This window comes from Phaseolus vulgaris, chromosome 2 (genome assembly GCF_000499845.2).
Source record: "Phaseolus vulgaris cultivar G19833 chromosome 2, P. vulgaris v2.0, whole genome shotgun sequence".
NCBI lineage: Eukaryota > Viridiplantae > Streptophyta > Magnoliopsida > Fabales > Fabaceae > Phaseolus > Phaseolus vulgaris.
This window is the reverse complement of record NC_023758.2, coordinates 5,938,122-6,082,300: the sequence shown is the minus strand read 5'-3', so window position 1 is coordinate 6,082,300 and position 144,179 is coordinate 5,938,122. Positions and strand designations below refer to the sequence as shown.

At 34.3% G+C, this 144,179-nt stretch overlaps 10 protein-coding genes across 31 annotated transcripts in view; 6 read left to right on the top strand and 4 right to left on the bottom strand.

Moving 5' to 3' along the window:
• LOC137809917 (lysine-rich arabinogalactan protein 19-like) overlaps nucleotides 1-411 on the top strand; it is a 794-nt gene extending 383 nt beyond the window's left edge. Inside the window, exons 1-2 of the mRNA XM_068610977.1 lie at nucleotides 1-268; nucleotides 376-411. The exon at nucleotides 1-268 is cut by the window's left edge and continues 383 nt beyond it. Coding sequence (XP_068467078.1) covers nucleotides 1-268; nucleotides 376-411 — 304 coding nt within the window. The remainder of the gene's footprint in view (nucleotides 269-375) is intronic.
• A 33,010-nt stretch (nucleotides 412-33,421) lies between these two features.
• On the top strand, nucleotides 33,422-35,015 carry LOC137810494 (uncharacterized). Its single transcript, XM_068611785.1, has 2 exons — nucleotides 33,422-34,428; nucleotides 34,746-35,015. The coding sequence occupies exons 1-2, from the start codon at nucleotides 33,453-33,455 to the stop codon at nucleotides 34,781-34,783; spliced, it is 1,014 nt and encodes a 337-aa protein (XP_068467886.1). The 5' UTR covers nucleotides 33,422-33,452; the 3' UTR covers nucleotides 34,784-35,015.
• Nucleotides 35,016-43,683: 8,668 nt separating this feature from the next.
• Nucleotides 43,684-49,621, top strand: LOC137810492 (uncharacterized). 5 transcript variants are annotated; one of them, XM_068611784.1, is made up of 7 exons: nucleotides 43,738-43,877; nucleotides 43,974-44,011; nucleotides 44,134-44,170; nucleotides 45,419-45,679; nucleotides 46,477-46,594; nucleotides 47,671-47,789; nucleotides 49,292-49,621. In XM_068611784.1, the coding sequence occupies exons 4-7, from the start codon at nucleotides 45,456-45,458 to the stop codon at nucleotides 49,341-49,343; spliced, it is 513 nt and encodes a 170-aa protein (XP_068467885.1). In that variant the 5' UTR covers nucleotides 43,738-43,877; nucleotides 43,974-44,011; nucleotides 44,134-44,170; nucleotides 45,419-45,455; the 3' UTR covers nucleotides 49,344-49,621. The 5 variants fall into 5 exon arrangements, with proteins under 5 accessions (XP_068467881.1, XP_068467885.1, XP_068467884.1 ...); XM_068611783.1 differs by lacking the exon at nucleotides 44,134-44,170; XM_068611781.1 differs by lacking the exon at nucleotides 44,134-44,170 and having other exon boundaries at nucleotides 45,403-45,679.
• A 3,541-nt stretch (nucleotides 49,622-53,162) lies between these two features.
• On the bottom strand, nucleotides 53,163-60,257 carry LOC137810491 (uncharacterized). Of its 14 annotated transcripts, none has more exons than XM_068611771.1 (11): nucleotides 59,895-60,257; nucleotides 58,977-59,055; nucleotides 58,741-58,861; nucleotides 57,927-58,043; nucleotides 57,096-57,443; nucleotides 56,640-56,947; nucleotides 55,904-56,003; nucleotides 55,766-55,825; nucleotides 55,158-55,244; nucleotides 53,934-54,065; nucleotides 53,163-53,674 (listed from the first exon to the last, which is right to left on the bottom strand). In XM_068611771.1, exons 2-11 carry the CDS (start codon nucleotides 58,988-58,990, stop codon nucleotides 53,345-53,347), a joined length of 1,617 nt encoding a protein of 538 aa, XP_068467872.1. In that variant the 5' UTR covers nucleotides 58,991-59,055; nucleotides 59,895-60,257; the 3' UTR covers nucleotides 53,163-53,344. The 14 variants fall into 14 exon arrangements, with proteins under 14 accessions (XP_068467872.1, XP_068467878.1, XP_068467880.1 ...); XM_068611777.1 differs by having other exon boundaries at nucleotides 58,741-58,848; nucleotides 59,895-60,243; XM_068611779.1 differs by having other exon boundaries at nucleotides 58,741-58,848; nucleotides 58,977-59,040; nucleotides 59,895-60,098.
• Nucleotides 60,258-76,840: 16,583 nt separating this feature from the next.
• LOC137810490 (probable aquaporin TIP2-2) lies at nucleotides 76,841-79,241 on the top strand. Its single transcript, XM_068611763.1, has 3 exons — nucleotides 76,841-77,313; nucleotides 78,388-78,635; nucleotides 78,713-79,241. Exons 1-3 carry the CDS (start codon nucleotides 77,187-77,189, stop codon nucleotides 79,085-79,087), a joined length of 750 nt encoding a protein of 249 aa, XP_068467864.1. The 5' UTR covers nucleotides 76,841-77,186; the 3' UTR covers nucleotides 79,088-79,241.
• A 3,855-nt stretch (nucleotides 79,242-83,096) lies between these two features.
• Nucleotides 83,097-85,396, top strand: LOC137810484 (formyltetrahydrofolate deformylase 1, mitochondrial-like). Its single transcript, XM_068611754.1, has 8 exons — nucleotides 83,097-83,368; nucleotides 83,491-83,603; nucleotides 83,687-83,837; nucleotides 83,937-84,010; nucleotides 84,122-84,281; nucleotides 84,497-84,595; nucleotides 84,682-84,771; nucleotides 85,141-85,396. Exons 1-8 carry the CDS (start codon nucleotides 83,192-83,194, stop codon nucleotides 85,285-85,287), a joined length of 1,011 nt encoding a protein of 336 aa, XP_068467855.1. The 5' UTR covers nucleotides 83,097-83,191; the 3' UTR covers nucleotides 85,288-85,396.
• A 1,583-nt stretch (nucleotides 85,397-86,979) lies between these two features.
• Nucleotides 86,980-89,736, bottom strand: LOC137810489 (VAN3-binding protein-like). 2 transcript variants are annotated; one of them, XM_068611762.1, is made up of 7 exons: nucleotides 89,398-89,736; nucleotides 88,977-89,280; nucleotides 88,288-88,675; nucleotides 87,976-88,152; nucleotides 87,672-87,718; nucleotides 87,510-87,567; nucleotides 86,980-87,340 (listed from the first exon to the last, which is right to left on the bottom strand). In XM_068611762.1, exons 2-7 carry the CDS (start codon nucleotides 89,247-89,249, stop codon nucleotides 87,102-87,104), a joined length of 1,182 nt encoding a protein of 393 aa, XP_068467863.1. In that variant the 5' UTR covers nucleotides 89,250-89,280; nucleotides 89,398-89,736; the 3' UTR covers nucleotides 86,980-87,101. The 2 variants fall into 2 exon arrangements, with proteins under 2 accessions (XP_068467863.1, XP_068467862.1); XM_068611761.1 differs by having other exon boundaries at nucleotides 86,980-87,343; nucleotides 89,398-89,594.
• A 14,261-nt stretch (nucleotides 89,737-103,997) lies between these two features.
• On the bottom strand, nucleotides 103,998-112,411 carry LOC137810487 (phosphatidylserine decarboxylase proenzyme 1, mitochondrial). 2 transcript variants are annotated; one of them, XM_068611760.1, is made up of 13 exons: nucleotides 112,162-112,269; nucleotides 111,750-111,838; nucleotides 111,398-111,581; nucleotides 111,011-111,064; nucleotides 110,838-110,903; nucleotides 110,336-110,396; nucleotides 110,075-110,184; nucleotides 109,733-109,983; nucleotides 108,888-108,994; nucleotides 108,346-108,413; nucleotides 105,048-105,125; nucleotides 104,590-104,712; nucleotides 103,998-104,321 (listed from the first exon to the last, which is right to left on the bottom strand). In XM_068611760.1, exons 4-13 carry the CDS (start codon nucleotides 111,053-111,055, stop codon nucleotides 104,163-104,165), a joined length of 1,068 nt encoding a protein of 355 aa, XP_068467861.1. In that variant the 5' UTR covers nucleotides 111,056-111,064; nucleotides 111,398-111,581; nucleotides 111,750-111,838; nucleotides 112,162-112,269; the 3' UTR covers nucleotides 103,998-104,162. The 2 variants fall into 2 exon arrangements, with proteins under 2 accessions (XP_068467861.1, XP_068467860.1); XM_068611759.1 differs by lacking the exon at nucleotides 111,398-111,581 and having other exon boundaries at nucleotides 112,162-112,411.
• A 2,277-nt stretch (nucleotides 112,412-114,688) lies between these two features.
• LOC137810485 (DNA mismatch repair protein MSH4) lies at nucleotides 114,689-130,506 on the top strand. 3 transcript variants are annotated; one of them, XM_068611755.1, is made up of 24 exons: nucleotides 114,689-114,932; nucleotides 116,048-116,251; nucleotides 116,366-116,401; nucleotides 116,500-116,612; nucleotides 118,395-118,440; nucleotides 118,873-118,919; nucleotides 119,457-119,564; nucleotides 119,634-119,709; nucleotides 120,193-120,265; nucleotides 120,351-120,496; nucleotides 120,591-120,676; nucleotides 125,562-125,701; nucleotides 125,811-125,950; nucleotides 126,044-126,094; nucleotides 126,806-126,869; nucleotides 127,353-127,496; nucleotides 127,575-127,642; nucleotides 127,755-127,813; nucleotides 128,307-128,463; nucleotides 128,551-128,603; nucleotides 128,687-128,785; nucleotides 129,637-129,751; nucleotides 129,955-130,077; nucleotides 130,194-130,506. In XM_068611755.1, the coding sequence occupies exons 1-24, from the start codon at nucleotides 114,867-114,869 to the stop codon at nucleotides 130,350-130,352; spliced, it is 2,373 nt and encodes a 790-aa protein (XP_068467856.1). In that variant the 5' UTR covers nucleotides 114,689-114,866; the 3' UTR covers nucleotides 130,353-130,506. The 3 variants fall into 3 exon arrangements, with proteins under 3 accessions (XP_068467856.1, XP_068467857.1, XP_068467858.1); XM_068611756.1 differs by lacking the exon at nucleotides 126,044-126,094; XM_068611757.1 differs by lacking the exons at nucleotides 114,689-114,932; nucleotides 116,366-116,401; nucleotides 127,755-127,813 and adding an exon at nucleotides 115,162-115,282 and having other exon boundaries at nucleotides 116,430-116,612; nucleotides 127,575-127,728.
• A 947-nt stretch (nucleotides 130,507-131,453) lies between these two features.
• Nucleotides 131,454-133,429, bottom strand: LOC137810486 (large ribosomal subunit protein eL15z-like). The gene is made up of 4 exons (XM_068611758.1): nucleotides 133,290-133,429; nucleotides 132,272-132,438; nucleotides 131,894-132,091; nucleotides 131,454-131,805 (listed from the first exon to the last, which is right to left on the bottom strand). Exons 1-4 carry the CDS (start codon nucleotides 133,291-133,293, stop codon nucleotides 131,560-131,562), a joined length of 615 nt encoding a protein of 204 aa, XP_068467859.1. The 5' UTR covers nucleotides 133,294-133,429; the 3' UTR covers nucleotides 131,454-131,559.
• Nucleotides 133,430-144,179: the final 10,750 nt, after the last annotated feature.

Here is a 144,179-nt window from a genome sequence, read left to right as displayed (position 1 = left end):
CCGTCAACAGCCATCTCCAGCTCCTCGACCACCATCTCCCCCCCCAGCAGGCCAATCTCCTGGTCAACCTGCTCCTCCATCTGGGGGCGCTTCTGCTCATTCGGGGGGTCTCCCACCGCCACTGCCAACCTCCGCTGCTGCTGAATGTGGTGGGGCCAGCTCGCGACCAAGCGTCTCTGGGGCTAGCCACGAGAACTTCAGTCGGGTCATCACCTTGGTTCGACAGCTCATCTGCAACCGAGAGATCGTCGAATGGAGCGAAGACAAGGTGGATATGCACCTGGCTAGGCAGATCTCTCTTTTTGTAATTTCACACTTCTGCATAATTTGTTGTACTTTGAACTTGTATAAACTTTGTCGCTTAATATATACTAGTTTCAGACGCATCTCTTTTTCTCCGCGTTTTCTTAAGCTTTGTCTTTCGCTTTGCACACGACTAAATGTTAACCAGCTTAGGCCTAGCGCGATCTGCCTCCTTTGATCTTGGCCTCTACTTTGATCGCGATTAACAACTTCCTTAGCTTTGTCTTTAACAGTTCTTGTGCGCTGCTTTGTACCACTAGGCAATCACTGACGACTCATCAGTCATCGTTCTTCGGTCTTCACTTAGCTTCTCTGTCGCTCTAGCGCTAAGTGCATAGAGGACTTTGACATCGATCGCTCGAGGTGATGCCTTGTTTTGGGGAAAGAAAAGTGTTTCTCGCTAACCCCTCTTACCTTCCCCAAGGTCATCACCCTTTGGCGGATTGGATCGTTCATTCCCTACCTCACTCCTGGGGTGAGAAGGGTTTCAAACTAAGAGCCTTACTGGGCCAATATTGGTGTATGCCAAGTGGGTAAGGACATTTGTCAAAATCTTTCCTTTCCCTCTCTTGGTCTTACTAGCACCCCTGGCTTTTCAAACTCTAGTCGCCTGCACTCACACCTGGGGTGAGGAAGACTTAGATCAGTGCCAGTACTCGCGCCTAAGGCGAGTAAGGCCTAACCGACCACCTGCACTTGCGCCTGGGGCAAGGAGGATTTTAACTTTAATACTTGCGCACACTTGATATGCTGGAAATCTTTTCATTGGGTGGCCTCGTCAAAAACCCTCCTTAGGGAAAAGAGTGCCCCCTTGTCTGTTCAACTGTTTCCACTATATACAGAACATGTATCTTTAGCGCGAGAACGCAACTACTTTACAACTTAACTGAAGTAAAATTTTAAGTGGGTGGCGTTCCACGTTCTGGGGATTGCTCCTCCCTCCAGAGTTTCTAGCCGATAAGCTCCGTTCTCCAACGTCTCAACCACTCTGTATGGGCCTGTCCACTTTGGAGACAACTTGTTCTCCATCTCATTCTGATGTGCCTTTCTCATCACCAGATCACCTTCCTGGAAGCGCCTGAGCCTCACCTTAAAGTTGTGCCTCCGTTCTACTCTTCTCTTTACGGCTTCAGCACTGACTCTGGCTTCTTCTCGCACTTCGTCCAGTAGGTCGAGATTCACCTTTCGCTCTTCATTGGACTCTTCAGCAATGAAATTCAAGAATCTGGGGGAGCTCTCCTGTATCTCCACGGGAATCATGGCGTCTGTCCCGTAGACAATGCTGAAGGGTGTCTCATGGGTGCTGGACTGTGGGGTGGTATGGTAAGACCATACGATTCTGGGGACCTCCTCTGCCCAGCTTCCTTTAGCCTTGTCTAGTCTTCGCTTCAGCCCCCTGAGCAATACTCGGTTGGCCGACTCCACCTGCCCATTGGTTTGTGGGTGTTCCACTGAGGCGAAAACCTGCTGTATCTTTAACTCCTCACACATCTTCCTCAGCTGATGACTCGTGAACTGGGTGCCGTTGTCGGAGACTAACCTCTTGGGTATTCCGAAGTGACAGACGATGTTCTTCCAGACAAAGTGCTCGACTTTCTGTGCGGTGATGTGTGCGACTGGTTCTGCCTCCACCCACTTGGTGAAGTACTCGATGGCCACGATGAGAAACTTCATTTGCCTTATCACCAGGGGGAAAGGTCCTAGGATGTCGATCCCCCATGTGTGAAATGGCCACGGGCTATGGATGGACCTCAACTCCTCAGGAGGTGCCTTGTGCCAGACTGCGTGAAGTTGACACTGTTTGCAACGTTGAGCAAACCTCACGCAGTCTTCCTTCAGCTTTGGCCAGTAGTACCCCGCGGAGTATCCTACTTGCCAAAGCGCGACCACCTACATGGCTTCCCCACACCCCCTCGTGCAGCTCAGACATGAGTCTGGTGCATTGCTCGCCGTGCATGCAGATCTGCACAGGGTGAGAAAATCCAAATCTAAAGAGGTTCCCATCAATTAGAGTAAACTTACTCGAGCTCCTCTTGATCCTTTTTGCCTCTGCCACGTCAAGTGGGAGTACACCATCTTTTAAGTACAACTGGTACGGTGTTATCCACGTGTCGAGTTCCTTCACCGCGCAGACCTCCATCGACTCATCGATCTTCGACGGTCGCGCTCTCACCCTCGGCGCCTTCAACGTTTCTTGAGTCAACGACCGATGATCGATCGTCAGGCGCTCCATTGATTTGTACACAGTAAGTACCTGGTTTCCTGACACGAACGCTCGTGGTACCTTCAAGGTCTCCTGAATGACGGTCCTCTGCTTCCCCCCCTTGCCTGAGCTGGCCAGCTTTGCAAGCAGGTCTGCTCTGGCATTTTGCTCTCTTGGCACGTGCACCAATTCAAACTCGGTGAAGGACGTCTTCAGGAGCTGTACATATTCCAGGTAGGCTGCCATCTGGGGATCTTTTGCCTGGAACTCCCCTGTAACCTGCCCGGTGACTAGCAAAGAGTCGCTTTTAGCCACCAGGTTTCTTGCTCCCATTTCTCTTGCTAGCAGCATTCCTGCGATCAGGGCTTCATACTCCGCCTGATTGTTGCTAGCCTTGAAGGCAAAGCGGAGGGACTGCTCGATCAGTACTCCGTTTGGGCCTTCCAAAATGACTCCTGCGCCGCTCCCCTGCTGATTAGAGGAGCCGTCCACCGATAACACCCATCGGAAATCTAAACCTTCTGCAGGTGTCACGACCGACGACAGCTCGACCACAAAGTCCGCGAACACCAGCCCCTTGATCGGTCCTCGGGGCTCGTACTGAATGTCAAACTCTGACAATTCCACCGCCCACTTGACCATCCTTCCCGCTACATCAGGTTTCTTCAGCACATTTTGGATGGGCAGATCCGTCATTACCACCACTGTGAAGCTGTGGAAGTAATGCCTGAGTCTTCTTGCTGAAAATACCACCGCCAGGGCAGCCTTCTCGAGGGCCCGGTACCTTGTTTCAGGGCCTTGCAGCACCTTACTCACGAAGTACACAGGCCTCTGGGCTTGATCTTGCTCTTGCACCAGGACTGAGCTGACTGCTCTCTCCGTCACAGCGAAGTATAGACGAAGAGGGATGCCTACCTGTGGTTTACACAAGACTGGTGGGCTTTCCAGATACTCCTTCAGCTTGATGAAGGCCTCCTCGCACTCCCGTGTCCAAAGGAATCTGCTGTTGCATTTAAGACACTGGAAGTACGGATGACCTTTCTCCCCTCCAGCAGACATAAACCGGGATAAGGCTGCCAAGCGACCGGTGAGTTGCTGCACCTCCTTCACCGTCGTCAGGCTCCTCATTGCCACGATCGCTGCGCACTTCTCTGGGTTAGCTTCGATTCCCCGCTCTGTTAAGAGGAAACCCAAGAACTTCCCAGCCTCCACGCCAAAAATACACTTCTCAGGGTTGAGCTTCAGCCTGTACTTGGCGATGGTGGTGAATAGTTCCTCCAGATCGGCTGCATGGTGCTTCTTCTCTTGGGACGTGACCACCATGTCATCTACATATGCATGTACGTTCCTTCCCAGCATGGGCGAGAGCACCCTATCCATGAGTCGCTGGTAGGTAGCCCCTGCGTTCTTTAGTCCGAATGGCATGACCTTGTAGCAATAGCAAGACCGTTCAGTCATGAACGCGGTCTTGCATTCATCCATCGGGTGCATTTTGATCTGGTTGTATCCTGAGAACGCATCCAGGAAGCTGAGTAGCTTCCCCTCTGACGCGCTATCCACTAGAGCATCTATACTGGGTAAGGGGTAAGAGTCTTTGGGGCATGCCTTGTTGAGGTCAGTGAAGTCCACACACATCCTCCACTTGCCATTTGACTTTTGCACCAGCACCACGTTCGCTAGCCACTCTGGGTACTGGATCTCCCCGATGTGCCCTGCAGCAAGGAGCTTCTACGCTTCGTCGTGGATCACCTTCCTCTTTTCCTCGTTGAATTTCCTTCGCCTCTATCGCACAGGTCGAACCTTAGGATCCATCGACAGACGATGGCAAAGGAAGTCGGGGTCGATTACTGGCATGTCGGACGCTGACCATGCAAAGGCACCCATGTGCTTCTCGATAACACCGACAATCAGCTTTCGCTCTTCTTCAACGAGGGATCCTCCCAACTTGAACTTTTTCCCCCTTATGTCCACTTCAACCCATCCTTCATGATGGCATTTTCATGAAGTTCTTATTGAATCAATGTAGAGTATGGGGCGGAAGCAATGAATGAGAGTGAACAAGATCCTCCTAAGAGTGGTGTTGATCTTGTAGGTGCATGATAAGTATGGGTATTGAGTGGTTCGGCCAGCTCAAGGGAAAAGATGAAGGAATTGAAGTTTAGAGCCTAGGATTCTAGGGAGAAGCAAAGTTGAGCACAAATGGGCAGCATAACTTTACTCACAATAAACTTGAAAATACAAGGTGTAGGCTCCCTTGTTGTCTTTGCTTGTTGATCTTCCAAGTGTTTGTAGTGTTTTTCAAGAATGCTTGTTTCGGCTTTGGCCTTGTCTTCTCCTTAGAATGATGGTCTTTAATTCTCCAATTTCCAGCACCTAGCAAAGGGCTAAACCTTAACCAAATCAAGTTCCCATTCACATAAGCACCAAAGAAGAATAAATTCCAGCACCCAAATTAGAGGTCAAAGAACAAAAGCAAGAAACAAATTTAATTGAATAAAACAGTACCACCAACAGGATTTAGATTATGACAACTAGAAAGAGAGTCAATTAAGTATAGCAAACAAATAAAGGTACTCAATTAAAGGTTGGCACACAAAAGAATTCCTAAAGAAAAGCACTAGATTAGATGACCAAATAAAAAAAACAGCACCACTGGAAAATGTTGTGGGCCAGAAAACGTGTTTGTTCCCCGATTTATGCTGAGCTGTATTTTTAGAATTTGGCTCTGAAATTTGTTATGCAAGATATTCAGGATCTTATCTAAAATCTGGCTTTGGAATCACTCAAAACGGATGCACCATTTGTTTTTAATAAATTTTGCAAAATTGGTGTTCGGTTATGCCAGCTGGAGCGCTTCAGATTTGCACTCTGATCTTAAAAGATTTATCATTTTTTTTCTGTTGCTTCTTTGGACCTAATTCTTTTTTTGTCCTTTCTATAACACTTTAAACTTTCATTTTCCAGAGAATCAAAATTTTCCTATGGGTGGAAATATTTTTCTGGGTTAAAACAGCCAAAACAGAGAAGGTGAAAACAGGGGAATATGAAAACTGGAAACAAAAACAGCAAGATACCAAAGTTTAGACACAATGGAAATTTGTGAAATAGAATTGTGTATGATCTAAACACAATATGAACTCAAACTAAAAATTAAAAAGGCACCAAAGGAGCAAAGAACAGCAGATTCAAGCAAATAAAGAGACCCAAAATCAAGAAACAATTAAGCCAAATAAAAGGACTACTATGAATTGTTGACAATATGGATGAACATGACTTGACAAAACATGTATAGATTCAGAAAATTAAAGACTCAAAGCATAATATGAACCAAAATAATGAAAGCAATAAAGACTCAAAGCCTAAAAGAAAATAGCAACACAAAGGTGTATGGAATCCTATCACAAATTGCACAAGAACTTGTTCAAGATCAAATGAACAAGAGTGCTTCGGTTGGATCTTCCACAAAGCACACCAAGAACAAATTAAAATGTAAAAAACAGCAAGACAAGTAAGGAAAGTAAATGACAATATGAAATAAAGAAGAACTAAAATTGAAAAGACAAGGAGCTACTCATCTTGAAGAACCAAAGCTCATGATACCAAATGATGGCATTTTCATGAAGTTCTTATTGAATCAATGTAGAGTATGGGGCGGAAGCAATGAATGAGAGTGAACAAGATCCTCCTAAGAGTGGTGTTGATCTTGTAGGTGCATGATAAGTATGGGTATTGAGTGGTTCGGCCAGCTCAAGGGAAAAGATGAAGGAATTGAAGTTTAGAGCCTAGGATTCTAGGGAGAAGCAAAGTTGAGCACAAATGGGCAGCATAACTTTACTCACAATAAACTTGAAAATACAAGGTGTAGGCTCCTCCTTTTATAGGCTAAGGAGGACCATAATGCAACCCTAATGCTAGCCAAATGAAATGTAAATGTGAAGCACATGGGTGCACATGGCACATGGGTGCACAAATGAGCACATGGGGAGGGGTGTGTCTAGTTTTTATGCTCACCCCCTCCATGGTCTTTCTAGAATGTTCACACAAATATGCTTTCTACACCACTCTAATTACTAAGCACCCCTAATGGGCCTTTATGTAACAATTACAAAGGTCTTCTCTTCCCAAAACCGTAGCTTTGACCCATGTGTATGTGAAGCTAGACGGTCTAGAAGGAATCCTCATCATGGCTTAGACGCTCCTTATGTAGCCGCTCCTCATCATGGCCTAGACGCTCCTCTTCATGGGCTAGACGCTCCTTTTTGAGTCTAGACGCTCCTCATCATAGGCTAGACCGTCTAGTCTTGGAGGCTTGGCTTTCATCGTGTGGTGAGCTTGGGCCCTCCTCCATCACTTCAGCTGGGTGGGGCATTCTCTCACTGGCGATGACCGCCCTCGCGATCCCTGATTCGCGAGGAGCGATCGCGCCCACCTCTTCTTCTTCAACCTGAGCTACTTGGGAGCCCCCCATCGTAGCGTTCTGCACCCTCCGAGCTCCATGCGTTCCCCTAACCACCAATCGCTCTTCGCGCACACCGGGTGGTGGTGTTGTGGTGACGTGACATACGCTTCTCTTCTGCTTGAGGCTGTTCTCATAACAACGTCTAGCTTCGGCCTGATCCGACTTGATGGTTATTACGGTCCCCTCCATCGACGGCAGCTTCAGCTTCATGTGCCTCGTTGATGGTATTGCGCCCAACCTATTGAGTGTTGGCCTCCCCAACAAAATGTTGTACGCAGAAGGGGCGTTCACCACCAAGTATTTTATCCTTTCGGTGCGGGCTGTCGTTCCATCAGTGAACGTTGTCCTCAGCTCAATGTACCCCCGCACTTCTACCTGATCCCCTGCAAAGCTGTAAAGACACCCGGTATACGGCCTCAGTTGATCAGGGGACAACTGCAATTTGTTAAACGTCGGCCAGAACATGACGTCTGTCGAGCTTCCTTGATCTACGAGCACTCTGTGCACTCGTCTTCCTGCCGTGATGAGGGAAATGACCACAGGGTCGTTATCGTGCGGGACAATGTCCCGTAGGTCAGCTTTCCTGAAGACAATATCTACTTCAGGGAAATGGCTCTCGTCTACCGAGTCTACCGCCATAACCGATTGAGCGTACCTCCTTCTCTGTGACGCGGTGCATCCTCCACCAGAGAAGCCTCCCGCGATTGTTTGCACTTCCCCGTGCACAGGGATTTCATGCTGCTGTTCTCCAGCCTGGGATCCCGACGCGCGATCACCCTGCGGCTCGCGTAGGTAATCTGCCAGGAATCCGGATATCACCAACTCTGCCAGTTGGTGTCCCAACGCCAAACATGAGTGGAGTGTGTGGCCAAAGGCCTGGTGAAACTCACACCACTCATTCTTCTTCTGATGGCATTTTCATGAAGTTCTTCTTGAATCAATGTAGAGTAATGGGGCGGAAGCAATGAATGAAGGTGAGCAAGATCCTCCTAAGAGTGGTATTGATCTTGTAGGTGCATGCTATGTGTGGTTATTGGGTGGTTCGGCCAGCCCAAGGGAAAAGATGAAGGAATTGAAGTTTAGAGCCTAGGATTCTAGGGAGAAGCAAAGTTGAGCACAAAATGGCAGCATAACTTTACTCACAATAAACTTGAAAAATACATGAGATAGCCTCCCTATTTATAGGCTATTTGGACGTAGAAACTAAGCTAATAGCTAATGAAATGGAAACCAAATGAAATGCAAATCATTAGCCATGTGCCATGACCGGTCACACCTAGAAAGCTTCTAGAAAGTTTCACTCAAATATGCTTTCTACACTACTCTAATTACTAAGTACCCCTAATGGGCCTTTATGCAACATGTACAAAGCCTTCTCTCTTCCATCCGTGGCTTCATTCACTTGGGCTTGAACATGCTTGGCCATTGACCTTGTGAGAGGACCTAGACGGTCTAGTTCCACATCTAGACGCTCCATGGGTAGACGCTCCTTCCTTGTAGCTAGACGCTCTTCTTGGTCTAGACGCTCTCCATGGTTTGGACTTTGGTTCCCATGGCTAGATGTGCTTGGCTCTCTTCCATCATCCCCTCCCCCTTGGAAAGGATTTGTCCTCAAATCCAGCTCGTCATCGTCATTGGTACCTACAAATGGAGAAAGATCAATTACATTAAAAGTGTCATGTACTCCATATTCAAGTGGTAGGTCCAATTTATATGCATTGTTGTTGACTCGCTTGAGGACTTGAAAGGGTCCATCACCTCGGGGACTTAGTTTGGACTTCCTTTGAGTTGGAAATCTATCTTTGCGAAGATGAAGCCAAACTAAGTCTCCTTCCTCAAAAATTATTTCTCTCTTCCCTTTATTGTTGTATTTTGTGTACTTCTCATTTTGTTGTTGTATTTGGAGTTTAATCTTCTCATGCATTTTCTTTACAAAATCAGCTTTGATTACGCCTTCCTTATGCACAAAATCTTGTGGATTAGGAAGGGGTATCAAATCCATAGGTGTGAGAGGATTAAAGCCATATACTACTTCAAAAGGAGAAGCATTAGTAGTCTTGTGAACTACTCTATTCTAAGCAAATTCAATATGGGGAAGGTACTCATCCCAAGATTTGTGGCTGCCCTTCATGATAGCCCTAAGCATAGTTCCAAGAGATCTATTGACTACTTCGGTTTGGCCATCCGTTTGAGGATGACAAGATGTTGAAAATTGTAGTCTTGTTCCAAGTTTACCCCAAAGAGTTTTCCAAAAGTGGCTTATAAACTTGGGATCTCTATCGGACACTCTACTTCTAGGGAGACCATGGAGTCTCACCACTTCTCTAAAGAAGATTTTAGAAATATTTTGAGCATCATCTACTTTGTGGCATGGAATAAAATGGGACATTTTGCTAAAACGGTCCACTACCACAAAGATAGAGTCATGGCCTCTTGCAGTCCTAGGAAGTCCTAAAATGAAATCCATGTTAATGTCTTCCCAAGGAGCATTTGCAATCGGCAAAGGGGTGTAGAGTCCATGCGGCATTGTTCTAGACTTTGCTTTTAAACATGAGACGCATCTAGAACAATGTCGTTGGACATCTTTCCTCATGTGTGGCCAACAAAATTTTGCTTTTAAAAGATCTAGAGTTTTATCAACTCCAAAATGGCCCATGAGTCCCCCCTCATGTGATTCTTTGACAAGGAGTTTCCTATGTGTTCCTTGGGGAATGCAAAGTTTTCCCTCTTTAAAAAGATATCCCTCGGACACATAGTAACCTCCTTGCGCTCTATGTAGACATTGGGCATAGATGGATGAGAGTTCTTGATCTTCTTGGTAAAGCTCTCTTATGTGGTCAAATCCAAGAATTTGGGCACCTAATTTTGAAAAGAGTGTATGCCGTCTTGAAAGAGCATCGGCCACTATATTGGTGCTTCCTTTCTTGTATTTGATTACATAAGGAAATTGTTCAAGAAATTCCATCCATTTAGCATGTCACTTGTTGAGCTTGTGTTGGCCCTTTAAATATTTTAAAGACTCGTGATCACTATGGATGACAAATTCTTTGGACACAAGGTAGTGTTCCCAAGTCTTTAGGGCTCGCACAAGAGCATAGAGCTCTTTGTCATAGGTGGGGTAGTTGAGGGTGGCACCATGGAGTTTTTCACTAAAATAAGCAATGGGGTGTCCACCTTGCAACAAAACCGCACCTATGCCTACCCCCGATGCATCACACTCTATCTAAAAAGTTTTGGAAAAATTTGGGAGAGATTGGATGGGTGCATTGGTGAGTTGAGCTTTTAGCCTTTGAAAGGCTTGCTCATGCTTTTCATTCCAACAAAATGCAACATCTTTTTTAACAAGTTCATTCAAAGGAGAGGCTGGGCTAGAAAAATTAGGCACAAACCTTCTATAGAAGCTAGCTAACCCATGAAAACTTCTTACATCACTTACATTTTGTGGAGTTGGCCACTCGCGGATGGCTTTGATTTTCTCGGGATCTACATGCACCCCCTTATTGTTTACTATGAAGCCTAAGAAGACTACACTATCTACACAAAAGGTACACTTATCCCTATTTGCAAAAAGACTATTTTTCCTAAGAACTAGAAGAACTTCCCTAAGGTGACTTAGATGGTCTTCTAGGGTTTTACTATATACTAAGATATCATCAAAGTAAACTACTACATATTTACCTATACAATCCCTCAAGGTGTGATTCATAAGCCTCATGAATGTACTTGGGGCATTAGTAAGCCCAAAGGGCATCACCAACCACTCGTATAATCCAAATTTGGTCTTAAAAGCGGTTTTCCACTCATCACCCTCCTTGATTCGAATTTGGTGATATCCACTTTTAAGGTCAATTTTGGAGAATAGAGTTGACCCATGCAATTCATCAAGCATATCATCAAGCCTTGGAATTGGATGCCTATACTTGATGGTGATGTTGTTGATTGCTCGACAATCACAACACATGCGCCATTTTCCATCTTTTTTTGGCACCAACAAGACAGGTACAGCACAAGGGCTTAGGCTCTTTTGAACCCAACCCTTCTCCAACAAGTCTTGAACTTGTGATTCTATCTCCTTGGCTTCCTCGGGATTGGTTCTATAAGCAGGCCTATTTGGTAGGCTTGCCCCCGGGATAAAGTCAATTTGATGTTCTATCCCCCTTAGAGGAGGAAGCCCAATGGGCCCCTCATGTGAGAATAGATCTTCAAATTCACTCAAAAGATTTTCGATTTGAGGAGGTAAATTCATAAGTTCACTACTTGTGGCAGTGCATGTAAGTGCTCCTTTACAAAAGATAAGGCTTGGTTGTTCAACAAGAAGCAAATTTTCAAAAACGTTTTCAAGAGGCTTTTCTTGTTGACCAACCTTGTGGGAAGGAACACTCTTCTCCCACGCCTTCCTATCCCTAAGGATTTTCTCTTTTTCTAGCGCTCTTTTTTTTTTTGTTTTCCTCATCCCTCTTTTGCTTCATTTGTATTTGGCCTTTTACCACTTGAGAATGTGGTAAAGGACTAAGTACAAACTAATTATACTTGTGGGTGAAGGAAATTTCGTTAGTGAGACCATCATGCAAGGTTTTCTTATCAAATTGCCATGGTCTCCCCAATAAAATATGACAAGCTTCCATAGGCACTACATCACATAAAACTTTGTCCTTGTAGTTCCCTATGGAAAACTTGATTTCCACTTGCTTGTCTACATGTAGTTCCCCATTTTCATTAAGCCATTGAAGTTTGTAAGGTTTTGGGTGAGGAACCACTTCTAGCTTAAGCTTTTCAACCATCCTAGCACTACAACAATTACAAATAGATCCACTATCCACAATGAGAGACCATATGTTTTCTAAAACATTGCATCTTGTATGAAATATGTTCTCTCTTTGTGTTTCAATGGATGTGCTAGGGTGATTGTTGAGGGTTCTCCTAATCATAAGCAATTCTCCCTCTAATGGAGCTACCCTCTCATCCTCTCCCCCTTCCTCTCTCTCACTAGGCTCATCCTCGCCACTAGTGTACTCATCTACACCTTTAAGAAACAAAGTCCTTTGGTTTGGACATTGTGCTTACACATGCCCCCTACCATAGCACTTGAAACACTTAACATCTCTAGCTCGGATGGGTGGGGTTGAGGTTTCTTTGGTGAAGGGTTTGGTAGGCTCTTTTGGTTTTTCCTTGGATGTACTACCCTCCCTTCTAAACTCTTTCTTGGGATAAAAGCTAGAATAGGGGCTCACCTTTTGACTTGATGTTTTGCGCAAGTTTTGTTGCTCAACTTTAATGCAAAGTTGAACCAAATTATTCAAGTCTTGATAAGGTAAGAGCTCTACTCTATCTCTTATCTCAAGTGATAGGCCACTAAGGAACCTAGCTATTGTGGTTTCCTCCTCTTCTCTAATGGATGCTCTCATCATGTAGAGCTCCATTTTTTGCCTATACTCTTCCACACTCATGTTCTTTTGTTGGAGTCTTTGAAGCTTGTCCATCAACTCTCTATGTAGTAGGAAAGTATATGTCGACGTCTTAGGGCTCCCCTAAGGTCATTCCAATATGTAATGGAAGGTTCCCTATGAAGACGTCTTTCTCTTTCGAGAGAGGTCCACCAATACATGGCGTTCCCTCGGAAACTAAGGGTGGCTAAGGGTACCTTACGTTCCTCACTTACCCTATGGCAAGCAAAGAGTTGCTCTACCTTCATCTCCCAATCTAGATATATTTCTACATTTTCCTTACCATGAAAATGAGGTAGGTCTACTCTAGTTTCCCTTGGCACCTCTTGTTCCCTTTGCCTAGTTCTTCTAGGGGGTGGTTGGTAATAATCATTGATTCTACGGCTTCCCTCCCCTAGAGACTCAATACTTTGAGATGCATGAGTAAGCGTTTTTTTTTATTTTTGTGTTTTTTGTGATTTCTCTTCTTGAGCTTTAGCCAACTCATTGATTTTGTTCTCATTCTCCAATTGTCTAAAAGAAATTAATTGTACCGCTTGGGATACTTCTTTTAAAAGAGTTTTCAAAGATTTTACTTCACTTTCAATAGACTTTGGAGAGTGAGAAGAAGAAGACATGGCTAAAACTTTGTGTATATAGGTGTTTTACTTTGAGAAAGTTTAGGAAAGTTAAAGAAGGTAGTTTTCCAGGTAAGGGAGGTGAGTCACAAAGGACTACTTAAGTACCAAGCCTTTTCCTTGCCAAAAACTATCCTCCAATATCTTCACACAAGACTTTCTCTTAGTGAAACACTTAGAACACAAATAAGTTGAGAAATAAATGCAAGAAAACAATGTAAGCTATCTATGCAACAAAACTAGTCGGTTTAACACAAATTTAAACAAAACTAACCATGCAAAGCGTAGCTATGAAAGCAAAAGAAAAGCAATTACAAACAAGTAACAATTACTAATCAAGAATGCTATACTATTCGGCCCTAGGTGAGGCTTCTTGGACACTTTGAGCCCTTGAAGACACACTCACCGTCTAAAACGTAATTAAAAAGGTAATTAACAATAAACCAAGTTGCAAAGGAAATAAGAGAACTCCCTTTGTTGAACCTCTTTTTGGTTAGTGCACTTCCTTGTTGTCTTTGCTTGTGATCTTCAAAGTGTTTGTAGTGTTTTTCAAGAATGCTTGTTTCGGCTTTGGCCTTGTCTTCTCCTTAGAATGATGGTCTTTAATTCTCCAATTTCCAGCACCTAGCAAAGGGCTAAACCTTAACCAAATCAAGTTCCCATTCACATAAGCACCAAAGAAGAATAAATTCCAGCACCCAAATTAGAGGTCAAAGAACAAAAGCAAGAAACAAATTTAATTGAATAAAACAGTACCACCAAAAGGATTTAGACTATGACAACTAGAAAGAGAGTCAAGTAATTAAAGCAAACAAATAAAGGTACTCAATTAAAGGTTGGCACACAAAAGAATTCCTAAAGAAAAACACTAGATTAGATGACCAAATAAAAAAAACAGCACCACTGGAAAATGTTGTGGGCCAGAAACGTGTTTGTTCCCCGATTTATGCTGAGCTGTATTTTTCAAAATTGACTCTGAAATTTGATATGCAAGATATTCAGGATCTTATCTAAAATCTGGCTTTGGAATCACTCAAAACGCATGCACCATTTTTTTTTTAATAAATTTTGCAATTTTGGTGTTCAGTTAGGCCAGCTGGAGCGCCTCAGATTTGCACTCTGATTTTAAAAGATTTATCATTTTTTTTCTGTTGCTTCTTTTGACCTAATTCTTTTTTTGTCCTTTCTATAACACTTTAAACTTGCATTTTCCAGAGAATCAAAATTTTCCTATGAGTGGAAATATTTTTCTGGATCAAAACAGCCTAAACAGAGAAGGTGAAAACAGGGGAATCTGAAAACTGGAAACAAAAACAGCAAGATACCAAAGTTTAGACACAATGGAAATTTGTGAAATAGAATTGTGTAGGATCTAAACACAATATGAACTCAAACTAAAATTAAAAAGGCACCAAAGGAGCAAAGAACAGCAGATTCAAGCAAATAAAGAGACCCAAAATCAAGAAACAATCAAGCCAAATAAAAAGGACTACTATGAATTGTTGACAATATGGATGAACATGACTTGACAAAACATGTATAGATTCAGAAAATTAAAGACTCAAAGCATAATATGAACCAAATAATGAAAGCAATAAAGACTCAAAAGCCTAAAAGAAAATAGCAACTCAAAGGTGTATGGAATCCTATCACAAATTGCACAAGAACTTGTTCAAGATCAATTGAACAAGAGTGCTTCGGTTGGATCTTCCACAAAGCACACCAAGAACAAATTAAAATGTAAAAAACAGCAAGACAAGTATGGAAATTAAATGACAATATGAAATAAAGAAGAACTAAAATTGAAAAGACCAAGAGCTACTCATCTTGAAGAACCAAAGCTCATGATACCAAATGATGGCATTTTCATGAAGTTCTTCTTGAATCAATGTAGAGTAATGGGGCGGAAGCAATGAATGAAGGTGAGCAAGATCCTCCTAAGAGTGGTGTTGATCTTGTAGGTGCATGCTATGTGTGGTTATTGGGTGGTTCGGCCAGCCCAAGGGAAAAGATGAAGGAATTGAAGTTTAGAGCCTAGGATTCTAGGGAGAAGCAAAGTTGAGCACAAAATGGCAGCATAACTTTACTCACAATAAACTTGAAAAATACATGAGATAGCCTCCCTATTTATAGGCTATTTGGACGTAGAAACTAAGCTAATAGCTAATGAAATGGAAACCAAATGAAATGCAAATCATTAGCCATGTGCCATGACCGGTCACACCTAGAAAGCTTCTAGAAAGTTTCACTCAAATATGCTTTCTACACTACTCTAATTACTAAGTACCCCTAATGGGCCTTTATGCAACATGTACAAAGCCTTCTCTCTTCCATCCGTGGCTTCATTCACTTGGGCTTGAACATGCTTGGCCATTGACCTTGTGAGAGGACCTAGACGGTCTAGTTCCACATCTAGACGCTCCATGGGTAGACGCTCCTTCCTTGTAGCTAGACGCTCTTCTTGGTCTAGACGCTCTCCATGGTTTGGACTTTGGTTCCCATGGCTAGATGTGCTTGGCTCTCTTCCATCATCTTCCTTCCAAGTACCTTATCTGTCTTTTCCGGTACTCGTAGTCCGCCAATCCCACCATGAAATTGTATCTTGGGGGTGCATTATTCTCCCTTGCACGCCCCCTGCCCTGGTCCTTGCTTGGTGCATAGGGACGAGGTTTTCCCTGCACCTTCTTCCCCTCCTTGGCCTCATCCACCCTTGCTTGCTGCTACGGCTTCCCTTGCCCTCCACGCGGTCTTGGTGGTGCAGCACTTCCTCTTTTCTCATAAACCTCTGTTTCTGCCACTATGTGCGCCACCGCGCGTCGTCGGATCTCTGCAAAGGTGCTGGGATGGCTCCTGATGAGGGACTCACTGAAAGGACCAGGCAGCACTCCCTTCTTAAACGTGTGCACCAGCATATCCTCATCCTTGCTGGGCAGTCTAACCACTTGTGCTCCAAAGCGGTTGAGGTAGTCCTTTAGCGACTCGCCTTGGTACTGTCGTACATCGAACAAATCGTATGACACCACTGCAGGTGCTTTGTTAACGATGTACTGCTCAGTGAAAAGCTTTGAAAACTGAGGGAAGGAAGTGATATGTCCTTCTGGTAGGCTCACGAACCACTCCATGGCGATTCCGCTTAGTGTGCTCATGAACAATTTGCAGTACACAGCGTCTGAGCCCCCAAACAACATCATCTGGGTGTGGAACGCCGTCAGATGCGCCTCCGGATCTTCTACCCCTGTGAACGACGCCTTCACTCCCACCAGGTTGGGAGGCACCATGGTTCCCATGACTTCAGGGGAGAATGGCATGGGGAACGCTCTTGGAGGCGACGGTGGCCTCGACACCCTCTCTTCAACCGCGCGTTCTTTCTGTGCCTGCAACGTCCTCCTTAGCTCTTCGTTGACGCGATTCAGCTCGTCGTTCCTACTTTGCGACGCAGCCAACTCCGTCTGCATCCTCTCTTGTTCAACTCTCGACGCTGCGGCGTTGTCCTGCAGCGTGCGCACCATCTCCAGGACCTGCGCCATTGTCACAGCTCCTTCATCAGCAGATGGCGCAGGTGATGGTTGTCTGTTTCTTGGCATCTTTCCCAGCAAAGAACTTGGCAAAACCTTGGTAAGCTTCAAAAATTGTGGTGTATATGGGACCACGATTCACTCGGGCCCCACGGTGGGCGCCAAATGATCCTGCCGACAACTCGAGCGTGGAGGAATCGCTTCGTAGCTCTCTCTGCCCCGTCTACGCGACTGTGCTATCTGCAAAATCACCCTCAGAACCTTCTCTAGGATCTCCAAACGCGACCTACAAAACACACAGACGGCGCCTCCAGCGGCCGTTTGCACTCCGACGATCAAGTTAGGTCACAGAACCACCAATGAGAAAAACTAGTCGTGTGTGTGAAAACTCTTGCCCTCTTTTTTTTCTATCTCCTCTGAATCTCACCCTGATTCTCTTTTATGCCTCTCTTTGCATCTGGGCCTAACAGAATTCTGTTATGCCTCTCTGGCATGTGCCAGAACCCTGTTATGCTTTTCTGCGACAACGTACCTCCAGAATCAGTAGAGTGTGAGTGTCTGTGCGTGTCTGCGCGTCTCTGCGCTTGGTTGCGCTTGTCTGTACCCTTAGCGGTACGGAGTGCACCTTTATCTGGACCGCGCCCTTCTCAAATGATGACACGTGGAGGCATGCAACTCACATCTAACCATACACGTGTCACTACTTGAAGGGCTCTAGCGCTTCTCTTTGTGCGCCTAAGTTATTCCCTTGCGGAGTAACTTAGCATATTTCTTCCATCTGGGTAAATCGCATACTCTCAGGAGAACGCCAGGTGTGGCTGGTCTAGGCACACTCACCAAGCGTTGCTCTCTGCGTAAACGACTTACCCTTCACGATGTCACGCACGTAATGGGTTAAGGGAATCACCAATCACTGACCGGTTTACTAGCTCCCTCAGGCCACTCTCGTGCACGATTCCCTGAGATGTGCTCATGCGAGGTCAATGCGTAACGCTCTCGCTGGGAACCTCAGTCCCAGTTTAACTGCGTGTAACACGAGACCCCGATGACCATGCACCCGATGACTGATCAGTGCTATATTGCTTCTCGCGTTTTGCCCCAGGCGTTCATCTGGGAACTGGCCTGCTGGTGGCCACTTGGTTACTGAACACCGATCACCGTTCTGGGTGATCTGTCCCCTGACTTCTCTGCCGCCTGATCTGTCGGTGGTCACTTGGTTACTGACAACCGATCACGTTCACCTTGATCTATCTGTCACCTGGTCCACGTGTCACCCTGCGAGTGGTCCACGTGGTCATCTTCTGCTGACGTCATCGACTACCGATGACCGACCGGATCATAAGCATACAAAGCATCACTACTAAGCAAAAGAAAAGGCAATTACAAACAATTAACAATTGCTAATTAAGAATTCTATACTAGTCGGCCCTAGGTGAGGCTTCTTGGACACTTTGAGCCCTTGAAGACACACTCACCGTCTAAATCGTAATTAAGAGGTAATTAACACAAATTAAGTTGCAAGGAAATTAAGAAAACTCCCTTTGTTGATCCTCTTTTTGCTAAATGCACTTCCTTGTTGTCTTTGCTTGTTGGCCCTCCAAGTGTTTGTAGTGTATTCAAGAAAGCTTGTTTCGGCCTTCGCTTTGTTTCCCCTTAGAATGAAGGTTTTAATTCTCCAATTCCAGCACCTATCAAAAGACTAGACCTTACCCAACTCAAGTTTCCATTCAATTAAGCACCAAAGGAGAAATAAATTCCAGCACCAAATTAGAGGTCAAAGAACAAAAGCAAGAAACAATTTAATTGAATAAAACAGTACCACCAAAAGCAGTTAGATTATGACAACTAGTGATGGAGATCAAGCTCAAGAGGACATGGAGGCCAATCAACAAGATCAAGAAGAGGTGGAGGCACAAATGGAGGACGCCCATGGAGGTCAAAGTCCACCTCAAAGGATTACAAGAAGCATGTTCAAAGCTTTGGGAGCTAGAGGACATTTATTTTCTCTTTTTGTAATTTCTTTAGTTGAAGGTGCTTAGAGGGAAACATTAAAAACCTCTTTTGTTTTAGCATCTTTTAGGCTTTAGTTAGGAGCTTTAGGAGGGGGGTGTATTAGTAGATAGGTGTAGGTGTAGTTTTTGGGAGGTGACATAGTAGAAAAAGGTCACACCTCCCATGTGACTTGTTTTTTGTGGGAATTTCAAATGAGTTTATTTGAAATTTCCCACCTATTTTTTTTCAGCACCTTAGGCTATAAATAGAGGTGCTTCCTTTGTAAAATTCAGATTGGAATTAATCTAAGAAAACTCTACTCAAATTTTGAGTGACCTTTGGAGAGCTTTTGGAGCCTTCTTCTCTAGTCTTATCTTGATGGATCAATGGAGTCCTCAAGTGGCGGCATCACTCTCATCTAGGAGCATTCCACACTTCTAGTGGCAAGATCATCCATCCTCCTTCCATCTTCATGAGCATTCTCTTCTCCTTCCTTTCTTCTTCTTCAATTGTTCATGTTGCTTTGTGTTCTTGAGTTTTTCAGTTTTGGTTTTTCTATTTTCCAGCACTTTGTTCTGTTTTGTTCTTAATTCTGTTCGGTTCATATGAATTGTTGTTTAATTCTGTTCGGTCATTCCAGTTTTCATTCCTTTGTTGATTCAATTTGACAATATTTGGTTCATCCAAATGAGTTTGGGATTTGGTACTAGTTTTTGGTGAGTTCTTGTCTTAGAACAATGATCCAACTCTAAGAAAAGTGCCTCTATATTTTCCAGCTCAAGGTGATTCCTAAAAATGTCAAGAATCTTGTTCTATGTGGCTATTGGAATCACATCAACTAGAAAGAGGTCCAAGAAATATTAAGCAAGCAAATAAAAGGTACCAAAATAAAGGTAGGCACACAAAAGAATCCTAAGAATAGCACTAGAATTAGATGACCAAATAAAAAAACAGCACCACTGGAAAATGTTGTGGGCCAGAAACGTGTTTTTCCCCAATTTATGCTGAGCTGTGTTTTTAAGATATGATACTGAAATTTGATATGCAAGATATTCAAGATCTTAGCTAAAATCTAGCTTTGGAATCACTCAAAACGCATGCATCAATTGTTTTTAATAAATTTTGCAATTTTGGTGTTCAGTTACGCCAGCTGTAGCGCCTCAGATTTGCACACTGATTTTAAAAGATTTATCATTTTTTTCTGTTGATTCTTTTGGACTAATTCTTTTTTTTCCTTTCTATAACACTTCAAACTTGCATATTCCAGAGAATCAAAATTTTCCTATGAGTGAAAATATTTTTCTGGAACAAAACAGCCAACACAGAAAATGTGAAACAGGGGATTCTGGAAACTGGAAACAAAAAACAGCCAGATACCAAAATTTAAACACAATGGAATTTGTGAAATAGAATTGTGTAGGATCTAAACACAATATGAACTCAAACTAAAATAAAAAAGGCACCAAAAGATCAAAGAACAGCAGATTCAAAGCAATGAAAGATACCCAAAATCAAGAAACAATCAAGCCAAATAAAAGGACTACTAAGAATTGTTGACATTGTGGATGAACATGACTTGACAAAACATATATGGATTCAGAAATTAAAGACTCAAAAGCATAATATGAACCAAATAAGAAAGAAATAAAGACTCAAAAGCCTAAAAGAAAACAGCAACTCAAAGGTGTATGGAATCCTATCACAAATTGCACAAGAAATTGTTCAAGATCAATTGAACAAAAGTGCTTCGGTTGGATCTTCCAAAAAGCAGACCAAAACAAATTAAAATGTAAAAAACAACAAGACAATTATGGAAATAAGATGAACAACATGAAATAAAGAAGAACTAGAAATGAAAAGACCAAAAGCAACTCATCTTGAAGAACCCAAGCTCATGATACCAAATGATGGCAAATTTCATGAAGGTCTTCTTGAATCATGTAAGAAAATGGTGCGGAAGCTATGGAGGTGTGTGTGCAAGATCCTCCTAAGAGTGGTGTTGATCTTGAAGGTGCATGATAAGTATGAACATAGGGAGGTTCGGCCAGCCCAAGGAAAGGTGAAGGATGTGAAGTTTAGAGCCTAGAGTTCTAGGGAGAAGCAAAGCTTGGCACAAAATGGCAGCATAACTTTACTCACAATAAACTTGGAAAATACAAGGGATAGCCTTCCTATTTATAGGCTATAAAACCGTAAAAGCTAAGCTAATTGTAAATGAAATGAGAGCCAAATGAAATGCAAGAATGACAAGGCACATGGCACATGGTCATGACCGGCCAAACACAAAAGAGGTTCTAGAATGTTCACTCAATTATGCTTTCTACACTACTCTAATTACTAAGCACCCCTAATGGGCCTCCATGTAACATGTACAAGGCTTTCTCTCTTCCATCCGTGGCTTCATTCAATTGGGCGTGAATGTGCTTAGCCATTGATCTTGTAATTGGGCCTAGACGGTCTAGGTCTCCCCCTAGACGCTCCATGTGTAGCCTCCCCTCTTCACGTCCTAGACGCTCCTTCCTTGAGTCTAGGCGCTCATCATGGTCTAGCTTTGGGTCTTGGCTTTCATGGTGGGATGTGCTTGGCCCTCCTCCATCACACCTTCCCTCTGGAAATCTGTGAACACCTGCAAAGAAGGACAAATGGGCGCCCTAGCGGCCATTTGCACTCCGACGCTCAAGTCAGCTAGCAAGAAACACCAAAACTCTGCACCTCCGCATCTAAACACTGTGGATGGTGCTCTGAAGGTGGTTAAAAAGAACTGTGTATTGTGTATATTTTCTCCCTCCGGCAAACAACCTTTCTCTAGTCCCTTTTGCGTAGCCTCAAGACTCGAGCAAGCAACTAGAATGTATTCTGGGAAAATTTGCCAAAGGTTCGAACCCTCTTTCCAACATCCAAGGTTCTATTTAAACGCCTCTAGCATTTAAAGCGTCTTAAAGCGCATTTAATTATGAAACGTTCAGCGCCTTTAAGACGTTTAAACCGCCTGAAGCATTTAAAGTACCTTAAAACGCTCGAAACGTAAACTTTAATTACCTTTAAATAGCTTTAATTACCTTATACCTGACAAATGGATGTTGCTATTCTGACTTGGCTATTATTACACGTGGAGGGCCTCACAGCACCGTGACCCAACTTGGGGGTGTTTTGTCGTGTGAGTCCACATTCCTTGGAGTGCATCTGGCACAAGGGGTGACTTTTTGGGTGCCAACTCATGCCCCCAAACCTCTAGTCACTCGCTTTGAGAGCGTATCTACCTTCCTCTCATACCCTGCACCTGGTCACCCTTGGGCGTGACCCTCTCATGAGTCGTATCTATCCCAAGGGCCTCTCTGGGGTGACATGGGCACTTTGCGAGTCAGATTTGATAGCATTTTCATGAAGGTCTTCTTGAATCATGTAAGAAAAGTGGTGCGGAAGCTATGAAGGTGTGTGAGCAAGATCCTCCTAAGAGTGGTGTTGATCTTGAAGGTGCATGATGTGTATGAAGCTAGGGAGGATCGGCCAACCCAAGGAGAGGTGAAGGAGATGAAGTTTAGAGCCTAGAATTCTAGGAGAAGCAAAGCTTGGCACAAAATGGCAGCATAACTTTACTCACAATAAACTTGAAAATACAAGGTGTAGGCTCCTCCTTTTATAGGCTAAGGAGGACCATAATGCAACCCTAATGCTAGCCAAATGAAATGTAAATGTGAAGCACATGGGTGCACAAATGAGCACATGTGGAGGGGTGTGTCTAGTTTTTATGCTCACCCCCTCCATGGGCTTTCTAGACCGGCCTTGGCAAATTTAGAGGTTTTTTTAGAAACTCTAAGTTTACCTAGGTTGGTGTTTTAGGTGCCAAAATTAATTCTAAGAAAATTATACGCTCTCAAAGTGAGTGACTAGATGATTGGGGGCATGAGTTGGCACCCAAAAAGTCACCCCTTGCGCAGTAGCACTCCCAAGCAGGAGGACTCACACGTAGAAACGTCCCCAGATGGGGTCATGGCGCTGTGAGCTCCTCCACGTGTACGACAGCCAGGTCAGAATAGAAACACCATTTAGTCAGGTACCAGGTAATTAAAGTCATTTAATACAGTTTCTGTTTCGAGCATTTAAGGTACTATAAAGGCTCCCAAGCGTTTCAACGTCTTAAATGCGCTACGTTTTCTAATTAGACGCGTTAATTAAGTGCGTTACGTTTTATGATTAAAAGCGCTTTAAGGCGCTTTAAATGCTTGGGTAGTTTAAATAGCGCCGAGAATGTTGGGAACGGGGTTCGAACTTTTGGCTAATTTTCCAGAAACACTCTGGTTGCTTGCTCGAGCCTTGAGGTTTTGCACAAGGGACTAGGGGAGGATTTTGGCCAGAACGAGAAAATATACACTAGACACAGTTTCCTTTTTACCACCTTCAGAGTGCCATACGCGGTGCTCCGATACGGAGGTGCATAGTTTTTGGTGTTTCTTGCTGGCTGACTTGAGCGTCGGAGTGCAAACGACCGCTAGGGCGCCCTTTTGTCCTTCTTTGCAGGAATCCACAGGTGATCAGTGGGAAGGAGTCCCTAGCAGACGGTCGAGGTCGCGCACGAAGACGTCCCAGGTCAACCGGACGGAACATTTGGCGCCCACCGTGGGGCCGATATAAAACATCAGTCCCATCACATGTTTGAGAAGATCTACCAAGTTATAGTAACGTTGGAAGAGGTTTGAAGAGACCGTGACAATGGCCACCACAAGACGGGGTACTGCACGCGCGGCCCCAGCAGAACTATCCATGCAACAGGTCCTGGAGATAATGCGGGGGCTGCAGGAGGATATGGCGGAGTCGAAACTAGAACAGGAACGCATGCAAGCAGATCTCGAAGCCTCGCATGAGAGGAACGAAGAGCTCCGCCGTGTAAATGAGGAGTTGCGCCGAGGTCTGCGAAATAATTGGGGGCAACGTGAACATGACGAGATGGAGAACCACTCCCCGCCAAGGGAGTTTTCCACTCCCTTCTCGCAGGAGATTCTGGATGCAGTGATCCCGAACACGTTCGCGGGGCCCAACGTGATCTTCACCAGGATGGAGGACCCTGAGACGCACCTCGCTGCATTTCAAACACAGATGGTCCTGGTAGGCGGCTCTGACGCTGCCAAGTGCAAGCTCTTTATGAGCACCTTGACTAGGATGGCTATGGACTGGTTCATCAGCCTCCCGGACGGTCATATCACCTCTTTCCAACAACTGTCACGATTGTTCAGGGAACAATACCTAGCAAACAAGGCCCCGCCGCCGGTCTCCTACGATTTGTTTGATGTGAAACAGTATCAAGGGGAGACCCTAAAGGAATACATCAATCGCTTCGGGGCCCAAGTAGTAAAGGTTGGTACGACAGAGGAACCTATGATTGTGTACGCGTTCGTGAAAGGCGTATGCCCCGGCCCTTTTGGGGAATCCATCAGTCGCAACCGCCCTAGGACTTTTGCTGAACTACGACGTCGGGCGGTAGAACATATCGCTTCTGAGGGAGAGGTGTGCGTGAAGCGCACCAGCGTCGTACCCTCGCGCCCGAGGGGACCGATGCGAGCTCAACCCGCCAAGGTCAATGAGACCACGACGGGAAGGAAGAAACCAGATGGGAGACGCCCCTACGAGGCCAGAAAGCCCCAGCCCCGGGGTCCAGCGGGAGGCGATCGCCCGGCCAGAGAAAGAACGAGGCCGGCGAGATACAATTTTGTGGTGGAATTGAAGGACCTGATCGCCGTGCCTAATATAGCTGAGAGATTGAGGCGACCGGCAAAGTCCGATAAGGTGTTGGGGCCTCGGAAAGACTCTTGGTGTGAGTTCCCCGAGGCTTTCGGTCACCACATTGATAACTGCCTATCGTTGGGTTACTAGCTGGATGAGCTGGTGAGAACCAGGTTTTTGAAGGATTATGTCGCAGAACCCACAACGACCGCCACCTTGCCGCCGCCAGCGGAAGAACAAGCACACGAGACGCCGGTTCTCGGCGAGGTCCATACCATAGCTGGAGGATTTTCCGGCGGAGGACCCACCGCCTCCCAGCGAAAGAAATACGCGAGGGGGGTCAACTCGATCGAAGAAAGAATCTCGGGTGAGCCGTGGGAGTCGGACCTCGTATTCACGAGAGGGGATCTCCGAGACGTGGTGCCGCACGACAATGACCTCGTGGTCATTTCAGTTGTCACAGCTGGGAGAAAGGTGCACAGAGTTCTTGTCGACCAGGGAAGTTCAGCAGACGTCATGTTCTGGTCGACATTCAATAAGTTGTCGTTATCCCCCGACCTTTTGAGGCCCTACACAGGGTGCCTGTATGGGTTTGCGGACAACCAGGTGGAAGTCCGAGGCTACCTGGAGTTGAGGACTACGTTCACGGACGGAGAGGCCTCGCGTACCGAAAGCATCCGGTACTTGGTCGTGAACGCCAGCTCCGCTTATAACATCTTGTTGGGCAGGCCGGCGTTGAACCGGTTGAACACAGTAGCCTCCACACGCCATATGAAGATGAAGCTGCCTGACCTCAGTGGCAACGTGATAGTCATCAAGTCAGATCAGGAGGAGGCAAGGAAATGCTAAAGGTTTTATAACCTACGAAACTATAAGAAAGTGAATGTTCTGTATAATAATAGTTTTAACTATTGAAAACAAGCGTATTATTTAATTAAATGTTTGCACATTGTTCTTTTCGCTATTACTTGATTGAAAACACTTATGATATCTTTTAAAACCAATTTCATGTGTTAAAATTGTGTTTTGATATGTTTAATATTTCTTTTACAATCTTAGTGTATTAATTGATTGAAATACTTATGAATATCTTTGAAAAACAATTTCATGTGTTAAAATTGTGTTTTCATATGTTTAATATATTTTTTACAATCTAAGAAGGTCTATGAATTGATTCAAACACTTATGATACCTTTGAAAAACCATTTCATGTGTTCAAATTGTATTTTGATATGTTTAATACTTCTTTTAATATCTAAGGTCTATTAATTGATTGAAACACTTATGATATCTTTGAAAAACAATTTCATGTGTTAAAGTTGTGTTTTGGCATGTTTAATACTTCTTTCATTTACAATCTAAGGTTTTATAACCTAGGCAACTATAACAAAAGTGAATGTTCTGTATAATAATATTTTAAAAGTATCTTAACTAATGAAAACAAACGTATTACTTAACTAAATGTTTGCAACTTGTTCGTTTCGCTATTAATTGATTGAAAACACTTATGATATCTTTGAAAACAGATTTCATGTGTTAAAATTGTGTTTTGATATGTTTAATATTTCTTTTACAATCTTAGTGTATTAATTGATTGAAACACTTATGAATATCTTTAAAAACAATTTCATGTGTTAAAATTGTGTTTTCATATGTTTAATATATTTTTTACAATTTAAGGTCTATTAATTGATTCAAACACTTATGATACCTTTCAAAAACCATTTCATTTGTTCAAATTGTATTTTCATATGTTTAGTACTTCTTTTAGAATCTAAGGTCTATTAATTGATTGAAACACTTATGATATATTTGAAATACAATTTCATGTGTTAAAATTGTGTTTTGATATGTTTAATACTTCTTTCATTTACAATCTAAGATTTTATAACCTAGGAAACTATAAGGAAGTGAATGTTTTGTATAATAATAGTTTAAAAGTATCTTAACTATTGAAAACAAGCGTATTACTTAACTAAATGTTTGCAACTTGTTCTTTTCGCTATTAATTGATTGAAAACACTTATGATATCTTTGAAAACCAATTTCATGTGTTAAAATTGTGTTTTGATATGTTTAATATTTCTTTTACAATCTTAGTGATGGATGAGGGCCAAGCACATCTAGCCAAGGCAGCCAAAGCCCAAACCATGAAGAGCGTCTAGACCAAGGAGAGCGTCTAGCTCCAAGGAATGAGCGTCTAGGACGTGAAGAAGGGAGGCTACCCATGGAGCGTCTAGATGTGGCACTAGACCGTCTAGGTCCTCTCACAAGGTCAATAGCTAATCATGTACAAGCACAAGTGGATGAAGCCACGGATGGAAGAGAGAAAGCCTTGTACATGTTGCATAAAGGCCCAATAGGGGTACTTAGTAGATAGGGTAGTGTAGAAAGCACATTTGAAGGAAACATTCTAGAACATTGCTAGGTGTGACCGGTCATAGCACATGGCCTAAGCTTTGCATTTCATTTGGTTTACATTTCATTATGTATTAGCTTAAGAATCACGGCCATCTAGCTTATAAATAGGGAGGCCATCTCTTTGTATTTGCAAGTTTATTGTGAGTAAAGTTATGCTGCCCATTTGTGCTCAACTTTGCTTCTCCCTAGAATCCTAGGCTCTAAACTTCAATTCCTTCATCTTTTCCCTTGGGCTGGCCGAACCACCCAATACCCACACTTATCATGCACCTACAAGATCAACACCACTCTTAGGAGGATCTTGCTCACTTTCATTCATTGCTTCCGCCCCATTACTCTACATTGATTCAAGAAGAACTTCATGAAATGCCATCACTTAGTCTATTAACTGATTGAAACACTTATAAATATCTTTGAAAAACAATTTCATGTGTTAAAATTGTGTTTTCATATGTTTAATATATTTTTTACAATCTAAGGTCTTTTAATTTATACAAACACTTATGATACCTTTATAAAACCATTTCATGTGTTCAAATTGTATTTTGATATGTTTAATACTTCTTTTACAATCTAAGGTCTATTAATTGATTGAAACACTTATGATATCTTTTGTTCCCGCCGGTTGACCAGGGACGTCTTCGTGCGTGTCTTCCGATTGCGAGCTAGGGCACCTTCGTTTTGCGCCTTCGTGAGTACCTGAAAAGATGTGAACAAAGGGGCGCCCTCGCGACTGTTTTCACTCCGACGATCAAGTCAGCTAGCGAGAAACATCAAAGAACACACCTCCGTATCGGAGCACCGATAATGGATGCTCTGAAGGTGGTTTGAATAACTGAGTAATTGGTTTTCTCCCTAATTGCCTGTGCGTACAGTGGGTTCGCGAGAAAGCAACTAGGGTGTCTCAAACTGAAACTGATCCCCTGTCTCAAACATCTAAGGCCTCTTTTAAACGTCTCAAGCATTCAAAGCGTCTTAAAGTGCATTTAAAGCGTCTTAAAGCGCATTTAAGGCGTTTAAAACGTTCAACGCATTTAAAACGTTTAAAGCATTTAAAGCGTTTAAAACGTAAACTGAATAAAAACGTATCTTAGAAAACTTTTAGGGCAACGTGTACACCCTAATGATTCGGTACTTACTGCCATGTGTTCTTCTAACTTGATCGCTATTCTATGTGGAGGGCCTTACCGCACCGTAACCCAACTTAGGGATAATCCATCGTGTAAGTCCTCCTTTCTCGAAGTGCATTTAGCGTAAGGGGTGACTTTCTGGGCGTCAACTCATGCGCCCCAACCTCTAGTCATTCGCCCTGGGGGTGTATCTACCTTCCTCTCATACCATGCACATGGTTCGCCCCTGGGCGTGGGTACTTCACGAGTCAGGTTACCCCCTACCGGTACTAGAACTATGGCCTTAAAGCCACCTGTCTCTTACTGCTCTAAGGTACTGAGGCCTCTCCTGGTGTCGCCCCCTCCACGTTCGTTCCTACCCGTGGGTATTGGGAGGTGACACCGTCAATGCCTTAACCTGGTGACGCCTCATCTTGGCAATGCTCTAACCTGGCGACACCTCATCTTGGCGATGCCATAACCTGGCGACGCCTACACCTAGCGACGCCTCATCCTGGCGGCGACTTAAGCGGTCAACCTGTTGACTTTCCTCCCTGGGCTCCCTGGATGGGTCCCACCATATGTTTGACTTTGACTTTGACTTTGATTTTGACTTTGGTCAACGCCCAGGGACGGGACGGTACATCTTTGAAAAACAATTTCATGTGTTAAAATTGTGTTTTGATATGTTTAATATTTCTTTCATTTACAATCTAAGGTTTTATAACCTAGGAAACTATAAGAAAGTGAATGTTCTGTATAATAATAGTTTTAACTATTGAAAACAAGCGTATTACTTAACTAAATGTTTGCAACTTGTTCTTTTCACTATTAATTGATTGAAAACACTTATGATATCTTTGAAAACCAATTTCATGTGTTAAAATTGTGTTTTGATATGTTTAATATTTCTTTTACAATCTTAGTCTATTAATTGATTGAAACACTTATAAATATCTTTGAAAAAATATTTCATGTGTTAAAATTGTGTTTTCATATGTTTCATATATTTTGTACAATCTAAGGTCTATTAATTGATTCAAACACTTATGATACCTTTCAAAAATCATTTCATGTGTTCAAATTGTATTTTGATATGTTTAATACTTCTTTTAAAATCTAAGGTCTATTAATTGATTTAAACACTCTTTAAAAAACAATTTCATGTGTTAAAATTGTGTTTTGATATGTTTAATACTTCTTTCATTCACAATCTAAGGTTTTATAACCTAGGAAAATATAAGAAAGTGAATGTTCTGTATAATAATAGTTTAAAAGTATCTTAACTATTGAAAACAAGCGTATTACTTAACGAAATGTTTGCAACTTGTTCTTTTCGCTATTAATTGATTGAAAACACTTATTGATGGAAGAGGGCCAAGCACAACTTCACAAGAAAGACAAAAGCCAAGACATGAGCATCCAAAGCCAAACCAAGAGCGTCTAGGGCTAAGGGAGGAGCGTCTAGCTCAAGGTGGAGAGCGTCTAGGCCAATGAAAGGAGCGTCTAGGACCAAATTGCTAAGCCCATGGCCAAGCGAATCCATGCATATTTGTTTATGCTACATGAAGGCCCATTAGGGGTAGCTTAGTATTAGTTGTGGTGTAAATAGCATAAACTTGATTCCATGAGACTTGACCTAGATTTGCTAAAGATTTGGTCACTTTCTAGAAGGATTCTCCACATGGCCATGTGCTCCATGTGATGTAAATTTGCATTTCATTTTGATTAGCATTAGGGTTGCATTATGGTCCTCTTTAGCCTATAAAAAGAGGAGCCTACACCTTGTATTTTTAAGTTTATTGTGAGTAAAGTTATGCTGTCATTTTGTGCCAAGCTTTGCTTCTCCCTAGAATTCTAGGCTCTAAACTTCACATCCTTCACCATTCCTTAGGCTGGCCGAACCTCCCAATATTCATACACACCATGCACCTTCAAGATCAACATCACTCTTAGGAAGATCTTGCACACACACATCCATTGCTTCCGCACCATCTCTTACATGATTCAAGAAGTCCTTCATGAAATTTGCCATCACTTATGATATCTTTGAAAACCAATTTCATGTGTTAAAATTGTGTTTTGATATGTTTAATATTTATTTTACAATATTAGTCTATTAATTGATTGAAACACTTATGAATATCTTTGAAAAACAATTTCATATGTTAAAATTCTGTTTTCATATATTTAATATATATTTTACAATTTAAGGTCTATTAATTGATTCAAACACATATGATACCTTTGAAAAACCATATCATGTGTTCAAATTGTATTTTGATATGTTTAATACTTCTTTTACAATCTAAGGTCTATTAATTGATTGAAACACTTATGATATCTTTGAAAAACAATTTCATGTGTTAAAATTGTGTTTTGATATGTTTAATACATCTTTAATTTACAATCTAAGGTTTTATAACCTAGCAAACTATAAGAAAGTGAATGTTCTGTATAATAATAGTTTTAACTATTTAAAACAAGCGTATTACTTAACTAAATTTTTGCAACTTGTTCTTTTTGCTATTAATTGATTGAAAACACTTATGATATCTTTGAAAACCAATTTCATGTGTTAAAATTGTGTTTTGATATGTTTAATATTTATTTTACAATATTAGTCAATTAATTGATTGAAACACTTATGAATATATTTGAAAAACAATTTCATATGTTAAAATTCTGTTTTCATATATTTAATATATATTTTACAATTTAAGGTCTATTAATTGATTCAAACACATATGATACCTTTGAAAAACCATATCATGTGTTCAAATTGTATTTTGATATGTTTAATACTTCTTTTACAATCTACGGTCTATTAATTGATTGAAACACTTATGATATCTTTGAAAAACAATTTCATGTGTTAAAATTGTGTTTTGATATGTTTAATACTTCTTTCATTTACAATCTAAGGTTATATAACCTATGAAAATATAAGAAAGTGAATGTCTTGTATAATAATAGTTTAAAAGTATCTTAACTATTGAAAACAAGGGTATTACTTAACTAAATGTTTTCAACTTGTTCTTTTTGCTATTAATTGATTGAAAACACTTATGATATCTTTGAAAACCAATTTCATGTGTTAAAATTGTGTTTTGATATGTTTAATATTTATTTTACAATATTAGTCAATTAATTGATTGAAACACTTATGAATATATTTGAAAAACAATTTCATATGTTAAAATTCTGTTTTCATATATTTAATATATATTTTACAATTTAAGGTCTATTAATTGATTCAAACACATATGATACCTTTGAAAAACCATATCATGTGTTCAAATTGTATTTTGATATGTTTAATACTTCTTTTACAATCTACGGTCTATTAATTGATTGAAACACTTATGATATCTTTGAAAAACAATTTCATGTGTTAAAATTGTGTTTTGATATGTTTAATACTTCTTTCATTTACAATCTAAGGTTTTATAACCTAGGAAACTATAAGAAAGTGAATGTTTTGTATAAAAATAGTTATATTAACTATTGAAAACATGCGTATTACTTAACTAAATGTTTGCAACTTGTTCTTTTCGCTATTAATTAATTGAAAACACTTATAATATCTTTGAAAACCAATTTCATGTGTTAAATTTGTGTTTTGATATGTTTAATATTTCTTTTACAATCTTAGTCTATTAATTGATTGAAACACTTATGAATATCTATAAAAACAATTTCATGTGTTAAAATTGTGTTTTCATATGTTTAATATATTTTTTACAATCTAAGGTCTATTAATTGATTTAAACACTTATGATACCTTTCAAAAACCATTTCATGTGTTCAAATTGTATTTTGATATGTTTAATACTTCTTTTACAATCTAAGGTCTATTAATTGATTGAAACACTCTTTGAAAAACAATTTCATGTGTTAAAATTGTGTTTTGATATGTTTAATACTTCTTTCATTTACAATCTAAGGTTTTATAACCTAGGAAACTATAAGAAAGTGAATGTTTTGTATAAAAATAGTTATATTAACTATTGAAAACATGTGTATTACTTAACTAAATGTTTGCAACTTGTTCTTTTCGCTATTAATTGATTGAAAACACTTATGATATCTTTGAAAACAAATTTCATGTGTTAAAATTGTGTTTGGATATGTTTAATATTTCTTTTACAATCTTAGTCTATTAATTGATTGAAACACTTATGAATATCTTTGAAAAACAATTTCATGTGTTAAAATTGTGTTTTCATATGTTTAATATATTTTTTACAATCTAAGGTCTATTAATTGATTCAAACACTTATGATACCTTTCAAAAACCATTTCATGTGTTCAAATTGTATTTTGATATGTTTAATACTTCTTTTACAATCTAAGGTCTATTAATTGATTGAAACACTCTTTGAAAAACAATTTCATGTGTTAAAATTGTGTTTTGATATGTTTAATACTTCTTTCATTTACAATCTAAGGTTTTATAACCTAGGAAACTATAAGAAAGTGAATGTTTTGTATAAAAATAGTTTAAAAGTATCTTAACTATTGAAAACATGCGTATTACTTAACTAAATGTTTGCAACTTGTTCTTTTCGCTATTAATTGATTGAAAACACTTATGATATCTTTGAAAACCAATTTCATGTGTTAAAATTGTGTTTTGATATGTTTAATATTTCTTTTACAATCTTAGTCTATTAATTGATTGAAACACTTATGAATATCTTTGAAAAACAATTTCATGTGTTAAAGTTGTGTTTTCACATGTTTAATATATTTTTTACAATCTAAGGTCTATTAATTGATTCAAACACTTATGATATCTTTCAAAAACCCATTTCATGTGTTCAAATTGTATTTTGATATGTTTAATACTTCTTTTACAATCTAAGGTCTATTAATTGATTGAAACACTCTTTGAAAAACAATTTCATGTGTTAAAATTGTGTTTTGATATATTTAATACTTCTTTCATTTACAATCTAAGGTTTTATAGCCTAGGAAACTATAAGAAAGTGAATGTTTTGTATAATAATAGTTTAAAAGTATCTTAACTATTGAAAACAAGGGTATTACTTAACTAAATGTTTTCAACTTGTTCTTTTCACTATTATTTGATTGAAAACACTTATGATATATTTGAAAACCAATTTCATGTGTTAAAATTGTGTTTTGATATGTGTTAGATATTATTAGATATAATTAGATATTATTTGATATTATGAGATATTATAGATATTGTTAGATATCTCATATTTATGTAATGGGCTTAGCCCATATGTTCCTTTTTCCTATATAAACATAACCCTATGTGTTCAATATACACAAGGGATTTACCCTATTCTTTCTTTTCCTTTAATATGGTATCTACAGCATAAGGTTAGAGTTTAGGGTTTTGGGTTCAATTTTTATTGGTGAATCCACTATTCACTGGAATTTTCCAGCCACCACCCCCACTGTTTCGCCGTACCCGCCTCCGGACCTTTGTCGGACCTTCGTCGGACCTTCACCGGACCTTCACCGGACCTTCACCGGACCTTCGTCGGACCTTCGTCGGACCTTCACCGGAACTTCGCCGGAACTTCACCGGAACTTCGTCGGACCTTCGCCGGAGCCGCCGCCGGAATCGCTGTCGGAGCCTTCATCTTTGTTGCTCCCACCAATTAACCGGTGACTAGATTTGTCCTTATCTTTTATGGCTTCTTCCGCTTCCGCTGCCACTATGGCTTCTTCTTCCGTCATTATGCCGGATTCATCTATTTATACTAATTACGTCAATGTTCATCTTTCCATTGACAAATTGGATGGAACCAATTATGACACTTGGGCATCAGATATTAAATTATGGCTTAAGAGTCAAGGTTATGTTGATCATCTTACTCATCCTACTCTTGCTGAAAATGAGGTTGTTCGTTGGTCGAAAATTGATGCTCAATTATGCATTATTATCAAATCGACCATTCACTCATCTTTAAAACAAATTTTTCGTACCTATGAAACATGTTCAGAAGTTTGGGAACAAGCAAAATTATTATACACCAATGATACTCAACGTCTTTATGGTGTGTGTCAAAATCTTCTCACAATTGTTGCTCCCAAACGTCTTGATGGTACAATGGCAGAATATCTAGGTAAACTTCATGCTCTTCTTCATGATTTTAATGAGTTATTACCTCCTGCCTCTACTCCTTCTCAAGAACTAGAACAAAGATCCAAGTTCTTCATGTTATTGGGTTTACATGGTCTTCCTGATGATTATTCTCACGTTCGTGATCAAATTTTGGGATCTCCTATTGTGCCCAATTTTACTTCCACTTGTTCTACCCTTTTGCGCGTGCCAGGTAAACACACCGCTGATATAACGTCTCATGTTGATGACTCTTCTGCTTTAGTATCTCAGCATAATGATCGTACTCGCCCTCACAAGCCAGGCAAAGGGCGTCACAAGTGTGACCATTGTGGCAAACTTGGCCACAAAATTGACAGATGTTATGCCTTACATGGTCGTCCTCCTAGATCTGTTGCGGTTGCTCAAATTGCCCCTGTGCAACCTTCTACCATGGACCATACTTCAATTGATACCCCAAGCCAGCCTGCTATTTTCAATGAATTTCTTAAATGGTATGAGGATCGTCAGAACCCTAGTTCCACGGCTTCTGTTGCACATTCAGGTACATCTTTTGTTGGCCTCACTCACTCCACTTCCCATGGCCCTTGGGTTCTAGATTCAGGTGCCACGGATCACATTACTGGTAATAAATCTTTTTTCTCTTCCCTATCTACTACGGGTTATTTACCTTCAGTTACCATGGCCAATGGATATAGGGTACCATCACATGGTGTTGGTACTATTAATCTTTTTTCATCTTTATCTATTGATAATGTTCTTTATGTCCCTGGGTCTCCATTTAACTTATTATCCATTAGTCGTCTCACTCGTTCCCTTGACTGTGTTATTTCTTTTACCAAAGATTCTGTTACTTTACAGGACCGGAGTTCGGGACGGATGATTGGCACCGGATGTGAGTCTCATGGACTTTATCAACTACAGATCTCTGCACATGTTGGCGCAATTATGGATTCTCCATCTCTCATTCATGCTCGATTGGGTCATCCTAGTCTTGCCAAGATGCAACAGCTTGTTCCAAGTTTGTCTAATGTGTCTACTTTATCATGTGAGTCGTGTCAGTTAGGGAAACACATTCGTAGTTCTTTTCCTCGTAGTGTCTCACAACGTGCTTCATCTCCTTTTGCCTTAGTTCACTTTGACATTTGGGGACCAAGTCGTATTAAGTCTAATTTAGGATTTCAGTATTTTGTTACTTTTATTGATGATTATTCAAGATGTACTTGGGTATTTTTAACGAAAAACCGTTCTGAGTTGTTTTCTATATTTCAAATATTTTACAATGAAATTAAAAATCAATTTGGAATTTCCATCCGAAATTTTGCGTAGTGATAATGGACGTGAGTATCTTTCTCATTCTTTTAAAAATTTTATGGCTTCTCATGGTATTCTTCATCAAACTTCATGTGCTTATACACCTCAACAAAATGGGGTAGCTGAGCGCAAGAATAGACATCTTGTTGAAACAACTCGTACTATTTTAATCCATGGTGATGTTCCTCAGCGTTTTTGGGGTGATGCTGTTCTTAGTGCATGTTATCTCATTAATCGCATGCCATCTTCAGTTTTAGATAACAAAATTCCTCATTCTATTTTATTCCCACATGACCCTCTCCACTCTTTACCTCCCAAAGTTTTTGGGTCCACATGTTTTGTTCATAATTTTAGTCCTGGTCTTGATAAATTATCTCCTAAGTCACACAAATGTGTCTTTTTAAGGTTCACTAGATCACAAAAAGGATATAAATGTTTCTCACCGTCTTTAAACCGTTATTTTATTTCAGCAGATGTCACCTTCAGTGAATCTTCCCTTTACTTTAAGTCTTGTCCTTCTCCTTCAATTTCTTCATCTAATCAAGTTAATATTCCTCTTGTTGTGCCTAGTGCACCTAACAATTCACCACCGCCGCCAACTCTTCAGGTGTTTAGTCGTCGTCAACCGTCTCATCGTCCATCAGCAGACTCTATTCTGGTGCCAACACCTCATCCCCCTCCGGCTCCTATAGTTGAACCTCCGACTATTGAACCTGATCTTCCTATTGTTATCCGTAAAGGTATACGTTCTACTCGTAATCCCTCTCCACATTATACTGTTTTGAGTTACCATAGACTATCTCAACCCTTTTATACCTGCCTTTCGTCTATTTCTTCTGTATCCATTCCAAAATCTGTAGGTGATGCCTTAGCCCATCCTGGTTGGCGTCAGGCCATGCTTGATGAAATGAATGCGCTTCAGAATAATGGAACTTGGGAACTTGTTCCTTTACCATCTAGGAAATCTGTTGTTGGTTGCAGGTGGATTTTTGCTATCAAAGTTGATCCTGATGGTACTATTGATCGTCTCAAAGCTCGTCTTGTGGCTAAGGGTTATACCCAAATTTTTGGTTTAGACTATGGTGATACTTTTTCTCCAGTAGCAAAGATGGCCTCTGTTCGCTTATTCATAGCTATGGTTGCTCTTCAACAATGGCCTCTTTATCAACTGGATGTTAAAAATGCTTTTCTTAATGGGGATTTGTAGGAAGAAATTTATATGGAGCAACCTCCCGGTTTTGTTGCTCAGGGGGAGTCTTCTGGATTGGTATGTCGTCTTCGCAAATCCTTATATGGCCTCAAGCAGTCTCCTAGGGCTTGGTTTGGAAAATTTAGCAATGTTGTTCAACAATTTGGTATGACTCGCAGTGAAGGCGATCATTTAGTTTTTTATCGTCACTCGAGTGCTGGGTGTATCTATCTTGTAGTATATGTTGATGACATTGTTCTTACAGGCAGTGATCACCATGGCATCTCACAAGTAAAACAACACCTTTGTCAACACTTTCAGACCAAAGATCTTGGCAAACTCAGATATTTCTTGGGGATTGAGGTAGCACAATCCAATACTGGTATTGTTATCTCTCAAAGAAAATACGCATTAGATATTTTGGAGGAAATTGGGTTGATGAATTCGAAATCTGTTGATACTCCCATGGATCCCAACGTCAAACTTCTACCCAATCAGGGGGAGCCTCTTTCAGATCCTGAGAAGTACAGGAGATTAGTTGGAAGATTGAACTATCTCACTGTTACTCGTCCTGATATTTCCTTTGCAGTCAGTGTGGTGAGTCAATTTCTTAATTCTCCATGTGAAGATCATTGGAATGCAGTCATTCGTATAGTGAGTACATTAAAGGCTCTCCTGGAAAAGGTTTGTTATATGGTCATAATAACCATACTAAAGTCGTTTGTTATTCAGATGCTGATTGGGCAGGATCTCCATCTGATAGAAGGTCAACTTCTGGTTATTGTGTCTCCATTGGTGATAACTTGATCTCTTGGAAGAGCAAGAAACAAAGTATTGTGGCAAGATCTAGTGCATAAGCAGAATATAGAGCTATGGCCTCGGCTACTTGTGAGCTTATTTGGCTTAAACAGTTACTTAAAGAATTGCAATTTGGAGAGGTTACTCAAATGACACTGATATGTGATAATCAGGCTGCTCTTCATATTAGCTCAAATCCAGTTTTTCATGAAAGGACAAAACATATTGAGATTGATTGTCATTTCATTCGAGAAAAGATTATATCAGGAGATATCAAGACTGAGTTTGTTAATTCAAATAATCAATTAGCAGATATTTTTACTAAACCCTTACGAGGACCTAGGATTGATTACATTTGTAACAACCTAGGTACATATGATCTATATGCACCAGCTTGAGGGGAGTGTTAGATATTATTAGATATAATTAGATATTATTTGATATTATGAGATATTATAGATATTGTTAGATATCTCATATTTATGTAATGGGCTTAGCCCATATGTTTCTTTTTCCTATATAAACATAACCCTATGTGTTCAATATACACAAGGGATTTACCCTATTCTTTCTTTTCTTTTAATAATATGTTTTAATATTTCTTTTACAATCTTAGTCTATTAATTGATTGAAACACTTATGAATATCTTTGAAAAACAATTTCATATGTTAAAATTTTTCTTTCATATGTTTTTATATATTTTAAAATTTTATTTTTTAAAAATTTATTTTATTAAAACAAAGTATGAAAGAAGTAGAAGTTGTTGGTCAACTAACAAAAACATACAATAAATTGGTTATAATAATAAGCCTCACTAATAAAATATTCTCTACTCTCCTAAAAAGAAGATAAAATAAAACTTGGATTTTCTTAATTTTTAGTATATCTTTAAAATATATTAAATTTAATATTTTTTAAAAATAAGTGTAATCTATATCTCGGATTCTTCATTGTAACTGTTTTTTATGTACACAAATTTGTTCATATTTTATCATTCTATCAATATTTCATTTTTATTTTAAAAAAATTGAGAGAGGTGCATTACATTTATTATTTATTATTTGAAAAGAATGAGTAAAATTCAACTTTGAATTGAAAAGTGATTTGGTGTATAGTTACTTTAATTATTTTAAAATATAATTGGAATTTAAGTAAAATTCCATAAATATCTCATCAATGCAATTTATTTTTTTTTATAAAATTAATAAATTTAAAATCTAGTTTTATTAATATTAATGATTAAATTAGATCATTTTTTCTTAAAAATTTAGATAATTTGGATCCTATATATACTTAGGAATTGTCGATAAAATGTATGTAAATTGATACTTAAAATCAAATAAAATATTATTGTTTGTATATTTATATTAAAAATATAAATTTATAATTTATTTTAATAAATAAGAATATTTTATATATAAAAAAGTAATATTCTTTATAATTGATTTTAAAAATGATATTATAGTTTAGTTTTGTTTTAAAAACAGTTTTCCAGTGATTAAGTATTTGCAAAACAAAATTATATAAATAAATATCTATACCTATATATTATATATATATATAAAAAGGAATTTCCCTATTTAACTGCTCTAAAAAAATTTCCTATTTTATCCTTAGATTAATATTTAGTTTTATTTTATTATTTTGGGTATTGCGTCATCTCCTTTTTTTTTTTAATATCTAGAATAAATGGATGAGTGATTTTGAATTAAAAGAGGTGGTTTGTTTTGAAAATCAATTGCTTAAGAGAGGGAGTGTCTCTTCAAATTACCAGAGAGAAAACAAAATTAGGAGACGTGAGTAAGTAGTGGTCAAACTAAGCGGTTACTTCCAACTCTTGATTTTTTGGATTGTTTCTCTCTTTTTGATCTTAATTGAGACAAATTGTGAATTAATGATTTACTTCAATTTTCAATAGTCTTCACCTCTGCATTTCTCTACTCGATTCCTTTCTTTCTCTCTTTAATGTTAGAGTTAATTATATTCATTCCCCTCTTTTGTCATTTAGTTGTGAATCTTTATTCTCCTGTTTTGTGATTTAGTTGTTTTGTGATTTAGTTGTGAATCTCTGGTTGACATTGTGGTTTCTTTGATTTTTAAACGGAGGATTCATTCATTTTGTTGGCTAATCGAGGAACCTCCGACGACTTATTCTCTCAAATTTGCAACACCCACCAACATCGCTCATCAAAAATTCATCTGTTATGCTTCTATTTTTCTTTTATGTGTCGTTTAAATTTTATAAATGTCAATGTAGTATTTATTTCCAAGTTCCTATTTATTTATTTCACTGCTAATTTTTTTTGTGTGTTACAGAGGCTGATGAACTAAGGCAGATCCAAAAAGGAACCGGAGGGTTGATTTTGCCTACCAGGTTGATTGGGTGGTAGTGATATTCAAGACTTACCTACCCGTAAGAAAAAGCACCCTCTTCCCGATTCCTTTCTTCATCGCTTCAAGAACAAACGGGGTTTGTCCGTCTCGGATCTTACTTCTACGATATCAATTTTCATTTTTCTAATTGGGTTTTCGCCATCATGAATTTTATGTGTTTTGAAGAAATTGGGTTATTACTGTGTATTCATTATTGAAGGTTGTGTGATAGGAATGGTACCAAAAATAAATGGAGTTTTTTCTCCTTCTTGGAGGGCGAAAGCAAAAGGTTAATCAAGTAATGAGAGCAGACATTGCTCGCCATGCAAAGCTTGAAGAAGAGGTCATATCATCTCTCCTTTGTTTCATCATTCATTCAACAAGCATTAACTAGCGGTTTCCTTGCACAGTAAGCACCCAAATACAACCATTTACAATAACCAACTATTATAAAAAAAAATATAAAGTAACCGTCCACTCGTCCCACGTCCACTGCATCCATTCCGTCTTTTTATCGGCCTCCACTCTTTCTCAATGCTCTTATAAAAGAAGCACAAAAGAAGCCTATATAATTTCGATTATTTAATTGTTGGAAGAACAAGTGGAGGCGGAAGAAGTATCAACGGTTCTCCCCAACCTTTCGCGACCCCTTTCACTAATCTCAACTAGGTTGATTCTGACCTCGCTTGCTTGAACCCTCAAGGAGCAGGTTTCACTTTATTCCTCTTTTTCTCATTCTACTATATTCCTTCATCTTCACCCCCTTTAATTTGGGACAAAAAATTATTAATGTAACACTGATTTGATTAGTTTGTTTGCTTATTCATGCGTTTTGTTTGAGTTCTGGCATGAAGTTTTTTTTCCAGTATATGCAAGGTAAAACAATTATTTAAGGTACAAGCATTACCTTGATGTGACAACTTCAAGTTCAATAAGGACGGGAGAAGTGACATTTTTTTGGATGTTAATGGAAATGAGATTGGTGGAAAATTATTACTCCTATGATTTTTTAAAAATTATAATAATTTTTTGGTTTTATTTATTTTGATATTTAGCGGTTTTTTATTAGTTTAGAGAGAATGTCTCTGTTAGAACTGTAATCACTTTTGTTGTCATATTAAATCATTATTATTATCTTATTTTATATTTAATATATCACTACTTCTCAATTATGATAGTTAGCAAATTACATGGAAGAGAAGGCAATTGGACCTTGATTCTTGAGCGCAAACCTTCACAAGGAACAATGTTGAGAAAAAAAAATTCTAACAATGTTGATGAGTGGAGGGGATTAAATATAACAATGTTAGAATTTTTTTTTCTCAACATTGTTCCTTGTGAACACATGAATAAGCAAACAAACAAATCAAATCAGTGTTACGTTAATATTTTTCCCCCCAAATTAAAGGGGGTGAAGATGAAGGAGTATAGTAGAATGAGAAAAAGAGGAATAAAAGTGAAACCTGCTCCTAGAGGGTTCAAGCAAACGAGATCAGAATCAACCTAGTTGAGATTAGTGAAAAGGGTCGCGAAAGGTTGGGGAGAACTGTTGATACTTCTTCCGTTTCCACCTGCTCTTCCAACAATTAAATAATCGAAATTATATAGGCTTCTTTTGTGCTTCTTTTATAAGAGTATTGAGAAAGAGTGGAGGCTGATGAAAAGGCGGAATGGATGCAATGGACGTGGGACGAGTGAAAGGTTACTCTAGATTTTTTATAATAGTTGGTTATTGTAAATGGTTGTGTTTGGGTGCTTACCGCGCAAGAAAACCGCTAGTTAATCCTTGTTGAATGAATGATGAAACAAAGGAGATATGATATGACCTCTTCTTCAATCTTTGCATGGCAAACAATGCCTGCTCTCATTACTTGATTAACCTTTTGCTTTCGCCCTCCAAGAAGGAGAAAAAACTCCATTTGTTTTTGTCACCATTCCTGTCACACAACCTTCAATAATGAATACACAGTAATAACCCAATTTCTTCAAAACACATAAAATTCATGATGGTGGAAACCCAATTAGAAAATTGAAAATTGATATCGTAGAAGTAAGATTCGGGACGGACAAACCCCGTTTGTTCTTGAAGCGATGAAGAAAGAAATCGGGAAGAAGGTGCTTTTTATTGCGGGTAGGTAAGTCTTGAATATCACTACCACCCAACAAACCTGGTAGGCAAAATCAACACTCTGGTTCCTTTTTGGATCTGCCTCGGTTCAACAGTCAACCTCTGTAACACAAAAAAAAAAGCTAGCAGTGAAATAAATAAATAGGAACTTGGAAATAAATACTACATTGACATTTATAAAATTTAAAAGACACATAAAAGAAAACATAGAAGCATAACAAATGAATTTTCGATGAGTGATGTTGGTGGGTGTTGCAAATTTGATAGAATAAGTCGTCGGAGGTTTGTCGATTAGCCAACACAATGAATGAATCCTCCTTTTTTTCCTGTATGCGAGGTTTAAAATCAAAGAAACCACGATGTCAACCATAGATTTACAACTAAATCACAAAACAACTAATTCACAAAACAGGGGAATAGAGATTCATAACTAAATCACAAAGTAGGGGAATAGAGATTCACAACTAAATCACAAAACAGGGGAACGAATATAATTAACTCTAACATTAGAGAGAGAGAGAAAGGAACCAGGGAGCGAAATGCAGAGGTGAAGACGATTTAAAATTGAAGTAAATCCTTAATTCACAATTTGTTTCAATTAAGAGCAAAAAGAGATAAACAATCCAGAAAATCAAAAGTTGGAAGTAACCGCTCACGTTTGGCCACTACTTACTTATGTCTCCTAATTTTTTCCCTCTCTCATAATTTGAACTAACACTCCCTCTCTTTAAGCAATTGATTTTCAAAATAAACCATCTATTTTAATTCAAAACCGCTCCTCCATTTATTCCAAATATTTTTAAAAAGAAGGAAATGACGCAATACCCAAAATAATAAAATAAAACTAAATATTAATCTAAGGATAAAATAGAAAAAAAATTGAGAGCAGTTAAAGAAGGGAATCCCCTTTATATATAAGTATAGATAAACAGAAACACACATATAATAGTGATAAAAATAAAAAATGTGGATATACAATAATGATAAAAAACAAAAAAATGAATACACATGTTAATATTTAAAAAATACAAATACACATAAATTTCCAATGAATTAAAATATTACAATATGAATTTATAGTTCATTTTAATAAATACAAATACACATATAATAAAACTAAAAAATAACGATATACAGTTTGATATTTAAAAAATACATAAACACATAAATTTATATGAATTAGAATGTTTGAGTGAATTTATAGTTTATTTTAATAAATACAAATACATATATAATAATGATAAAAATAAAAGTACGGATAGATGATAATAATAAAAATAAAAAATGTGGATGAATAATAATAATAATAATAATAATAATAATTATAATAATTATAATAATAATAATAATAATAATAAATAAATAAAAAAAACAAAGACACACATTAATAAAAAAATAAAAAAAATATAGATACACAATAATGATAAAAATAAAAAATTAGATATATAATATTAATACAAAAATAGTAAAAAAAAAAAATCCGCTAAATACTGATAAATACAAATACATATATAATAATGATAAAAATAAAAGATGTGATATACACTCTCCCTAGTTTAAATAAAAATAAGATGGATAAATTGTTGTTTAAGGATTAGATGTTACATTCTATACATTATTTTTGAGAAATGTTGGTAAATATTTACTTTATAAATTATTTGTTTTCTCGATGCAAGTTTTGAGTTAGAATTTTATTTGTTAATATCAATAATTTTTTTCAACAAAGTTATTAGTTGTTTTTTTCAATAAGAAGTGAAATTTTTTTCGACTAACATTAACTAAAATTATGTTTTACCAATATCAAATTGTTTTTTCATTAAATTTATTAAAAAATAGCACAAATAAATATGAATTATTTTATTTAATTAAAAATAATTAAAATCTAATAAATCTAGATTATTAATTTAAATAAAAACATTTGAAAAATGGAACCACTTAAAACAAGAGTAATTTAAATTGAATTTATTTAAATACCTTGAAAAATATAAAATTATCTGAAATTATTTTAGTGACAGACTTCACCTTGAGTAAAATAAAACCGTAAAATGAACAACTTGAGCCCTGAACTTCAACTTAGATCTCTTCTCTCTCTCTCTTCGATTCGTCCACACTTGGTCGTGATCGCCGCAGGCCACACCGCCGGCGCCATTCTCGTCGTGTCACCGATGCTTTTCACAGAACACTGAAAAGGTAAGTCCCTGCAATTCCTTCATTTCTTTTTTAATCTGTGAGTCCACATTCTTCATTTCATTTGTTCTTTATTTTTTATTATTTTTAATTTCTTAGGGGATTTACACAAGATAGCATCGCTATCCCACTAACAGGTGCCACCCGTTTAATTCTAACCACGGTTTTCCGTTTTCTGTTTCGTACTTTTGTTTTGGTTTTCTCACTTACCTTCATTTTGCTTCTTCTGCTACCATTTTATACCTCTACTTCTGCTCAGATCCTTCCCTGTTTTTACCACTTCACTCTTTTATACGGTATTAATCATCCTCTGCTATGCTCTGTTTGGCTTATTTATTTTTGGGTGAGATAGAAAATTGGTGTTATTAGTCTGATTTTCATAATTATACCATCGACGAAGGTGTCAGGGTTTCGAGGATCAGTTCAAGTTTAATCAGTATACCTTTGTTTAATTAGTTTGGTTTAATTTTCCCTACACCTAGAAATTGTACATATAATTGCTGCATTTTATATTTCGCATATTGAGTTGCTGAGATTGTATATAATTCAAAAAAATCAATGGGAGCAAGTATATTATTCATTTCCAATATCATGCATTGCCTTGATCGAGTATCAGTAAGTGCGGGTATTGAGTTTTGGAGTCGGTGTGTGTCTTCTGGTCTAGTGTCCAAATATGGAACCTATCTTAGTTTATGTTGATTCTGACTGTTCTACCATTTTTCCATCATTGACTCTGGACATTGAGAATGTATGCATTGAAAGGCCAAGTGTTTGAGTATTATTTTGGCCACTGCGTTGTTAATCATTATGCATTTAATGGTCATCCTTCCAAATTTTCTCAGCCCCATCTCCCACCTCTGCCAGGAAACTTGACACCTTACTCAGTTTGACCTGAATCCGACCCGAGGTGATCTACCCAACCTGGTTTCTTTTGATCCCAAACCTGACCCCACCCAAGTTCAACCCCAATTCGAAATTAATTTTGTAGACCAAAATCTGAAGAGAATCTACACTTACATTTGACCAAACCATAGGCGCACACCTTCGCTGCTGCTCCTCGCTAGTAGCCTCTGGATGTACTTCTAGTCCTACTTGCTTTTCATTCACCATGAATTTCTATTTCCTTCTTTTTATTTTGGACTTTGAAGAAATATTGTCCATTGGTAATTTTGAATTGCAAATTTGGATGTCACAATTGATTTGGGGCCAGTCTTTGATTTTTGAGCTCTATAATCTTATTGTGTTTGAGATTTCTGATATTGTTCTTAGTATTATGGTATTTTTTTAATAAATCAATCAGTTGCATAACTTGACAATGGCAGCTAACAATGACTATAGTCCAAAAAAATCATGATGTTTGGAGTGAGTTATGGTGAATATTTACTCTTGCAATATGGTATTTTTTTCATAGATGCCAATGCAATTTTTAATTTTGTGGAATCCAATTATGTGTATTTGTTCCTTGTGTATATGGTGTTTATTGGCCAATTACGAAGCAGTGTTAATGTGATTAGCATACATGTGTCAGGGTTTTGTTTTTTCAGTGATTATCAATCTATTCTTCATCCCTGTTGATCAAGAATGCAATTCTTTGGGGGTTCTGAAATCAGTCCTTCACCTCCTGCTCCAGCAGCTTCGGGAAACAATGGCCATATGATTTATGTGTTTAATAGAAATGGTGTGTGCCTGCTCTATAGGGAGTGGAATCGCCCCTTGCGGACGTTGGATGCCCAACAAGACCATAAGTTAATGTTTGGTCTGCTTTTTTCTCTGAAGTCTTTAACTGCCAAGATGGACCCCACTAGGTATGTTTGTCTCATGGATTTCGAATAAATGCAAAATCGTCCTTCCTGCTATCCGAATCCTATATTTACTGTTTAAATTTACTTCCATGATTAATTTCTTAATACACAAAGCAATTTATCTCCTTAAAAGTAATGTGAAAATTGCGTATACTTGCAATGTTTTAAATGAAAGGAAATTTATGTTACCGTGTTGCAAAATTTTCCATATTGCCTAGCAAGTTATTTTGATATTTCTGGTGAAATAATCACTAAGCTTTGATAGTTTTCTTGGAAAAACGACATAAATGAGCAATTATTTCTTCAAAATAAGCTAAATCAAACATATGCTAAGTCTGCTTGCTTCTGTTCTGATTCTATGAAGAACTGTTTTTGCAGCATATATTATTTTCTTATGTGTTGCATTTCTAAATTGTTTTTAGGTGTAAAATATAAAAGTGGTAAGGTGTGCCTGGATGACCAACCTTCTACTTAAAATGTATACTTGTTTCTTTCTTTGAATAGCAAACTAAGCATGTGAACTATGCTTATTTTCCGATGCTATTTTATTCTTTATCCTTATTTTAATATGTTTCCCATGTTCCTTATCCTTATACCCTTATACTACATATTTTCTCTTGAATATTTTATGCTTTGCATAATTATAATTGATCATGTTAATATTTTGATTGAATTACTGTCAGAGTAAAGATCAACAAGTCATGGATTATATAGTGGACTTTTCCTGTAATTAATAAAGGAATTTATATTGCATGTTGCACTGGCATGTTTAATTAATTATGCTCCAAATTGTTGTGCAGTGCTGCTGAGAAAGGAAACCTTGGTATGCCTCAGTTACCTGGCCAAGGTTGTTCATTTCACAGTTTCCGCACTAATACATACAAACTTAGTTTCATGGAAAGTCCTTCTGGAATAAAGGTCAGCTACAATAAAGTTTTGGTTTCCTTTGTATGTTTGTTAGAGAACCTTATGGATGAAGTTACTTCTGGTTCTGAAGTCTAGTGCCGAAATGTTTTGCACCTTGGCTTTTATTCATTTATTCATTGATAATTGTAGCTATTTGACACTTATTCTGTATTTGTCTGTTATATTTATTAATCTCAATTTGGCCAGAAAAATATTAGGTTTATTGACTTAATTTTAAATGAAAACTGGAGTGGCGGAGAACTGGAAAAAGAAGAGAACAGGATAAAGAGAAAGAAATATGAAACACTATGATATAATCTTTGGATTGATTTATGAATTTTGGCCTGATCTAATCTTTTGAGTTACTTACAAATCCATGACTATTTAGTCAAGTATGAGGATGGTTAGCTTCTGGCCCACTTCATTGTAACTTGTAAAGCTTGTTTGTTAAAATCAAGAACAACAAACTTGTCTATAAGATGCATAGGTGATAAAATGGTTTAGAAACTTCAGATATGGGGTATTTGTTCTTCTTTAGGAACGTGTACATAAATAGTAGTGAATTTTAGTTTAGTAGATTTCACTAAATTTATCGTTTACACTTTGTTTGGTTGTGAGAATGAGTGAGGAAGAAATTAAGATAGGTGTTTGGTGGGTGAGAAAGAAAAGGGAATAGTTTAAAAAACGGTAGAAGGAGTCACTGTAATATTTTTATCACCTATTTTTAGTCTACTCTGCAACTCTCTTCCCATCTCTTCTGTATTTCTTTTCAATCAATCACTTTTAATTTTCACTTTATTTTCCATTTATTTCCACTCATCCAACTTATTTTTATCCATCCTTTTTCTCTCTTCTTTACCAAAGAGAGCGTTAGAAGTTGTCTTAAAAGTTGTGCAAAGTAAGATGGACCGCTTAACAGCTATAGCAGTGCTAGCTATTTTAGCAATTAAAGAGATGTATTACAGCACTGATAAGTATATCTAATCATGTTATACTTTCTAGAAAATAAATCAACATGGCGATCTTCATAATTTCATCTATGGGTTGTTAAAATGTTCCTACAATGACTCTGTTCTTGCTTTATTCAGATCATCTTGGTGACTCATCCTAGAACTGGTGATCTACGGGAATCCTTAAAGCGTATCTACAATTTGTATGTTGATTATGTTGTCAAAAACCCGCTTTATACACCTGGATCTCCTATTAGGTAACATAATTTATACTTCCCTGTAAATGACATACTTCTCCTTTAATCAAATGAACGACTTATTTGTCCTGTGCCATGGTTTCATAGTGTCATCCATGGACAATGTCATCATTAGTTGGCTTCGTTCTATGTCTTCAATGCATATGACCGCCATTTTATGCCCTGTTTTATTTTGTTTTGAGGAAAGAAATAGAGGATGAAAATAGAGATTTTTTTTTGAAGAAAAATAGGTAAAAAAAAAAATTAAATGTTTAGTTAGTTGTTTGATAGATGGAGTAGAGTGAAAAATATAGTGTTTTTGAAGGTTATCTAATTTGATTGATTTGATAGAAAATGAGGAGAGAGATAGAGCAATCTCAATAGAAATAAATGAGAAATAATACAGTGCGTCTCACTATTTTACATATTTTCCCTCAACCAAGCAAATAAAAAAAACTTTGTCCCTCTCCCTTCTCTCTACGAAACAAAAGGTTAGTGTCGAGGAGGTGCAAGACTGATGAAGGTGAGCTTGTGATACGTGGTTAGCCACACTGTTCATAGGTTCAAATCCAAACTTTGCTTAATCTATATAGTGAGAGGCCACTGAGAGTCTAATGTAGATTGTCTGTTTAAGGAGGTAGATTTGTTGAAATGTTTGTAAGCTGGCTAAGTACCACTTTAGTTAATGCTAGACATCGAAAAAGAAAAAGTAGGGCAGGGCAGCCTTATGACAAACATCATTCAATCTTTATAATTATTCCCAGTAAGTGCAGAGCTATCAAAGTGGATTGGTCAGCTACGGCCTGAAAGCTCACTTGATAAATTTGCCACCAGAACCTTGATCCTCAGCAACCCCATGTTTGCATAGAGCTCAGCTCACAGATATCAAAAAATGGAATTGGTTTTTAAATTAATCCAGAAATTTCAGAAACTCATAATCTTTTCCTAGTTCTTATATAGTAAAGTCAAACAAACTACTGACAATTTATATTGATTGATACAGTAAATCAGAATAGAACCTACCCCCTGTCACTAGTAACTACTGTCTTCTAGCCAGGCCTCCACTAGTTGTGGCCACACCATTTTGTGCTCTACAACTATGCTCAATAGATTGCCGGCTAGCCCAGGACGGGTGCGGCCTTAATTGAGTTCAGTGCTTTGGTTAGTGGGTGATGTGTTCATCCACGATAGAATTTCGGCTTACAGCCTATTTCACCTGTACATTTTGCTATGATTTCATATGTTTTATTTTGTGATTTTAGCTACTACAACATCATATAACCTCAGATCGTGTGGAGTAGATTTATGTCTAACGTGTTATTCATATTTTATCAATAAGCATAACACTTGTTTTTTTGTTTATAATCTGATATGTTTTTGTTTTTGATATACGTTAATTTTATTGCTAGTTAACTATTTTCCCTCTTAGCTAAAATGGTGAGGAATTGTATTTTATGATTTCGTAGATTTCTTGTTGCCACGAAAGTTTTTTTACTAGATAAACTTTTAATGGGTATTCATAGGTGTGAGCTGTTCAATACAACCTTGGATCAGTATGTGAGAGGCATTGCGTAGAAGCTGAGTTGTCTTCATTCAACACTGTTTATGACTACTGTGGTATAACGCCTTGTTTTGCATGGTGTACGTGAGAAACATTGTGCATAGAAGCCACGTTGTTTGACTTGTTTCCGTAAAACACTGTTCGTGACTTGTTGTATGGTATAACGCCTTGTTTTTCAGTCAGAAACTTTTAGGGATAATCCATTTGATTGATTTTATTGAATCCTACAATTTATGTTACCCTGCCTTTCTCTTCAAATATATATAACAAACTCGAGATACTTAGTGTGACATATGATTAGGCATGGTCTCCAATTTTGTCCTCAAAGCTAAGATTGAATGCATGCTTAAATTAAAATTCGCAGACTTAAGTTTGAACTGTGTTTGATAAAAATACGTTTATCATTTTTGTTTGGATATTTTGTGTTCAAAAGTATATTGATGAAATAAATTTATTTGGATAATACTAATCAAAGTACTTTTAGTTGATGTTGTAGTTGAATAAATATTGACAACACAAAGAATGAAATTTCAAAAGCAACTTGGACTATTTTTAATTTTTCTGTTTAGGGTGCCTCGAACTCAGTTTGGAGAGTAAATTAGTTTTGTAGCATGTTTGGTTACTCTTAAAATTACGTTTGCATGTTAAAATTTTGTTTGAAAGCTCAATTTTGTAGAAATAAGACTTGAGTTTCTTTTCAAACTTCAATCTTAACATGTTCCTGATCCAACCCACTTAAGGTGAAATGGTGAAGAAAATTGTACTCAGAGACAACTAAATACTTGCTTTGGTTTGATGTGCATCAATCTTCCCTCAAAGTGCAACTAAACACTTTCTAAAATAACTTATTTATCTTGTTTAACCTATTCCAAAATTGAAGGTACAAATGTTCATTTGATTTTTACGAATGACTATTTCATTTTATTTTCTTTGTCAATGTCATATATCTTATGCAACTGAGTTATTTTTGGTAACTTTTATAATCAAAATGTTAAACTGAGTTTATTATGAAGAAGAGAGTTAGCAACACATTCCTATAAATATGCATTTTATTATTTATTAAAATTTATTCAAAACTACAAAAATTTAAAGAATCATAAAAAAAAGTGGGACCTGCATTTATTTTAAATTTTTTAATAATTTTCATCTAATAACAGTATGTTGCAAACATTATCAAGCATGGTAATGACATAGGACTCTTTAGATGATTGATTTGGTCAAGTACAATTCTGATAAAGACATTCTTCCTACACCTTACCAATTGTCCAAAATATTCTTTATTTTGCATTTGAAAATTCTCAATTCATAAAATACCTTTTTAAAAAGCAAACCCATAATAGATTACTGTGTTCTGGAATAAAATTTAAAAATCGTTCCAGAAAACAAAATTCCATAATGCAAAAAAATACGTTTTGGAAAAAAAAATCCGAAAAAATTATGGAAATGTATTTCAAAAAATATTTTTCAAAATTTTAAAAAATGTTATGAAAACACAAATCCAGAAAAAGTGATTATAGAAATATTTTTTTATCTGCACCTGCTCTTTATTTAAGGACATTTTTGTCATTTTACATGTAAATTAGATCGATCTAATGGAGGTTCAAATGTTTTAGGTGAAGGAAGTAATTGCTACTGATAAAGGAGATTATGTCTACACTGAAATATCACAGAATGAAATATGAAATAAGCGAAGTAAAAAGGGTTTGTAGTTACTCTAATTATCAACGAATGTATTGTTGATGATGATGGATGTGTGAAAGAGATTGTGTCTGGATCAACAAACGCATAAACGATTTTGCCTTTCACATGGCTAAAATTTAATACATAATCAATTATGCTTAGAGAACAATTACACATATAATTGATTATGTGTATAAAAAGTAGAGATAATTAATTGTGCTTGAATTACAACTACTCACATATGTTTATAAAAAAAATAAAGATAATCGATTGTGTTTGAATTACAACTAGTCACATAATAGATTATGTATATAAAAACTGGTGGTGTAGTTGTAGTTAGATGTGGTTAGTAGATGTAGGTGATGTGGTTAGTAACTATTGGAGTGTGATTAGTAACTGTTGGTGTGTTTACAATTAATAATATTATTTAAATTCAATACAAATTAATTTAATAATTATATTTTATAAATTATGAATATTGAATTTATTTATTTGAATTTCATAATTTAAAATGTTTAATAATTTTCCACCTAAAAGTTTTAACAATTATGAAAAGTTCAAATTTTATTTTCAACACAAACACAATTTTTTTTTCTCACAAATTGACATAATATGATGTTTTTTTTCCTAAAGTCAGTTTCAACACACTTTAAAAACAATGTTTTAATTACAAACAACTAAAATTCACAAATAAGTGAATATTTTTTTTTTAAATTATATTTATATGAATATGAATTTGTGTATTATTTTTATGAAAAGTTCATGTTGTGACAATGTTAACTAACCTGTATTTTCTTTGAAAATATTAATTCAACGATACCATAAATAATTTATTTATTTTTAATTAATTCAAATATAGACAAAAATCGTTCATATTTCATTATATATAAATTTTTAATTATAAGGATAAATTTGTAAATTTTCATTTAACACCTTTAAAAAAGATTAAAAATTCCACCACAACCATAACATCACTCACAAACCCCAATAAATTCCTCTCACAAATATACTCTAGCATAGCTCAATCAAAACACATTCATTTTCTTCACCATTTTCTTGAAGTTTTTCTCTCAAATCCCTCTCTTAAATCCAAACACATACCCTCATACCATTGATGAAAATGTTAACATTTAATTTGGTTGTTTTCTAATTATTTAAAATGAATTGTAATATGAGAGGTGTGTTTTCCTCTATTTTGAAATATGAGATTTGAGAGGAAAGACAACTTATAAAAAGAGAGAAAGAATAAATATATTTTTAATATATTTTTTATTTTGAAATATAATTTTTTTAATTTATTTTATAATTTATTTTAATTTTGTATTTTTAAAAATATTTTTTATATTAAATTATTAATATAATATAAAAATTATATTCCAGCAATCAAATCATTTATCAAACTTTTATAAATTTTCATTTCATTTTTTTACTCTCAATCTTTAATAAAAAAAAAATCACTTTTTCCATTTTTTTTCTTCATTTCTTTATCACTTCCTAAATCAGTCCCTAATACAAAAAGAACCTAAAAGATGTAAGAATGCTGCTTGCTACTCTTCCCCCTTCACTTTTATCATAATATAGCTAAACTAGAACGAGGAAAAACACATTAATCTAAGGGTTTTATAGGAATTTCTCAACGAACTTTATTTTAATTGAATTGAATTTTATTATGTCATATTATTTTAAAAATGCTCTTGCATGTTTCATTCCAATAATAAAATTTATAAGCCTCACGCTTTTGTAATTTTTTGTTCGTATATAAACCTTTTTATAAAATTATAATGAATTTAATTATTATATTTTTTTTTATAAAATACAGGATCTTATACAGAACCTGTGTTTTAAATTTAAAACTCTCAATTTCAGAACTAAGATTCTTGTACTAGAGATGCTTTTAACTTAATTTTGTTTGGACAAATATCAAGATAAAGTATAATTTTCTTCTTCCTTTATTTATCAATAAATTCAAATTTTTAACACTAATTCTAAACAATTAATATGAGCAATGTCCAAACAATTTTTCAGTCCTTTAATCCAAGTATTTATTGCTCAAATTGTTAGAGAACATTTCTATACTTCTGCTTACCTATATCTACCATGAATTGATGACCGTTTATTATTCTATTCTACAAGTTCCAAGTTAGACGGCTACATTTACCAAAATATTTAGATTTAGATAGTAAGAGTTCCAAATCTAACACAAGAAAAAATTATAGTGTTAAAATGTACAAGAAATTTCTATGAACAGCTACAATTAACTTCCTCGCTCTCCTCAAAACAGTCAAACCTAATAAAAAGAAGTAAAAGATCTCTTAATTGCAGTAAAATGTCATAGTTATACCCACCATGGCTTGTCTATTAGATCCTTCGACAACATGTACCTGAACCGAGAGCTATAAGGTATCCATTCTATGATCTGAGATGACTTTTTATTGGATTTACGACCAAGGCACTTCTGTATTGAATCATGCAGTTTCTTGTCAACACTTTCCATTACCCATCCAAGGAGATCATCTAAACTGATTGATGCTTCTCTAGAAAATCTTTCCACCAATTTAGGGACAAAAACTTTGCTTGACTTCTTTACAAGTACATTTGCTTGAAGAAACTCTCTTTTTGCAAAATTCAGCTGTTCTCTTATATTTGATGCAGTGTAGACCTTTAGCTGCAGCTCAGTAACAAGAAAAGTATTGATAAACTATTTAAGAGAGCAGGAAGTGATATGGATGTAAATGTGAATATCATACCCTATATTTTTAGAATTTCTCATATTACCCTTTTTCTTCGCTTACTATACTTCATCAATGCATCAAACATTGATCAAGATACAGACTCAAGAAGAGCAAATCTTTAACTAACGACACAATTTGTCATTGAGATTAAAACTGCAATTCTTGGAAGAGAAGTAAATGAAAGAAAATTACCACAGGATCTGACAATGCCCCAGTGCAAAGGGCAAAGCAAACAAGGGGTTGGAAATCATTAATATACAATTTTGATTGCTTTTCTTCACCATTTTTCTTCCTCAGAGCTGCAGACACAAAGCTTTCAAGCCACTGTGTTTGACAAACAAAAACAATAATCAGATGAAACATGAGATGCCATCCTAACATCAAAATTTGGTATTAGAATTTTTCACTTCAAATTCTCTTTAAAAAATCAGAATAATATTAGGAAAAGAAATAAGGTTCTAATGGAGTTCTAAGCATCTCACTCAGAAAATAATTATATCAAAACTTCTTGTACAGTCATGGTCTTCCCTTTCCAGATGAGAAGCAAACCCTAGGCCCTTCTGGCTTAGGATAAGGATTAGAGGAAACAGTCCAATTCTGCTGTCGTCCATCTAGTGAGCTAATCAAATAGGACAAGATCATCCTATTCTGTTCATTAAGTTAAATTTATACAGAAAAGGAAGTAGGGTTAGGAAAAATAATGACAAAGATAAACAATCTTTTCCCCTTTCAACCTCATCTCAGAGAACCAAAATCACATTGTCCAGTCTCTTTCTCACAAAAAAAAAACAATTTATCAACAAAGACTAACTATCATGAGTGTTACTATTTTAACTATTGCTCAATTGTTCTTCCTTTTCTGTTGCTGCTCCTAGTACTTCCACAAGCACCACAACTGTCCCACATCTATTGCCACTACCATCACTATCACCCTCCTTTCGTGAGGAGAATTTTCTTATTTGTACACAATTTATATTCGTATCTACTATGACATATGACACGTATCAAACACTAGATAAGATTATCTTATCTAGATTATATCTTTGCCCACATTGATACAACTTTCTTATCCACCCTTGTCTAGTCCTGACCAGTAAACAACCCTATTAGTTTAGAAGATCATTGGTGATGGGGATTGTAAAACCATAGCAGTGCAATACCAATTTAATGATATCCTCATTCAAATTGATACATTAATGTCTTACTGCAGAAATATATGCTTGTTGCAAGCAGCAGATGCAAATCAAAGGAAGAATCTGTGATTTGTAACCCTCGGGTCAAAACAGAAAGACATATATAGAGAGAGTTACACTATTTGGACCAATCAAAATATTCCACCATTTAAATGCAACCACAAAACTGACAACTCCTTAAATATTTACAGGAGCATTTGTTACACAAGTGTCAGATGAGTACCCGTCCAATGCGGGGCGTTCGGAAGCCAAATATCGCTTGTTCTATGGCATTTGCACTTATGATATGACCACCAATATTGTAAGCTGCCTGCACTACACATTGTACTCATCATTTCATATTTTCCATGACATATCAACTAAAGTATAATTAAGAACAAGATTGTACCAGTGAGAAAATGGAAGTTCTAATCTAAAGATGTATCTCTATGATATTATGTATTAACGTAAGTTACTTCTCAATGGCATCTAAATGGCCTCGAAATAGCATAGCATCTTTAGATGATATGCCTTTTGACAACTTATGCCATTTAAATGGTAACAAGTAATCAAGAGAAGGTGAATGGGAGTTTCTTTTTCTTCCTCCTACAAAGGAAGATTTTAGTTCATGTTCCATGTAGATGTGACTTTGTTGGATTAGAAAATTTTGAAATAAACATTATTTGGATATGGTTCCTGGTCTAGGCATCGCACTTGACTGAACAAAGATTGGCTGAGGGAAAGCACTTCAGGGAAAGTATTATCCTTTTTAAGTTTTAATAAACATTCTTAAAGTGTTAATAACTTGAGCTGACTAAGTACAATATCCAATTGAATAAAGAAATAAACTACCTTGTGAAACAAGGCCAGCCTCTTCAGAGAACCCTGGGGAATTCCATATGCTAAATATGCCTGTTAACAGTAAAAGAAAGTTATACATGCTGAAAGTAGGCTAATTAAAAATCATGGTCATGTGAGAGTGAATACTACATGCATCACAAGAGCATTATGCACGTTGATCCAGAACCCAATCTGTCCATCGTGTTCCATTTGACTGATATTCACCCTTTCAAGTTGTTCAACTAGTACTCTGAGGAAGTGAGGAAGGAATGGGTTAAGTCCACAATTCAATCATAAGAATCTAGGGAGCTTTTGGATAAAAATAACAAGTACACAGAAAACTAGAAATGAAATGTCTTCCCTTAATAGACTGTCAGTTAAGTAGATTAAGAAAACTTGTTGTGTTCTCACAAACTTAAACTGTAAGGAATTACATTTATATCAGGTTTTCAAATAGTTTATTTTTGAGATATTCTTGATGTTTAGGGTTTAGGGTTTAGAATCTATTGACAGCCTTCCAGTAGTTTGATTTTTTTTGGCTGCAGTATTATAAACATAAGTCACAGAATACTTAAGCATCTGTATTGATTTGATACTACTACTTAAGATGTCTAGGAAAAAAAAACTGTAAATCAAATAACAAAAGTTGTCTAGAAAATCATTGTACAGACCACGATAAACATATAATAGTGGGTAATCGTAAATAACTCTTGCTAAAATTGCCACAGAACTATTAGTTGTTGAGTTTCTAATTTTTCAATTGAGGAAAAAATTTCAAGGTATGCCACTGCGTTAAGATTCTTTGAAATTGCATGAGAAGCACCTTCTTGGCACTCATATTATTAATATAGCATCATCTTGAAGCTATCCTATTTAAAGAACCAACCTGTAGTTGTCAATGGCGTAAGAAGCATGTGAAGAATGACGTTTCCGAGTAGCAATCCAAGATATTTCCACTACTGATTTGTGAGAACAGTCCCGATCCTCTACAACAATACCATGTCTTGGCCGTATAGCATGAGTGGATGACCTACTCTTTTCAGTATTTACAGAGGTTGCACTACGGAGCCAGCAATATACAGTTGCCATACACTTTACCATCTCCTCAGAGAGCCTGTTCGGGCACAAGTTTAGATGATCTTTTAATGTTCGCAATACTGGAGTTTTCTCCACTCTGGTAAACTTCTCATGAACCTGACACGATTAAGGTCAAAATGTTGGAACAAACATGAGAAGAAAATTTTTAGTATATTGGATTCTTCTATAGGATGCAATTACGTATAAGCTTTTTCTGTTCACAGAAAAAACAAAGAAAACGGGTAACTATAGCCATATATTATACCTTATGGGAATCAGGACAAGTCTTTCCAAAATAAACTTTGCCCTTGCCACAAGATAAAGGAGCATAACTTGACCCAAAAATTCTATTCTTCAAGTCATTGTTAGAAGCAAGAGCTTGCAAGGGTCTCAGGGGAAACATTTTTGATGAACAGAAAGCACTTGAAATTATACTTGGATGCTTCCTAGATTCGTGCTTTGTGTGAGCAGGTGAAGCCACCCCAGAATTTTGTTCAGAAGGTGGCCTGCTAACACAATGTTCAAAAATACTTCTGTACATGGAAAGCACGTGTTTCTCACGGCTTGTAACTTCTTGTTCAAGTAACTCAATTTCAGCAATTAAATCTTTTGTCTGAAAATGGGAAAAAGGAAAAAATAGTTAATTTCTATAAAACCAATGATTACTTAATACTTATGGCCATAACTTGAATGAGAAAGATCACATTGGGCATTACACATGTCAATCAAAGTTTGCAATTCAAGCATAGTGTCCCTTTATTCTTATCACAAGTTATAGTTCTTTTGCAAGTGAATCAACTCCTCTAGTCCTGATAATTTATAATCCTAAATAGCTTATTCTATGTTTTGTCGTGTTTGTTCAAACTTGAACACTTCAGTAACATAACATGTAACATAACAATACTTCTGTCGGAAGACTAACCATACAAAGAATTGCACAAGATAATAGTAAAGAACCAAATTAACCTGAAAGCAGTTGTTTGGTGGGTGTCCATGAATGGTTTATTTCTCTACCATGTCCACTAATATCTTAACAGATTAAGAAAGTGAGAATAGAACACAGAGGCCCATGCTTAAGTAGCAAATGTCAAATTACCTGAGCAGCAAAGTGCCTGTGTCCAGGTGATAAAGTACTTGAGGCACGGCCCATTGCTTTCTCAAGCAGGATACGCATAGATTTTTCCTGCTGTAGGCGTAGCTGTAGCTGCTCAACCTGCAAATCAGTACATCATATGATTTGGGCATCGACGAAATACTAAGCTATGACCATCTTACAGAAAAATAAGAACCAACACGAAATGTTTCCCATGTGTTTCCATAGAAGGGATAAAATACAGAAGATGCATTTCCCCAAAACACACTATGTTTTCTTAAGCTTTGCTTATATCCATATGAATATTTTCTACAATTCTTTTCCATTGTGATTTCTTGATCTTACGATGCTTCTAAGCTTCTCATTATTGACAACGATCTGTTCAGGAATTGTACCTCTCCTCCCGCCACAAAGTATTTTCAAACTTATTATCCACTGAAAAGAGTATGGCAAATACTAATAATATTACTTTATATCAATTAGTGCCACGTTCATATACTCAATTTCTTTCCTTCTAAAGAAGGTCTCTTCAAGGTATATACCCCAGTGTAGTTGGAACTTGGAAATCCAGATTTTCAACTTCGAAATAAAACTTCTACTGTACATTAAAGGTAAAAGAAAAAACATTAACTCAATTTTGGGGGAAAGGTGAGAAAACCAAGAAGCAGTATAGTGTCATTCTGAGTCATCTCAGCTTGTGTAAACTTGAAAGAATTGTCAACAAGAAATATCTAAGAATCTAGATATCCAGAGATAAATTCCACCAAACCAAAACAGGAGGGAAGACCCACTCTGATTATATACAAATATAACTTACATCTTTTTCCAACGATGATCTATGATTTGAAAAAGTTTTCTTGTTACGGGTGAGGTTGTCATGTAACGGACTTGGTACCCTAGAAGCCGTCACTGAAGTTGGTGAAACCTGTACATAGCAACTGAATTACTTTCAATTCAAAATTACAATACTCTATATCCGTTGTTTCCTCCAAAGGATTATAAGATGACTTAAAAAGTAAAAGATCAACTTTATACTTCAATCTCACAACTCACAAGAGATTCGTCATAGCCTTTCTCTAAAGGATGTAAAACTACACCTCTGGAAAATTTCAGGTTCCTGTCAGAAGAAGCACTGAGAAGTGCACAACAAATCACATAAATGAAGCAACTCAAAACGATAACAGCAATTTGTCAAAAAAAATAAAAATCAACACTTACCCTAAAGCCTTCTGACCATAATCCACAAAGTACCCCACCCAAACCAAGTTTTTTTAATTCGTTACTTCATCAATATATTCAGTGGGAACCTATCATTCTCTCCACTTTTTATTTTTTATAATGCTCTTGAATTCAAACCAAAAGAAATTACAATTTTCATTTAAAAGCCAAATAGTTAAACTTCTTCACACAAATGGAGATTCATTAACCAATTTTTATTTATTTCTTAAAAAAATCCTTAGCTTAAAAAAGTTATTTACTATGTTCTCCGAACGTTATTATAAGCAAAGAATACGGAGGCACAATTGAGTTTCAGTTTAAGCAAAAACAAAACCTGTTAGAGCGCCTGTGTACCCTAGAATTTGCACTCTGAGGCTCAGCATATGCACCCACTTGTGCATTACCGTCTTTGTCAAAAACAATATGAAAGTCAAACTCACCCATCATTAATTCTTAACTAATCTAGAAACCCTCTGGCCTTCTTCTTCATCTATCTATCCATCCATCAACAACACTATCAAATCCCACACACTACTATTTACTACACAACGGAACACCAGGGACCGTGTTTCAAATGCAAGGGAGAGTGTGGGCCTCCAATAATTAATTGAGCATAACTGAGACGAGGATGCTTAACATAGAAGAAGAATCAAATTGAAAAAAGAATAAAAAATAAAACAAAAATGCGAAACAGTGAAACCGTTTTTTGGGCGAAGGAGAATGTGAAGTGAAATAAATAGCAATAATAGTTACCGAAAGACTGCGATGATCTGAGAAAGTGGCTGACTGCACTGATCGGAATTGAATTGGATGGGCACTGAGTTGTTGGACGCATTCAATGTTGCGATTTAATTCGTGTACCACTCTTCCACACCCTCTCTCTCTCTCTTACACATGCATCAATGTTGAGTTGGTGATGGAAACGGAAAGTGTTACTACTATCAGCAATGCAGATTCGGTGATTCCACCCGTTGATGCTTTGAATTTGAACTGGAAGTGTTGCTCACACACATTTACCCGCCAATTTCTTTGCCCTTTTAGCTTCTCTTTTCCACTTTCCCCTTTCTCAACCTTCACACTTTTGGATTTTAGCTTTCACTTTACCTCTTTTCTTGTAATTTTTATTCATAATAAACAAATAATCTCTATTTTTTAGGAGTTCAACATTCTAGATTTGGATGCGTAAAACATTCTCATTTATGAGCTATGAATTCAATTGTTTGTAGATGTCGAATACTCGTATCGGACACTGACACTCGCATGATATGATACTCGTAGGTATCCATGAAGTGTCCGATTCAAAAAGTATTTGTTAAATTTCTGAAAATTCTAATACGATTTTAACATAATTTTAAAAAGAAAAAATACATTAATTTTCTAAAAACTCAAACTTATTATATAAATTTTTATTATGATTATAAAAATAATAAACAAATCATTTTGAACCAATCATGAAAAACATCTTTTTACTCCAAAAAAATTAATCTTGAACATACTAATGCACATAAATATTTATTGTCAATTTATATAATTCATAATTATATAATATATAGATTTGTATTCCTGTGTCCTACATTTTAGAAATTATACGTATCTTCGTGTTCGTGTTCATGTCGTATCCGTATCCGTATCAATGTCTCTGCTACATAGTTTATGAGAGAATAAAAATTCTAATTTAACGTAAAAACAATTACCTTTTTGAAACCTTTTTAAAGATGTGGAAGACCCAAAAGCAATTACATTTGATCCAAACACACTGTAAAATAATTTTAAAATAAACGTTAGCTATTTATAAAAAAAAAACTTGGTTAATAAAAATTTTAAATTAATCAATTTTATTAAAAAAATATTTCTTTTTCCAACTTGAGATATAATTGATCAATACTCAATTATAAAACCTCTAACCTAATTCTTGAGCCATATTGGCTCAGTGTAAAATTGTGTCCATAGATTATAGCCATTTTGGTTAACAGTGGCGTAAAAAAAGTTTCTAAAATTTTGTAAGAAACTAAAATTGAGTAAAATAGAAATAATTTAAAATATATATATATATTGTTCTCGTCGGCTCGAAGTCGGTCAGAGTATGGATGAGCTCTTCTCAGATTCCTTTCAGGTGGTCGGTCGGTGATTGAGGTGCTTAGGAATGACCTCTAGACTTCAGCAAACCGATCTCCTGGGGATGAGGAGGGTTCCACCTGCGATTGCACTCCGACGCTCAAGTCAGTGAGAGCACTAAATATAATGTGTATGGTAAAATATACAGCAAAGATGCAAGTTAGATACTCCCTGTGGGTGGTTGTCTATTTATAAGCGTACGTGGGCTTGAATTTCTGACCCTGATCTTTTCTGGCATTAATGTGTCATTTCACAGTAACTTTCTATAAAATTTGGATATAAAGTATATAAATCAGAATAGTTAAACAATGTAATCATGGATACTGAGGATAATATTTATTACGTTATCGGGGATATGCCATTTATATTCATTACGCTATCGGGAATATGATATTTATATTTATTACGCTATAGGGAATATGTGTGTGTAGGAAAAACGTTATATTTTCCTTTAGTGGAATTTGTCCCTTGTTCGCGTTGCGCAACACTGGGCCAAGGCCAAAACAGGTTGTGTTTTTGGGTCTGTTAGGTCAGTTCGTGGCCCATGCTGAGCTTTCACGTTGTACCTTCCCCAGATGGGCCCTTAGTGAGCTCGGCCAAATACCTACCCGATTCGGGACAGTACACAGCTCCTCAGCCTTGGGCCGAGCCTACGAGGCGCAAAGGCTAAAGCGCTATGGTGAGATCAGCAATTTTCCTGACTGTGTGAAGGACAGAGGTTGGTCCATATTCCACTTCGTGTGGGTCTATGGTGAGATCGGCAAACTTCCTGGTTGTGCGAAGGATAGAGGTTGATGGCATTTTCATGTGTTCTTCTTGAATCAAAGTAGAAAAACGTGATGCGGAAGCAATGGGTGAGTGAAGCAAAGCCCTCCTAGGAGTTGTGTTGGCTTTGAAGGTGCATGAGGAGTGTGATGTTTGAGTGGTTCGGCCAGCTCAAGGGAGAAAGGTGAAAGGATTGAAGTTTATAGCCTAGATTTCTAGGAGAAGTAAAGCTAGTGCACAAAATTGGCAGCATAACAATACTCAATTAAACTTGAAAATACAAGGTGTAGGCTCCTCCTTTTATAGGCTAAGGAGGACCATAATGCAACCCTAATGCTAGCCAAATGAAATGTAAATGTGAAGCACATGGGTGCACATGGCACATGGGTGCACATGGGGAGGGGTGTGTCTAGTTTTTATGCTCACCCCCTCCATGGTCTTTCTAGAATGTTCACACAAATATGCTTTTTACACTACTCTAATTACTAAGCACCCCTAATGGGCCTTTATGTAACAATTACAAAGGTCTTCTCTTCCCAAAACCGTAGCTTTGACCCATGTGTATGTGAAGCTAGACGGTCTAGAAGGAATCCTCATCATGGCCTAGACGCTCCTTATGTAGCCGCTCCTCATCATGGGCTAGACGCTCCTCTTCATGGGCTAGACGCTCCTTTTTGAGTCTAGACGCTCCTCATCATAGGCTAGACCGTCTAGTCTTGGAGGCTTGGCTTTCATCGTGTGGTGAGCTTGGGCCCTCTTCCATCAGAGGTCGGTCCACATTCCACTTTGTGTGGGTCTACAGTGAGATCGAAAAACTTCCTGGCTATGCGAAGTACGGAGGTCGGTCCACATTCCACTTCATGTGGGTCTACGGTGAGATCGGAAAACTTCCTAGCTGACCATTGGGTTGTCGGTAAAGGAAATGGTTGAGCCTTAAAGGTGAGAGATGGTTGGTGGCGTTTAACCGTCAGTTGGCCCAACTCCTGCTATCGACTCATTTTTCAAAATGAATAGCTTATTAAAAATTCAGGGTCCAAACCCTAGCAGGTCGACCACGTCGGCCCAACTCTTGATAGTCTCGGAACGGTACACAGCCCCCCAGCCTTGAGTTGAATTTAACAAGACGAAAAAGCTTGGAATGTTAATCCTGCAAACTTGGATACCGAGACGCTTGGCAGGTCGATCAACTTGGCCTAAAACCTGGTAGGTCGGCCACGTCGGCCCAATTCCTGCCATTGACCCATTTTTCAAAAAGAATAGCTTATTAAAAATCCAGGGTCCAAACCCTAGCAAGTCGGCCACGTCGGCCCACCTCCTGGCAGTCCAAGGTTCGTGGTTGAACTAGCCAAGTTGACAACTCTAGTGGTTGGTCTTGGTTGGACTACTCGTGTTCGTTATATGCGCTACCAGATTGAATTCTGGTGTCAGATTTAGGTCGAACTGCTCAAGTTCGTTATGCAGATTAGCGAACTACTCAGGTTTGTTATTCAGATTACCGAACTGCTCAGGTTCGTTATGTACGCTACCAGATTGAATTCTGGTGTCAGATTTAGACCGAACTACTCGGGTTTGTTATGCAGATTACCGAACTACTCAGGTTCGTTATGTACGCTGCCAGATAGAATTTTGTTGTTAGATTTAGGTCGAACTGCTCAGGTTCGTTATGCAGATTACCGAACTACTCAGGTTCGTTATTCAGATTACCGAACTGCTCAGGTTTGTTATGTACACTACCAGATTGAATTCTGGTGTCAGATTTAGGTCGAACTACTCAGGTTCGTTATGCAGATTACCAAACTACTCAGGTTCATTATTCAGATTTCCGAACTACTCAGGTTCGTTATGTACGCTACCAGATTGAATTCTGATGTCAGATTTAGACCGAACTACTCGGGTTCGTTATGCAAATTACCGAACTGCTCAGGTTCGTTATTCAGATTTTCGAACTGCTCAGGTTCGTTATGTACGCTACCAAATTGAATTCTGGTGTCAGATTTAGGTCGAACTACTCAGGTTTGTTATGCAGATTATCGAACTACTCAGGTTCGTTATTCAAATTTCCAAACTGCTCAGGTTCGTTATGTACGCTACCAGATTGAATTCTGGTGTCATATTTAGACCGAACTACTCGGGTTCGTTATGCAAATTACCGAACTGCTCAGGTTCGTTATTCAGATTTCCGAACTGCTCAGGTTCGTTATGTACGCTACCAGATTGAATTCTGGTGTCATATTTAGACCGAACTACTCGGGTTCGTTATGCAAATTACCGAACTGCTCAGGTTCGTTATTCAGATTTCCGAACTGCTCAGGTTCGTGATGTAGATTACCGAACTACTCAGGTTCGTTATTGTAGCGACCAGATTAAAACTCTGGTTATTTTTCGATCGGACTACTCAGGTCCTAAGTGACGACAACCAAATTTAAATGATTATAATCATAACAGATCTAAATAACAACAATTGCTATTTTTCAGGATAAAATCTCAACAAATTTAAATGATGATAATTATAATAGATCTAAATAATAATTATATTGGGACAATAATAATTTTGATCGCACAGGGCGATAATATTCTCTGGTCGCACAAGGTGATAATGAGTCGGTAGGATTCCTGTTGAACAGTATAAATAAGCAAGAATATATAATTGTAAAGTACCCTCCTTAGATTCCACGTGTTGTCAATACTCCAACGATCAAGTGGGTAAGAGCATAAAATATGTCACTGAAGTATGTATGGCATAAAATAATACTTATCTTATTTTTGGGATTCATGTTCTATTTATAAAGATTTGTCTGATCTTCTTCCAATTCGTCTTTTTTTTTTCTTACAAGAATAATCTCTCAATAGATTTAAATGTTGAAATAAGATTTGCATAAACAATATCAAAATCATATGTATATCTTAAGTGATTGGTGGTAGTAGGGACAGTTTTACCTACCCCAAGGTGGGCGCCAAATGTTCTCGTCGGCTCGAAGTCGGTCGGAGTATAGATGAGCTCTTCTCAGATTCCTTTCAGGTGGTCGGTCAGTCAGTGAATGGGAATGACCTCTAGACTTCAGCAAACCGATCTCCTGGGGATGAGGAGGGCTCCACCTACGATTGCACTCCGACGCTCAAGTCAGTGAGAGCACTAAATATAATGTGTATGGTAAAATATACTGCAAAGATGCAAGTTAGATACTCCCTGTAGGTGGTTGTCTATTTATAAGCGTACGTGGGCTTGAATTTCTGACCCTGATCTTTCCTGGCATTAATGTGTCATTTCACAGTAACTTTCTATAAAATTTGGATATAAAGTATATAAATCGGAATAGTTAAACAATGTAATCATGGATACTGAGGATAATATTTATTACGTTATCGGGGATATGCCATTTATATTCATTACGCTATCGGGAATATGATATTTATATTTATTACGCTATAGGGAATATGTGTGTGTAGGAAAAACGTTATACTTTCCTTCAGTGGAATTTGTCCCTTGTTGGCGTTGCGCAACAATGGGCCAAGGCCAAAACAGGTTGTGTTTTTGGGTCTGTTAGGTCAGTTCGTGGCTTATGCTAAGCTCTCACATTGTACCTTCCCCAGATGGGCCCTTAGTGAGCTCGACCAAATACCTACCCGATTTGAGACAGTACATATATAAACAGAGGAAAGTCACTATATTATTTGAATGAGTGAAAAGGTGAGTCAAGAAAAGAAAATTATCTAATTAATTATTTTTTCTATTTCTTTCTGTTCAAATTTTGTTTTTAATGTGTTCTAATATATACATTGGTCCAAAAACAAGTCTTGACATTTAACATCTTGGAACAGTTGAACATCACAACATCTTAACTAATTGTTTTTTTTTTTTAAAAGACGAAATTTTTATTGAGTAAGACTTTAAAATTTAATGAGGAATTACAAAAGAATTATCCTATGAGACTCAATTAGCTATCTAACACCATTTACACTTTTATTTCCCCATCTAGCACCTTTTTATTTTTATTTCCCTATTTAGCATCATTTTGTTTTTATTTCCCTATCTAGCACTACAGCAACATTGCAACAGGTCTTTCATGTTACGAAAGACTATTTGATGGAACTCAGAAATGAAGAGTATTGGCCTGCATACACTGGTCAAATACTATGTCCAAGTCCCGACATGAAAAGAACCTCAAAGGAAAGGCCTAAGTCAAGTCAAATAAGGACTGATATGCACATAAGAGAACAACATGATCGAACAAAAAAATGTTCTTATTGTCAAACACCAGAATACACAAAAAAACACTTGTCCCAACATTACTGGATTGTGCACCTCTCGTCATTAATTATGTTTCATTTTGCACAAACTATTTAATGTAACATTGAAGAAAATATTAAATAAATGGTCATCTTTAATTTATTTTTCTTTTCATAATCAACATATACGTATTTAGTATCGCTTTATATATCTTATCTTTATCTTGTTTGATTTTTTTTTATATCTTTTATCTTTTTCTTATTTTGTTTTGCCTTTATTTTATATCTTTTATGTTTTTAGTTATTATTTTTTTATGTCATTCTTTATTTATTTTTTATTTTTGTTTTTATTTTATTGTTGTTGTTTTTTATTTTCTATACTTATTTATTTTTGCATTTTTTTCTTCTCATAAGCATTAAGTGTAGCATTTGCATTAGTTTTTTTTTTAGGATTTTGCATTTAGGGTAGCACTTCAATATTATTTGTGTGTCCATTATTAATTAATACTAATTGACTTTGGCTTTTTTTATAATTATGTCCTGTATTTTTTACTTGAAATTAACATGATTACATCATCAATAATAATAAAAATAAATACTAATTTATGTTTATAGATTCAACTTTATGTTGTTGTAGGGTTTAATTTTTTATTTTCTTCATTTAAAAAAAATTAAACTAAACATTTTTAATTTATTACTTTTTTATTTTTATTTTGTAAAACTCATTTCTTTATTCATTAATTATATTTATAATTATTTTAAACATTAAAAATATTTATTTTTTAATGCATTCAAAATTAAAATTATCAAAAAAAATAATTGATTATTTTTTATTTATTTTTGAAATGGTGCTAGATAGGGAAATAAAAAATAAAAGGGTGTTAAATAGGGAAATAAAAACAAAAGGGTGCTAAATAGAAAAATAAAAATAAAATAATACTAAATGAGAAAATAAAAGTGTAAATGATGCTCAATAGGAAATTGAACCCATCTTATAAAACTCCTTATTAAATAATTGTTTTATCATCTCAATTTTTTACTTTATTGATAGTGCTTTTGCAATCACAATATCACATATTTCATAATACCTAGTTTTTAATCAGCATTTTATCTGAACAATCGTGGTTAACATAACCCTAAATAAATAGTACATATTTATAATAGTCATTATATTATTTAATAATTTATCTAAAAAATCCATCATTAGAATAAATGTTCATTTCACATATTTTCATCTTAAGAAATATTTGTATTAATATAAAATTATTTAATATTTCGTTCTCCATACGTGTGCTTTTAGAAACACAAAAAGTAAATTAATTTTTAATTTTGACAAAACTTGATCAAGGATTGTATGATTATAACTTAACAATTTGAATGACAATATTTATTTTGTATAAACTTGTAATAGCTATTAATAAACTTCCACTTATTTTAGAAAAAAACATTTCAACTTGAATTTGCTAAGTCATGTTCACACAACAATTAATCAAAATAATTTCTTCTTGCAAGTCATAACAATTATACTATAGATTTTGTAACAGTATTTGGTATTGATTGATGTTATTTTGTACCGATGATTGTACCTATAAGAGAAACTATTGTATTGAATTCAATTAATAAGTATAATATACACACTCCGGAATGTTCTGATTTAGGGAATTAATGCAAAAAGAAAAGACACATAATAACTGTTCCAATGAGGTGACCAACCACCACTTAGCCGTTACCATACTAATCATGACATTAAAAAATTCCAGATCCTAGAATAAAAAGTAATCTAAAATTCAAGTGTTGAATGAGATATTAAAAAATATAATTTATTTTATATTGTTACCCTTTGGATCGGATTTGATGTATATCAAAACTGGATTCAATAAATGTAACTCAACATAACTTTGGAGATCCCAAAATAATATAAAAAATTTATACACATATGTGAAATTATAGAACCATATACTATTAAAAAAATTATTAAATAAAAACTAATTTTAATAACAATAAATATTGATTAAATTAGATATTGTTTTATAGAAAAAATTATTAGTATCTAAACTAATTTTTAAATGAGTATCTAATTACACTATTAGAAAATCATTGAATAAAAACTAGTTTTAGAAATAAAAAATAATTAATTGTTATAGTGACTAAATTAGATATTATTTTAGAGATTAAAAAATTATTAATTACATTGCAGGTGGTTTTGCAGGTGGAGGATGTTCTAATTCGGCAAGGAAAAAACATTTAAGGGCGATCCAATCCGTCTATTCGGCCTCCACACACCGCCGACCACACATACCACCAATTACATTTACTGATGACGATTTCACAGCGATCGACCCCATGGTCATAACCGTGGAAATAGACAAGTTTGCAATCGTTAAGGTCCTTGTAGACCAAGGTAGCTCGGTCAACATCCTTTACTGGGATACATTCAAGAAGATGCAGATTTCGGAGACAGAGATACATCCTTACAATGAACAGATAGTTGGATTTTCAGGAGAAAGGGTAGATACAAGAGGATTCATTGACTTATTTACCACGTTCGGCGATGATTACCTCAGCAAAACTATTAACATACGATACCTCCTAGTCAACGCCAATACATCGTATAATATCTTGCTCGGTCGTCCATCCATTAATAGGTTGAAAGCCATTGTTTTGACCCCTCACTTAGCCATGAAATTCCCTTCGGTCAACGGGGATATAGCCACCATGCATGTAGATAAAAAAAATAGCACGAGAATGCTATGTAGCTAGCCTAAAGGTAGAGCCAACCCGAAGGCTTTATACCACGTCGGCCGACTGAACCCTAGAGCGGAGAGGTCGATCGCCAGAAAGACGTTCTAGAGGAAGAGGATTTAGAAGGCATTTAGTCGCTTTAGTCGACCTAGACCCCCGGCTGGATGATCCCCGAATGGAAGCAAGGGAAGATCTTCAACCCATATTCCTCCGCGACAAAGACCGCAAAACGCACATGGGAACATCTCTCAAGCAGAACAACCGTGAAGCAATCGGTAAGACGTTAACGAAGAATGCTGACCTTTTTGCTTGGACCGCTGCAGATATGCTAGGGGTAAAGTCAAACGTTATCACCCATCGATTATCCATCTATAAAGAAGCCAGACCGATCGCCCAAAAGAAAAGAAAGCTAGGTGAAGAATGACGCAAAGCCGCACGGGAGGAAACAGACAAGTTAGTACAAGCTGGTTTTATTCAGAAAGCCCACTACACAACATGGTTGGTCAACGTTGTGATGGTCAAAAAGGCGAATGGTAAATGGAGAATGTGTGTAGATTACACAGACCTTAATAAGGCGTGCCCGAAGGATTCGTACCCTCTGCCTACAATCGACCGACTGGTTGACGGTGCGGTCGGCCATCAAATTTTAAGCTTCCTTGACGCTTACTCAGGATATAACCAAATACAGATGTACCATCGTGATCGAGAGAAAACTGCGTTCAGAACGGCCTCAAGAATGCCGGAGCCACATATCAGCGACTTATGGACCACGTTTTTCACGAAATGATCGGTCGGAACATAGAGGTATATGTCGACGACATTGTCGTCAAGTCAGATTCGTGCGAACAACACATTTCCGATTTGAAAGAAGTTTTTCAGGCCTTGCGTCAGTACCGTATGCGCTTGAATCCAGAAAAATGTGCGTTCGACGTAGAAGGCGGGAAGTTCCTAGGCTTTATGCTCACCCATCGAGACATAGAAGCTAATCCAGAAAAATGCAAAGCAATCACAGAAATGAGAAGTCCCAGCGGACTTAAAGAGATCCAGCGGCTAGTGGGTCGTCTTACGTCACTGTCTCGGTTCGTACCCAAGCTTGCCGAACGAACAAGACCTATTATAAAACTTTTGAAGAAAATGACTAAGTTTGAGTGGACAGATGAGTGCGAACAGAATTTCCTCCAGCTCAAAACATTCTTGGCATCCCCACCGGTCATCCAGAAACCGAACACACGTGAGCCCATTATAGTCTACCTTGTTGTCTCCAACGAAGCAATAAGTTCTGTTTTGGTGCAGGAAATTGAAGCAGAAGAACGACCGGTATACTTCGTTAGCCGAGTCCTACACGGTGCGGAGATTCGGTACCAGATGGTAGAAAAAGTCGCACTGGCTTTGGTCGTTACCGCACGACGGATGCGGATGTATTTCCATAATCACCGAGTCATAGTTAAGACTAACTATCCCATTATGAAAATCCTCACAAAACCTGACCTAGCCGGACGGATGATAGGTTGGGCAATCGAACTGTCAGAATTCCATATCGAATACCAACCTAGGGGGGCCATTAAGTCCCAAGCCCTTGCTGACTTCACAGTGGAGCTCACTCCTTACCCGACCGAAGAGAAGACACCCCGATGGACACTATACGTGGATGGATCTTCAAACAGTTGTTCGTGCGGAGCGGGAGTTGTACTCGAAGGACCAAGAGAAATCGTTATCGAGCAAGCCATGAAATTTGAATTTAAAACTTCAAATAATCAGGCTGAGTATGAAGCAATAATCGCAGGTTTACACCTGGCAATCGAGTTAGAGATAACAAATATAACTTGTAAAAGCGACTCCCGCCTAGTCATCGGACAGCTCACAGAGGAGTATGAGGTAAGAGAAACATTGTTTCAACAATATTTCCATTTTGTGAAAAATCTTTTAAGCAGGTTCAAAGAAATCTCGTTCCAACACGTACGGAGAGAAAATAACACTCGGGTGGACGCTCTGTCAAGATTGGCCACTATCAAACAGAAAGGAGTCCATCGGTCGGTCATACACGTGACCCTTATTAAACCAAGTGTTGGGGCCGAAGAATGCATGGCGACCGATACTCAACCTAACTGGATGACTCCCATTAAGCAATACCTTATCGAAGGAATATGTGATCCACACTTGGAGAAATCGATGAAATAGCAGGCCGCTCGATACATACTCATTGACCAAGACCTCTATCGGAGAGGATACTCCCGTCCTCTCCTAAAGTGTCTCAGTCCGGAGCAAGTCACTTATGTGATGATCGAACTACACGAAGGGGTATGCGGAACCCATTCAGGAGCACGAACTATGTCTGCCAAAATATTGCGGGCCGGATACTACTAGCCGACCGTGCAAGGAGATTGCACCGAATATGTCCAAAAATGTGTAAAGTGTCAAGAGTTCGGCACCCTGTCGCACCAAAAACCAGAACATCTACACTACATCCTATCTCCCTGGCCCTTTGTGAAATGGGGGATGGATATTATTGGACCCTTCGCACCTGGAAAAGGGCAATGAAAGTTCCTGTTGGTCGGCGTCGATTACTTTACCAAGTGGATAGAGGCCGAACCATTGACGGCCATCACCGCCCGTAACGTCCAGAACTTTGTTTGGAAAAATATTATTTACAGGTTCGGCCTAACTCAGGTTATTATCACCGATAACGGTCGACAATTCACCGACCGAGGGCTAGCTGAATTCTACGAAAAACTCCACATTAAACATATCACTAGCTCGGTCGAGCACCCACAAACCAATGGTCAAGCCGAAGCCGCCAACAAAGTCATCCTCAACGAGTTGAAGAAAAGACTTGGTCCAACCAAAGGAAATTGGACTGAAGAAATGTTAGAAGTTCTCTGGGCCTACCGTTGTACCCCTCAGTCGACAACTCAGGAAACACCTTACAGTCTGACGTACGGCACCGAGGCCATGATACCAGTCGAAATTGGCGAACCTTCATTACGCCGACAAACGTTAGACTTAGACTTGAACAGAGAAAGCCTACTGGTCGGCCTCGACCTCATCAATGAATTAAGGGATAAATGCAGGATAAGGGAAGAAGCGTGCAAGATAAGGGCGGCAAGAAGATATAACTTGAAAGTGAAGCCACGAAGTTATCAAAAAGGAGATTTAGTTTGGCGCATGCGAAGTGACACTCGGAAGGACGACGAAAAGTTTTCAAGCAACTGGGAAGGACCATTCCGTATTGCCGATACAGCAGCAAGAGGAGCATATTACTTAGAATATTTATCAGGAAAATCCATACCGAGAACGTGGAATGTCACGCATCTCATGTTCTATTACAGTTGATAAATAAATTTAGTTTCGGTGCACTCTTTCCTCGCTCGGTCTTTTATCCCTAAGGAGGGTTTTCGATCGGGAAGGTTTTAACGAGGCACTTTAAAAATTTCGTCTTCATGAAGTCTTTACCCATTTTTGATCAGGAATTAATATCAATTATTAATTAACCGTTCGTTCGGTCAGAATTATAACTTCAATGTTATCCGAATCATAACTTAAACGTTATTTCCCAAATTTTTGGTCAGGAATTAATATCAATTATTAATTAAACCATTCGTTCGGCCAGAATTATAACTTCAATGTTATCTGAATCATAACTTAAACGTTATTTCCCAAATTTTTGGTCAAGAATTAATATCAATTATTAATTAAACCGTTCGTTCAGCCAGAATTATAACTTCAATGTTATCCGAATCATAACTTAAACGTTATTTCTCAAGTTTTTGGTCAGGAATTAATTATTAATTAACCGTTCGTTCAACCATAATTATAACTTCAATGTATCCGAATCATAACTTAAACGTTATTTCCCAAATTTTTGGTCAGGAATTAATATCAATTATTAATAAACCATTCGTTCGATCTGAAACCATAACTCAAATGTTCTTTACCTATTGTTGTTCAGAAATTAATAATTCATTATTAATTAAACCATTCGTTCGGTCGATTAACCGTTCATTCAGTCGAGTAGTCGAGTAACCATTCATTCGGTTAGAGTTATCACGTATTGATCAGGCAATCACATATCGACAAGAATACTTAACAACAAAGCATCATATGGATAATAAAAGAGGAAAAGACAATTGTTCAAAGCAGTTAAAATATAAAATATAAAACAATAAATTGTTTTCGGCCCACACCACGGGTCCAGGTAAAGAGTATTTCAGACGATGTCAATAGTCTCATCCGGTTGCATGGTGGTCTCGTCCAGTTGAGGTGTCTCCACTACCTCATTCTCTTGGTCAACATCCTCGGCATCCTCACCCCCAAGCGGCATTATTTGGCCATTGATCACATCCATGCCGGAATCATACCTTGGGTCATCAGCCGGTATGCCGTGATAGAAAGCCACCTGACGAACGCCTTGGTTGAACGATTCCTCGTTAATGCTAAGCATAAAGCCCTGGAGTTGTTCAACTTGGGCTCTAAGAGATTCCTTGTCAACAGCCAATTCTTCTTTCTCCTTGACAGCATCAGCTCGCTCGGCCATCACTTGACTTAACGTAACCTTCAAGGCCTTTTGTTCTTCCTGGGCCTAACGTGCCTCATCCCGAGCCTCAGCAACGGCCTTCAAAGCCTCTTTTAGAGAGACGACCGATTCACTCAGCTGGGTCTTCAATTTAGGAATTGACACTGTCTTTGCCCTTTTCAACTCATCGCCAATGGCCTTGCTAACCACCGTCGCCCGGCACTGCAACTCGACCATCTCTTCGATTAAGTCCAACGTGGGAATAGCGGCCAGAACACCCTCGTCATTCGGGCGCAAATCAAACTGCATAGTTGGGGCCACCCTTACGAATGACCCCAACATGCTAACAGGACTACCGGACGGTGATCAGACTTCGGAACGGGGCGCCTTAGTCGATCGCCCCCTTTTTTTACCTTGAACTGGGGCGGTAGTGGGCTCGGCCAACACGACCTCCCGCTCGGTCACCGAGGGCGCGATCCCATCAAGGGCAAATATATTACTTTTCTTAGCTTGTCTCTTCAAGGTGTTCATATATTTCCTCAAGCTAGGATCCATCGTCAAGACAATATCTAAAAAACACATGCACAAGTTAGAAACATCGAATTATTAATGAAACGACCGAGAGAAAAAGGTACTCACCATTCAGGTCCGCCCATTGCTTGGACGACCCATAAAGGGCTACCAATTCCCGAGTAGGAAGTTTACACGGTAGCTGGTTTACAATCATCAAAATTTCTTTATCGAAGGGAGATAAAGATTCCTAAAACCGATGGTCAAGGGAAGTGGGCTTCTCAGTCCAGTGGAACGGGAATTTTGTGGTCCCATCGGCGTTATAAAACAAATCTCGGCCGTCCGGTTCAACAAACACTTTGAAGTAATAATCTTTAAAATTCTTATAGGATGTGGTAAATGCGGCAAAACGCACATTCCCCGGACGACTGGACAAGGATAACCAACCGACAGGAGTACTCAGGTGAGTATTATAGTAATATAAAAAAGACTCAGGGGTAGGCGTAAGGCCAAAAATTTGACAAATAATTCGAAAGGCTTGTAAGATTGCCCACAAATTTGGATGTAGTTGGGTCGGTGCAACATTGAGTATCTGAAGGACGCTCATGGTGAAATCATCAAAAGGAAAAGATATATACAAATGAGAAAAGAAAGTGCTATAAACAAAAAAGAAATCATGGGGAGCATTCTCCCGACCGTGGCACACACGGTCGGTCAATCCGCATATATCTACGGTCAGCGCCTCGGTCGGGCAGTCTGGCGCTAAAAAATTCTTATGACTTGAAAGAAATTCATCCAAATCATCAGAAGACTTAATTTTACTGGGAATTCGAAGGACGGACGGATCGACCCAATCATAGTTTGGGCCGTCCGACGACTGACTCGCACTACCAGATGCAGTGTGAGTCAAAGACGAATCCATATTATTAGAAGACTCTATAGAGGAAGGCATCACTAACCTCAAACTGTAGACTCGATGACGATTTTAACACGGGCAATAGACTCGGCACTCGGTACTCGGAGCAAGCAGCGCAAGATTCAGAGGGTAGAGGAGATTGGAAAACCTTCAAACTCATAAATGGGATGCTATTTATAGGCTGGGAAGTGAGAGTAGAGAGCCCTTGCGAACGTCCAACACCGTTAGATCAAACCCAATCCAACGGTTAAAGCACATTCGGCATACGAAACGGCGCGAGATCCTCACCGTTGAACCCATCAAGATGGGACAGCACCCCCCAAACGGCGGCTCTGCCATGCATTTAATGATGTCAGCTATCAAGCACTACCTCGGAAATCCCACACGTCTCATACGACTCTTCGGCTATCCACATCCTCGAGCCTGGGGGGCAAGTGTACCGGTCGGCACTGAACGACCGAAAGGTTTGCGTTAAATGAATTAATTAAATAAAAAACATGGTTACACGTGGAACAAGCAGTTACTTCTGCTGAATAAGTCAAACACGTTCTCTAGAACACTCCCTGGATTTCAGAAGGACATCAAGCACGACCCAGAGACCACGAAGCATGTCTCCAACCATCAGTTGTTTGGCCCACACGGCCAAAGTCCAGGTCAACCTACTAAAGGGGCAGCAGAAAGAGAAAAAAGGTACGTTTTTCATAAGATCAGAGAACTCTCACTTGAGCATCACCGCTGACTTGAGCGTCGGAGTGCAATCGCAGGTACCCCCACCGGCCGACCGAGGCACGCGAAGAGAAAAGGAGATTCGAAGAACAGGACAATCAAGAGTGAAGCAAGTACCGTGTATCGACATGGATCAACATTGCTCAGCCCCCAATATCCATACAGGTACAATTTCTATTATTGATGATTAATTTCTAAATTAGTATCTAATTAGCTACCAATGTTTTAACTACCAATTATTTAGATTCTAAATAATTTAGAAACTATTTATCAATAATAGAAACTAATTTAGAAACCTATAATTTTTGTAGTCTCTAAAATAATATCTAATTTAGTCACTATAGCAACTAATTATTTTTTGTCTCGGTTTCTATTCAATTATTCAATGATTTTGTTGTAGGTAACAATTTTAGTTTCTATTCAGCTACTTTTATTTATTGTGAATATATCTATTTTTGTTTCCATCATTTTTTGAAAAGTTGATAAATTTTTAGGTAACAATTTTAGAATCTAAAGTAGTTGGTAGCTAAAATCGTTGATAGTTAATTAAATATTAATTTTAAAATTTATTAATAATAAAACTATTTTAAATATTAATAATTTTTCTAATATCTAATTACCTAATTTAATCTATTTTAACTTCTAAAATTAATTTTTATTTAATAATTTTTTAGTGTATAACATAAAAACAAATAATATGCTAGAAGAGTCCTTCTAATATTGCATCCTTATAATCACTACATTTGAAAATTTGTTTACTTTAAAGTTTTATATCTCTATCAAAATTTTACCCGATCTAAATAAAATTATTGTCGAGAAAGATAGATGTAGTTGATACAAAGCAAAACAATATCAAATTGGCAACTGAATAAATGTTGTTTTCATGATTTATTCATAGGAAAAAGAAACATTGGCATTATTAACAAGTAGTCAATGAATAAAACGTAGCATATATGTCAATGTAGGAGAAGTTTTTATGAGCCACAAATATTATATATGAGTCGGCTGAGACTGTGGAAAATAGAATACTCTCTAACCATGTTCTTCGCACCATTGTTATCATTAGCATTTAATTTTAGCCACCTTTAGTTGATTTGGCTACAAAGAAAACGACGTCTAACATATGATATTTTTTTAATGCAAGTGGAGTTTACTGTAATAATATTCCCTTAGGATGCTTATCCATCCAATTTTCTTTTAAAGCTCCTCGTTTATTGTTGAATGTCATTGATTAGTATTGAGTTAATGACTAAAAAAAAGATGAACAGAAATCATAGGAGTTTTAAAATGGAGAAAAGAGAGTATGGGATTAGTTAGGTTGTCGATTATGAATTAATGAAGAGTTATCCAACCACTGAGGTGGACCATGGTCGGTGGCATGACAACCAACAATGGCTGTCCCTTCGTAATCATGTGTATTATAATTATGTGAATTCTTGTTATATAAACCTAAGCAGAAAAGATTTATGAGGCAAGGTAGCATAGTTAATACAAACATAGGTGTTTGGTTTTGAAGTTAAGTGACGTGCCAAAAATGGTGAAGATAACTCTTGGTACCTTTGATGACTCTTTTAGCGTTGCCTCTCTCAAGGCCTATTTCTCAGAGCTTCATGCCACTCTCATTTTCGTCTTCGCTGGCGTTGGATCAGCCATTGCTTACAGTAAGTGCTCAATCGTCACTGATTACAGTGTCTTTGTTTTTCTGTTAAAAAACCTACCCAGCTAACATTCAAACAACAACAACAATTTCATACTTCTCATAAAACGGTCTCTTCGACACACCTTGATGAATGAAAATTAAAAAAAAAAACATTTGTGTATGTATGTACAAATCTCTTCATATAAGGCTTTAAAAGAGAATAACTTTTTTTTTCTTAGATATAAACTTTAGACTATAGAAATACTATATAATATGAAAATTATCAAAATACTATATAAAAAAGATTGAGTATATAGAATTAGTTTGAGTTGATTTTTCACTTTCAAAACCCGAAATTCATTGGAAGTAATTATAATTGACATTAAATTTCAATAAATTTATAAACTGAAATCTCAAATTAAACTAATTATACATACAAAATACCAATTTGAATCTACTTTAAGTATTTCAATGGTTTGGTTATTATAAGAATGAAAAATGTATTTAACCCTTAAAAGATTAATTTATATATATATATATATATATATATATATATATATATATATAAATTAACTTATAAAAAAAATTCTTTTATCATAAATGTTTATTAAAATCTTGTTCCATTCATGGAAATTGTAATATGATTGTGAAAAAATCCACATGTACAGTAACCTTGTTAGAGATCTTGTACCATTCAGTAGAAATTAAATCGTTTATAAATAATAGATTTTTTTTAACTCTTAAGCAAGATTTTAAGATTAAGTTAAGCTCAATAAAGTCTAGACTGTGAAATATGAACAAGGACAAAACTTAGTTTTATTTAATTGGAGAGTACGTAATACATGTGATATAGTGCAAGTGACAAAATATTATATTATTTATATTAATTTGAATTAAAGTACCTCTTAATCTTAATAATATGAAGATGGCTAATTACGTATTAAGTTATATTTAATTAAAGCATTGAAATAAATGGAATGAAATTAAATAATAGTAATATGAGTACTATAAAAGAATGTTTGTGAAAGTATGCATGCATTAAAAAAGGGAACAGAGAAGGAATAATGAAGTGGTTGGTTGTTTTTGTTTTACGTAGACGAGCTCACAAAAGATGCTGCATTGGATCCAACGGGGCTGGTGGCAGTGGCAGTGGCCCATGCATTCGCACTGTTTGTAGGTGTGTCTGTTGCAGCCAACATCTCAGGTGGTCATTTGAACCCAGCAGTCACGTTTGGATTGGCTGTGGGAGGCAACATCACCCTCCTAACTGGTTTCTTGTACTGGATTGCCCAATTGTTGGGTTCTATCCTTGCATGTCTCCTCCTCAACTTGGTTACAGCAAAGGTAATTTTTCAAAAACTATGGTTTTGTTGTGGACAATAACCGAACAACTTATGATACTGTTTTGGTTACTGTCACAGAGCATTCCAACGCATGGACCAGCTTATGGTGTAAACGCTTTCCAAGGTGTTGTGTGTGAGATTATTATCACTTTTGGGTTGGTTTACACAGTGTATGCAACTGCTGCAGACCCTAAGAAGGGGTCATTGGGTACCATTGCACCCATTGCTATTGGGTTCATTGTGGGTGCTAACATCCTAGCTGCTGGTCCATTCAGTGGTGGTTCGATGAACCCAGCTCGCTCTTTCGGCCCAGCTGTGGTTAGTGGAAACTTTGCTGATAACTGGATCTACTGGGTTGGTCCATTGATTGGAGGAGGTTTGGCTGGGTTAATCTATGGAGATGTCTTCATTGGTTCCTATGCCGCTGTCCCAGCCTCTGAAACCTATCCTTAAAAACATCACTTATTGTTCTTCTTTGTTCCTTCAAGCTTCCTCTTTGTTCAACGTTTGCTGTCTTCAGCATCTTGTCTTGGCTTTTGCTATTTAAACTGTACCACTGCTTGTAATAATTTTGTAAATTTTAAATTCAAAGCATGCCTTGTTGGAAGTCTAGTGGTTTTTTGACCCAGTCAAACTAACCAGTGCCTTTATTACCTCTACAATCTAAAACGTTGCTATTTTCTGAAACATAACTACCATCCACGATGAGTAATCTTTCTCCTAAATTCTAAATGTCCAGATAATCCACGTCTATTTAATCTTTATATTTGAATAGAGAATATTAAGGAGGCTACAGCAGATAGCACTAGGGTAAAAACCTCCTTATATTATTCATGTGAGAGCATGACCTAAATAGGTCATGGATTTTGGGCCCAACCTGTGACCCAATACACAATATTTCAGTTTTGAGAGTTTCTTCCTGCACCCCAAAATCTTTTAAAATACCCAAACTAGCCTTGGTCTTTTATTTGAAAAGGATATCGTGGATGAGTTACTTTGTCACCGTTCTTCTTCTTCATTCATTTTAGCTAGGCGAAGGAAAGTGTTGGAGTGGGTTGCGTTGCCGAAGTGTTGGATAGTTTTTAGAGGTAAGACTTGAGTTCTTTTTAAGAGATTGGGTAGTTATGGTGTTTTTAGGTTTCCAGGATTGTGCTACGAATGGATCAATTAGAAAGTGAAAATATGATCTACGGATTTGTCATTCCGTAATTAAAGCTTTATTTTTTCTAGACGAGGGGTGTTTTGGTGGATCCATAATGCATTTTTGTGACTTACGAATTGGTGGATCTGGAATGCATTTCAATCCGGATTACTTTTGGATACACTCTTCTAGGAAATTTTTGGATCACTCAATCCAAGACTATGTTGCGGAATCACGATTCCGAAAAAAAAAACAATAGGGAGGAAATGAAGAGATACCATTGAACCACCACCAAGTCGTTGGAGACACCACTGAACCACAATCAAGCAAAATGCGCCTCCCGATTCTTGTGCGATCAGATGAAACCGTTGTGTGCAGAGAAAGACAAAGAAATGTAGGTTTGTGGTGTGCATAAGAAAGAAGAAGAAATAGTGTATGTAGTGTGTTTTAGGGTTTTTAGAAAATAGTAAGGATAATTTTGTCTTTGCATAACATAGTGGGGGTGTAAGAAAAAGCGTAAAGGTGTAAGAAGAAACTCCCTTCAATTTTTCCTAATATTTTATATAATCCTTCATCCATTGGGGTGAATGTCTTTATCTTGTGGGCTTGTTTATTGAATTGGGCCTACTTTTACTATGTGTAATTTTATGCTCATAAATATCGTTGGGTTGTAGGTGGCTATTGAAATTATGGAAATTGTAAAAAGTTGGTGAGAGAAGTAACGAGTGTAGCTTAGTGACACACAAATTTGTGATAGAAATTGGTGAGATCAAGAAATTCGTGTAATTTCGTGAGTGAACGTGGTTGAGGAGAATCTGTGATAGTATTAACTTTATTTGAGTTAGGTGCAACTTCCTTAGATGAAATGATATGTCCTAAGTAATAGATGGAAAAACTGCACCTTAGACTACTTAGCAAAAGATTATTGTGTTTCTAACAATTCTAAATCAAGTTGTAAGTGAGTAATATGATCCAACTATAGATCAAAATATCATTAAACATAGTGCGAAAAGTTGTCTCGTGTGTGTTCTTGCATGAGTCTTATTTGATGATACATGAGTAGTTGAAAAAATTGTTATTGCAGTTGAAAAAATTGTTATTGCAGTTGAAAATAAATAAAGAAATGAGAATTGTTATTGTATTTGAAAAATAAATAGAGAAATTTTGTTGTGGTTTTGGAAAATAAATTCATATGTATGTTGTGAAATCAGGCAAATAACCTTGAAACGTGAAGTTTTTCTAATAAAAATAAATTAAGTTATTGTTTAGATTACAAAAACAAATTAATCAAACTCATATTTAATCACTTATTCCTACTTCAATCATACATTCCAACAACAACCACAATCTCCAATGCATCATCACCTTTTTTTTTTATCAGCTTATCTCATTGCCAAATACTCCATCAGCATAAGTCAATTTTTTTTCCCACCTTATCTTCACCTCTACTAAAATCAACCAACACTGGCAAAATCAAGCTATGCAATACTCTTTTTCAAATCAAAATTGCAAAGGTATTTTGGAGATTTAAAAAATTTGTATAATGCAGGTTCCAAAATATATACTGCAGGAAGCAAAAGCCAGGGTTTTGCTTGCTTCTCCAATTTTGGGTCCGGCTGCTAAGTCCATTTCTTTGGGCTTACAGATCCATTTATATCTATTTTTGGGCTATTACTTTCTAAACCAAAATAAATTCATCCTACACTCCCAATTTTGGTGAAAGAACAAAACTACCCTTGCAATTATAAAGAAGGAGCAGATGAACGTAATTTTACATAGGAGCATGGAGCATAATCGCTAGAATCACACACTACATGGCACCGGTCAAAAAAATTTACACGGACAGTTTTGATATTTCAATTTGTAGCGGGTGTAAGGAGAAAAAGTCATGGTGCAGAAAGCAACAACACTCTTTTTGTAATAATTGACGAGTTATAGAAGTATAACAACAAATGCATTTTTAAGAATGGATTGGATTGGTGGATATGTAGAGATACTTACCGTAACACAACTAAAAGCATAGTCATACATTAATGCAAAGGAACATTTAATAAATTTTTCGTACTTAAAAATAGTGTATAAATCATTTGACATGCTTAAGATTTTATAAGAGCTAATTGTGGTATACAAGGTGCACTAATCCCCTGTCTAACTTTTATACTATAAAATGATAGGAACATTCTTGAAATGGTTCGTATGTTTTAATTTTTTTTCTGATAATTTTTTTTTGGACAATCTCATAAAATAGTTATATATATTATAGGCCACTCAATATTTTCTTAAATTATAAGTTTTTTTTAACTATTTTGTATAAATGATAAATTTTACTTAATAAATAATATTTTGTATAAGATAATATGTATTTATAGCATTTTTAATTATATATATAATATAGCTTAATGCATATTTATATTTTTTATCATAAAATTGAACTATAAATAATGGTAAATTTGATATGTTGTATTATAAAGTCAAAAGTTATTCGATTTTGTCTAACTTATTTCATTTCTAAATCGGATTGAGTTTATGATTAAATGATTCAATTAAAAATTTGGCTTAGATCATAACAATGACAAACTTCTATGTTGTAATAAAAATAATAAGTTTTGAAAGTTCCAACACTTAATTAATCTTAAGTTTTAATTATATTTTAGTTCTATATTTTTTATTAAGTTAAATAAGTTTTTGGTACTTTAAATATTGACCTACATTAAAATTGGCGCCTTCAAGTTTTTTTGTATTCAACATTTAATAAATATATTTTTTGGGTGAGAGATATTATGTTACTTTTGAATTAATGCTAATCTTGAGGGTGTTTTATTTCAGTGTACCAACAAACATTACACAAAGATGCTTTTGAAATTACAAAAAAACTTATTTTACTATTTTTCATTTGTGTTATTTTTATCCTCTAATAGTAATTACGTATTTTTTTCACATTTTTTTCTTAATTTTTAAAATCGAATTCTTAACCGGAACTTTATTAAATAATTAACAGAATATTGACAACCTCCACCACTCTACAATTTTAATTCTTTGTCTAAAATTGTAGGTTTTTGCATGAAGTGAAAAAAATACTATTTCTTCATACTATGGATCAGGTATACTGAAACAGGTTGTCAAAGAGAAAACTGATTTTCTAAAAAACACTACAAATAATAATAATAATAATAATAATAAATAAATAAATAAATAAATAGAAAGAAATGAAGTGGTTGTGTCTCCATTGTTTTAGACCACAAACGTATGTATAGTTTGTATTTAGGAAAATAAATTTCAATTGTTTGAGACCACGTTTATGCAGGCTATTGAAGTCGTTTTCCATTGTTCTAGACCACGTATATCTTTTCCCATTGTTCTTGGTAAAGCTAACACAAACCCACCAAATACCTTAATTTTTTGGATAGCCAAATGAAATGGGCATCGTCCGAAAACTGTGTTCTACTTGGAACAACCTCAAAGTTTTCAGATTGGGCAACAGGAACAGTTACAGTTATAATAATTTCAGTTCCTTTAATATATCCATTGACCCCTTAAACCCATCGTCTTCCAATTCCTTCCTCACTCATGGAATCCACGTGTTTCAATGCCCTGTAAGCCACATTCTCCCTATGTTTCTAATATTTCTACCTTCTGTGTTATACTATTGCCCCATGCAATGCATATTACGAGTCTCCTTTTACAATTTTTTTCTAATGTTGTTGTTTTCTGATAGGATACCGTTGGAATTGTAGCCAAGATATCTGATTGCATTGCCACTAGGGGTGGCAACATTCTCTCTGCTGATGTTTTTGTACCTCAAAATAAACAAGTCTTCTACTCTAGAAAGTACTCTCAGTATAATCTTTTATATATGCATGTAGTGTTTTGCACACACAAACAAATTTATTTACAGTGTTCAACCTTTGCAGTGTTTTTGTTTTTGATCCTGTTCTGTGGCCACGAATGCAAATGGAGGAGGATTTCTTAAGGATCTCTAAAACATTCAATGCCATGAGATCTGTTATAAGAGTGCCAGCTCTGGATCCTAAATATAAGATTGCTATTCTCGCATCAAAGCAGGTATGCATTGATGTTTATGAGAAAGAAACATCTTTTAATGTAGATATATTTATGTAATGCAATGTGTGCTAAAATAAAGGTTTCTTTATATTGTTGCAGGACCACTGTTTGATTGATTTGTTGCATGGATGGCAGGATGGAAGACTCTCAGTGGATATTACTTGTGTAATTAGGTGGAATTTCAGAACTATGTAGCTAAATTGATTTGTGCCTATCTAATTATTTGGTTTATTCTGAATTACTGTCTTCCTTCAAGTTAATTGTTTACTTGATGCATTCAACAGTAACCATTATAGAGTTCCTGAAAGTGAGGTGATTCGTTTTCTTGAAATGCACGGTGTTCCTTATCATTATTTAGGAGCAACAACAAAGAATAAAAGGGAAGAGGAGATCTTGGAGCTGGTTCAGAACACTGATTTTTTAGTACTTGCGAGGTATATTCGGGTAAATAACTTGATTACTGATTGTTGTATTTGGTTTTAAACTCTTGAAATTAGAAGTCTTTTTCTCAGAGCACTTATCCGTTCCTAAAGACGGAAAAACACGTGTTTTAGTTATGATTATCAGCAGCTATAGCATATGTTATGTTACTTTTTGGTTGAATTGATGTTGAGTATTAAGTTGAAGATGAACATTTTTTTATTGATTTATTATTGTAGATACTATCCAACACTTTTTTAAGGAGTTATGGAAAGGATATAATTAACATCCACCATGGCCTGTTACCATCATTTAAGGGTAGCAATCCATCTAAACAGGTAACATTTCATTGGTTAGACTATATGTTCATCATACCTTCATAATCAAATGTGTAAGTGTTTAATATGATTGATTGTTTTGGCAGGCCGTTGATGCAGGTGTGAAATTAATCGGTGCAACAAGTTACCTTGTGACTGAAGAAGGACTTGATGCTGGACCTATTATTGAACAAATGGTGAACACAAATTTTTAGTACTTACTAATCTCTTGTATACATGCCATTACTAGGAATCATCATAGCCATAAGATGGAATGAAGCAATTATTAGTTCACATTGGTGTGATGTATGCTATGTGCCAGTAGTTCTTGACTCTTGCAAATTATGAGTCTCCTTTATGATTTGTTCTTGATACTATACTAGCTAAATCTCAAAGCAGTTCAGTTTTTATCTCATGCAAAATTTGATTCCTTACATATGTGAATGGAATTTAGGTGTTGTCTAATTCTAAGATAAGGACATTCACTTTTATAGCCATTTACTTATTGAAGAGATTCAAAAAAATTGTGTGTTTTCTGTGATGATTTGGTTCAATGTGCATTGCAGGTTGAAAGAGTTTCCCATAAAGATGACTTGCAGAGCTTTGTGCAGAAATCAGAGAATCTTGAAAAACAATGTCTGTCAAGTGCTATCAGATCTTATTGTGAGCTTCGAATACTGCCATATGAAGAAAATAAAACTGTTGTATTTTGAGGACAAACCAATTATACTTGTAATCCTTATAAATCCATACAATTATCTACGTGGAAAGCTAAAGTCATGACTATAAGATAAATCTCTCAATAAGCTTTTGATAAGTAAATTCGGAGATTTTGATAATTGATACAAATTAAAAAGAAAAAGTTAAATGAAACTTATATAAAAGTATTATTGTCAATTTTTTTATATTTTTATTTATTCGAACCATCAGCAGTAGTGAATATATTTTTTTTTATTGTAACAGAATTTCATGATTCTGATGTAACCAAATTAGTAAGTTCCATTTTCTACTCAAAGACCAATCCAACATCATAAAATTTCATTTTTGTCTTAAAATATATAAAAAAAAATTGGAATGAATCAACTAAAAAAGTAAAAATAATTGTTATACATGGAAGAGTTTTAGAAAATAATAATTGTTATAAAAGGTAACAAATTTAGCACACTGTACTTTTCTTGATTAACAATAATCCATAATTTTTTTTAATAAATAGTGAAATCTGTTAAAGTAATTCGTGACTCCGATTATTGGTGGTTGTGACGTGCATTAGAACATGTTATCATTAAATAAAAAAGAAGGTTTAAAAAAAATAAAGTTATCATTAAATAAAAAGAAGGTTTTAAAAAAATAAGCATGTGTTATTAGTGTAAAATTTTAAACAGACATAAGAATATTTTAAATATTTTTATAGAAATTGGAAGAGAATTACTATAAAAACAGCGTCTACAAATAATCTTTCTTACCCGAAAATAAAAAAGAATCCCACACTGTTCCATCTGTTCTTCTATTCTTCACTGTGAGACTAGTTTTACATTCATTATAGTATAATTCGAAAAATATATTTAGTATAAAATGTATTTTTTCTTTAAAATTATATTTTGAAATATAAAATTTGGAAGGTATTTTGGAAATATTTTCTAAATTTTACAATCCAAAATATATTCTTAAAAAATTATTTTATATTATGGAATCCAAAAGATACTTCTAAATCTGATTATACCTTTCAAATTCTATAATTTAAAATATACTTATTGAAAAAATAAATTTTAGATTGTAAAATTGAGAAAATATCTATTTTTTACAGATTAAATGCTTTTTTTTTTTGCAAGAAGAAGCATACCTGTAACTTTCATTTTCTGTGAAGTGTATTTTGTCCCCTCACTTGTCATTTAATAAAGTCTTTGGTTTATTAAAAAACAATATTCAATAGAGACTACTCCATTTAGTATTTAATTGGTGCTGCTCCAAAGCATTTGCGTTCTAATCTAACCATAATAAATCTGTATTAACATAAACCATTATGATTCTTTTCGTTGAAATCCATTATATGATCATACAACAATGATAAATAAATTATTTTACATTTATAGTATATAGAATGGTGTGGATATAGGATCTCTTTTACTCTTTTTTTTTAATTATTATATTTTTGAAAAATAAATTATTTAAGTATCATTTTAAAGGTTAAAAAAATATTCTTTTACTCTCTTTTTATTTAAACAATATTTCAAATAAAAGAAGGAAATATTTGTAAGGAAAAAGTAAAAATAAAATAAGCTATTTAATTAAATAATTTAAATAAAAGAAAGGTTGATGTGAGAGGTAGTAGTTTTTTATATCTGAAACGGGTTTTAACACTTATTGATTTGGCATTGCTATTAACATGAATGGTCACAAGCAACCCCTGCACATAAACAGTAGTGTTTCTTTGCTTCTGTAATGTAGGCTTGTAGAGGTAGCCTTTTTTTTGACAAAATTTGTTTTGTTCACTCTTCTAGATCCTACAGGAATATACAATTCAAACAAATCATGTACTGCTACTAATACTTAAATATTCTAGAGAATGCTCTGTTGCTTCAACAGTGTTGACCCTACGAAGTAACATATCTATCCCATCAACCCATTTTTGCTTATGGAGTTTGTTCTGGCACTTAAATTCTAGAAGACCTTGTGCAGTTTTGAGCCCAAAATATAGCTCTTCCGATGCTTCCCTTTCTTTTCTATATGGCCATGCATTATCTTTATCACACACTCCATACACCACACCTGCTACAGCATATATGTTACTCGGAATCAGCAATTGAGCCAAAATAACAGAACAGAACATAAGAAATATTTGCAGCATGTTGTTCTTATTATAGTTGAAATAAACAACTGCAAAAGGATAAGGATAGGTGCGTGGTTGTTAAGAGGTTTTGATGTTAGAAGGGCTTACATTTATTCTTTTTGGAGAAGGCTCCTCCAACGTGCTTACTTTTGATCTTAATTTTGACCTGAAAACAAGATTCTTAATCAGATTGTTGTCTATAATCTATAAGAAAGAAGTTGCCGCCCCCAAGATAAAAATATGTTTGTAGGTCAGCGTTTAATACTGTACCTGGCATTTCTTGATATAAACATGGACATGTCTCCATCGTAAAGTGCCTGAAGAAAAGTACATTTATCAAACATGGAAATAATCACAACCATAAGTAACACAATTAAACTAGGCCTGTGTCAGGAATTCAATTCTTGAGACTACTTCAATTTAAAAAATTGACAAAGGAATGCTTGTCTTTTATTAATGTGAGGACTAAGCTAAGATTTTAGTTGTTCTAGAATCCAAATTTGCCAATGTTCATAATCTGAGAAACAAGTTTCTCATACAGTAAAAAATTCCTATGCTATGAGCCAAGAATTACCTTTTTCTGTGAGCTGCAACAAATCCCCCAGACATGGTGGATGACGTTCCAACATCTGACCGTCAAACGCACGAAGCCAATGCGGTTCCGCTATCACTTTATCATACGGACTTATTGAAGCATTCTTCTTTGCTTCTTTTGGCAATCTAGCTGTAAGAGCTGCTTCTCCTCGCAAAGCTGATATGCATACACATAATGTACCAAACAAATCATCAATATTTCAATATACTGTTGCATGTTTCACACTGTACCTCACAATTCGACAAACATTTTGCAAGCATAGAGATAGAACAGTTAGTAATAATTAATTACCTGTTGCAGCTGCTGCCGTGAAAGTCATTAGATCACCAGGGGTCTGAATATCAACAGCGGACCTGACGGTGGCCGCCACGCGCTCCCGATCCGCGCCGGCCAACTCCGCCATCTCAACGCAATATGACGCCAAGAGTTGCGTGGCGGAAGCGAGAGCAACGTCCAATTTAGAACGACAGCCACCGCGAGGGTCCTCTGTTGCGGCCACCGCAGCCACCGCGGAGGCCAACCCCGCAATGGACAGCGCCGAATGCACACGCGCGTTCTCCGCACGCGCCCGATCTTTCTTCTTAACGGTAACGTTCGTGCTCCCATACTGCTTCTGATGTAACCACTTCCCAATCGCACCCATCCTTCGACAATTTCCAGAAACTATTATTCTCCCTCCCTGCCAGCACAACCAAAAACACTTACAACAACTTCCACAAATTCGCAATACCATTTTATTTTGTACATTTATGAACACTAATTTTGATTGAATCAGATAAGGACAGAAATTTGATTGAATTGGATAGAATAACAAAATAGCTGTATTATCAAAACTCAAGCTAGGTAAATTGAAACAAACTTTGTAGCACTTGATTCATATCATATATACATTCCACGATACATAGCATATAAAATAATGTTATCTTATCTTCGAGTTCAATCAAATTTGATTAGTATTTTGTTGAAACTGTTTGACTTACTGCTAATTGAGATGCGGAAATAGGTTCTTGCAATGTGTCGGCGCTCGTATCGAGAAAAGCTTGCTTTTGTTTCTCTGAGAGAGCCTTTGAGATTTCCGAGGCAGAGAGACTCCATGACCTGGACAAGAACTCCATGGGTTCACGCGGTGTCGGTGGCTCAGCCAACGGCGGCAAGGATGACACCAGTTTGAATTGCTCACTCTCCTGCACATCCTCCGAAGCTAACTCCAGCCACGATCCATTTTTCCAAGGTGGAAAAAAACCACCTTCCATGTTTCTTTTCTTCTGTAAAACCTTCGATAATCTAAAACAACAAAACACGAACTTAACCCAATTAACCTCACAATCGAAACAAAGATATATAACTTCATAAACCAATTTCTATTTTCAGATAACACGGAGAATGAAGAGAGTAAGATACCTCCTTGAGCTCTGAACCACCACAGATTCAGGTGCGAGTGAGAATTCACTACAGCTTTCAAAAAACCAGGTTTGGTGTAAATGTTAGGAAGACATAATCCTGGAGAAGCGGGTATTGTTCGTGGAGAGACACTGTTGTCGATAACGGAAAAATTATTGATAATTTAGACGATAGAGTTAGAATTAAAGGTGAAGAATACATTACATGATATAGATATAGATAGATAAGTGATGTGTCGTTTTACAACGTGGATTTAATTAACGCGCAACGTAAGTACTTTCGGTTGTTGGATATTGGAATGAAATGAGTGTATACAGTGCAAGACTATAACTAGTCAATGACGGTGGAGGTCGTTGTTGTCATATATATTCTTAATTTCTCTCTCTATACACAAGTTCATGATCACGAGAGGGGCAAAATCACAAGGTTATGTTCTCTAATTCCTTGTACGTCTTTGGCCAAACACCATTAAGTTTTTATTAGGTTTCAAGGTTACAACGCATGTTTGGTATTTTGGCATATGCATTGGTTAGGAGGCCATGCAAATCCCAACAATTTGAAGTTTTGAGCTATGGATATTCGATTGGGATAAGACTCGAATCACTGAAGTACCACTGATAAGGATTTCGAATGCAAACATAAATAACTAAACCCCAAGTGTCTCCGACTGTACAATCAAATACTAACAACATTTTTTATACATTTGAATGAAAACAGCTTTTTTTATGATTTTAAGCACAGTAAAAAATAAACAACGCTTGTTCTGGTTTGCTTCCACCTGTTGCTGTCATTCATCTGAGTAATAGTCTTTAAAACCATGGACTCTGCACACGGATCTAACGTAAGCAGAAACAAAAGCGACCATGCAGAAAGTGTAGTTCCATTTTGCATGTCTCTAGAATAGCAGAGAGAGAGAGATACTCTATGATTATACTACTAGAACTGTCCAATTTCCATTGCTTACACGTGATATCCATGTTACCAATAAACTTGGGTTTCTGTGACAGTCAAATGCAGTGTGCCAATCACTCAACCTCCTCATTATAACACTATTAATTAATCATATGAAAAATATGTGTAACATTTTCCCATAAATGCTTTGGAGTTATAACATAGCAGTGTGTCCGTAACTGTATAAATAATATTTTCTTTTCTTTTTTGACCATTGGAATTTTATTTATATATTTTTTTCTTAATTTTTACATTTCGTTGCTATTGATTTTTCATTTATAAATAACATTAATTATTAAAAATTAGCAGAATTGAGTAATTGTATATGTGAAGGAATCTTAATAAATCTTACCTAAACTGTACTATATATTAATTTTGCAGTGTGTAGTGTTACTCTCCATCGATCTTATCCAAACATGACTACAAGGTAAAAAGATTCTTGAACCCTTTTTTTTGTGTGTGTTATATTATAAGGTACATTAACTATGCGTCTTTTCATTTTGCCTTTGATAAAGCAAAAGTATATGCAGAGGTCACTTTGAATGAAGTGTTTTGGTGGCAACAGCAGGCACTCGCTTTCAATGGGCCAGTGTGAAAGGTGAGTGATCACAGGCTGGTGTTGAGCCAAATGGTAGAACAAGAATGTGTGATGTTATTAGAGAGGTTATATCGTGCAAGTTAGGCACACAAATACACATTCATGTGACAATGTCTTCAACCACGTACCACTGTTACATCTTCAACCCAAATAACTGAAAGTTACATCTTACCTACTCCATCTTCACCTCACTCATCAACAATTTTCAAAACCTATATATACTTACAACACAATATTATACTAAGATGCGTGTCAGATTCAAATTCAAAAAAATGCCATCATGCCTACAATATTTGAGGGAAAAACAGTGAAATACATTCATTTCTACACGAGTACTCATAAAAAAACTAACACATGTATTCTTAATAATTTGATTTTATGTTTAACTCAATTTGTAAGATTTGTTTTGGAATATGAGATTTGTTCCCATGAATCAGTCTTATATCTAATTGATATATGATCTCTAACACACCTTCTTTACGTCAAATCATGTATATAACTAAATATTTATGATTGATTCGATAACAATCCAATAGATCTAACATAAACTCTAGTTATTATAAACTCAAAATTAATATGATATTATCTTAAGAAGTGATTTATAGAAATAGTTAATTAATATTGTAAATGTAGTTTACTAGCACGTTTACCCGTGCAACGCACGGTAATTTTTTTAATATTTTATATTTAAATATTAATATTAAAATTAATAAATATATTTAGATATATATAAATTATTAAGGTAATGAAATAAAATTAAATATATTGCAATAGAATAAGTTTACATACTTTTTAAGTATATTAATGAATTTAATATAACATAACATAAATAATTAAAAATTCATGAATATATTTTTGCCATAATAAATACATTACAATACAATATCAACACAATACAATAATTTGAACAAATACATTATTATATAAACAATTATCTAATACTATTTATCCATTACGTATTTATGGTGAAAATGAAATCCTCTTCACCAACCTCATGCTATCTTCATGCTGTAATTTAATCTGCAAAAAAAAAAACTCTCCAAAAAATTATTGCAATTAAAAAATAGAATTCCGTAGATTATACCAAGTACAATTATTACAAAAAACTATCACTAAATGTGTCTTTCTTCCATAAACAAATTGTAGGCAAAATCATATTAAATTATGAAGTCACCTTTTATGATATAAATTAAATTAAAATGTAATATAGTACAAATAAAACATGATGAAATATAAATACAATGAAATACTATTATATAAATAACTAAAGATCTTAAAAACCATACAACAATAATAAACATATACACATCATCACGTTTCTAGATAAAAACATCAACCATTAATACTTCAATGACTAATTAATAATAGACAATATACAAAGAATAAAATGAATATAAGCATTCTCTAATATTAACACAAAATATATAAAATAAAAAATATGATCAAAGATTTTTATGACTTTAATATACTAGCAATTGTTATAGCGTTAAGCATATGTAATAATTTCAACCTATTATAAATATACCAGATAATGAAACAAAATTGTAATAATTTATGTATTCACATTGCAAGAAATGCATGAACAAATAGAGTATGAATATTACTAAACAGAAACATATAGTGAATATAATATAAACATAAAGAGTACCTAACTGTTAGGTTTCCAAAAAAGTCCAAGCAGAAAAATAAATATGTTTGAGCTTTCTTAATCACTGGTAACTATTATCCTATGAGAATAATAAAAGAAATTATGCAGGATAGCTTAAACTGTAAATAGAAGTAAGTAACAAAACTCTAATATGAGAAGAAGGATTTCTCGTATCACATCCAAATAATCTTGTCTCCTTCACAACAAAAATGAAGACTACAGAAATTCTTCCACCCTCTGCCAAGTTTAATCCGTCTAGAATGAGACTTCCCTTTCAAGACCTTGCATTCCACATCCATTAGTAGACCATGCAGAGTAACCTTATTGAATCTCCCTTGTCGAATATATTGTGAAAAATTAGCAAGAAGATCCTACAACAATATCAAAATAATAAGTAAATAGAAATGAAGTAGAATATAATACAGAGCATTTTTAAATAAATCAATTTTATATTAACCAAATAAATAACTTTAGGATTGTTTCTTGTCCTAATTTTACTCAAGCAACGCACGAGAAATTTTAAAACATTTTATTATATATAAATATTAATATTATAATTAAAAAAATATTATTCTTTTACGTACGAAAATTGTAAAATTAAGTAAATGAAGTCACATTTTGAAGTCACATTTTGTCATATAAATTAATACTTGTGCACATAAATATTTATTGTCAATTTATATAATTCATAAATATATAATATATAGATCCGTGTCCCTGTGTCCCCGTGTCCCCATGTAAGTGTCTATGCTACATAGATTAGTAGTCCACAAATTAATTATAAATAAAAAGGAATGAATAAATGTTTGCCATAACAAACACATTACAATAGAAAAAAATAATTTGAACAAATTTACATTATATAAATAATTATCTAATATTATGTTCCCATAAGATATTTACGAAGAAAATGAAATACTGTTCACCAACTTCAAGTTAAGTTAATATGCAAAAATCTCTCAGAATAATTATTGCAATTAAAAAATCAATTCATTATATTATAACAAGTACATTTATACTAAAAGTAATAAAAAATGTGTGTTTCTTCCATAAACATATCGTAGGCGAAAATCATATTAAATTATGAAGTCACATTTTGTCATATAAATTAATACTTGTGCACATAAATCTTTATTGTCAATTTATATAATTCATAATTATATAATATATAGATTTGTGTCCCCGTGTCCCTGTGTCCCCGTGTCAGTGCCTATGCTACATAGATTAGTAGTCCACAAATTAATTATAAATAAAATGAAATGAATAAATTTTTGTCATAACAAATACATAACAAGAAAACAAAATAATTTGAACAAATTTACATTATATAAATAATTATCTAATATTATGTTCACATAAGATATTTACGAAGAAAATAAAGTACTGTTCACCAACTTCATGTTACGTTAATATGCAAAAATATCTCAGAATAATTATTGGAATTAAAAAATTAATTAATTATATTATACCAAGTACAGTTATAGTAAAAGTAATAAAAAAATGTGTGTTTCTTCTAGAAACATAGTGTAGGCAAAAATCATGTTAAATTATGAAGTTACATTTTGTCATATAAATTAATACTTGTGCACATAAATCTTTTTTGTCAATTTATATAATTCATAATTATATAATATATACATCTGTGTCCCCGTGTCACCGTCTATGCTACATAGATTAGTAGTCCACAAATTAATTACAAAGAAAAAGAAATGAATAAATTTTTGCCATAACAAATACATTACAATAAAAAAAATGAACAAATTTATATTATGTTCCCATAAGATATTTACGAAGAAAATGAAGTACTGTTCACAAAGTTCATGCTAAGTTAATATGCAAAAATCTCTTACAATAATTGCTGCAATTAAAAAATTAATTCAATATATTATACCAAGTACAGTTATAGTAAAAGTAATAAAAAATGTGTGTTTCTTCCATAAACATATTCTAGGCAAAAATCATATTAAATTATGAAGTCACATTTTGTCATATAAATTAATACTTGTGCACATAAATATTTATTGTCAATTTATATAATTCATAAATATATAATATATAGATCTGTATTCCCGTGTCCCTGTGTCCCCGTGTCAGTGTCTATGCTACATAGGTTAGTAGTCCACAAATTAATTATAAATAAAAAGGAATGAATAAATTTTTGCCATAACAAATACATTACAATAGAACAAAATAATTTGAACAAATTTACATTATATAAATAATTATCTAATATTATGTTCCCATAAGATATTTACGAAGAAAATGACATACTGTTCACCAACTTCATGCTAAGTTAATATGCAAAAATCTCTCAGAATAATTATTGCAATTAAAAAATGAATTCATTATATTATACCAAATACAGTTATAGTAAAAGTAATAAAAAATGTGTGTTTCTTCCGGAAACATATTGTAGGTGAAAATCATATTAAATTATGAAGTTACATTTTGTCATATAAATTAATACTTGTGCACATAAATCTTTATTGTCAATTTATATAATTCATAATTATATAATATATAGATTTGTGTATCTGTGTTCCCGTGTTAGTGTCTATGCTACATAGATTAGTAGTCGACAAATTAATTATAAATAAAAAGTAATGAATAAGTTTTTGCTATAACGTATACATTACAATAGAAAAAAAATAATTTGAACAAATTTACATTATATAAATAATTATCTAATATTATGTTCCCATAAGATATTTACGAAGAAAATGAAGTACTGTTCACCAACTTCATGTTACGTTAATATGCAAAAATCTCTCAGAATAATTATTCTAATTAAAAAATTAATTCATTATATTATACCAAGTACAGTTATAGTAAAAGTAATAAAAAATGAGTTTCTTCCAGAAAAATATTGTATATCCAGATTCTGGATATTTTAGAAATTTTATTTATTTAAATTTTTTATTTAAGTAGGTTATTAAATAATTTAGAAATATTATTTATTAATATTTTGAATAATTTTAGAATTTTATTTATTTAAAATTTTAAATAATTTAGAAATTTTATATGTTGTAAATTTTTATTTAAGTATCACATTCACTTATTTAGTATTTGTATTTATTTTATATATATATATATATATATAAATGTAAATGAAAAAATAAAAAAAAATAGAAATATATAAGAAATAATCATTAGCATATGCAAATAAATAAATAAAATAAACAGACTAAAATAATATATACAATACATGAACATAAAGAATACACAGAGATAAATAATTAAAGTATAACAAACTGACAAAATTTGTTAAGAAAGTTAATAACGATAAACAGTTATATGTAAAAAAGGACTAATCCTATAATACAATGGAAACATTAATATATAAGAAATAAACATAGGTATATCCAAATAAGTAATTTTAGAAATTTTATTTCTTTGAGATTATTATTTAGGAGATAAAATAATTTAGGGTTTATATTTCTTTAGGATTTTAGAAAACATAAAAATTTATTAATTTTAGATTTCTATCTAAGAATGAAGATAAATAATTTAGGATATGAATTTATTTAGAATTTTGATTAATTTATAAATTTTAATTATTTTTTGATTTTATCTTAGAATGATATTACAAATCTTTAGATATTTATTTATTTAAGATTTTGAACAATTTAAATTTTTATTTAAGTAGGGAATAAAATAATTTATGATTTTATACTTATTTAGGATTTTAAAAAACTTTTGAAGTTTTATTTATGTATAAGATAAAAAAAAGTTATGATTTTGGATATTTTAGAAATTTTATTTATTTCAAATTTTCATTTAAATAGGGATTAAATAATTTATAATTATTATTATTATTTTAATATTTAGAATAATTAAAAATATATATTTATTTAAGTAGGACATTAAATATTTTAGGATTTTTATGTGTTTAAAATTCTTAAATTAATTAAAAATATTATTATTATAAATTTTTATCCAAGTATGACATTCAATAATTTAGGATTTGTATTTATTTATATTTTTAAATAATTTAAGAATTTTATTTATTATAAATATTTATTTAAGTATGACATTTAATAATTAGAATGTGTACTTATTTCTAATTTTCAAATTATGTATTTTATTTATTGCAAATTTTTATTTAAGTACTACATTTATTAATTTAAGATTTGTATTTGTTTATAATTTTAAATAATTTAGGATCTTTTTTATTTCCATTAAATTAAGTATGACATTTTTTATTTTCATTTAGGATTTTGAATAATTTAGGAATTTAATTTATTTTAATAAATTATTTATTTAAAATATTAAATCATTTAGATTTTGTATTTATTTAGGATTTTAAAAACTTTATAAATGTTATTTATTATTTAGGATTTGTATTCATTTAGAAATTTGAAAAACATAAAAATTTAATTAATTTAGATTTTCATTTAAGAATGACATTAAATAATTTAGAAATTTTATTGATTTTCAGTTTTTATTTAAGAATGAGATTAAATGATTTAGGAATTGTATTATTTTGAATTTTTATTTAAGAATGACATTAAATATTTTTGGACTTATATTTATTTGATTTTGAAAAACCTATAAATTTCCTTTATTTTAGTTTTTTATTTAAGTTGGAAATAAAATAATTTAATATTTTTTTATTATTGAGGATTTTGAAAACTTATAAATGTTTTATTTATTTGAGATATGTATTTATTTAGAATTTTGAATAATCTAGTAACTTTATTGATTTTCGATTTTTATTTAAGAATGACATTAAAATTGAGTGAATTTATATTTATTTAGGATGTTGAAAAACTTATAAATTTTATATTTTTATTTAAGTAGAAAATAAATAATAGGACCAGAAATAGTAAGAAAACATAATGAAAGTATTGTCAGAAAGGTAACTAATGTTGGTGAAGTTTTAAAATTTGAAAATCTGAAAAATTAAATATTTGAAGATTAATAATAATAATAATAATAATCTTGGAATTGGAAATAAGTGTGCTAGAAGAAGAAGTCAGAAAAAGAAGATATGAATCAGAAAAGTAACTAATGATCTTGGAATTGTAAAATTTGAAAATATGAAAAATTAAATATTTTAAAATTAATAATAATAATCTTGGAATTGGAAATAAGTGTGCAACAGAAGAAGTCAGAAAAAGAAGATATGAATCAGAAAGGTAATTAATGATCTTGGAATTGTAAAATTGGAAAATATTTTAAGATTAATAATAATAAAAATAGTTTTGGAATTGAAAATAAGTGTGCAGCAGAATAAGTCAGAAAAAAGAAGATATGAGTCAGAAAGGTAATTAATGATCTTGGAATTGTAAATTTTGAATATTAAATACATTAAAGTTTTGAATTTGAATTTGAATTTTGAATTTTGAAGAATAATATAATGCGAATAATCTAAACGGTAAAGTTTTTTGGAAGAATAAATTAATGCGAATAATAAAATTAAATACATTAAATATAATTAAATACATTAAATTGAAGAATAACTTTTTATGAAGTTTAACTTATTTATGCAAACACATTATTATACAAAATAATATTCCATAATAATATTTAATATGAAATTACAAAATTTGATCATGTATCTAAACAAAACTTGATAACTAAAATAAAGTAAACAATTAATTTTCTCCAAGGGACATTACAACAATTTGCAAATTACATAACTCTATAATAGTAATGGAATCTCTATAATCTGAACATTGTCCTTGGAAAATTAAATTCAAATGAATACCATCTTAAATTTTCACAGCACTAACAACACCATCATATGAATTGAGGTTATTCCACTATCAAAGATCAATTTGCGATCTTCACAAAGTGCATGGATCTGACAAAATTTCCTCCATCCCAACAAAATTTTGCTGCACATCTTTGAGAGGAAGTCCAAACCCTAAGTAGCCCAAAAATAACTTCATTAACGATTTTATCAGCAAAAAAAATGAACAATGAAAACAACTATGAGAAAAGAGAAAGGAAAAGATTTCACCTTGATGCTTGAACATACTATTGATATGAACGAAAATTCATTCCACATCCACTACAGGTTGCTGCATAAATTGAAATATAGATGAAAAAAAGGTGTAAAAAATATAATTTTTATGCTATGAAAAGTAACAAAAAAGCACAAAATCAACAATGTGAAGAACAAAGAAGCAAGAATCGGTAAAAGAGATGAACAGAATCAGCAGAAACATGAAAAGAATGAAACTTTGATAAGAAAACAAAAAAAAATATCATTTTTATGCTATGAGACGTAACAAAAAAAAACAAAATCAACAATGTCAAGAACAAAGAAGCAAAGAATCGGTAAAAGAGATGAAAAGAATCAACAAGAGACATGAAAAAAACGAAACTTTGATAAGCAAAACCCAAAAAAATATCTCTTTGAGTGGAAGTCCAAACCATGAGGACAGACAAACTTATCCTGAAAAAGATTTTACCTTGGTGCTTGAACATACAATGGATATGAACGAAAATCCATTCCACTTCCACTACTGGTTGCAGAAGAAACTGAAATGAAATGTAGATGAAAAAAAACAGCAGAAACATGAAATAGGAGAGAACCGCAGGAAACCCAGGGAAGAACCGTGCAGGAAACCCAGGGAAGAACCGTGCAGGAAACCCAGGGAAGAAAAAAATCATCAGAAACATGAAAAAGAATGAAACTTTGATAAGAAAAACCCAAAAAGAAGAAATAATAACCTGGAGAAATAGGAGAGAACTGCAGGAAACCCAGAGAAGAACCGTGCAGGAAACCCAGAGAAAAAAAAATCATCAGAAACATGAAAAAAACGAAACTTTGATAAGAAAAACCCAAAAAGAATAATAATTTGGAGAAATAGGAGAGAACCACAGGAAATCCAGAGAAGAACGAAAACCAGAGAAGAACGGTGCAAGAAACCAGAGAAGAGAAACCGGGGAAGTTGAAAAATAGGTGAGAGAAGGAAACAAAGAGAAGAACGGTGCAGGGAACTAGAGAAGAGAGACCGGGGAAGTTGAGTAATAGGAGAGAGGAACGTTGAAAGTGTATATAAAGAAATGGAGTATTTAAAGAAATGAGGTTTTGCACACGAGTAAGTCATATAGAGTGTCACTTGTCACTCCCAGAATGAGTTTCAGCTTGCTATTTTTAGTTAAAATTTGAATTTTTTTCTTTTTGAATTTTTTTTAAAACTTACCTCGAGAGTGCCTTCTATTTGTATTATTTATAGATAAGATGAAATTTGCATCATTCTATACACTATAAGAAAATCATGAAATAAAAACTAATTTTATAGACAAAAAATAATTAGTTGCTATAATAATTAAATTAGCAACCAAGGTTTTTGCTACCAAATTTAGAATCTAAATAATTGATAGTTAAAACCTTAGTTACTAATTAGATACTAATTTAAAAATCATTTAATAATAATATAAACTAATCTATAAACTCAATTTTTCTTAGTTTCTAAAATGGTATCTAATATAGTTACTATAACAACTAATTATTTTTTGTTTTTAAAATTAGTTTCTATTTAATGTTTTTCTTGTAGTGATATAATATAAATTGACTTTACTTTTAGTAAATATATAATTTCTAACAATAACAAAGTAAAACTTCTGTGTTTGTATTCATATGGACTACAGTAACTTTTAATACCATTATACTGTAACAAATAATAATAGAAGTATCTGTACTATACACTATACACTGTTGAATTATTCAATTTTTCGTATACGTTATACATGTCACAAATATTTGTTTACTTAATTAATTTGATTGTTGGTTGTGATTGTATATATCTTGAAGCATTAATTAAAGTTAGGAAGAAGAGAGGAGAGAAAAATGTAGTGTGATAGTAGATGGGTACGTAAGAGAATAATTGAATTTGGTGAGGAGAGGTAGGGTGATATGTGTGTTGTTGAATGTGGTTGGAACATAGTGGAGTAATCAATGTATTGACATTGATGAAATCCAAGAAAAAAAAAGCTTTTGAGCAGTTAAAAATATGAATCATTTTATAGAGATGAGACGGCTGAGAAGAAATTGTAATCATTTGGAAACAAATATGAAATTAAAGTTACATTATCATAAAAAATATAGTTATACAATATTAAACATTTTAAATATTTAGAGTTCTACACAAAATGTAAAATGTTGATGAATACTTTCTACGTAAAATATGGGAAAGTCAATTGAATATGATTTTTTTTTTTGTGTAATTTATAAAAGAACTTGATAACATTCAAAAAAGAAATAAATAAAATCACAGAGTTGATAGTTATATAAAAAAACTTTTAGTTAGACATTATTATACTAGTTAACTTCTCAACTACACTGAAACTTTAAATAACAATAATTATTTATTATTATATAAAAAATATTATTAAAAAAATATAAAAATACAAAAATATAGAAAATTAGATCAAAATATATATGTTAACAAAAATTATATTTAAGTAAACTATACAGTTAAACCTTTTTATCTTTTATAAATTAAAATTCTTTGCTTTTATTCTCGCAACTTTTATTTCTCTGCAGTAAGAAAATTAGAATAAACTTGTATCAGGGATCTAAAATGTTGTTTAAACTTAAAAAAAATTATGAAAAAGAAATTCTCAAACACAGTGGAAGCACTGATGGCGTCTAAGTAAATAGTACTAAAAGATCATTTCCTTGATGACTGAGATGTATCATCTTCAAAAATCTTATCTTTTAGTTCATGAGAAAATGTATACTTTACGATGTTATAGTTTGTTTAGAAAAACTTATGAGGATAATGTCATTAATAACTAAATATTAAGTAAAATTTGCAATAATATTCATGCTTTACTATTCATAAAGTAAAATTATTATAAAATTTTGTATTTAAATTAACTAAAATACAAGTAATTAAGATTAATTTAATTGTATTTGAAAAATAATAATATGATTTTTTAAGAAATAAATTTTAAATCTAAATCATTTTAAAAAAAATTAAATTAAAATAAATTCTAAATAATTTTAAAAAAACCTTAAATTTAACTTAACTTTATAAAGTTAATTTATAAAAATAAAATTTATACTTGTACTGGCATGGCCGACTAACATGCTGATGTGGTTTGGTCTCCTTGACCGGAGCTGACCGAGACACTCATGGACGGTCTGGCCGACCGACACATATAATAGTTAACACTCAAACCAATGTCAAGTTAAACTATCATTAAGAATTAGGTAATGCAATCATAAGTGTGATCCATTCCACTAATCAGGCTCAATGAGGTAAGTCCATTAAAATAATATAAATAACACACATTCCAAGCAACAAGATACGTCATTATTATTGTACACCTACCCGAGTGTCGAACACCCTTTACTGACTTGAACCTGGAAGTGCCTTCTTCAGGTATCTCTCCCATTTGGCATTCATCCCCGAAATCGAGAGTCGAAAGAGTAGCACGAAGGCGAGAAGGATCCTAGTGAAGCTCTAGCAACCTGACCAAAGGAAGGAGGAAGACGAAAACTTCAATAGTTTGCTAGGTCCATCTCCCTAGCGGAAACAATACTTATTTATAAAATTAGTTTATAAAATAAATTTTTTACTCATTTATATATTATAAATGAATTTTATGTTTATATAAATCTTCAAGATATATTATATCTTTACCATACCGATATGAATCTGTCAAAAAGAAAACATGGATAAGAAAATAAAGTTCATAATACTTTACAAGAAAGTTCCACGATATTATTCCACTTCAACTACACGACAAATTGGCATGTCAACACAAACATATTACAGAAAATAAAATTCCATAAAATGTATAAAGAATAAATTCAAATTTTTATGACTTTGGCAAGAGAAAATGGATGCAAAAGTCGTGTCTTGTTCCTGGGAGCTACCATGGTTCAAAATTTTAATTAAAGCTGTAAGTACATATTATAATAATAACTCGATATTATTCTTTAGATATTTTTAGTGCGATTTAGCAGTTAAAGTTATGATTTCATCTAGATAATGAATATATGATAAATATTTGTAAAATTCTTCCTGCACCTTCGTACTGAACTTCATATTCTTTATTCATTTATTTTAATAATATTTTTTTATAATGAAAAAGTGTGATGTTTTTTTTTAATTGTTAGTTATATCCTATCCGTTCTCTGTTTCCTTATAGATGTTGGATAATGCGTCCAAGTCCTTTTTCTTAGTGTAGTCTGCATCATCTGTTAACAATTTTTGCTGTGATCAATTTTGAAGTTATGAGATTGGGACGTTCATAAATGTGGGCCCATCAAGCCCACTAAGATACTTAGTCCAAGCCACCATAATGGTGATCGGAATCGTAATACGCGTCATTTTTTTTTTATTTCCTCGTTGGATTTCAGAGACAATAGCTCCAAAATTAGGAATCTTTAACGTGGTGGAAGATATTGAAGGACGCAACGTGTGGCCCAGGGACTAATCTTCATACTGTGTTGCTGTTCCTCGAACAAGGTTTTGATATTATTATAAACGTCGCAGTGAGAAACACACAGGCTCGGAATTTTTAGATTTGGAATTATTCAAAACTTTGTTTACTTTATACTCACAAATCTGAGATGCCAAATGCTAATGTTTAGGAATGATGGTTAAGAGATCGTCTCCTCTCTTGTAATATTCAAATATGTAAAAATGTTCTAATTTTTTTTAAAGCTTAAAAATATTTCTATTCTGACTAAATTTTAATTTCTCCTCTAAGAATTTTTTTAATTTTTAGCTAAAAAAAATTTCATTATTTTTTGTCCTTAACTTTATATAATTATTAACTTATATTTTTTTTAAAAAAGAATAATGAAGTGATACATAATAGTGTTGTGATATAACGTTAATGTTCCAAGACCTCAAAATTTATCTACTTCTTAAGTCAATATAAAAAATTAAAAATATTGATAAAATTTTAGAATTTTTTACATAGATTAAAACTAAAGTAATCAGACTTTATTAGAACTAAACAATTATTTCAAGCATTCATAAACGATTTCTTTTATGTAAGAATCAAAACCAAATTTCGTTTTTAAATGAATGAACTCTATATTTTAAACCTCTTTTTAACATATTCCTACATTTTTTTCAATAAAAATGATTCTTTTAGTCATTGTCAAGGAAATTAAAAATTTGTATATTTACTTTAAAGATTGAGAGATTCATAGAAATAACTTCTTAACAAGCATAATTTTATTATAACATAACAATGGCGCTATTTGGATACTTTTCGGCATTGTTTAGATCCAGACATAGCACCAGCATTCCTAGTAGCAATTATATATGGAGTACTCTCAAAGTGCTACTTTAAAATCCTTAAACTTCAATCATTCCAATTTTTGAAGCATAATTGTCTTCTTTTTTTGGTAGTTTCCAAGCATAATGGTTTAAATTCTACGTTGCTAGACGTGTTTACCATAATAAATAAGACGGTCAAAAATTAAATATCCATGTACCACTTATATAAATTAATCACCAATCACAGTATCCAGTAAGAGGAACCAATGATTCTCCATTACCGAAAATGCTTTGAAGTTTCAACACCAAACAGTCTGAGGCAGCGTACGTTCACAAATACAATGAGCTGCATAGAAAATTAACTTTGTCACGAACTATGCCACCTCCCTAGAGCCTCACCAACACGAATTCTATCCCCGCTTTGGACACAGAACCTGAACTCTTGAGATGAATCGCCCTCGTTGAGTTTTGAAATTGGAGCTTGGAAAACAAGTACAACTGTTGATCCCATGTTGAAAGCGCCTAACTGGGATTAACAAAATAAAAAAAGGAACTACGTCATGTAAAATGTATTGTCAGCTCTTAGTTCATATGTTAAACTTTATCTACAACAAACAAAAGGAACCCAAATACAACAGCACCTCGACAATACTTCATCTTTAAAGAAAAGATAACACATTTTCGTAAGTATACTGATTCAAATATTCAATCATATGATCCTCATAAATAGTTGTATATATTTTGTACTCAGTGAATCAAGCACAGGAGTTCCAAAAGGCAAAAACCCTTCTAACCTCATCCCCTCTCGTGAGCACTCTGCCTACACCTTCACATTCATAAACCCGTTCTTCAGGAGGCTCTGAATGTAGAAACTTCTTCATTGGCCTGTTTGTATGAAGTTCAGGCTCAATGAACAGCTGTCATGTTAAAATTTAAACTGAAGACATTAATGAATAATTCGGTCAATGACATTGACACGATATAGCAACTGTAAATACAAGTCATCCCAAGCCCATCGGTTATCTTTTGGGTCAGATGGCTTCTATCATTTAATTCGGGTATCCTTATCCTTAAAAAGAAAAGTTGTTGTTGATCCATGAAAAGTGAACTTACTGGGAAAGAAAAGTAAGATTTTAAAATTAAGAGATACTTTAGTCTTTTCCCGGAGTTGTTAACACTAAAATATAACCCTTGTTTTTTTCAATGGACATTAGAGTACAATAGTTACAACCCTAAGGAAGGATGAACAAACCTCACTTGACCCAATATTTGTCGCACCAATTGCAGCAAGTGCCATAAATCCTTCCTGCCACAGACCTTCAAGAATGACCTAAAGAATTTATAGAGTCAATAACTAAAAATATTTTAAGAGTGAAAGAAAACAGAGTATCATAAATCAAATCAATTAACAATTGAAAAAGTAAATAACATCAAAGGAAAAAATAGAGGTCATAATTCAAAAAGACCAGTGTGATGAAATTATTTATGAAGAATGAATCGTTAACTACTTCTGATTGGCAAATGATAATGATCTTATGACAGATTTCATTACTAGGTTAATTCTTCATGAATGAGTTCATCAACAACAACAATTCTCAGAAATAAAAGCAAGACGATGGTAAATGAGAGGATTAGAGAAGTTCTTCAGAGTTCATATGGAGTATTAACTAGAGAGAATGCCACTCCTACCAAGAACTAAAACTCATAACTTTATTTCCCAAGAAAAATATTCAAATGAGAAAAATAGGTAAATTCAGATAAAGGCCCCCTTGCACTTAGAACATTAGTGTAACTGCATCTAGTTTTTTTAAGCAATACATTTATTTTCAATATTAAATTAGATCAATGTGCCACTTAGTTTTTTTTTTTTTTTTTATCGGCAATAAAAAATAAATAAATGGGAACCACTTCAGGAGTGGTTCAACCCTTATACATAAAGAGCAAAACACCTTACCATACTCTTACTATAAAACGCCTACCTGATTATCTAAGGAACAACCAAACTAACCACAGGAAAACATTAAAATACCATTCTCATACAACCCACTGGGTTCAAAACCCAATTAGAGTACCCGAAGGAAGCACAATGGGACTTTGCGTAAATCCACGACCAAACCTTTACTTGTACTAAGGCGAATACTTCGAGCGCATCTACCACCCCCTATCGAAGGACACGCAGTTCCTATGATTCTAAATACCACTCACAACTCCAACCCAAATTGCACCCCAAACGTCATTAACCGAATCTGAAGTCTGACTTAACCTGAACTGTAGAAAGTTTGCCAAATGATCCTTATGAATAACGAAGGACACGCCTAGCCACTTAAAACAAAGACACCAAACACGCCAAGCAAAGTCACAAACGGAAAAAAGATGACTGGACGACTCTTCCACCATCCCACACAGACAACACAAGGGATTCTCAATCACCGCCCCGCATCTTTCCAGATTTACCCTAGTAGCAGCAACCTTATTCTCTATCACCCTCCAAGCAGTGAACAAAGCAGAAGGAAAGACTTTGCACCTTCACAACTTACTGTAAACTGGAGGGACCTCCCCAACTGTATCCTTCCTAACTTGAACATAGGCTGAGTTAACCGTAAAAGTTTGGACCCCCCGGCCTTCCAAATCCAACAATCTTCCTTCCCCAGTTCTAACTTCGCCCCTTGCAACAGCTGAACCAACTGCTCCTCCAGAGGCTTCTCCCATTCAAAAAAGGAACTATGCCAAACAAAGTGCCACACCCAAACACCATCAATCCAATTCTCAAGCTCAGTCACCTTTGCATCTTTAGCCAAACTAAGGGAAAACAGTCTCGGGAAAACAACCTTCAAAGCTCCACAACTCAACTAACTGTCCTCCCAGAAAGAGATACCCTTCCCATCACCAACATCCCACTGAAAACCATCTTCAAAACTTCTTCCCCAACCCTCTGAAGCCCACACCTCCATCAAATCTTTCCACCAAAGGGAACCCTTTCTGGTTTTACCGACCTCTCTCAAATTTCTCCAACCACCATATTTAGAAACAAAGATTTCTTTCCACAAACCTCCTTTATTCGTACCCAACCTCCAAATCCACTTACCTAACAAAGCCAGATTAAACTTCCTAAGGTCAATAACACCAAGACCCCCATAATGACGAGGCTCACAAACCTTTTTCCAGGAGGCCCAAGCGATCTTCCTACCATCGGAACCCCACCCCCAAAGGAAATTCCTTTGTAGCCGAACTAGCTTCTCTGCCATCACAGACGGTAACTTGAATAGTGACATAAAAAATAGCGAGGACAGAACAGACTTTATCAAACAAATCCTCCCAGCCAAAGATAAACACCTACCTTAACACCTTGAAAGTTTACCCTGAACTCTCTAACACCCCGCTCCAAAAAGCACTACCGACAATCCTAAATAAATAAACGGGGTCACCATCACTTTACAATTAAGAATAGCTGCAAAATGTTGAAGCAAGCTCTGACTCAACCCCAACCCGCCAATTCTACTTTTCAAAAAATTCACCTTAAGCCCAGAGGCGAGCTCGGAGCAGAGTAGAATCGCCTTAATATTGAATACACTTTTTATATTAGCTTCACAAAAAAATAAGGTGTCGTCAGCGTATTGTAACATATTTACTTTCACATTAGCCTTGTCAACCACCAAACTGTCAATCAAACTCTTCTCTTCTGCCATCCTAGAAACCCCAGTCAATCCTTCCGCAACTATAAGAAAAAGAAACGGGGCAAGCGGATCGCCTTGACGAAGTCCCTTCCTAAGAATAAACTCCCTAGTTGGGCTACCGTTCACAAGCACAGAGACTGAAGCTGATTCTAGGCAACCTTTTATCCAGCAAATCCATTGAACACAAAAGCCCAGCCTTTCAAGCATATAATAGAGAAAATCCCAACTTACCGAGTCATATGCCTTCTGGTAGTCAACTTTGAAGAAAACACAACTCTTCCTTTTCCTTTTATATTCTTCCAACACCTCATTAGTCACTAACACACTGTCTAACAAACCTCTGCCTTCCAGGAAAGTTGACTGTCTAAAATCAATAACTTTGCTTATCACCTTTTTCAGGCGTAAAGACAATGCTTTGGAGATAATCTTATAGAGACATCCAACTAACGAAATAGGCCTGAATTCGCCAAGTTGCTGGGGATTTTCGACTTTTGGAACTAGACATAGGAATGAAGCATTTGAGCCTCTAGGCCAATTACTCTTATACGCAAAATCCTTCACTGCTGACAACATGTCCAACTTTATAATTTCCCAACAATGCTTTAAGAAACCAAAATTAAAACCATCAGGGCCAGGACTCTTAGAACTATCACAATTCCATACCGCACCCCTTATTTCATCTTCAGAGAAGTCAGCAATCAACAACTCATAGTGAAAGTTGGGTCACATTAATTAAGGTAGAGAAGTCTTTCAAGTTCAATTTTTATTTAAATCACCAAAATAAATACATAAATAGAAACACGAGAACATTGGAAGGAAAGCTAACAGAAAGGCACAACACACTGACATTGACCATGTCAATCAGATATGAATTACCCTCTCGTTCTCAATATAGAGATTTCTAATTGTTCTTGTAGCACGTTCATTCAGGGGATAAAGACGGCCTGCAACATAAACAACAAACCAAATAGATAATAAGAATACAGTAAAACTAACTAGAAATGAATTAATGTGCTCACTGTGCTGCATGATATACAATATATGCAAAACTTGAAAATCTGCATATCTACTTCGTTATTTTCTCCCACCCAGTTCAAATACCTATTTTCCTGATATGTACGAGGAAGAAATATATCCAGAGCTTTATAAAAAACAGTTATCCACCATAAAGCTAAAAAATGCACCTGTAATGAAATCTAAAATTTGCCCAAGAGGAAAATAAAAAAGAAAGTATGTAAAAACAATTCGACATGAAGAAGCCACGTAAACATGTTATGATGAATCTTTTCATTGTTATCTTGCATGGTACATTTTTTATGATCACAGTTAGGAATTACTTGGCAACTTTGAATAAACAGAAGATTAACAAATATTGTTTTCAATTTCTTAGACTGTTAAGGCTTACAGAGATGATTTACCAGAAAAATGCCTGCGCACAAGAATGTTCCAATCAGCTGGGGAGTGTATCCGATGGTAATCTCCAGGCTTCAAGTAAACCACACAGTAAAAAAGTCCTCTCTTTGGGCTACAATGGAAAATTTAATGACGTATGAATCATGCCACACATTCAGTCTCACTGACAATAAAAGTATAGCAAATACATTGCTTTCGGTGGGCCAAAGTTCAATGCAAAAAAACAACAATCATTTGCATTTGTCATGAAAAGGTCACGCATTCTTGATAATATACAAAACATGTCAATATGGAATGCATATTTCTAAACCATGAAAGCAATTCAAACTACTCTTAAGTTTGTTTTATAATGATAATAATAATAAGAAGAAGAATCATACTGAGAGAAGCAGGGACCATTTCTTGAAAAGTTGACAAAAAAATTGGAACTTTTAGTTATAAAAGAAATAAAAAATCTCACTGCATAGATTTTACAGAACCTAAGACTCCTCCAATTATGTAAAACACTTTTGATTTCAATTGCAGCTGCAGCAAGCTTGCTAAATCATAAAGTCTCTATCAATTGAAGTCAGTAAGCCACTTTATGATAGAAACTCAAATAACTTTGAAACCTACCTGAAGTACTGAAATGATGATTTCAAATATTATTGATAGTATGCATCATGAAAAAAAATATTAAGAGTAGATGCATGATGAAAATTTAGAAGTTAATTTGAGATGATGAACAGATAAATATATCCATGTGTGATTTTCTTCAATAAACAGGTCCTTCCTTAAGTACAAATGCTTACAACCAGATGCAGAAATACATTGGTAGCAGAAGGCAATTATAAATACTTCATCACATTACCATGATGATTTTGGGTCCCAAACTTTTGGTGAAGCCAATGAAACTCTCCACCATGACTTTTTGTTCTTTTCAGTATTTGTTGTTGATTCATTAAGCTTCTCTTGCACATCACCATCAGCAGTTGTTGGAAGGAAAGGGCTTGCACCAAGAAGAGAAAAAACTGAATATGAAAACCCTTTTACTTGTTCAATCATTGCCCCTGCTCCCTTCAACTCCCCAAATCTTAAAACTGTACCGTCCACAGGACTAACCTGCAAAAAATAAGTATGGTCAAACAGGTTATATATTTACTGGAAATGGCACAAAGGCATTAGAGATTTTCAAATAGCTGTTACCAGTTACCAGACACTGCGGATCAACATCAATAGGCCTGGAACCTTCTTTCAAAGTGCGGACAAAAAAATCCTTTAAGGTGGCATACTTGTCTAGAGGTAAACCAGCTTCTTCTAAATCTGAGGTGTCAACAACATTACAAACGACAATTAGGAGTATTCTTACACGTATCATTATAGATCATAGTTTATCATGAGCAAGCTCTGCTAGTTTCACGAGATGATGGTTATAGGGGCAAATTACAAGAAAATGTATATATATATATCATACTTGAATGGAATGCCCGAGCCCAAGCTTTATAGATAACGGGCCTTAGCCAAACTGGTATTTCCTGAATAAGTAAAATCATATAAATAATATAACATGCAGAATAATTTTGAAATTATAGAGTTAGCTTTGAATTGATAAAAGGAGAGAAAAGTACATTATAGAAAAATATACTTTAAAATATGCTGCACTGTTTTTATCGTGTACTCTTTTCTTTTCTTTTTTCTGATTACGAGTGCTGCTCTACGTTTTCTCCTTTATTATTTACTTTCCCTTCTTTCCTTCTAATAATATTGCTGTTTTTCACATATTAAAAGTCAACTTTATTTTTCATCAGGTCTCTTATGCTTAAATAACTCATAAATTCTGAATATTGTTTCTCTTTCCAAATTATTACTACCAGTAGCAACAAAAGGGGAATAAAATTGCAAACATAAAAAAAGTACAGCTTCACTAATTAATATATATTAGAAAAGGATATTCAAATATTACATCGACTTCTTACCATGCTTGTCATGTATCCCCAGCATCTAGAAATTGAACGCAGAGGCAGTAACCTTAAAAATGTAGCCTGGTGATGACAAAGCCAGGGCACGTGTCTCAGAATCAAAACAAATATGTAATACACACACACAAGAACTCAAATGTTTCTTTTTTGTACTGATGTAAAAGCTTTACCTTGATATCAGGCTGGAATTCCACTTCAATTCCTTTCTCCTTCATCCCTTCAGTCTGCCACAGGGTAATCAAATTTATTCAATAGAGACTACGTAAACTACAAACCATTTAAGGCTTCAATTCCAATTGAGCAAACAGAATCTAAAAGGAATCCTACTAATGAAGTGCGAAAAAATTTCCAGCATCATGGCTGAAAACAGTGTGGATAAAAACATAAGGCCTTACACTGTGACCAGTGGCAATCTATACCAAAAAATAAGATTCAACTTCTCACTAGTCTAGAATGTTAAAAATATGTTTGTATTTTTCTTTATTTGTTTTACTTTATAAAAGGAGGACGAATGGCAATGATCAATCACTAACAAGACATAGTGCCTGATGTATCACCTTTTCTCCAACATGTTTTGTGGAAGGAAAAAAAGATCACGTTCATTCCATCGAGTTGCTGTGTGCTCTAACAAGGTTGATATTAATGCAACCATGGTTTGGCATAAACCAAACAGGCTCGTAGACAATGCAATTAGACCATACCAGTTGATAAACCAGCAAACATACCCCAAGCATGTGAGCCCTGGTTAAGCAGGATAAGGATATTTGGTGGAAGTTTCAGGTCCATAAGAGCCAATGTAGGCAAGTGGATCGAAAAAAATGTGGCCACTGATGTTGCTAGAAGAATCAGTGGTACGACCAAAACTTGCCCTTGCCAATTAGTCTAACACAATATAAAAATTGAATGTACCTTCTTGTCATCATATAGTCTGCGGGCATGGAGAACACCAAGCATAAGTATGGTAGCAACTGTCGCGCCAGGTACAATAAAAGAATCCCCTGCACACTCTCATAGCAAATAAGCACAACGCTTCAGAGCATGAAGAATACAATCAAAATCACAACATATTCAAAACCCCGTTCAATTTTAAAACCACGATAATTCTTATACTAGTTTCTTTGCGAAGATTACGACCATCACAATTCACAGCAAAACATTCCCTTGAAAATAAATAAATAAACTACTTATGTATGTTATCATAGGTCAACATTCAGCTTCCATCAACGAACCGTTTAACAAAACGTAAATGTATTCATCGTATTTAAAAGTTATGCCAGTTTAACTTGTGTGCGGATTTAAGTGGAGAAGCCACTGAACTGACCTTGAGAATTTCCACTTCCGCCATTGATAGAAGCACGAGGTGGACGAGTTATAAACTTTCTGGCGAAGGAAGTGATGTAACGAGCGCTGTTGAAGGGATGAGTGCGGTGAGGAAGCACTAGAAGCTTGTGTGAAACCCTATATTTCATTCTCGCAAACCGTGGAAGAGGCAGAATAAGGAAGAAGAAAGCGCCACGTTGCAAATTGCAATTCTCGGTTTTTACGCTGGAAGAGAACACCTATGAATATGATCAATAGTATGAACTCAAATCAATATGTAAATTAATATTATTTATAAGTAAATGGGTAATTATTAGAAGGTATTTATTACTGATTTTATTACTCATATATTATTACATTAACTATTTGTGATATACATCCTAACTTAATATAAGAGTGTTTTGTATATTCATCATTCACCGTATATACCAGACAATGACTAAAATTATTTAAAAAAGACAAGCAAATTAACAAAATATCTGGTAAAATTTTGCAAGAACAAATAGAAGTTTATTATCACTTGTTAAGTTATAATATTTGTCTCTTAAATTATATGTTAGCACTTGAATGAGACTAATAATGTGTAATTTTTTTAATAATACGTAGCAAGAATAATTTTTAAAAGTTTATTATTCCTATTAAGTTATAACATTTGTCTCTTAAATGATATGTTAGTTAGCACTAGGATAGTATTGACAATGTGTATTTTTTAAAATTTGTATCAAGAACAATTTTTAATAAAAATTTATATTACTTATTAAATTATAATATTTGTCTATTAAATTATAGGTTGGATGGGATAGGTAATGTGTAATTTTATTATCTTTTAATGTGTAATAAATTTGTTTTTGGTCATTTTCCAATTTATCTCCACCAAACCTTTATTTTTGTTTTGATACATGTCTTTTATGTGTATTCTTTAATCCATGAATTATTTGTTAAATCAAGATGTCAATAACTAACTATGATGACACTTAATTTTTAAAATTTATTTTGTTTGCAGAAAAAAAAAAGTGCTGCAAACACCATAGGTTCCCTTTTATTGGGTCCGGCTGCTTCTTCCTGCACCTCCGTACTTTCTTGTGCCACCCCCATAAATTTTTCTTATTTCAAAAATACCCTTTTTAATATTCCGGATTACATAATCCGGAAGTCTTTTTCTAAATTCAGAATTAGCTTACAGATTATGTAATCCAAAAGTCTTTTGTGATTAGCTTCCGGATTACATAATCCAGAAGTCTTTTCTATACATAAGATTAACTTCTGGATTATATAATCCGGAAGTCTTTTTTTCAGATGTGTTCTTAGCTTCCGGATTACATAATCCAGAAGTTTTTTCTAAATATGAAATTGACTTCCGGATTATGTAATCCGGAATTTACCTGGATTACATAATCCATAGGCTTATTATTTCAAATTCAAGGGGGTGAAAAAAAAATGGTATTTTCATATTTAGTATGGGGGTGGAACAAGAAGGTATGGAGGTGTAGGAAAAAAAAGTCATTGGGTCCGTGCACTATTATCTTTTGGATGTTTCTTCCATCACCCAACCCCATCATTCTTCTTTCTGCACCTATCAAGAATGTGAAATAACGAAAATGATCCTTAGAGTTTTTAAATAAGTCCTAGCACAACGATGTCTCCCTATCTCTTTTTTTTTTATGAAACTGTTTTGGTGAGCATTTTGTGCAATAATGGTGTGCTTTGAATGGTTTGTTTTTTTGTATACTACAGTGTGTAAGAGTGTTTACCTAATTATATATAATTGTAGTGAAGTTTAATTGTAATTCTTAAACCCAAGTAAATTTCACAATATTACCTAATTACAATTATTTCTTATAAAAATATCTAAAAATATAATAATGCATCATGAAACTAACACAATAATAAATTAGGGAGTAACAATGGAATAAGAAAAAAAAATAAAGTTCAGAAAAATTCTCAAGATTTTTTTACATTATTATTTTTTATTTTAAAATTGAAAAAATAATTATTTGAAATTCTATTTTGAAATAAAAGTATTCATAAAAAAATAAAAACAGTTTAGTTTTATACTATCTATAAAGTAATATTATTTTAAAAATTATACAACTAAAATAGTTACTTTTGTAGAGAGGACATTAACAAAATAACATTGATGAAAAAGTTATAAGCATATAATATATGTTGTACTTATAAAATTAAATTATTTTTTAATTATTTATAACTATTAATAATTTTTTTATAATTTATGTAACTGTTTTAAAGGTACATATTTAGTTACTAATTATACCTTTATTTTTTTTTTAAATTTAATTAATTATATATAATAAAAAACTAAACTATTTATAATAAAATTATTTATCTTATAATTATTTTGTATGAATATATTTTTCATAAATTTAATAAAAAAATTATTTTAATAATTATAATGAAAATTAGTTTGTTTTATTTTTTGTTTATAATTTTAAAGTGCTTCTAAATAGCTCAATGATAAATTAGCATTAAAATGAAAACTCTGTATTAAGGAGGCTGTATGATGAACTAATGGTGGTTGAATAATTAGAGTGAGGTATGATAGGTATGATAGAAGCTGAATTTCCCGCCATAATCCACGTCGTAAGCTAAACGCGGAGTTTTGTGCCCAAGCATCATAAACAAACGGTTCTATAAATGAGTAATTGGGACGCGGAAACGAATTTTACTAAAAATTGAAAGCAGGCAACAATGGAAGACGACGGAGGAGAGAGTTCGAGTTTCGTGGTCGGTATCATCGAGAACAGAGCGAAAGAGGTTTCCTACTTAGATTCTCTGATAAACATCTTTTCCATTTTCTACTTAATAAAGGAATTTTCAATTGCACATTTTCCTTTTTTCTCGCTTGCTTTTGCTTCACTTTTTCTATTCAATCTTGCAAGCTAGTTATATTTGTAGTAGTTGATTGCGTTGATTGAGTAAAACTCACATAGCGTTCACGATTATACTACTGTTATAATTGTTCTTGTTAACTTATACGTGGTGGTAAATTCAATTGAGCGTTAGAAACACAAATATATATAAGATTTTAGAGCATGTAGGAGGTGGAAATTAGTCTGATATCCACCATGTAATAGTTATTTCGTGAAGGAGTGGGTGTATCGGAGGTTAGTTTTAATTGTATTAAAATGTGTGAATTTGTTGTTTAATTTTCTGTCCCTAATTCTTACTTATTGTTCCGGACTGTCTGTAAACAACCAAACTTACATGCACCATTTGGTGATCAATTTTTGTGTGACTAAAGCTAAAAGCTCGTGAAGCTAACTCAAGGAATCATCACATTTACTGTTGATAGTGCATATTTAATGTTTACGCCCCCTTTTTTGGTTTCTACGGCCATTCATTTCATGATATTTATATCTAGTTTTTTTTTCCTGCTTTGTATTTTGTAGTAATCTACCAATCAATCACTATGCAGTTCTTTCCTCATTTACAATCTTCTGATATTTTTTAACATCACAAAAAAAAGTTGAATTGGACATGGTGTTTGACATTGGAAAAAAGATATCAAAAATCTGTTATTACCGATATGATCCCAAACTTGAAACAAGACAGATTGTAAACTCTACTGTAAAAAAAATATTCCATTTATTTATGACTAAGGGGCTGTGCTGAGGAAAATTGTATATGTTCAAGAAGAATCAGACAGGGAGGCTTTATGTTGTATTTTTTGGTCACTTATCGAAAGAAAACAGGGACGCACCGGTTGAAATTCCCTTATTTATATTTTTTGTAAGGGATAACGAATGGATTAAAGCAATTTTGAGATAGTTTGAATGCATTTTTTTAATAAACTTTCCTTGCATGTTAAGGAGTGGAAGAAATGATATTTTAATGTCTATATGGAATTAAATGAATCAATCATCTAACAGGTTGGATTAGCTGCTTTTGATTTGAGATCAGCTTCACTGCATCTTTCTCAATATATTGAAACTAGCAGTTCATATCAAAACACAAAGACGCTACTGCATTTCTATGATCCCATAGTGATCATTCTTCCTCCAAACAAGTTAGCATCCAACTGTTCGTCTGCAATTACAGAATTAGTTGATAGATTTTATGGTTCGGTCAAGAAGGTAATATCACCATCTCTCGCTGTCCCTATATCCTTTCCCATATACTTTAAATGAAAAAAATGCGCATATCTGTCTGCAAAGTTCATATTCTTTGGGGAGTCCTTATTTATGCAGGCAGTGCTGCCCCGTGGTTGTTTTGATGACACAAAGGTTTCATTACTTATCTTTTGACTTTCAGCTGATTCCAGGTTTTAGGAAGTTTTAACACTATTTCCTGCTCGTACATGCACTGAAGTTCTGTGATTTAGGGTGCCATCTTGATAAAAAACCTTGCTGCCAAGGAACCTTCAGCACTTGGTTTGGACACTTACTATAAGCAGTATTATCTGTGTCTGGCTGCTGCTGCTGCCACTTTAAAGTGGTATTTCCAATACTCAAATATTCATAAAGATTATCTTGAATGAGGAACTTTGATAATTTAATTTATTGTTGTACAGTATTTGATACATTTAATAGTTGTGAGTCTCTTTGATTATCTCTTAAGGAGAAATCAAATATTCTCTAAGGCTTGCTATGGTATTGTTATTATATGTATACCTGTCCTTTTTGTGATAATCTGAAGTCATTTTCAACTCTTCATAGTATAGGACTGTTTCCACTCTTTTGACTAATGTTTAAGGAAAGTTACATAGCATTTTCTGTTTTGACTAATGTTTAGTCCTAGATATATCCTTTGCATTTTCCCCATTTTCAAACTGTTTCCACTAACTAACATATCAAAGTTACATTATAAGAAATTAATAAATAAATATCTCTCCTTTAAACTACAATGTTGTCCTTTTCATGAATGTGTGCATGTATGTCTGTTTGATAATTCATATTAGGATATTAGCCAAGACATGCAGGTGCTAGCATTGTACCGGAGCCTTTGGAAACTTCAAGCCCTAGAAAGGCATAGGGACCATATCAAAATTTGGTGTGTAATTAATATGTGATTGGAATGAAGCCGAGGCAGGGATATGCAATGGCAAAACTTATAACCAGTGTGCTTGGGATTGGGAGTTATTCCAAAAAGTGGAGGGACTTTCATATCCTCCCATGCCACTCAAAGCCCCAAAATTCTGTCCCTTAAAAAGGAAAGACATGGCCTTTCCTCTTTAAACTTATTGAATAACCAAACTCTAGAGTTGCATTCTCTAATCCATTCCTGTATATTATGAATCACTCTCTTTCATCTTCTTTGAAACACTCAAACATACCCTAAGTTACCTTAGTTATAATACAGAGAGTTTCTTATCAATAATACTGTCCATTATTGTACGTGACGCAGTTGATTACAACTCAAATATCGTAGGGAATACAATTGTATTTGGGCAACTTTGAATAGAAACTTAGATAAAGGAGAAAACCGTGTGTGAACACATGGTCCAGCAGATAGAGAAAGTGCCAAAAGTTCTGCATACGGGTATTGAGAAATTGAAATTCACATATGAAATCTATTCACGAGTTGTCATAATTTAAATAGTTGATATGTTTGCCACAGGTTTTATGGTGTATAAAACATCAGAACACTCGAAAGATCTTTAGGCTGTCAGTGGACTTGATTGGCACACACTCAGCAACTAGCTTTATTTAGGAAAAAAAGTAGACGATTGACTGTTAAGATACTAGTGCCGATAAAAAAAAAGTGCATAACTCTGATCTGGAACTATGGAACTATAACATGAATATATGATCTACATATAATGAAGCGTTTAAACTTTATCCAAGACAACGTGTAATTGTCAATCAAACTATCGTAAGACTTAAGTTCACTTTAGGGCCTAAGTGAAAAAATACATCATTGAACATCCCGTACTAGATATTAATTTAACAGGGTCCTAGCGAACTATATTGAATTATCAGGGATTCTGAAATTTGACCAAGACTTCGACTACATACACATATATTCTTGTGTTCTTATTGTGCTAGAGGAGAACTTCAAGCGCTTAAATGTTTGTGCTCCGCTCATTTCTTGCTCTCCAAGCTTTTGTTGATCCATATCCTTCTCATTAAGATATTTTTTTTGGGTTTGAAGACTAGGGATTAATGTGTCTGTATCGACACTATTTTGGCGAGTTCTTACGTGTATACATGTATGTATATTAAATCCTTATTTGTATTGTTCGGTTGCCTGCAACTAAGTTTTGACGGTATTACACAGGACGGAAGCAGAAAAAGGGATTGTCGTTACGAATCACTCATTGCTGGTATGTGTTCAGTTAGGCGCAATTTTTTTTTATTTTTTTAATTAATTAATACTAATTTTAAATCCATATTATTGTGCTTATCTTATCACTGACATTTCCTGTACCTTAAAGGAAATAAGGTTGCATATCCAGGAATGCTACCTAAAATTTGTCTATTTAAAACTCTTCGTAACTATATATGTGGCTTTAAATATATTTAGTTTTCATGCACATTCATTCCTTATGATACTTTTACACACACATGTTTCATCGTAAACTTCCAACCATTATCTGTCATTATTATTGTTCTTTTGGAATGCGGTTAATATTTGAACTCTTATACTTCAAGTCTTTAGCTGCAAATCCTGTATCTATTTTTATATAAATTTTAATCAGCACTTACTCCACGGAAGATTGTTTTCTGTCCCTTTTTTGAGTCTTTCATTATTTCAGGTCACCTTTAATGGGTCATTTGATCACATGAATATCGATGCAACCAGGTGAGATTGCTATCTACTTTATGCTAATAGCTGTCCTTTACTAATGAATGCTAATGCATTAACATTCAGATTCGCAGATAGAAAACTTAAAATGTAGAAGAAAAGTAGAAAAAGAAAGAGGAGTATAGGTGGCGAATGAATTCAAATTGTTTTGCTTTCCCTTAAAGTCATTGACACAAAACTTTAGTGGCATGTATAGCTTTGGTTTCTATTTTCAATTATCTTCTATCTCTGTTGACTTTGGCTATTATAACATCAATACAAATTTTAGGGCTGTGTAAAATTGATATTAAAACCAGTCTATAATGTGGCTGATTAAGGTTAAAATTCAATTAAAATATATTTTCAAGCAGACAAATAGTTAATTAAAAAGGGTAATTTCGTGATAATTGATACAACTGATAGCCACTTTCTAATGGATTTATTTTTATAGGATATTCTTCAGGGGAAGTATTTTGAATATTAAGTCCAATTTACTTTTCAGTGTTATCTGTTTAATCTATGCTTATGAATTTCATGGTTAAAATTTAATGGCAGTGTCCACAATTTGGAAATTATTGAGCCATTTCATTCTACCCTACTGGGAACAAGCAACAAAAAGAGAAGTTTGTTTCACATGCTCAAGACAACGAAAACTATTGGAGGGTATGTGATTATTCACACAAGTTTCTTCATGCAGCATTGATTGTTTGACATTGTATTTGTTTCCTTCAGGACTAGACTACTTCGTGCCAATCTGTTGCAGCCTCTAAAAGACATTGAGACAATCAATGCTCGACTTGATTGCCTAGTTAGTCTCAATCGTATTTTTTAATTTTATCCTTTTGTGCTATGTCATACGTTCCTCTTATTAGTTAAGATGTAGATGTGTTCCTTCCTTTATTTTCTAGCTTTCTCTTTATATTTTCCACCATTTTTACAAGTCCGGCCTATAGATTTCTGTCCAGATAATTCTTCATTAAGCTTCAATAGTCTGAAATTTACTAATGTGTTAATAGATGAATTTGGATTCTCTATTGGGTTTTTTGTACTGTTCCTCTACTGTGCTTTTAAAATACATAAAAAAAACTTTTTTAATATATCAAAATCAGTATATTTTGAAGACACAACATGGTCAAAACCAAAAATCCAGCAGAGAATCTGGACTCGTTAATAGATACACTCATATTTGTAGTTTAGTTTTAATTTTGAAGCTTGAAAACCACCTAACAGAATTTAACTCAGTTCTTTTGTATTTATTATTTATAACATGCCCTCTAATATTTAATTTTAGGATGAATTGATGAGCAACGAACAACTATTTTTTGGCCTTTGTCAGATTTTGCGTAAATTTCCAAAAGAGACTGGTAATTAAGAGCAGTAGTTGAACAGATATCAGTTTTTAAGTATGTTAAACATCTTTAGTCGTAACGCAGAACTGTATGGTTTCAGATAGAGTCTTATGTCACTTCTGCTTTAAGCCTAAGAAAGTTACAGCTGAGGCCTTGGCAGTTGAACGGGCTAAAAAGAGTCAAGTGCTAGTATCTAGTGTAATCCTCCTTAAGACTGCCTTGGACGCCCTTCCTTTACTATCTAAGGTACCTCTCTCTTTCTCATCCACATACTAGAATCAGGCAGGTATTGAATAAAAAAGAGGTTACAGATGATCATGTCTTCTGCTAAAAATATCAGGTGCTCAAGGATGTGAAAAGTTCCCTTCTTTCAAATATCTACAAGTCAGTTTGTGAAAATGAGAAATATGATCTTATTAAGAAAAGGTATGCTAAGATTTTCTTCTGTATGAGAGTATGTGCAACAGTTACGTGTTAGATGATGAATATGTTGTTTGTAAATCCATTATCTACTTGAGTTTGTATATTTCTCAAGTTATAATGATGAAAAAAAATTATTAGAATATTCAGAGTAAAATATTATGTAACCAAATAGTGGAAAGAAATAGATGAAATATATTTCTAAGATATCTTACAAATGTGATTACAGACGGTTTTACAACCTAATTAAAGAAAGAAATAATAGGCAATGAAAGCCAGAAATAATGAGTGTTTAAAGCTGTACAAATCAAATAAAATCAAATCACTAACAAATCTGTCCTAATAAATATAAAATGGAATCTGCACTTAATTATAACATAATTCTCCTGATTATGCAACACTCCCCCTCAAGTTGGTGAATGTATATCTATCATTCCCAACTTGCAAGTAAGATCTTCGAATTGTTTTGTGGGAAGTCCCTTAGTAAACATATCTGCCAATTGGAGTCTTGAAGGAATGTACTCAGTGGCTATAAGACCATCATCCAACTTCTCTTTAATAAAGTGTCGGTCTATCTTTACGTGCTTTGTTCGATCATGTTGAACTGGATTGTGTGCAATACTGATAGCGGGACTTATTATCACATGCCAAACCCATAGGAGCTTCATATTTTATTTTTAGGTCATCAAGTATGATCTTCATCCATAAGAGTTCACACACCCCTTGAGCCATGGCTCTAAATTCTGCCTCTGCACTTGATCTTGCAACTACATTTTGCTTCTTGCTCCTCCATGTCACCAGATTTCCACCCAAGAACATGCAGTAGCCTGTGGTGGATCTCCTATCAACTATCGATCCTGCATAGTCAGCATCAGTATATACTTTCATGGATAAGTTTTCCCCCTTTTTGAATAGCAATCCTTTTCCTGGAGAGGCTTTTAAGTACTGAATAATTTTATCTACTGCCTGCAAGTGTCTTTCTCTTGGATCATGCATAAATTGACTAACCACACTAACTGCATAGGCTATATCTGGCCTAGTATGTGAAAGATAAATGAGTTTTCCCACAAGTCTTTGATATTGTGTCTTCTCTACTTTTGGGTTTTCCTCATCATTCCCAATCCTATGATTTTGCTCTATTGGCACTCCAGTGGGCTTACAACCCAACTTACCAATCTCTTTGAGAAGATCAAGGATGTATTTCCTTTGAGAAATAAAGATGCCCTGTCTCGAGTAAGCAACCTCTATCCCAAGGAAGTACTTCAGCTTCCCAAGATCCTTCATTTCAAATTGAGCAGCTAGTCTCTCCCTCAAATTTTGTTTTTCAATCTCATCATCACCTGTAATAATCATATCATCTACATAGACCAAAAGCAGAGTGAGTTTACCATTCTGAGAATGTTTTATAAACAGAGTATGGTCACCTTGGCTTTGTCGGTACCCCAAAGATACCATAGCTTGAGTAAACCTTCCAAACCAAGCACGAGGTGATTGTTTAAGACTATATAGGGCCTTCTTAAGTCTGCACGCCTTATTCCCTTCATTAACAATACCATAACCAGGTGGAATCTCCATGTATACTTCTTCCTCCAAGCTTCCATGCAAGAAGGCATTTTTAACATCAAATTGATGCATTGCCCAACCAAAGTGTGCTGCCAGGGAGAGAATAATCCTGACGGTATTCATTTTTGCCACTGGAGCAAAAGTCTCCTCATAATCGATCCCATAGGTTTGAGTGTACCCTTTTGCAACCAACCTTGCTTTATACCGATCCAGTGTGCCATCAGACTTATACTTAACTGTGTATATCCACCTACAACCCACTGCTTTCTTATCTTTTGGTCTCTCTACAATCTCCCAAGTCTCATTCCTTTCTAACGCGCTCATTTCTTCATTCATGGCTCGAATCCAGTTCTCATCTTTTAAGGCTTCTTGTACCGATGTAGGGATTTTGATAGAATCAATAGCAGAAAGAAAACTCTGGTGCTGCATAGAAAGTTTTTCTGTAGACACAAATTGGGATATAGGATATTTGGCACAAGATCTTTTTTCTTTTCTCAAGGCAATAGGTAAATCATTTAGGTTAGGTTCAAAAGCAGTATTTAAGGTGTCCTCAAGAGTCTCACTGGTATGAGTTCTTACCTCCGGTTCAGACAATTGAAGTTGTTGTTCGACCAGGACGGGTTCTTGTTGCCTTCGCTGATATTGTTTTCCAAAATATTTGTCTTCATTATTCTTCTCTGGTAATGATGTTGGTGCAGGGTCTTTGTCATCCTCCCTAAGAACGAAATCCTGCAACAAAGGAAAAAGTGGCAACTCAAGGTCCTCAGCTTCTTGAATACTCTCCCCCTGAAGCTGAGAACTAGGAAAGAAAGACTCTGTTTCATGGAAGGTGACATCTTTGGAAATATAAACTTTACGACTTTGAAGATGATAACATTTGTACCCCTTTTTGTTGGGGACATAACCGATGAAGACACATTTGATGGCACGAGGATCTAACTTACCCCGATAAGGACTATGAACATGGACAAAAGCAGGACAACCAAAGACACGATTCTGAAGACTATTCAACATGGGAATAGAAGGATAGAATGTGGTCATAACCAATAGGAGTAACATCCTCTAGAACCCGAGAGGGTAATCTATTAATCAAATAAGTGGCAGTCAGGACTGCTTCCCCCAGTAAGATCTAGGAACAGATGTTTGGAAAAGTAAAGCTCGAGTAATCTCAAGGAGATGACGATTTTTCCTTTCAGCAACCCCATTTTGTTGAGGAGTGTCCACACAGGTTAATTCATGAACAACTTCATTTTCCTCAAGGAACTTGGAATGGTTTTGGTTCACATATTCTCTTCCATTATCAGAACGCAATCTCTTAATTGGACATTCAAATTGTGTTTGAATCATTCTGTAAAACTTTACAAACAAGTGAAAAACTTCAGACTTATCTTTCATGAGGAATATCCAAGTAACCCGAGTACAATCATCAATAAATGAAACAAACCATTTTGCACTCGAGATATTAGGAATAGGTGAAGGTCCCCATACATCTAAATGAATAAGATCAAAAGGTTTAGAACTTTTATTACCATTGGGAGGAAAAGTTGTCCGATGGTGTTTAGCAAACTGACAAACATCACAATGAAATGACTCAGCAGACACTTTTGTAAATAAAACAGGACATAAGGACTTTAGGGTACTAAATGGAGGATGACCAAGACGTCTGTGTTGAAGCCATATCTGAGAGGATGACCAAGATTCACGACCTTGCTGAAGATTAGAAGTGTGTGCCTGTAGTCTAGCACCCTTTTTACTTTCTTCATGCTGTAAATAATATAACCCGTCCTGCTCTTTAGCAATTCCAATAGTTTTCCCCGTGGCAAGATCCTGAAAAACACAATGGGAAGGGAAAAATACCACTGCACAATTTAAATCTTGGGTAATCTTTTGAATAGACAAGAGGTTATTGGATAGTTTGGGAACATGAAACACATTTTTTAAAGGAAATGAAGGTTGAAGGTGAATGTTACCACGACCATTAATGGGGGTAGTGGAACCATTAGCAACAGTAATATATGGCTTACCGGATAAAGTAGTGTAGGATGAAAAAGAAGAGGAATGAGGTGTCATATGATCAGTAGCACCAGAGTTTATATTCCAGATATTTTCAGTACTAGAAGCATTAAAGGATAAAAAACTAGAACTCTTGCCACTCATAGTAAAGGAACAATAGTTAGATGGCTTAGTAAGGGAGTCCATGAGAGTTCAAAACCAACTGAGTTTTTCAGATTGACAAAATTTGATCTTGTTCACACACAAAATTTTCCGATGGCGGTTTCCGGCGAGCAGTGGCAGTTCCGGCGAGCGACGACAGTGGTGGTCGGCGGTGGCAGTAACGGTCAATGGTGCAAGGTGGTGGTGGTCAATGGAGAAAGGATAAGGAAAATAGAAATTTGCAGCAATGAAGGCTGTCCAAAAAAAATAATTGCAGCAATGAAGGCTGTCAAGGAAAATGATTACAACAATGAAGGCTAAAAAAAAAATTTGCGGAAGCAGAGTCTCCTAGATCAAGAGCTCTGATACCATATTACGAAGTGGACTTTAAGCCTAACACAACCCCATAAAACCGGCTCATAGGGTTGAGGTTTGCACCCACTTATATACAATGAAAGGCTCTAATCTCTAATCGATGTGGGATCTTCAACACACCCCCTCACGCCGAGACTACCAACTCGTGCGTGGGACTATATATTATGGGTGGTCCGATAGCGGCCTGATAGCGGGTGGCCTGATAAGCCCAACAAATACTCGCTAGGATAGGCTTGAAATGGCTCTGATACCAAGTGGAAAGAAATAGATGAAATATATTTCTAAGATATCTTACAAATGTGATTACAGTCTCTATTTATAGACTGTTTTACAACCTAATTAAAGAAACAAATAATAGGCAATGAAAGCCAGAAATAATGAGTGTTTAAAGCTGTACAAATCAAATAAAATCAAATCACTAACAAATCTGTCCTAATAAATATAAAATGGAATCTGCACTTAATTATAACATAATTCTCCTGATTATGCAACACAAATAATCAACAATTATATATATTTTTACTGATAGAATTGCTTCGTCCTAATTCATTATACTCACCCATTACACAATTGGTCAATTCTTATCATAGGATTAAAATATCTATTTACAACCCATTATTTTTGAATCTAAGATATTTGATAAAATAAGCTTCATACTTTATATGATCATATACATCAGCAAAAATATTTGTGAAGTAATATTCTCATTGGTTAAACAAAAACTTATATGTTTTATTTAATTCTAACTAAGAGAAGAGGACCAATCACATCATGCATTGATGAGTTATTTTTGTTACAGGATAGGGGAGGTTATTGATGAAGATGTACTTCATGCACGTGTTCCTTTTGTTGCCTGCACTCAACAATGCTTTGCTGTTAAGGCTGGAATTGATGGCCTCTTGGATATTTCACGAAGATCATTTTGTAAAACCAGTGAAGGTTTTATTATCTGCTTACATGAATTTTCTTTACTGTCAACAGTATAATCTTTCTCGTCATGGTGCATATCATATCTGTTTTCTCAACAAAATTGGTGTTACTTTCACAGCCATCCACAATCTTGCAAACAATTACCGAGAGGATTTTAAGTTTCCCAATTTAAAGCTTACCTTTAAAAACAGACAAGGATTCCACTTTGTAATACCACAGAAGAATATTCAAGGAAAACTTCCAAGCAAGTTCATTCAGGTTAGGGATTGAATTATTGTTGCTATATTTTTAAAGTATCCTTTTAAAAGTTCTGTTTTCTATGAACCTACTGTTCTTTTGACCTTATATTAGGTTGTTAAACATGGCAACAATATTCATTGCTCGACTTTGGAACTAGCATCTGTGAGTAGTTTAATCATTTGAATTTCATGAGCAAAAGAATTCCATTCACCTTACGATATTGATGTACTGATAAATAATATAAATAACTGTAATTCACAAACTGTGTTTGTTGACTATATATTTGTATTACTTATATAAAGGCTTTACTGTGTGTGCATTAGTTTTGATGAGATCATGGTCAGGCCAACTCTTTTATCCCAAGAAGAAAATTATTACTCTAATCAAGAATGGATTTTCTTGTGACAAGTCATGTGAAAAGTTTGTGTGTATCTCTCCCTTCATAAATATTAAATAGGTGGAGGCCCTATCAGAATTTGTGAATATCTATGAAGAAAGAGGTATTCACAAGTTTTTCACGACAATAAAATGACGAAATTCTTTTACATGAGAATCCATCTGTTCCATGTGCCTCCTACTAGTTTATGGAGATTCTTTTATTATATGGATCATATGTTAAAGACTCTTGTATGTTTTCCTGTTGATTAGGTATTTGGCTTTTAATTGTGGAAATTATCTTCATGGTTTTTGGTTGGCCCCAAAATGCTTTTTATTCCCAAACTGGCAAACATTATTCAAGCTTCTAGCTAAAAGTATGACATAAAATGCTGTTGCATTTTGTTTGATACGATACCACACTATAAGATGTTACTTTTGTTCAGAAGCTTGTTTAGGTTCATGAAATATTTTTGTTTATTTTAATGAAAATTTCAGTTGAATGCTAGGAATAAATCTGCAGCCGCAGAATGCTATACAAGAACAGAGGTTTGTCTGGAAGGTAGTACATGACGCACTGCCATTTGCCAGTACAAATGTTCAAAAGCGTCGCATGTTTGCTCTTTGTTTATTTGTGCCTGCATGTATTAAACTGCTCGTGTTGACTTTAGCAAGTGACAAGAAAGAAAACTACTGAAATATTACTTCATCAGTTGGAAAATTCTGGTTGTTGCATTGCATTTCAGCAACAAACGTAATGCAATGTTTTTGTTATCACAACGTTTTTGTAAGCATTAACTTAAAATAACTTTCATGGCACAACTTAATGCAACCTCACATGATTAAATTGATCTAGCTTAGCATGTAACTGATTTTATTCAATTGGATTGAATTTTATCTTTTGTAGATGTTAACAATTGAAAAATTAGTTACAATGACATGATATCATGATAAAGATCCAATCTATTTAGTTCCTTGGACTTGCATGATCTCATATTTTCAAGTATTTCATATATATCTATTGTAATAGAAAAAATAATTACAGAACTTATGGATGACATTCGTGAGAATGTCTCTGTGTTGACACTACTTGCTGAAGTCTTGTGCTTGCTGGATATGATTGTCAATTCATTTGCTCATATGATATCAACTAAGCCTGTTGATAGATATACAAGACCAGAGTTTACAGGTAATAAAATTGATCATTTCTATAAATATTTTGTTCATCAATGAAGAAATTTCTTTATTGATATTTTTTGTTGGATAGAGAATGGGCCATTGGCAATTGATTCTGGTAGACACCCAATCCTGGAGAGCATACACAATGACTTTGTTGTACGTAATGAGCATATCAATAGTCATTCTAACTTATCTCCACAGACCACATTTTTCTCACGTAGATGGATTCTGCACCTTTTTTGGTAGTAATTAATCTTTTACATTTCAGGCCAATAATATATTTCTGTCGGAAGCCTCAAATATGGTGATTGTAATGGGTCCCAATATGTAAGAAATTTCTTTTACATGTCTAAGGTGTACATTTAAATAAAGGGAGATTGAGGACAATAAAATTCCTATGTGCTTTGCTAGACTAGAAAATGACCTATTCCTTAATCATGGCCTAATGCCTCTAGCAAGAACAAGGGAACATTAATGGACATACTAGAGATATGCAAATGTAAATCTCACAATGATGAGCCAAAAGCGAAAAGGATTCCAAATAATTTTAATGCCTCTGATATGAGATTGTCACTTTGAAAAATGAGACGAACTACATAATCTGAAACTAGACTTGTGTAAAAAAACACGCCTGATATATTTTCCTTCAAACAATGTCATGAGGGGCTGGCATCAATATTAATCATTATGTCTTTCTCATGTACAGTTTGAGGCGAATTATTTATGAACTAGAGCAAAAATTACTATATTTTTAATAGACACGTGCTTACATGAAGAATATCAAATTTTGAGATTTATTTTCTTCATTCCCTTCCCCCAGGAGTGGAAAGAGTACGTACCTTCAACAAGTGTGTCTCATAGTTATTCTTGCTCAAGTTGGGTGTTATGTTCCTGCTCGTTTCTCAACTCTTAGGGTAGTTGATCGTATGTTTACAAGGATGGGCGCAGTTGACAATCTTGAATCGCACTCTAGCACGGTACAATTTCTAAACACTCGCTTTGTGAGACAATTTAATCCTGATGATGTAGTTTAAAATTATAGATGAAGTTATTTGGATATGTAGTTCATGACAGAGATGAAAGAAACAGCTTTTATCATGCAGAATGTCTCGCGAAGGTAATGCTGCACCTTTTGATCTGCTTCACTCTAGATACAAGCAACAGGTTTATTTTTTTGTATAAATATTTTGATGGATGCAGGAGTCTGATTGTTATGGATGAACTTGGGAGGGCTACTTCATCCATGGATGGATTTGCAATGGCGTGGAGTTGCTGCGAGCATCTTTTGTCACTTAAAGCGTAATTTTTCTTCCTTTTTTTATTATTAGTATGCATTTATAGTATCTTAGAGTGTAATTTGATCGATAGTTACGGAAATCCAGTTATTATGTTATAAATGAATATAATTAGAGTTACTTTTTGTTTAAATAAGTTTGTTAAATATAACTTTAAGTAGTTAGTTTTATTGGAATGAAATAACGCAATCAATTTTTAATAAAATAAAAAATATGTATGAAACTAAAAAAGAGAAAATGTTGGTAGAAATTATTATATTAGAAATAAAATTTATTTAACGTAGAAATTGTTAAGTTCGTGTAATTTTATATAAAAGATAAAACTTTTTTTTATACTATGCTTAATTATGATACTTGGAGATTATGCTATTATTTAATAGCATTTAATTGTTTAAAATTTATTTCTATTTAAATTCATCTAAGATTAATATATTTTTTTATTGGGACTAAGTTTTCCGATTTAAAAATCCTGCTTTTTTTTATAAACTTCAATTATTGTTCGAAATACATTCTTTTGCAGATGTTTTTTTTTCTTAAGAGGCGCCTGAAATCTTAAACATGTTCTTAGTTGCACGGGTTTCAACTGAAAAAAATTTGCATGGATTTGGTGTTAAATTGTTAATTGAAGGAAAGCTCAAAGCTGGTAGAGTTTTCATCAACTATCAGGGAACATATCATTGCTATTGATATTTCTTTTCCTGAGCTAAAGTTATATGTTGATAATTCTGTTATAAGGTAGAGTTTATAACAAAATTATAACATATAACATTGCTTACCAATTATTTATAAACTAGTGTATGGTTGTAAACTAGTGTATGAAATTATAAGTAACATTTTTTCTTAATCCTTCCTCAGGTATACCATATTTGCCAGTCATATGGAAAACATATCGGAGTTAGCAACTATCTATCCCAACGTGAAAATTCTTCAGTTTCATGTAGACTTAAAAAACAACCGGTTGGACTTCAAGGTGGTACTTCTAATTTTTTTTTAAAATAATGATAATATTAACAATCCTATTTAAGTATATAGTAAATTATAAATTATAAATAATCAATTATTTATTTATATTATTATAATATGATTTTGAAGTAGTTGTATTAGTTGTTAAAGTACTTTTTTTTTCTTGTGTTTGGGACAATTATTTGCGAGCTTATATTCTGGTTTATTTAGTTTCAACTTAAGGAAGGAACGACACGTATCCCCCATTATGGGCTTCTCTTAGCAGAAGTGGCAGGATTACCAAGTTCGGTTATTGAGACTGCCAGAATGATCACATCTAGGATTTCAGAAAAGGTGTTTTGATTTTTTATTAGTTCCTCTGTGCATTTATATTAATATAGTAATAGTTGTGGAGAAGCTGTTAAGATTGAAATAGAAAGTAGTAATGAGATATTGTGTGGTGTCATTAGGAAGGGAAGAGAATGGAAGTTAACTGTATACAGCACTATTCAATCCAGAGGGCATACCATGCTGCACAGCGCTTGCTATGCCTCAAATATTGCAACCAAGACGAGGATGTCATTCGGCTAGCTCTGCGGAATCTTAAAGAAAGCTGCATCAACAATTGAAGTCCACATAAACCCCCCATTTATTTTTAATAAATTGTCATCTTTTTTCTTTACTCATAATACTACACATTAGGTGTTTTTTTTTTAGGATTATATATGATATAAAAGATCTAACATTCGAGTTGCGAGAAATAAATTTAACTTTTAAGGCGTTTGTATGATTGATAATATTCTAATAATTTAATGTAAAATGCAATTAATTTAATTAAAACGACATAAATCATGATTTATTAGAGTTGAACTATGCTTTTAATCCTAATATATATAGTCTACTAAAAATATTTGTTAGTTTATAAACTTGGCATTTTTTACTACTTTATTAATCCATATTATTTATTATAAATAATTTAATATTAAATATTAATTACTATAGTTAAGTCAACAAATTTTTTAAATTGAAATTGAAATAATTACATTTTTTTCCCAATTTTAATATTTTTAGTATAAACAAAATACTATTATTTTTATCATTATGTTTCACTAAAAGATTATACTTTGTCTATAAAATAAATTTGAAATTATAATATTAAATCATTTAAGTAAATCATTCGATAAAAAATATAAAATTAAATTAACATACATAACTATCTTATTTATATATTAAATAAAATATATTACTTAATTTAAGTATATAAAAATATTAATCATCCTGTTACAAAAACTTTATTAATTTTTTAAGTATAAAATTATATTAAAAGAATGGTTAAAAAATATCGAGCTTAAAATATATAAAATAAGTTTGAAATAGTAAAATAAAGGAAAATCTTCATGAATTACAAATATAATTCAATTGTTCCATACTACTAATTTTTACATAAACTCCGCTAATAAAAATATTACCCTAATTGTACTCATAAAAATACTTACTTTATAAGAAACTTATATTGACTATAGAAGTTAACATAACCAATGGTTCAATGAAATTGACAGTTGAAAAACAAAATTTCGCTTTCTTCATAAAAATACTAAATTTGTAAATAAAGAGTGCCACAGAAAATTGCTGACCTCGCCACTCATACTGAAGGGGCAGTAGAGCTAATATCAAAAAGAATAAACTGTGAATTTAACAGTAGAAAAACTCGACTCTGATCGAAAAAGATGTAACGAAACGTTCAAAACTCATTCCAAACTCAAAAAAACAAACAAGTGCTATGTCCTCAAAATAGTATTCATAAATTGAAGCAAAAATAAGATAACAGCATAAATTTTAACGGTATCGGCGAAGCGACAGGGTGTTGTTCCTCTTCCAGGTTGCCCTGCGGGATGGACGAGCCTTGTGATAAAGATGTCCTCTGCCACGTAAACCCCTGTTGCTCTTCCCAGCAGAGGTGAGCCCACGCAGCTCCCTGTGCTTATGCACTGGATTGCAAAGCCAATTGATTCTGGGATCATTCCTAATAGCAGCATGAGCAACATCCACCAGAACTACCTCGAAGTACTTGTAAGTCGAGTCCTGAAACACAAAATAGTCCAATTTTACCAACACCAAAACATTATTCACAATCAATTATCAATCTCTACAAGTGACTACAATAACAAACCTCGTTCACCCAGTAAGAGTTAAGGACCCTAAGTCCACCCAGCTTCCGTCCAGCTCGCTCCTCCGCAACAGATCTCTTGCTACGCTGGAATTTTAATTGAGTAACACCCTGGTTTGTTGGCTTACCATAAACAATACCTTTGGGAACTGGTCTCTTTCTGCCACCCCTACGTACACGCACACGGTACACCACGTAACCCTGCAGTGTCATAACCACAATCATCAATGGACTCAAACAATTAGCTTTACAACAACAGATGCACACTGGGTACAATTACCAATAAAAAAAAACTAAGTAATATAATTAATGCATTTAACAAGGGGGATTATTCGAATGAAATAAGTAATCGAAATAATAAAAATATAAATAAATTGTTACCTGCTTAGCCTTATAGCCCAAGCGACGAGCCTTGTCAGGGCGGGTTGGCCTTGTCAAACGAACAATGGAAGGCTGCTGCCTGTACTCCCAGCACCTAACCCGCTGCAAAAAGCGCATCACATCAGACTGCTTCTTGCGCCATAGCTCTGAAACATACTTGTAGGCACCTATGCCAAACACACCAACAACAAAAAATACTTTATCAACAACATTTCCAACAAAGAAACCACGTAAGTTATCAGAATAACCGTATATTTTATCAATCTTAATGAATATACACTATCCTTACACATTTATAAGTGATTATACATATGATTATTAATTTGATTCAAATTGACCCTAGAGAGTGTACATTATTTAAATTCTGATTGGTGTCAAAAAGATCACAAATAGATTACAATGTCCAAAAGATCACAAATAGATTACAATACCAAAACCATACATGCAACAGAAGCAAACATTGCTAAAACAATTAACTACGACTCCAAAAGACCAACTCAATTTAAAATCCCTTCGGTCTCACTATCAAAAACATAAAAATAAGCTTATCAGACCCTACACTCCAGCTAAAAATGTAGATAATATACTTTGCAGAAAAAAAATGACTTTTCAAACATCAAACAACACATTAGACGAGAAACTAAAAAAATTAATTAATTAATAAAAAAAAAGGACCCATTTTTGGACGAAGCAAAATTGTGCAATGCAGGACTAAAATCTAAATTGCCATATAGCACTAGCAACAACAACAAAAGATCATGAACAACGGGACACAATAACATGCAACCAAAAATGGTTGGACTTGGCAAATAGACGACGAGCATCTCTTATATAAACTTTTGCAGTAAAACCCTAAACCCTCTACAGGAAGCTCTAGAGAAACAATGGAGGGAAGGTTAATTAATCATTGTTATTGAACCAAATAATCATTCGCATTCAGGCATCAGATCTAACCATGATATGATTGACAAACAAAAACAAATCTTAATACGAATGGCAAAATAGATAGAGAACTTACCCATCGCGCAGTCACCACAGTGGAAGGGTTCTACCTCACCCACGCCAACTGAAACCTAGGGTTTCAGAATGAGTTCAAATACTTTATAGAGACACCACTGCAAGTACAGGCCTCCAGTTTCACAATTGGGCTTCTATTCTTTACATTTTGGGCCAGGCCTGCGGTGCTGATCAAACTTTATGAGATGCCGCTCAAACCTCTTTTTAGAATTTTTGAATAATTTAATTTTTTTATTTTATATATTTATTTAAATAGAACACTAAATAATTAAAATTTATATTTATTTAAAGTTTTTTATAATTTAAAATTTTTATTTATTTCATATTTTTATTTAAGTAAAATATTAAATAATTTAGGATTTTTATTTATTTAAAATTTTGAAAGACTTAAAAATAATGTATTTTAGATTTTATTGAAGTAGAAAATAAAATAATTTAGGACTTTAATTTATTTAAAATTTAAATAACATAAAAAAATTATTTACTTTATATTTTTATTTGAGTATGACATAAAATAATTTAACATTGTATTTATTTAAAATTTTGAATCATTTAAATTTTTTAGTTATTTACTTTCATTTAAAACGGACATTAAATAATTAATTTTATTTATTTATTAAGATTTTGAATAATTTAAAATTTTATTTATTTCAGATTTTTATTTAAGAATTACATTAATAATTTAGGATTTATATTTATTTAAAATTTAAAAAAAACTTAAAATTTTATTTATTTTATATTTTTATGTAAATAGGAAATAAAGCAATTTAGAATTTTGAAGAACTTAAAAATTTAATTTATTTAAATTTTTATATAAGTAAAACATAAAATAATAAATTATATATATTTATTTAATATTTTTAATGATTTAAAACTTTTATTTATTTCACACTTTTATTTAAATAAGACATTACATAATTTAGAGTTTATATTTATTAAGATTTTGTATCTATTTTAAAATAATGTCAAAAAATCATATAAGTTATACGAATTTTGCAATTTATGTATATTATATATAAGGTTTTAATATATATATATATATATATATATATATATATATTACTTATGATATTGTTTAAAATTTATCTTGTAAAATAAAATGTTAAGTAATATATAATAAATGATAAGAAATGTATAATTATTTATTTAAAATTATTTTTAGACATTATTTTTAAAAAATAAAATTTGATGATTTAAATAGTTATTATATGTAATTAACTTTTTGAAAAAAAAAATATTAAATATTTATGGTGAAGTAAATTTAAATTTTTTATTTTTTTAAAATTAATTGAATATTTATGTTCACTAAGTAATAATCTTTTCTAATTGAGTATCAAATATTTTGTAGTGTAATATTTAAATTGATATTGTTCGAGTTGATAATCCCTGCACTGAATGCTTAAATGACAACGTTTGTACTTTTCTCTGAATGTGTTTAACCTTCGTTTGATAAATAAAATAAATTTAAATTTTACTTTTTAATTTTATAAAGTTTATTTATCTATTTTAAGATAATATTGAAAAGAATAATACAAATTAAACCAAATATTGAACATTTTTATAAGAAAATTTCAATATATTTATTGTATAATTTTTGTTTTTAATATGTATTTTTGTACTTTTCTCTGAATGTGTTTAACCTTCGTTTGATAAATAAAATAAATTTAAATTTTACTTTTTAATTTTATAACGTTTATTTATCTATTTTAAGATAATATTGAAAAGAATAATACAAATTAAACCAAATATTGAACATTTTTATAAGAAAATTTCAATATATTTATGTATAATTTTTGTTTTTAATATGTATTATGACGTTGTCTAAAATTTACCTTTGCAAAATAAAATCTTAAATAATTTATAATATATAGTAAGAAATATACAATTATTTATCTAAAATTATTTTTAGACACTATTTTAAAAAAAAAATAAAGTTTCTGATTTATATATTTTGTAATTAATTAACTATTTAAAAAGATTGGTAAAATATTTATGGTAAAGTAAATTTAAATTTTCTTATTTTAGTTTATAAAAATAATTTTGATACGTGTATTTTAAATAGTATATTTTCTTTGATAAATTAAATTTAAATTTTATTTTCTAATCTTGTAAAATTTAGTTATTATACCACGAGACGAGTCAGTCTTGGATCTGGTGGACCGACCGACCGAGTCAAGTAACACTTCAAGTCACACAATAAATGAAGTAACGACCAACAGTTACAATAACACTTAGTGTGTCACATTCATATCCTGGAATATGTGTGTAATTAACTAAATACTAATTAAATGAAAGATGGTACAAATATTTTTCAAATAATCCAACATACTTATATACCAATATATCTTCCTATTAGTGAGGTATCACGAAGCACATCAGTGAATATCTGATATCCAACTCATCATAATAAAGATCCATAACCAACACTATAAATAAACTCTTTGTGGGTGTAAGCACACTTTAATCAATGACCAATATATACTCTTTATACAAAATTTGCAATTTTTTACCAACATCTTAATGTATTTATTAATAAGTTTTTAATATATATATATATATATATATTACCTATAATGTTTAAAATTTATCCTTGCAAAATAAAATGTTAAATAATATTATAATAAATGATAAGAAATATATAATTATCTATCTAAAATTATTTTTAGTCATTATTTTGAAAAAATAAAATTTGATTATTTAAATAGTCAGGAATCATGACCACATCAGTGAAGAACTGATATCCGACTCATCATAATAAGAACTCATAACCAACACTATAAATAAACTTTTACGGAGGTGTAAGGTTTAATCAATTACCAATATATACTCTTATACAAAATATTTGCAATTTTTTACCAACATTTTAATGTATTTATTAATAAGTTTTTAATATATATATATATATTACCAATAATGTGTTTAAAATTTATCCTTGCAAAATAAAATGTTAAGTAATATATAATAAATGATTAGAAATATATAATTATTTATCTAAAATTATTTTTAGCCACTATTTTGAAAAAATAAAATTTGTTGATTTAAATAGTTATTATACGTAATTAGCTTTTTTGAAAAAAAAAATTATAAAATATTTATGGTGAAGTAAATTTAATTTTTTTAATTTATTTTATAAAATTAATTTAATATTAATGTACAATAAGTAGTATATTTTTTTAATTTGGATTATCAAATACTTTACCTCTAAATCAAATATTTAAATTCATATTGCTGAACTGATGATCCTTGCAATAAATGTTTAAATGAATATTCATTTTAAAATAATATTGAAAAAACTATATAAATTAGATAAAAATTGAACACTTCTACAAAAAATTTAGTATATTTATTAAATAAAGAATCTGATATATATATATATATATATTATTTATTCACGTATTTTATTTCATATTTAAATTTTAAGAAATAAATGTTTTAATTATATACTAAGTTTTAATAAAAAAAATCATATATACATAATAACTAGGTATGTTTTAAATTATATTATATAGGGAGAGAATTCATATTTTTATTATATATAAATATAATTGTTTTGGTGTATTCTATTGGCTATTAATCTGAAACATGTCCTTACCTTGTATTTGATATCTTATAATTGGCATTTTTTTCATGTTTCAAGAATCTCAGTTTTTTCTTCTGTTCTATATTACGTTCTATTAGAAAATAGTGCAACATTTGTTCTAATTAGTTAGTTGTGAGTTTAGATGGAGGAATAATTAAATATGAATTAAATAGAAACTAATTTTAGAAATAAAAAATAATTAGTTGTTATACTGATTAAATTATATACTATTTTAAATACTAAAAAGATTATTGATTTTTAAATTTATTTCTATTATTGATAAATAATTTTAAAATTGGTATCTAATTAGTCACAAAGGTTTTTGCTACCAAATTTAGAATCTAAATAATTGGTAGTTAAAACCTTGGTAGCTAATTAGATATTAATTTTGAAACTATTTACCAATAATAGAAACTAACTTAGAAATCAATAATTTTTGTAGTCTTTAAAATGGTTTTTAATTTAGTCAACATAACAACTAATTATTTTTTGTCTCTAAAATTGATTTTTATTTAATAATTTTTTTGTAGTGAAAATGGTTTGGAAATCGATAAATGTGTTTTTTTTATAATAGTGGAACTTTAGAGCTCGTTCTCTTCCTGTATGTGAAATTTGTTGTTGGTTATAGGTGGATTTTCGCTATCAAAGTTGGTCTTAATGTTACAATTGATAGTCTAAAAGTTCGTCTTATGACCAAAGGTTATACATAATTATTTTGTTTGGTTTATGTGATGTAGGAAGGCTTTGTTTCACTCACCCATTGCTTCCGCATCACTTTTTACTACTTTGATTCAAGAAGAACACATGAAAATGCCATCATTTGGTATCATGAGCTTTTGGTTCTTCAAGATGAGTAGCTTGGTCTTTTAAATTTTCAGTTCTTCTTTATTTCATATTGTCATTTAAATTCCATACTTGTCTTGCTGTTTTTTACTTTTTAAATTGTTCTTGGTGTGCTTATGGAAGATCCAACCGAAGCACAATTGTTCAATTGATCTTGAACAAATTATGTGCAGCTTGTGATAGGATTCCTTACACCATTGAGTGGCTGTTTTCTTTTAGGAATTTGAGTCCTTATTGCTTTCTTAATTTTGCTTCATTTTATGCTTTGAGTCTTTATTTTCTGAATCTATAAATGTTGTGTCAAGTCATGTGAATCCATATTTGTCAACAATTCTTAGTAGTCCTATTATTGGCTTGATTGTTTCTTGCTTTTGGGTCTCTTTAAATTGTTTGAATCTGCTGTTCTTTGATCCTTTGGTGCCTTTTTAATTTTTAGTTTGAGTTCATATTGTGTTTAGATCATACACAATTCTATTTCACAAATTTCCATTGTGTCTAAACTTTGGTATCTTGCTGTTTTTGTTTCCAGTTTTCAGATTCCCCTGTTTTCACCTTCTTTGTTTTGGCTGTTTTAACCCAGAAAATATTTCCACCCATAGGAAAATTCTGATTTTCTGGAAAATGCAAGTTTAAAGTGTTATAGAAAAGACAAAAAAAGAATTAGGTCAAAAGAAGCAACAGAAAAAAAATGATAAATCTTTTAAGATCAGAGTGCAAATCTGAAGCGCTCCAGCTGGCATAACCGAACACCAATTTTGCAAAATTTATTAAAAAAGAATGGTGCATCCGTTTTGAGTGAATCCAAAGCCAGATTTTAGATAAGATCCTGAATATCTTGCATAACAAATTTCAGAGCCAAATTCCAAAAATACAGATCAGCATAAATCGGGGAACAAACACGTTTTCTGGCCCACAACATTTTCCAATGGTGCTGTTTTTTTTTATTTGGTCATCTAATCTAGTGCTTTTCTTTAGGAATTCTTTTTGTGTGCCAACTTTTATTGAGTACCTTTAATTGTTTGCTTTAATTTCTTGAATCTCTTTCTAAGTTGTCATATTATAAATCCTTTTGGTGGTACTGTTTTCTTTCAATTAAATTTGTTTCTTGCTTTTGTTCCTTGACCTCTCTTTTTGGGTGCTGGAATTTATTTTCTCCCTTGGTGCTTATGTGCATGGAATTTGACTTGGTTTAAGGTTTAGCCCTTGTGAATAGGTGCTGGAAATTGGAGAATTAAAGCCAACATTCTAAGGAGGAGACAAAGTCAAAGCCGAAACAAACATTCTTGAAATAAACACTACAAACACTTGGAAGATCAACAATCAAAGACAACAAGGAAGTGCACTAATCAAAAGAGGATCAAGAAAGGGAGTTCTCTTATTTCCTTTGCAACTTGGTTTATTGTTAATTACCTTGTTAATTACGTTTCGACGGTGAGTGTGTCTTCAAGGGCTCAAAGTGTCCAAGAAGCCTCACCTAGGGCCGAATAGTATAGCAATTCTTTATTAGTAATTGTTACTTGTTTGTAATTGTTTTTTTTCTTGCTTTCATAGCTACGCTTTGCTTTCATAGCTACGCTTTGCATGTTTAATTTTGTTAAGTTTGTGTTAAACCGTCTAGCTTTGTTAATTAGTTAGCATACATTGTTTTCTTGCATTGAAAAAAAAAAGTTTTGATTTCTCAACTTACTTGTGTTCTAAGTAGTTTACTAAGAGGAAGTTTTGTGTGAAGACATTGAGGGATAGTTTTTGGCTAAGGCAAAGGCTTGGTATTTAAGTAGTCCTTTGTGACTCACCTCCCTTACCTGGAAAACTACCTTCTTTAACTTTCCTAAGTTTTCTCAAGGTAAAATACTTGTATACACAAACCTTTAGCCATGTCTTCTTCTTCTCATTCTACAAAGTCTATTGGAAGTGAATTAAAATCGTTAAAAACTCTTTTGAAAGAAGTTTCACAAACTGTGCAATCAATTGCATATAGACAATTGGAGAGTGAGACTAAACTTAATGTTTTGACTAAAGCAAAGGATGAGAAGTCTCACATTCTAAAAAAATTACCTTCTCATGCATATATCTCTAAAGATCATGATTCTTTTGGGGAGGGAAGCATTAGAGTAAATGATTATTATCAAGCACCCCCTAGAAGACATAGAAGAGATAGAAAAGAACAAGAAAACCCAAGAGAGGTTAGGGTAGAACAACCCCACTTCCATGGAAAAGAAAATATAGAAGCTTGCCTAGATTGGGAAATGAGGGTAGAAAAATTGTTTGCTTCCCATAAAGAAAGAAAGGAAAGAAAAATACAAAAGAAGAGAGGGGAAGTCGAAAGGGAAGCTAAAGAAAAAGAAGAAAAAGAAAAGCAAGAGAAGACCCTTGAAGAACAAAAGGCGTGGGAGAAGAGTGTTCCTTCCCACAAGGTCATTCAACAAGACCAAAGATTTAAAAATACCTTTGAAAATATGTGTCTTGTTGAACAACCTCAAAGCCTTACCTTTTGTAAAGGAACACTTGCAAGCCTAAATGAAAAAGAAGAGTCTTTAAAAGAAGCTTGCATAGATAAAAATGAAAAAGATTATTTCTCATATGTGCTAGGATATCACCAAGTGAATGTCAAGTTTTTTATAAGCATCTACAAAAACAATTTTTTATGTGAAGTAGGGCCTAAAGAAACTTGTCATGTCTTATTGAGACAACCATTGCAAAGTGTACAAATCCTTAGAAACAATGGTTGTCACAACGAGACTATCCTTACACATAAGAGAATGAGTCTTCATGAAGGAGAACTCATGGGACAAATTAGAGTTGATAAAACTCTAGAGCTTTTAAAAGGAAAACTTTTGTCCCCCATGAGAAAAGAAGTTCAAAGACATTACCTTAGGTACAATTCTTGTTTTCAAACTACGCCCAAGGCAATGTCTCATAAACTCTATACTCCTTCACCTTTTGCAAATGATCCTTGGGAAGATATAAATTTCATATTAAAACTCCCTAGGACAACAAAAGGTTGTGATTCAATCTTCATGGTTATGGATAAACTCTTCTCTAGAGAAGTGATACATCTTCATGGTTTATCTTCAAGCATAGTGTTGAATAGAGTTCCAAATTTCGCAAACCATGATTTGAGGATTTCCTTTGGAAAACTTCCAACTAAATTGCACACTTTAAATTTTTATCATCCTCAAACGCATGGTCAAAATATATTTGAAAATCTAGCTCTTTCTACTATGCCTAGAATAATCATGAAGTGCACACACAACTCTAGAGGTGAGCAAACATACCATAAAGTAGTTCACAAAACTACTTATATTTCTACTTTTAAAGTTATGTGTGGGTTCAATCATCTTTCTCCTTTTAACTTGTTACCATCTTCTATAGGATTTATGCCTAAAGAGAAAGTAACCACAAATGAACCTTTTAAAATACATAAGATAATTAGAGACCACACACAACCATTAAAAGAGAAACTTTGTCCAAGGTTGCCAAAACCAAAAGAAAAGCAAAAATGGCAACCTAGTAAAATTAATTTGCAAACTAACACCTATGCCTTATTTGATTATTTCTATAGGTGGACTTTTGATCCAGGAGGACAAGCTTTGGCGAAGCAAAAGGTTGCTATCCGAGATCAAGTCTGTAGATCTGAGGATAGATCTTTTCTCGAAGGAGGAGATGATGGACACCATCCAGCCACAACCATCCCCCTAGTTGAAGAAAAAGCTTTGGATTTGAGGACAAATCCTTTTCAAGAGGGAGGGGATGATGTAGGAGGGCTTTGTTTCACTCACCCATTGCTTCCGCATCACTTTTTACTACTTTGATTCAAGAAGAACACATGAAAATGCCATCATTATGACAATATGTTTTCTCTTTCGAGATTGGTATGTTGTCTCGACAAATCTTTATATGACCTCAAACAGCCTCCTAGGGTATGATTTATAAAATTTAGTAATGCTGTTCAATAATTTTGATGACATTGAACTTTTCTCTTTTGTGAATTTTGGGTGGTTTGCGGAAGCTTTGTGGATTATTGATGGAACAAGGCCCTCCTAGGAGGTGTGGCTGCCTTGGAGGTGCATGAAGAGTAGGAATTTATGGAGGTTCGACCAACCCATTTGAAAGGTGAAAGGATTGAAGATTAAATTGATTATTGTTATGCTTCCAAACTTGAGCCATACTTTACTTCCTTGCCTAGAATCTAGGTCTTAATCTTCAATCCTTTCACCTTCCAAAGGGGTTGGCCGAACCTCCCTAAATTCCTACTCTTCATGCACCTCCAAGGCAGCCACACCTCCTAGGAGGGCCTTGTTCCATCAACAAACCACAAAGCTTCCGCAAACCACCCAAAATTCACAAAAGAGAAGAGCTCAATGCCATCAAATTTGGTATGACTCGCAGTGAGACAAATCATTCAATTTTTTACTGTCAATCGAGTGTTGGGTGTAACTATTTAGTAATATATGTTGATGGCATTATTTTTACAGGTAGTCATCACCATGACAACTCACAGGTAAATAAACATATTTGTCACCACTTTTAGACCAAAGATCTTGACAAACTAAAATATTTCTTGGGAAATGAGGTAGCACAATCCAACAATGATTTTAGAATGAACACATAAGAAATAGACGAAATACATGTATAAAAATGTTGGGATAATCTATGGTAACTCAAAGAAGTGTAATAAGGAGGGGAGGATAATAGGAAGGTCAAACTCAATTGTCGGAGCGAGAGAGGATGGAAAAGTTGGCCCTAGAAGCGAGTCATCCGATGGACGATGGAAAGTCTTTCGTTGACTGTACACTTGAAGTGTTGGTGGAGATGAGAGATCTTTTAAGTTCATTATGTAAGAAATTATGTAAATTAATTTCTATAAAGTGACTCACATGACTTAGAGTTTGGGCTTTGGGCCCGAATATGATTTAATAATAATAATAGAATTAAAGGCCCATTGGTTAATGTGAGAAATATATATCTGATGATATACCTAATGGAAAACCTACATCTGATGGAGATTGAGAACTAAAGGCTATAGGGTTCTGTCTTTGCAAATAATAGGTGTCTCACTGTTAACCATCACGAAAGTGTGTGACAAGTACGGAATTGATAAGAGATAGATTGGGACAAAGGAGATAAAGTAACTGCTCAATTAGGATCACTCATGGATGAAGGTAAGTGTCTATTCCTTCTTGATTGTATGATTAAGTGAGAATCATGATATGATAAGATCTATTTGTGAACATAATTGTATGTGTTCAATTTACGTTTATTCATGTTTTGATTTACATGTGGTATCAGAGCCTCGTTGTTCATGTTGTGATTCTCCATTAATGTTTTTCCAAAATCAAATAACCCTAATTTTAAAATATTCCCAATTTAAGAACACTAATTTTAAAATTAGGGTTTATAAATTAAGGTTTTCATTCCTCTATGATAGTTCCCTAATTGTCCTAAACCATCAAAATTAAAGAACCCTAATTTTAATTAATCCCAATTGAAGAACCCTAATAATTAGGGTTTATGGATCAACGCCATTAACAGCGTAAAACCTTTTGAACCCAAACGCAAGAACGGTGGCTGCTGCGGCGTGGTGGTTCGCACAGAACGGTGGCTGCTGCTGCTGCGGCACTGTGACTCATTGTGAGAGGGGTGGTTAACGGCATCCTTGCAGCTTAAGCAATTTTGCTTCATGAAAAAGAAGCAAATTTGATTTACTGTGCCTTAGGTTATCAATTTTATTAATATTATATTAGAAATATAAAATAATGAAATACGTCAATTTTATTAATATTATATTATAATATAATATAATAAAATGCATGAAAAGAATCCCATTAGTGAATCCATGTATGAATTATTCTCTACCATCATGAAATGCATGAATTCTTTGTTGCACTCCATATTAAAGTTTAATCAACTGTTACTTTTCTGTAATTTAGGTTATGTTATAATGTAATTAAATTTATATTTAAATTAAACTTTAATTAATTAATTAAAAGTGAGTAACGAAAAATTATTTTCTGTTTTATGTATCATTTTTTTTAATGTAATTTAATTTACGTTAAATTAAAGTTTTAATGAAATTTTATTATGTTCATTAAATTAAAGTTTAATTAATTGATTGAAAGTGAGGAATGGAAAATTATTTTTCCGCTTTATGTATTAATTTTTTAAATTAAGATTATGGAATTATTTGTATGATAGATTTGTAATCACCAAAGTGATCAAATCTTTATGTTTTATTTAATTCCAAATTATGGATGATGAAATTTTATTTCAATTAATGATATTATTTATGGAATTATTTGTATGATAGATTTGTAATCACCAAAGTGATCAAATCTTTATGTTTTATTTAATTCCAAATTATGGATGATGAAATTTTATTTCAATTAATGATATTATTTATGGAATTATTTGTATGGTAGATTTGTAATCACCAAAGTGATCAAATCTTTAAGTTTTATTTAATTCCAG

Excerpts from the sequence above, each read along its gene's own strand:
- LOC137810494 (XM_068611785.1), top strand. The coding sequence starts at position 33,453 with ATGGCTTCTTCCGCTTCCGCTGCCACTATGGCTTCTTCTTCCGTCATT. Across the intron at positions 34,429-34,745 it reads GGCTTCTGTTGCACATTCAG|GACCGGAGTTCGGGACGGAT; the intron begins GTACATCTTTTG and ends GTTACTTTACAG.
- LOC137810492 (XM_068611780.1), top strand. The coding sequence starts at position 45,456 with ATGCAATTCTTTGGGGGTTCTGAAATCAGTCCTTCACCTCCTGCTCCA. Across the intron at positions 45,680-46,476 it reads GCCAAGATGGACCCCACTAG|TGCTGCTGAGAAAGGAAACC; the intron begins GTATGTTTGTCT and ends ATTGTTGTGCAG. Across the intron at positions 47,790-49,291 it reads ACACCTGGATCTCCTATTAG|GTGTGAGCTGTTCAATACAA; the intron begins GTAACATAATTT and ends GGGTATTCATAG.
- LOC137810491 (XM_068611765.1), bottom strand. The coding sequence starts at position 59,588 with ATGATGGGTGAGTTTGACTTTCATATTGTTTTTGACAAAGACGGTAAT. Across the intron at positions 57,444-57,926 it reads ACAGGCACTTTGCTGCTCAG|ACAAAAGATTTAATTGCTGA; the intron begins GTAATTTGACAT and ends TCCCATTTTCAG. Across the intron at positions 55,245-55,765 it reads GGCTGGCCTTGTTTCACAAG|GCAGCTTACAATATTGGTGG; the intron begins GTAGTTTATTTC and ends TGTGTAGTGCAG.
- LOC137810490 (XM_068611763.1), top strand. The coding sequence starts at position 77,187 with ATGGTGAAGATAACTCTTGGTACCTTTGATGACTCTTTTAGCGTTGCC. Across the intron at positions 77,314-78,387 it reads TGGATCAGCCATTGCTTACA|ACGAGCTCACAAAAGATGCT; the intron begins GTAAGTGCTCAA and ends TGTTTTACGTAG. Across the intron at positions 78,636-78,712 it reads TCAACTTGGTTACAGCAAAG|AGCATTCCAACGCATGGACC; the intron begins GTAATTTTTCAA and ends TTACTGTCACAG.
- LOC137810484 (XM_068611754.1), top strand. The coding sequence starts at position 83,192 with ATGGGCATCGTCCGAAAACTGTGTTCTACTTGGAACAACCTCAAAGTT. Across the intron at positions 83,604-83,686 it reads CAAGTCTTCTACTCTAGAAA|TGTTTTTGTTTTTGATCCTG; the intron begins GTACTCTCAGTA and ends CAACCTTTGCAG. Across the intron at positions 83,838-83,936 it reads CTATTCTCGCATCAAAGCAG|GACCACTGTTTGATTGATTT; the intron begins GTATGCATTGAT and ends ATATTGTTGCAG.
- LOC137810489 (XM_068611761.1), bottom strand. The coding sequence starts at position 89,249 with ATGGAAGGTGGTTTTTTTCCACCTTGGAAAAATGGATCGTGGCTGGAG. Across the intron at positions 88,153-88,287 it reads CACGGCAGCAGCTGCAACAG|CTTTGCGAGGAGAAGCAGCT; the intron begins GTAATTAATTAT and ends TATGCATATCAG. Across the intron at positions 87,719-87,975 it reads GTTGCAGCTCACAGAAAAAG|GCACTTTACGATGGAGACAT; the intron begins GTAATTCTTGGC and ends ACTTTTCTTCAG.
- LOC137810487 (XM_068611759.1), bottom strand. The coding sequence starts at position 112,309 with ATGAAATATAGGGTTTCACACAAGCTTCTAGTGCTTCCTCACCGCACT. Across the intron at positions 111,839-112,161 it reads CGGAAGTGGAAATTCTCAAG|GGGATTCTTTTATTGTACCT; the intron begins GTCAGTTCAGTG and ends GAGAGTGTGCAG. Across the intron at positions 104,713-105,047 it reads CAAATATTGGGTCAAGTGAG|CTGTTCATTGAGCCTGAACT; the intron begins GTTTGTTCATCC and ends TTAACATGACAG.
- LOC137810485 (XM_068611755.1), top strand. The coding sequence starts at position 114,867 with ATGGAAGACGACGGAGGAGAGAGTTCGAGTTTCGTGGTCGGTATCATC. Across the intron at positions 126,095-126,805 it reads CGACTTTGGAACTAGCATCT|TTGAATGCTAGGAATAAATC; the intron begins GTGAGTAGTTTA and ends TGAAAATTTCAG. Across the intron at positions 127,814-128,306 it reads ATTGTAATGGGTCCCAATAT|GAGTGGAAAGAGTACGTACC; the intron begins GTAAGAAATTTC and ends CCCTTCCCCCAG.
- LOC137810486 (XM_068611758.1), bottom strand. Across the intron at positions 132,092-132,271 it reads TGGGCTATAAGGCTAAGCAG|GGTTACGTGGTGTACCGTGT; the intron begins GTAACAATTTAT and ends ATGACACTGCAG. Across the intron at positions 131,806-131,893 it reads ACTCTTACTGGGTGAACGAG|GACTCGACTTACAAGTACTT; the intron begins GTTTGTTATTGT and ends TTTGTGTTTCAG.